Source organism: Carassius auratus, chromosome 7, assembly GCF_003368295.1.
Source record: "Carassius auratus strain Wakin chromosome 7, ASM336829v1, whole genome shotgun sequence".
NCBI lineage: Eukaryota > Metazoa > Chordata > Actinopteri > Cypriniformes > Cyprinidae > Carassius > Carassius auratus.
Window position 1 is genome coordinate 35767026 of NC_039249.1, and position 144179 is coordinate 35911204.

General features: G+C 36.7%; 5 protein-coding genes across 9 annotated transcripts in view; 2 read left to right on the forward strand and 3 right to left on the reverse strand.

Annotated features, from left to right (window-relative positions):
- Nucleotides 1-2269, forward strand: part of pcxb (pyruvate carboxylase b) — a 178791-nt gene extending 176522 nt beyond the window's left edge. The window contains exon 21 of the mRNA XM_026268700.1: nt 1-2269. This exon is cut by the window's left edge and continues 434 nt beyond it. The gene's annotated coding sequence lies outside the window, so the exon portion shown is untranslated.
- A 23090-nt stretch (nt 2270-25359) lies between these two features.
- Nucleotides 25360-35382, reverse strand: brms1 (BRMS1 transcriptional repressor and anoikis regulator). 3 transcript variants are annotated; one of them, XM_026268704.1, is made up of 11 exons: nt 35240-35382; nt 34027-34253; nt 33646-33736; nt 33325-33452; nt 32003-32082; nt 31433-31529; nt 28859-28951; nt 28393-28457; nt 28275-28314; nt 26437-26545; nt 25360-26329 (listed from the first exon to the last, which is right to left on the reverse strand). In XM_026268704.1, the coding sequence occupies exons 2-11, from the start codon at nt 34232-34234 to the stop codon at nt 26212-26214; spliced, it is 1029 nt and encodes a 342-aa protein (XP_026124489.1). In that variant the 5' UTR covers nt 34235-34253; nt 35240-35382; the 3' UTR covers nt 25360-26211. The 3 variants fall into 3 exon arrangements, with proteins under 3 accessions (XP_026124489.1, XP_026124490.1, XP_026124491.1); XM_026268705.1 differs by having other exon boundaries at nt 34027-34248; nt 35240-35380; XM_026268706.1 differs by lacking the exon at nt 26437-26545 and having other exon boundaries at nt 26192-26329.
- Nucleotides 35383-35637: 255 nt separating this feature from the next.
- ppp1r14bb (protein phosphatase 1, regulatory (inhibitor) subunit 14Bb) lies at nt 35638-55276 on the reverse strand. Its single transcript, XM_026268707.1, has 4 exons — nt 54573-55276; nt 38430-38513; nt 38264-38296; nt 35638-37543 (listed from the first exon to the last, which is right to left on the reverse strand). Exons 1-4 carry the CDS (start codon nt 54777-54779, stop codon nt 37475-37477), a joined length of 393 nt encoding a protein of 130 aa, XP_026124492.1. The 5' UTR covers nt 54780-55276; the 3' UTR covers nt 35638-37474.
- An 8616-nt stretch (nt 55277-63892) lies between these two features.
- On the forward strand, nt 63893-120258 carry plcb3 (phospholipase C, beta 3 (phosphatidylinositol-specific)). 2 transcript variants are annotated; one of them, XM_026268708.1, is made up of 34 exons: nt 63893-64397; nt 79379-79462; nt 97819-97887; nt 97980-98120; nt 98391-98470; nt 99325-99378; nt 99515-99587; nt 100431-100531; nt 100970-101136; nt 101237-101383; nt 101470-101627; nt 101987-102069; nt 102159-102243; nt 102785-102932; nt 104044-104145; nt 104291-104370; nt 104456-104552; nt 104708-104792; nt 105437-105561; nt 105652-105806; nt 105928-106089; nt 106208-106307; nt 106413-106517; nt 107268-107362; nt 108915-109044; nt 109854-109889; nt 110003-110112; nt 111615-111724; nt 113345-113501; nt 113583-113659; nt 113748-113837; nt 114637-114697; nt 116006-116092; nt 116951-120258. In XM_026268708.1, exons 1-34 carry the CDS (start codon nt 64299-64301, stop codon nt 117170-117172), a joined length of 3675 nt encoding a protein of 1224 aa, XP_026124493.1. In that variant the 5' UTR covers nt 63893-64298; the 3' UTR covers nt 117173-120258. The 2 variants fall into 2 exon arrangements, with proteins under 2 accessions (XP_026124493.1, XP_026124494.1); XM_026268709.1 differs by having other exon boundaries at nt 63894-64397; nt 114640-114697.
- Nucleotides 120259-126897: 6639 nt separating this feature from the next.
- The window catches only part of slc8a4b (solute carrier family 8 member 4b), a 64065-nt gene continuing 46783 nt past the window's right edge, over nt 126898-144179 (reverse strand). For both annotated transcript variants that reach the window (XM_026268712.1, XM_026268711.1), the window contains 5 exons: nt 137985-138091; nt 136509-136633; nt 136093-136192; nt 134973-135245; nt 126898-129663 (listed from right to left, as the gene is read on the reverse strand). In XM_026268712.1, coding sequence (XP_026124497.1) covers nt 129284-129663; nt 134973-135245; nt 136093-136192; nt 136509-136633; nt 137985-138091 — 985 coding nt within the window. In that variant the 3' untranslated portion in view covers nt 126898-129283. The remainder of the gene's footprint in view (nt 129664-134972; nt 135246-136092; nt 136193-136508; nt 136634-137984; nt 138092-144179) is intronic.

Consider the following 144179-nt stretch of genomic DNA (forward strand, 5'->3'; position numbering starts at 1 on the left):
TTTTTTTTGGTCTGTTATTTAATTTAAAATAGAAGCATACAGGGGATGCATTTATAGCTTGTAACCAGAAACTCCTGAAGCCTTTGTGATTCACTCTTTGGTATTCAGTTCGAGCTCTGTTAATACACTGAGGACAGTGAATCCAGGGAATCTACTTGCAGCCCCGAGGAAGGGAGGACAAATTATACCTACATTACTCACTGATCTTTCCAGTTTATTTTATTTTTTTAAGATGAATTAATAATATATTAAAATTAACAAGGTTCATTATGAATCAAAATGACAACAGCATTTTTATGAGTATGTGTACTGCATGTGTGTGTGAGAGAGAAACACTGCAAGTTGAAAGTTTGAAGAGGAATGGCAGTTTCATATTAATATCATGTTAGTGGAGCGTAAAATCAATTTTAAAATGTCTGAAATATTAATACCAGCGGATATTCTAGTAGATGCACATTAAGCAGAGTGTCGTCATTCATTATAACGTCATTCTGCACATCTTTCCAAACCAATACAGTTCACAAGTAATCGTGAACTTGTGTATATAGTCAAATGTATAAGAAATCAACAATAATCAAAACCAGCCATTACTCTGCACTAGTTTATTATAAGGAATATGAGTGTAGCTAATGCACTGTGGTGAATGTGTGTTATAATGTTTTTGAAAGTTTCCACACAACAAATTCCTTATGATTTCTTTTTCCTCTCCTTCATCCTGCTCTTATTTTTAATTAATCTATCACCTTTGCACCACAGGAGCACTCAGGTTTGTGCCGCCACTATAAGTGAACAGCAAGTCATTACACAAGCAATAATGAAGTAAACAAATGCAAAACGTGTCTGTGGGGCAGCGAAGAGAAGCTTCATTTTACAAATGCTACAGAATGTTTTGTATGCAAATGTAATTGTGTAATATGTTTACATAAATCCCACTCAAAGGCTCAAACAATGTGCAAAATGTTTAAAACCATTTTAATGCAAAAGAGACTTTAATTATGGGTAATAACTGGTGCCATTAATAATGGAAGAGTCATCAGTCTGTGTTATTAATTATATGCTGCACAAGATATTTCCTACTTGACCTTGAAATAAGCCTTGATTATAGTTTCACATAGAAACCACACTGTGACATTTCAAGGTGGATATGAGCTGAAATTGGGATTCGCGATCGAAAATCCGGATTTTAGGAATATAGGGTCTAAAATAGAAATGGTCAGACTGATTAAGAAGTTGATGCAGCCCGATGAGATCAGAGGACAAGGGTGATTGTATGTTGAGCTCATGGATGCATTCAGTTTTTCTGATTGAATCTTTTGCCTGGCTTATCAACGGCTTAGAGCAGAGAGATAGAGCTGTCTTACATTGTGATACAATTTCACAATGGCTTTTCGATATGTCATATGCTTTGCGCATGGTTCTCATAAATGTTGAGCTTGTATTATTGTGTGCTTTCGAAAAGAACCTGTGCAAACAGTCTGAATGCATGTATAATAGCGTGAATTTGTGTGTTATGCATATGAAAGCCAGAGACGCATACAGACACCCACGTGTTACCAGGGATACCAAAAGACACATGCAAAATGAACTAGCGTTCATAGAAGCAGACGAGTTAAACATAACATTTCTTTATGGGGTTATGTATTTTTTATAAATGGCACTGTTGGATGGTTACTGCCATGTTCTGACGTTTACAAGGGAACAGCTCAACCAATAAGAAACTGTAAGGTTCTTTCTGGAACCAACAGCTTGTGGGTTTGATGGGGATTGTTTCTGTTGAGCTAACAAGACTACAGTTACTACTTCTATAAAAGAAACTTCATAATTATCTTCATAATCACAAATATTGCCTTTCAAAGGTTTGTGTGTGTGTGTGTGTGTGTTCTTTTGAGATGATTACTGTTTAATTTGTAATTCATTGTAAACTCAAATTCTGTGTGTGGGTGGAAAGCTGAGAACATTTGCAATTCAGTCCTTGAGTCTTTCAGTAGAGGATTTCACTACTGAAGCTGAAGAAGTAAAGCTCCAAATGCTTTAGTTTAATCATTTCATTTGCGATGAAAATGAATGTTTTTTTTTTTGTCTGAACTGTGTATTTTGATGCCATTCGGTTTAAGTTGTGCATTCCATTTACATAATTTTATTAATGTTTATTTTGTTTCCTGCTTATCCTAGATTTTAAACTTCTCCAGATGGTTGTTGCTTTGATGTAATCATATTAGAGAAATGTTTAATAAAGATAGATAACAAATTAAAGAATTACAACAAAAGATATCTCGTGTGAGCTCTTTATTCATAAAAACAGTTTGATGGACAATGATTTGTGATAGTGTAAGTGAATTTAATGAGCTAGTGTACTCTGTACTCACATGTACGCCATTAGACAAAGACTATGCCTTTTAAAAAATACAGTAATTTTAGGTACAGCTTTGAATATATAAAAGATGTTAATGCAAGGACAAATGAAGGTGATGGTACATACTCCATATGAAACACATGCAACAACCTTCCTTGTATTTTGGAGTAAATATGGCACAGTAATGTTGAATAAATCTTGATTTTAATGCATGATCACTGATGCATCACTAAAAAATTAGCTCCTAAACTCACTTTTATACAATTATTACTGTAAATATTTCTGTTCTTTCATCTCAAAGCCAGATGTTTTGTTGTTAGCATACGCTTTGGAAGCACATGACCTGGAGGCTGCCATGTTTGTTTATAGAACATTTGTCATGTGACTGATCACTCGTCAAATGCAGCAGACAAGGGGAACAAGTCAATTTCATGCCTTTGAGGGCCCTCTAAAATCTGTTGCAGCTAAGACATTTACTATTTTAAAGAATCTTTAGTTAGGAACCCATTCTCATAATTAACTACTTGTGTATTAGCATATTGGCTGTTAATCAGTAATTATACAGCAGATATTAATGCCTTATTCTGCAACACCATATTCTAGATCATTTAACTCTACTCCATACCTTAACTTAACAACTTCCTTACAAACTATTAAAAAGCAGCAAAATTGGAGTTAAACACAAAAGATTAATGAGAATTGGTTTCACAAATTAACATGTTGCCAGATAAAGGTTTGTGGTTTCTATTGCATTTTGCTTGTTAAATATCTACCTTTGTTGTTATGTGTGTACACACACACACACACACACACACACACACAGTGGGTAAAATAAGTATTGAACAAGTCACCATTTTTCCTGGTAAATATATTTCTAAAGGTGCTGTTGAAATCAGATGTTGGTAACAACCCAAGTAATCCATACATAAAAATAAAACAAAACAAATAAGTTCATAAATTAATTTATGTGTAATAAAATAGAATGACACAGGGAATAAGTATTAAATAACTGATATTAATGTAATACTTTGCCCAAAAGCCTGTGTTGGTAATGACAGCTTCAAGAGGCCTCCTGTATGGAGAAATGAGTAACATGCATTGCTCGGGTCTGATTTTGGCCCATTCTTCCACAGAGTCTTTAAATCTTGAAGGTTCTGTGGGTCTTTTCTATGAATTCTGTTCAAATTTTCTATTGGATTCAAGTCAGGTGATTGGCTGAGCAATTCTAGCAGCTTTATTTTCTTTTCTTGAAACCAACCAAGAGTTTTCTTATTGCTAAACTTATTTGTTTTGTTTGTATGTATGGATTACTTGGGTTGTTACAGACATCTGGTGAAAATTTCAAATCAGCAACACCTTTGGACATATATTTACTGAGAAACATGGTGACGTGTTCAATACTTATTTTACCTGCTTATATATATATATATATATATATATATATATATATATATATATATATATATATATATATATATATATATATATATATGTATAAAGTGGGTAATACACACACACACACACACATTGAACTCTATGGAACAATGCATCATGTTACAGTGTCACTTTCAGCACCTCAAAGTTGAAAACACAATTTACCAGACAGTTCACATGTTGTGGGTGATGCCAACTAGATTATCGAAACCAGATAAAAGAGAGACTGATTCCCAAGTCTTACAACACAAGGTCATGGCCATATCATGACATTTAGAGAAAAGGAATGTGCTTGCTGCCATATATCAAAGCAATAACAAGGACTTTTCCTCTTTCATTCATCTTTCACTACATTATAGTTTACTGAATGCACTTCCTGCACTCTTGCAATGTGGCAACCTTATAAAATAGTCCTCCTATGATGCTATCTGCAACACTTTCATGTGGTGGTCAAAGCCTTGCATTGAAGTCCTGATGTGAGTCATGTGAAAGGGCTGTAACAGTATAATGACAACATCTAGTGAAAGTGTGTAAAAAGCTTACCTCTACACTGTACAGAATGATCATTATACATTTAAAATATACATTCACCAGCCACTTTATCAGGTACACCTGTTCAATTGCTTGGTAACACAAATTGCTAATCAGTCAATCACATGGCAGCAACTCAATGCATTTAGGCTTCTAGATGTGGTGAAGACTACTTGCTGAAGGTCAAACGGAGCACCAGAATGGTGAAGAAAGAGGATTTAAGTGACTTTGAACGTGGACTGGTTGTTGGTGCCATATGGGCTGGTCTGTGTATTTCAAAAACTGCTGATCTATTGGGTTTTCATGCACAACAATCTCTAGGGTTTACAGAGAATGTTCCAAAAAATTATAAAATATATGTTGAACAGCAGTTGTGTGGACAAATATGCCTTGTTGATGTCAGAAGTCAGAGGAGAATGGGCAGACTGGTTATAGATAATAGAAAGGCAACAGTAACTCAAATAACCACTCATTACAACCAACGATATATAGAATACCATCTCTGAACACACAACACGTTGAACCCTGAAGAAGATGGGCTACAGCAGCAGAAGGCCACACCGGGTGCTGCTCCTGTCAGCTGAGAACAGGAAACAGAGGCTACAATTCACACAGGCTCACCAAAATTGGACAATAGAAGATTGGAAAAATATTGCCTGGTCTGATGAGTCTCGATTTCTGCTGTGAAATTCAGATGGTAGAGTCAGAATTTGGCGTAAAGAACATGAAAGCATGGATCCATCCTGCCTTGTCTTAACAGTTCATGCTGTTACTGGTGGTGTAATGGTGTGGGCGTATTTTCTTGGGACACGTTGGGCCCCTTAGTACCAGTTGAGCATTGTTTAAATGCCACAGTCTACCTGAGTATTGTTGCTGACCATGTCCATCCCTTGACTACAGCAGGATATTATACCTTGTAACAAAGCTCAAATCATTTCAGACTGGTTTCTTGAACATGACAATGAGTTCACTTTACTTTAATCCATATGAAAACAACGCAATGTCCGTTTTTCACGTCTCCCTTCATTATATCGAATGTGACCACGCCCCCGCGCTGAACGCGCTATTCAGATTCAAACTGAAGCGCGCGGCTTGAATACACCCACACAGAAGAAAAAGCAGCGAGACTGTTCAAGTTTTTTAGTTTACTGTTTGCTTCGCGATGGGAGGAATAAGACATAATTCACCCCCAAAAGATGCTAACGTATTGTTTACCATGAAGTCGTGTGCGGTACAACCAATCAAAACTATGTTAGTTGACCAATCAGAACACAGTATGCTACCGAAAGGTGGGGTTTAAGGAAACTGAATCTTTTGAACAGCTTAGCACGAACCGTTTGGGGATCTCTGAGAATTTAGGTAATTTTAAAATGATATTTTGACAAAATGACAATGTTTTTTAACCTTGGATGGATTTAAACCTAATGTACAGGACTTATAAACAGCGATAGGAAGCTTAGAATTTTCATATTACTGGCTCTTTAAGGCCAACCAAGGGTAAAACCCTCCTGAGCCATTCTCCTCATCAACCATCCTGCATTTTTCTTCACATCCATTGCGTTCTCCACATTCCTTGAGCCCCTTCATCTTGTTTGGCAACAATATACAGAGCAGGAAAGTGATGGAGAGCCACGGGCTGTACAAAGCCAGAGAGAGAACAGAGGAGAGGTGAGAGGAGGGCTGGATTAGAAACAGATTTTGCCCGCAGGTCCTGCTCTGTCTCGCTCTGCAACTCTCCTTCATCTGTCCAGATAGAAGAGATGGACAGTTTTTCTCTCCCTTCCCTTAAAAGGTTAAGTTCTCTTTACCTTTCCTCATTGTCTGAGGCAGTCTGTCCTCTCCCAGAATCTCACTCTCATCTCATTATTCTTCTCTTTCCCTTTCCTTCTGCCTTTTGATTTGTATGTATCATATGCAAGAAATCAACATATTGCAGTCTCTCTTCCATCTGCACACATATAAACACGCTTCCATTCAGACAAGCACACAATGTTTTGTTTCTCAGCAGTGATCCTGGACTGGAGAAACAAAGCTGTACTCAGTCATACTGACTTATAACGCAACGTGGCTGGGGTGGGGGTTGGGGGATGAGAAAACAGTACTGAAGAAAATAAACCTGCTATCCAAACACATGTTTGATCAAATACAATGCTGGAAAAAAGGGGGGTGAAATACCTTGATGGATGAGAGTGGAGAAAACATTGAGGAATAACCCTGAGAAATAGCAGATAACATTTGGTGAAAGAAAGAAAATAAGAAAATAAGAAAGAAATACTCTATACTTTTAATGTGGAGTGAGAAAAAATATATATATCCTTGAAAAAAAGCAGGCCATAGCAGCAGATAAAAGGAACAACCAAAGCAAAGATGAAAAGTGTATATTTGAATCCATTTTAACAGCAGTAGTATTAATGATTCATGCAGTATTATTAATGATTTGATTATAAAGAATTAAATGCCAATATAATGACGTTTGGATGCATGAATGGATGAATGCGATGTTGAGATGAATATCATCACACAGTATAACAGTATGACTTTGAAATGTGTATTGTGAAAAGCGTACAAATTTGAAAGAAAATAAAATGTACATGTACTGTATGTTTCATCAAAGTTTAAAGGGTTAACTCAGCAGAAATTAAAATTCTGTCATCAATCCTTATATCATTCCATCATTCCAAACCAACAATAGTTTAATTCGTTTAAACGTATGCATCTGGTAGATCCTTCTATCCGAACTTTGCAATGTGCATTGACTTACATTCCCTTCACATTTACATTTTATCAGTCTCTTGCTTTCTACAGGCTACAGGAGCTACAGGAATGTGACTTATACATTTTCTATACACAAATGAATATATCTTTAAGAAGACAGCAAATTATTAAACTCAACCATACATGCTTGACACAAGACAACAAACCTCACTCATTCCCTGGCATCAAGCAAGGGTCGGAAAACCCATTAAAAAATACGTTTAACACAATGACTGTTTGATACATTTACAAAATGTATAGTTTCATTCGATTAATTGGAATCATTTGAGTTGTTTCAAAGTCTTCTGAAGCCATTCTACATCATTGTGTGACTATTTCGTGACATTTTCCATGCTTTCGCATTCTTTCTGAAGCTTTCTGAAACCTCAGTCCCCTTTCACTGAAATTGCATGGGGGGGGGGGACGACAAGTACAATTTTTCAAAATCCTCCTTTTGTGTTCCACTGAAAGAAACTCGTACAGGTTTTAGAAAACGACATGAGAGTGAGTAAATGATGAGTTTTGGGCAAACTCCTCCTTTTCTTCTTCACACCCATCTGCTCTCACTTTGTTGTATTGCATCATTCTCTTTCTCTTGCTGGTCTCCAGAATCTGTCTCATCCACACCGCTGCTCGTGTCCGTTCGCCCTTCTCGTTTGTCTTTTTCCATCTTTCTCTCTGTTTTATCTCGGTGAATGCATCCCTGGGGCTGTGTAGTCGCAAGGACAGGTGGCCTGGCTGTGTGTGTGTGTGTAAGTGTGTCTGTTGGTGTATGCGCCGCACACAGTCACGTGTGAGTGTGTATGTCATCTCAGCGGTGGGTCCTGAGGTTCTCACGGTGCCCTTTCATCTCCAGGAATGTTCTGTCATTCCGTGTTTGTGTCTGCGGCCCCCCTCATGCTGTCACGACGCGGGGGAGGAGAAGGGGATGGAGAGAGAGAGAGAGAATGAGGGAATCATTTCCCAATTTTTCTTTACTATTTCAAGCCCCCTTACTGAGCAGTAAAGCAAGCTTCTTCTGTGTGAACCGTTTGAACATTTGAGGGCTCCTGATGTCAAATACATATAGATCTATTTATAACAATACTAAGAAAGGGAGAAAGAAAGAAAGATGGAGAAGGGAGGCCCTTTATGAGTCATATGCTTATTTTACTGTCTCCTCCTCCATGCTGGTGTGTATAAATACTGTGCCCCCCTTGTAAAGAGCACGTGGACTCGCTCTCCCTAAACACCACGCAACCTGTGTGCAGCTGCTCTCTGACTCATACAGACACACAGGCTCTGGTTTATTCATCCGTTAAACGAACATTCACTGATTCGGTTACATCCCGTCTGGTCGCCAGCGTTTTAATATTACAGCGGTAATGTGTGTGTGTGTGTGTGTGTGCTGTGTGTGGGGGTGTATTTGCCGTTGGCTTGTCTAAAATGATGATATGACGTCTACAAATGTCTATGTGTGATTAACATTAGAGACACCCTGCAGTTTTTTCTCGGATTTTTTAAAATGTCAGCCTTACACGTTTTTTAAGAAAATGTCATCTAAAGTATGGACTGAAATTGTATATTAAATCGAATGTTTAGAACTTGTTTAGAGCCCACACATGTGACTCCTGCCATACATATTAATTTAAGAATTTGACTCTTAGTGGTGTGTTGAAATTAAGATACACATTCATTCTACCCACCGATGTAAGTTCAGTGTTCATTTATGTGTTTAAGCAGTGTCCAAGTTTAAGGCATATAGAACACTTTCAACACGTCAAGAAAACTACATTTACCATTCAAAAGATTATTCTTTATTTTTTATTTTTTTTGGTAGAAATTAATACTTTTATTCAGCAATGACACATTAAATTAATTAAAACTGACATTTTATACAGAATGTTACAAGAAATTCTAATTCAAACAAATGCTGATCTTTTGATCTTTGAATTCTTTGATTCATCATTCATTCAAGATTTTAGAAAATGTTTAATGGTTTCCACAAAAATACTAAGCAGCACAGATAAAAATATGAATAATAGAATAGAATACAATAAAAAAACTGATAATTTTAAATTGTAACAATAGTTTACAAAAGTACTGTTTATATTTGACAGTATTTCAAAATCAAATATGCAGACTTGGCGAGTACTTTTTCAATATTATGAAAAAATGACTGTACATTTTAATGGTTTTAGCATATTTTAACACTACACTAGCTATCAAGTCATATCAAAAACATACAAACATTTTCTGCTTGGTTACTACTAACTGTTATTTTAATAATATTATTAAAGGTAATTTATCCTGTCCATTATTCAAAGCCTTTGTAAACACCACAGTAATCATCAAAAAAGGGGAAGCATAACTATCTTCAGTGAGTTGAGTGCTCACTAAAGCATTCCTATTCATTCCGAGCATTTTGATTTAGTTTAAGTTGATATTTACAAATATTTCTCATTTTTTATGTAGGCTGTTGATTGATTGATATTACATGGGTAGTTATAATAAAAATAAAAACCAAGCTGGTGCCCTTTACACAGTGCACACCTCAACATTCGACCATGACCAAGTGCCTAATAATGTGAACTGAAATTGCATTTCAAATCAGTTGCATGTTATGCCTGTATTTATTCTTATAAGGCACTCTAAGAAGCTATACTGTGGATCATTCCTGCTGAGTGATAACAGATATTGTAATACAGCAGCTTGTTACTGGGGCAGTACACTCATTTTTGTCCCTAAAGGGTTCATAATAGTAGCATAAGAGTATGCATTACTATTTTGAGGTTATGTATTATTACTTTAAGGTACAGTAGGCCTACTAATGTGCATTCTTTGGGGGGAAAAGGTACAAAGGTGTCTCTTTGAGTGTACTACCCCTAAAGGTACAACACTGCACTTTTTTCTGACAGTGACATACAATTTGAATGTTCTCTTTTATGGATCAGTGGATAGCCTACAGTAATAGATCTGTTATGTTCGGGACTCTTTTCCACTATGTTACTTAATCTGTCTGTTTATCCATCCATCCATCCATTTTTTTGTCTGTGTAATTCTGTCTTACCACCTGAAGTTTGTTTCTGTTTTTCCTTGAATAATATGGTATTTCTATCCATTAACATGTCTAAAACCTGAGGTGGGATTTGTCATACCAAGAGGCAGTCTTGTCTGTTTAGCCGAGGTTGGACAACCTGACAGCCCTCGTGCCCATTCTCCCTGTCACTGGTTCTCTGGCAGTGTATCTCCCCAGAGACTCCAAAACATGGGTGCTTGGATTGCCAATGTGAGCATGAGGCTCCAATTCTTATTTCAGGTGTTGCTTTGAGACGATGTGTGTGAGTTTGTATTATTGCAGGGGATTAGTTGGTGAGCTTGTGTGTTTGAGACTTTGAGACTCAAAGGTATGTGTGTGTGTGTGTGTGTGTGTGTGTGCGCGCGTGTGTGTGTGTGTGTGTGTGTGTGTGTGTGTGTGTGTGAAATAAACTCAGGGCTGTTTGCTGGTGTGGTGCAGCTATATACACTCTTAAAACTAAAGGTGCATCACGATGCCATAGAAGAACCTTTTATGTCTAAATGGTTCCATAAAGAACGTTTCACATCTAAAGAACCTTTCTGTTAGACAAAAGGTTATTTGTGGCAAAAGAAGGGGTTCTTCGGATTATAAAAAGGTAAGAAAAAAGATGGTTTATTTAAGAACCTCTAACTGAATGGTTATAGAATCGCTGTGAAGAACCTTTTAAGTCTTTATTTTAAGAGTGTACTTCTAGATGAAATATGAACTTAGTGCTTAATGATTTACATACATCATGAATGAGTCACACAACATGGCAAGGGTTAGATTAGAAGACAATAAAGACAAAATGAAGGTGGTTAGCATAATGGTGGAGAAAAGAGATCTCCCCAGCTGTCATTGAAAGACAAACCTCTGCTCTTACTCAATAATAATCAGTGGAGGATGATATGAACAGATGTGCATGTGTGTGGGGAAATGCATGTGTGTCCTGTATGTATGTGTATCACTGACTTTAGCATATTCCTTAGGGTCAAATAACCTCTCTTTTTCTCCACCCTCAGGTAAAGTTTCATCTCATTTCGTTAATTAGTCATCTCTGCTTTGTTAAGGGTTTTGTACTACACACAAACACATTTCACACACAAGCACACAAGCACTCAACACTGCATACTAATGCTTTCAGTACACACGTAAACACAAATAAATATACACATGCTACTGTATTAAATATCAAATATAAAATAACACGGAACTGAATAATAGCACCTCTATTAACATACTATTCAAATGTGTTAATAGCACCAAATTAACCTCATAGTCTGAAACCCTGCAGTGAGTATCATCATACAGTTATTGCCGTGGTTCAAGCAGCAGATTTCATCATGCTGGCTTCAGTAATGTCAATAGTTCAATCCTGGTATAGAATTATTATTTAGTTATTTCTTTCTTTCTTTTTATTTTTTGCACAAAGCACAAGAATACTGCTTTTAAATAATATTGAGATATACAATGATATTTACTAGTTAACAGATTATTATTTTTTTCCATTCATTTATTCAACCATAGTATATAAAATGAGATTTTTGAAAGGTCAGCAGTAACCTATTTGAATGAAATAATAAAATACATTTTTCAGAAAATTTCAGGAACATGAGAAATCTGAGAAATCTTGGGGCCTTCTTTGTTAAAACAGCCACATACATCGCATAGACTATACACAGACTGTGAGAAAACCTGCTTGGATAAAATGCTTGAGTTTCTTTAATGCCAGTCACAGCACTTTACGCATGGGGAGGTTTATGAAAGTGAGTTGGAATGAAAAGACACAGAGGAAAAGGCATTGACCTTTGTGACAGTGGTGTAGCGTCTGGGTATGCAGGTGAATATGGACTCGGGAAGTTTGGGGCCCCGCCGAGCTGGAGGGAACTTTTAATTGAAACGAGGGAATGAATAGAGCCCTGCATGGGCCCAGCCCTTGTCCAACAGCTTATGAGAATTCTTGGCCTGAGTCCGACTGGATACTGTGTCTTTTTTCTCTCGCTCTCTGTTGAGTATTATGTTTTAATGTTGCAATTTAATGTTGCAATTTAGCCTTCTTAAACCAACACGACTTACCTAAAATAAACAGACATAAAACACTTCATGCATTTCACATGTTAATTTAAACATTAACCTATATAAATGAGTGCTGTTAGACGCATATCCAATCATTTGTGTAGAGAGTGTAAGCTAAAGGGTGCTTTGCAGGACATGAAGGCACCAGTGCAATCAATTGCATTTTTTTTTCTTTTTATAACAGTGGAACCTTATCACAATATCAACAAAAGCTTGTGCTTTTGTAAAATAAGGAAAACAAACTGGATGTGCTTTCTGTTGTCTTGGTCTTGACCAGGAACGCTTTACCAAAATGATAAAGATATCTGTAGAATGCTTTTAAATTACTATTTTAAAACAACAACAACAAACTCGTTCAGTGTAATCTGTTAAGACTAGATAATAAAACATTTAAAAGCTTGTTTCCTCATGGGGACCAAAACATTTCCATACGAGATACTTGTGGGGACATCTGGTCCTGACATAGGGGATACCAGGTACGCACAAACACACACTCACACACACAAGAACCACAAAGAGCCTTTAAACCATCCCCCAAGAATAAAAACTTCCCATGACCTTAAACAACTGCAGTAACAGCATTCTAATATTGCATAATATATAATATATATAAAATAACCATGTTTGTCCCACAAAACATGCCCCACCACACATTTTTGACTGACTGAAGTACTGTCGCATATTAGGCTTATCATACTGTCCCACTTTTCAAAACCACATTTCCTAAAGTGAGACAAATTTTCAAATGAATCTATACTCCTTAATATCAAGTTTGTCAAAATTCTATGTCACTGACCTTTAGGTGGTCTTCACACAATGTGCTTCCTGTCTGATGATTAGACATCTGAGAGGTCATGTGATTTTGATGACATGACACCACAGCTAACCCATAGTTTCACCGGCTTTCATATATTTATGGGGAGCTACAAACACTAGACCTTAGGTGTCCCACTTTAGGGCAATTCACCCTAGCGTTATTATGTTTTTCCCCACTCGCAGAAGTGCTGGAGGTGCATGACGTGACCATGTGAATCCTCACGTTCTGTTATTTATGCTGCTTTTTGCAAGTTTAAAATTGATCCCAGGAAAACTAATTTTGGTATTTCAAGTAATTTTATGAATTATTAAATTTATGAATACGTCGGTTGTTGGTTAAGAGAAATAAAATAACTGAAAGGAACATTTCCTCTAAAAGTTAATAAGAAAAATAATGATAGGCTAATACAACTGCACCTATTTATGAATAATGCCTGACGATCAAGTTTCTAAATAGTCTATAACAAAGTACAAAAAAAAGAAAAAAAGAAAAGAAAAAGAAACTCATAGGACACTTAAAATGTTGAAAATACAATTATGCAAACATTTTGTTTCATATGGATGAAGAACAGGCTAGTAGCCTATATAATTTATGCAATAGGTGAAATTATGAATGGAAATAGTTCAAGGGCAAATTATTATAATTATTATTTTTGCGATTCACCAAAACCAGTGCAACAATTCATTTGTTTTAGGGATGATGTCATCATGTGCACCATTTTATCAGTAAAAGGCCAGCTGGATGGAAACAGGCTGTAATTTTCACAAAGTCTTATTTATGCATATTCTCTTTGTCGATAACAAAAGAAGACATACAAAAACAAAAACTGGATGGAAATTTATGTGGGAGAAATAACAAATTGGCTGCATTCAAACAAATATGAATTGTGTCTAGTGTTTTTTTGTGTGTGTATGTTACATTTCTGAGCTATTTATAATGCGAGACATATCTAAGTGTCATGCTGTTCGTTTAGCAATTTACTAACACCAAGGTTTCTAATCAATTGGCTGCATCCAAAAACAGTACCTTTGTACTTCTTGTCAACTAGTAATCACGCTAAAAGTTTGTGCAACAGTATATAGCGTGAATGTAATCCAGATTTACTACATTTTGTCATTGATGTAGTCTACAGTATCAGCCTCTCACAACTCTCCCAGGACCTCATGCGCTAAATGTGTATTTCAAAATCCCATCAAAAGTATTAGGTCATGATTTTTTTTTGCCTGCTGTTTTATAAATACTGTGAATTGGGAAATGTTTTGGCTACTAGTGGCAAGTGGTGACTTCTTTAACCAGGTATGCAAAAATCTTAAGTTAGACGGCTCTATATCTATGTATTCACATACAAAATACCTGAACCGGAAACGACGCAACCTGTTTTACAGAATACAGACGATTGTTACACATAACAACAGCTTTTCTTGCACACAAAATAAGCCACATATGACAAAACAATGAGAATGCAGAACAATATTGATGATACACGGCTATAAAGCACAGGGGTCAAAGCTGTTTTTGGATCCACTTAGCTAAATTCCTCTATAATTGGCACAGATTTGCAGAAAATTACCACTGTTTCACAAATAAATCATTTACAGACAGTTACATACGTATTACCAACTTTTTATTATGTAAGCCCTATGTTTTACATCAAATGACGATGCAAATTTATATTAATGTTGATATTTAGCCAGCCAGCTGAACTCATTCTCTTAAATTACTATGTATGATGCTCAGTAGTTTCTTGCATAGAGTTCACTAGGTTTTGAAACTATTTTTCCTTCAGTCTTTCTCAAATACAGCTCTCCCTCTCTCTCTTTGTCTGTCTCCTACTCTTCACACCCACAAGCTGGGATAATAGCGTTGCGTCTGAAGCTTGGCAAGATGGAGAGTGTGCAGTGGGAAAGAGGAAGTGCTAAAAGACTGAGAGAGGGGGAGGGCGAGCAAGCGAGAGCATCTCCAGTGGCATGATATTTAGCACAGCAAAAGATATCAGAGAGAAGAGGAGGTCACGAAACTGGATATGTTAATGAGAAAAGAAAGCCTGGAGCTTTTTAAGACATCAGCATATCTGGTCACCAGTAGGCCTACGTGTTGTATTGTGATGCTGGTGTCCTCACCAGGCTTCCTAAAAAACTCTTAAGGGAGTTAGTTCACGCAAAAAATAAATAAATCAATAAAATTAGTTATTTAAATATGGAGAACCCAGAGATCATAGTTTACAACAAGAATCACACTAGGACTAGGAGTACTGAGGACTGAGAAATGGTAGTTCACGTTAGTCTATTTAAAGCAGATGTGAATGTGAATAATGCAAAACTTATGATGTAATGTAATTCAATCAGGCCTGAGACGTACAAATAAATAAAAAAAGCCTGATTTAATTTTTTTCACATTAAATTTTTCTAAAATATTATTTCTGGATAATCACATAGACCATCTTACTGAACTATAACTGTGACATTTGTGATATCCCAGGACACTACTGATCTGTCGAGACCTAGACGCAAGAGAAAAAAAGTAAAAATTAACGCAGCAGACAACTAGCCTATACTTTCAATATATTGAATGACAGTTTCAGCAGTCCAGTATAAACCATTCATGCTTATCTAAGATGGTCTTTACAGCAGGATCTTTAGTGCAGCCAAAGAAACCGGGAAGAAAAACACATGGCAAGAGCAGAATGGATAAACATAAAATGCTCAGATAAGACGGAGGGAGTGCAATGAAAACTGTGGAGGACAGAGAACAAACAGGAGAGAGTGAGAAAGAAAGGAGTGCTAATAAACACAGACTCTGATTGACTTTGTGTTTTTAACGGGATGCTGCCCACGTCCGGTACCTTCAACCAGGCTTTGTTTTCTCTCCGTCAAGCCTGCTCTCCTCTCTTCTCTTCTCTTCTCCGCTCCGCTCGCTGGAGTGTCTCTGTACGTTCTGCTCTGGCTCTCCACCCCACCACAACATACTCTATAAATGATGGGGAGCTCAGAACATGTAACTAGGCCAAAAAAAAAAAAAACTGGAGGATGAACAAAGGGACAAATTTTATGTGAGACTTTATGTTCTGTTTTTGCTTGACTTGTTTGAGCAGAAATGAAAGGGGTCATGTGCATGAGAGCAGGTGTGTATACTGTATGTGTTTGTATGAAAAAAAGCAAGTAATAGGATGTCAGCTGTATGAATTTATAGAAAGACAGAATGTAAATGTAATTGTAAAAATAAAAGAATCTTGTGAATAGTATGATGTACAGAATGCAGTCATCATTTAGCCCACCCACCTTCATGTTAAACCCATATGACTTTTGTTCATCTTTAGAACACAAAAAGCTATTTTAATAATCTTTCATCTATTTTTTTCTATCCATTAATAGTCCATGTAACCAAAATATTCACACAAGAAAATGTCCAAAAATACAATGTAAAAATACTCTGTATGAATCAAATTGGTTAATCCAATTCTCCTGAACAGATGCAACCCATATATGTGATGAACAGATTTAATGAAGGCTTTTATTCATATAAAAACATTGATTAACACATACAGTTTGATCCATATATATTTGGACACTGACAAAATTTCATAATTTTGGCTTTGTATTCCACCTGAACATAATTACAATTAAATAATTGAGATGAGATTGAAGTGCAGACGACTTTAAGCTTTAATTCAAGGGGTTAACCAAAATTGAAACATAAAATGCTTAAGAATTACAACCATATTTATACTTAGTCCCTCCATTTTAAGATGTTCAAATTTAAGTACACACATAAATATAATCATAAATAAAATGTTCACTTTTTATATTTAGTTGAGAATCCTTTGCAGACAATGACAATGATGATTTCTCAGGCCTTTACAGCAGCTGTTATCAGTTGCTGTTTGTTTCTGGGTCTCTCTGCCTTTAGTTTTGTCTTTAACAAGTGATAAACCATCAAATTTTGATTGTTTTGACTGCCTTTGATATCCCACAATCCTGTGCATTCTATTTCGTGACTGTTGAGCTAAAAAATAAAGATGGCGTCTTAAAGTTGCATTTGGTGGTCAGTCTGTGTGTAAACGTATATGCATATTTCTGACTAACTTTAACCTTCTAGTGAGAAATCAATATTTTAGTAATTAAATATTAATTTAGTTATCACCAAACCTCTTTCTATTTATTTGTAGATCATTAAACCATTATGCTGCCTCAGAAGCCTTTCCGAAATCAGTTTGGTGGGGAACCTTTGTGCAAAAACACTGCCTGAAAAGTCATTGCCTCATACGGCACCGAGGCAGCAAGTCAAAGCAATGGACAAAGGCATCCCCTCGTAATTTCGAATTTTTTCACTTCTGAAATCATGGCTTTGCCCCTATGTTTGCAGTATAGAAAACAGTGCATAAGTCTTCTTGTGCTTGAATTGTTTAAAGTCATAAAGTTTAAAATGTACACACAGGAATCGGTAAGAGGAATAGAAATTTTTATTTTATAACTGGATGATTCCTGACCTAAAGCATCCTATTCCAGAATTGGAATACAAACCTGATTCCAAAAAAGATGGGACACTATACAAATTGTGAATAAAAACAGAATGCAATGATTTGCAAGTTTCAAATTGCAATATTTTATTCAGAATACAACATCGATGACATATCAAATGTGTAAACTGCGAAAATGTATAATTTTAAGGGAAAAATAAGTTGATTTTAAATTTTATAGCATCAACACATCTCAAAAAAGTTGGGACAAGGCCAGGTTTACCACTGTGTGGCATCCCCTCTTCTTTTTATAAATGTCTGCAAATGTCTGGGCACTGAGGACACAAGTTGCTCAAGTTTAGTAATAGTAATGTTGACTCATTCTTGTCTAGTACAGTCTTCTAGTTGCTCAACTGTCTTAGGTCATCTTTGTCATATCTTTCTCTTTATGGTGCACCAAATGCTTTATATGGGTGAAAGATCTGGACTGCAGGCTGGCCATTTCAGTTCCTGGATCCTTCTTCTACGCACCCATGATGTTGTAATTGATGCAGTATGTGGTCTTGCATTGTCATGTTGCAAAATGCAAGGTCTTCCCTTAAATGGAGATGTCTGGATGGGAGCATATGTTGTTCTAGAACTTGGATATACCTTTCAGCATTGATGGTGCCTTTCCAGATGTGTAAGCTGCCCATGCCACACACACTCATGCAACCCCATACCATCAGAGATGCAGGCTTCTGAACTGAGCGCTGATAACAACTTGGGTTGTCCTTGTCCTCTTTAGTCCCTATGACACGGCGTCCCAGTTTTCCAAAAATAACTTCAAATTTTGATTCGTCTGACCACAGAACAGTTTTCCGCTTTGCCACAGTCCATTTTAAATGAGCCTTGGCCCAGAGAAAATGCCTGAGCTTATGGATCATGTTTAGATATGGCTCTTTTTTTTACGTATAAAGTTCTAGCCAGCAACGGCATATGGCACGATGGATAAACTTTTCCGGCCTCTTATTGCTCTCATGAAAGCCAAAATGAGCCAACATTTGGCATGAAATTTCAAAATGTCTCACTTTCAACATTTGATATGTAATCTATATTCTATTCTGAATAAAAAATAAGGTCATGAGATTTGTAAATTATTCCATTACTTTTTTACTCACAATTTGTACAGTGTCCCAACTTTTTTGGAATCCGGTTTGTAGATTTTGGATTCCCAAGCCTAGGTATGGGTTAACATGTTAAATAGCTCTTTTTTTTTTGTCCTTCCAAAAATGTGCCTGGAGTCCACCTTTGTTATTATAACACTTTTAATGTGATTTCAAACCATAAAATTCAAGAAGACTCGTGGGCTGTTTTCTCTGCTGCACAAAAATCCTTGTGTAAGTGAGGAGTTTGGTTCCAAAAAAAATTAGTTTCTGCCAAAATCAGTATTGTTTCTGGTCGGTATTGAAAAGTCAATTTTTCTTCCTGTAGTCCACAATGAGCTCCTTTGTCTTGCTGGTGTAAAGGAGCAAGTTATTGTCAGTGCACCATGAGGCCAGGTGCTGTAACTCCTCCCTGTAGGCAGTCTCGTTGTGTTAAATGCTGAGCTGAAGTCAACAAACAACATCCGTACATATGTGTTATTATTGTCCAAGTGTGTGAGTGCAGAGTGCAGCACTGTGCATACTGCCTCCTCTGTGCTCCTATATTTACGGTAGCCACATTGGTGTGGGTCCAGTGTGGGTGGGAGGCAGTCTTTGAGGTGTGATAGAACCAGTTGCTCAAAGCACTTCATGACAATAGGTGTGAGTGCTATGGGGCGGTAGTCATTTAAGCACATTTGGAGTGTTTCGGCACTGGCACAATGGAGGGTCATCTGTCAATGCCAATTCTGTGATTAATAGTACTGGTAAATTACCATCACATGCTTTTAGATGGAGTGACATTTAATACACAGAGCCTTAGATCACTGACAAGCTAAACTATATTGCGTTTATTGCTGAATCACATTTGATTATGAACGCAATATTGCGTAGCTTGCTTTTATTAATGCCATTTATGTTTTTGTTAATACAGCACATAGCACTAGTCAACTAAATGAATGTAACATGGCAAAGATGAATGCACTTTTGGAACTTGAAAGTAAGGGAAATGTAATCTTGGAATTTCTGTGGTAATAATGGGGCGTTCACACCAGACGAGACTTGCGCAAATAAATCACGCTATTCGCGTGTAGTTGGATGCTTGAACATTTTGAATTTACTCGCTTCATTGGCGCATGAAATTCACTTCATTCATGTGTGAAATTCACTTGTGATATCGTTGTTAATGTTTTTGTTCATGATGAAATTTTATTTTATTGCTGTAATTAATTTATAGCATTAACACAATGACCCATTGAATTAATTTTGGAAGCAATAACTGATGAATGCATTTTTAGTCTGGTGTCTACATATAATATTAACTCAGATGCTGTCATATGTGGATCAACTTAATATGTCGTGTGACTTAATCAGAAAAATAACTTTCATATTGATTCAATGGATTTATTGCATTTTGGGAAAATAATAATACAATTTTATAATAATTCTTTGAAAATCAAAAACTGGATTCAAATTTTTTATGTTATTATAACCTAAAGATGCAATGTGAAAGTTTGAAACAGAAAATAATGTTTTTTATTTTGCCACTTTCTTGGTAAAGGAAACACATTTTTACTCAAATTAATCAAAATGGATTTATTGTGTTTTGAAACCAAACTCTTCAAGTGTTATTTATCCTGTTGATTTTCATTCATAGTATTCAGCTAACAAGTAAATATTTAGCAATTTAAGAGTTTGAATAAATGTGAATGATTTAAAAAAAAAATTTAATTTTGTTATTATTATTATTATTATTTACCTTATTAAAATTCAATCGATGCCCAATCTTACCCATATGCCACTTTATTTTTTTTACTGGCACCTTTCAAATCATAGTGTTAAAAAAAAAAAATTTTTAATATTTTTTTTTTTTTTTCGTTCACTTACCCTTCTTTGCTTTTGCCCTTCTTAAAAACATCCACATAATCCTATAATGAATTTACTTGTCAAAATAAGTTATAAAACTGTTGCTCCTGACAAGAGGGATAGTATTTTTGATTAACATAGCGTCAAACAGCATAGCTAAGATCGGCTGAATGGATTTGAAAATGGTAAAACTCAACTGTTTAACTAGGGGAGTTGGAAAATAAGCCTATTTTTATAAAAAGTGGAGTGTTCCTTTAAGTACAATTTCTTAGTACTCTTTCCACCACTAGCAGACAGTATATTAATATCAGTATATTATAGTATATAAATACATTTCAGAAATCATCCAGCTGCTTCTGTCCTCTGTCTCATCATTATTAAACACCAGTAACCCAGTGCCACCCAAGCCATGCATGCCCATGTCATCACACTACTCCACCATGTTTCACAGATGAGGTTGTATGATTAGGATCATTAGCTGTTCCAAGCCTTCTCCATACTTTTTCTTCCCATCATTCTTGTACATGTTGATCTTAATCATATAAATTTCTCAAATTACTCAAATTAAAGATCAAAGTGTGCACTTAAAACCTGTATTTATTATAAAACTGCAACTTGAATATGGTCAGCAGCTAAAATAATAATTATGTGCCTGTCCAAATAAATATGGACCTAAGTGTAACTGGAAAATAAAAGGAAATGAATTTCCATTATAAAAAAAAAAACACGGAGACCTGCTTGCTTAACAAGAAAGAACCAAAGAGGCTGAAAATATAACATATTTTAATTTGTGCTCAGAAGATTAACAGAAGTCTGAGTAAAAAAAAATGAAATGAGTTTGGAATAAAATGATGACAGAATTTTTAAATCAACCATCCCTTTAAAGGTGTTGGACAAGCATTTTTGTCCCTAGTACCTTGACAAATATCACTCTTTTCTTGGGAAATCACACCCGATCTCAGTATGTGACAGTGCTAAGCTCTAGCCAGTCAGAAACACTCAATAACGCCAGTGAATCATTTTGCATGTCAAGCTGACATGTCTTGGAAGTAAGGGATTCAGAGAGAAATGTGTGGTAAAACAAAATGGCGCACAGTGATAGCACACTTGGTTTAAAGCATACAAAAAGTATGATCTGTAATTCAGGATGCTGATTGGTCAATTAAGCATTTAACCAGTGCTAAAATATATGAAAGTAACAATCAAGATGCCATGTTTTCACTGTTTAACATTGACAGCTGTTTTTACACACTGTAAGTAGACAAAAAGTATTTTATTCCATGATGGCTACTCAAAATCAGACCTATACTATAATAAAATTAAAATAAATATAATAAATACTTAATTCTTCATTTCATTCTCCCTGGTAACTAGCCACATGAAACATAGGTTCAGCATGCTTCTGTGTATATAATGCGCAACATCCACCTCTATTGACCTATCAGGGATTACATCCAAGATGACACATTTAATGAATTTGATTTATAATATTTATTTTTAATTTTAATAATTAAAAAACTGTTCTTAATAAGCCCTCTGAGGTTGTAAAGGAATGGTTGATTCGTCATTTATTAAAGGTCCCGTTCTTCGTGATCCCATGTTTTAAACTTTAGTTAGTGTGTAATGTTGTTGTTAAAAGTATAAATAATATCTGTAAAATTCTAAAGCTCAAAGTTCAATGCCAAACGAGATATTTTATTTAACAGAATTCGCCCACAACAAATGACCAGTTTGGACTACACTAAAACAGTTTTTGGACTAACCTCCGCCCACAGGAATACACAAAAAAGGGGACGTGGTCTTGTTGCGCTCCGACGGTGAAGAAGAAGAGCTGCGTTTGTGTTTGTCGCCATGTCATCGAAACGCAGTTATTTTCATCTCGGAGTCCAATCACCTTTGTTAGGGCTTCCAAGGTATGCTGTACTTAGAGATCAATGGTTACAATTTATGTATAACTCGGTTCCCGAAAATTATAATCCACATGTAAAACTATGTGCAGCACATTTAGCTGAGGACAGCTTCCTCAATCTCAATCAGTTTAATGCCGGATTCGCACAAAGATTAATCCTGAAAGATGGAGCAGTTCCTCTTTGTCTGGAGAAGGCACTGTTTATGGACCACAACCGTGTATTTTTTTATTTAAGTTGGTGCGTTTAACAGTTTCTGTAACTTATTACACAAAGGGCAACGCTGTTTAGCTTTGTTTACTAGATGTTAGAGCTGTGCAAAAAAAATCGAATGCGATTTTCATGCGCATCTCGTCAGTAAAAACGCTCCTGTGATTATAAGTACATCTCCAGCACATGCGTTCAGATCAGCATTGGCAGGTTTTCAAAACAAATCCTGCCCACTTGCTTCTCAAAACTAGCATTTCCAGTAGGGCAGCATTTCCAGGAGGGCAGCGTGCCCTAAGCTGATGTCGAATCACAACACAGGAAACGCTGGCACAATCAGAACTTGTTACGTATTTCTGAAGGAGGGACTTCATAGAACAAGGAAGTCATCAGCCCATTTTTATGACAGTGAAAGCAGCGGTATACAGATAGGTGAACTGTGTGAAAAATACTGTGTATTGTGATATGTGTATATGTGAAGTGCACACTTTGATCTTTAATTTGAGTAAATATATTTATAAATGTATATGATTAAGATCAACAGGGTGTCTGTGTCCTGGATATAATGTGTCATCTTGGATATAATCCCTGATAGGTCAATAGAGGTGGGTGTTGCGCATTATATACACAGAGCATGCTGAACCTATGTTTCATGTCATACAGTGACTACCGTATTTTCCGGACTATAAGTCACACTTTTTTTCATAGTTTGGCTGGTCCGGCAACTTGTAGTCAGGTGCGACTTATTTATAAAAATTAATTTTACATGAACCGAGAGAAATGAACCAATAGAAAACATTACCGTCTCCAGACGCGATAGAACGCTCTATACTGCTCTGTGCTCCTGTAGTCTACCACTGAGCAGCATAAAGCGCCCTCTCGCGGCTGTAGACGGTAATGTTTTCTCTTGGTGCTTGGTTCTAAATGAATGCGACTTACAGTACTGTGCGACTTATATATGTTTTTTTCATCATCATGACGTATTTTTGGACTGATGCGACTTATACTCAGGTGCGACATGTGGTCCGAAAAATACGGTAGTTACCAGGGAGAATGAAATGAATTTTATTTTAGTACAGGCCTACACATGTCTGATTTTGAGGAATCATGGAATAAGATGCTTTTTGTCTATCTGCTTGTGTAAAAATAGCTGCCAATGCTAAACAGCGGAAACATGGCATCTTGATTGTTACTTTCAATAGCTAAAAAGCATACGCTTTACAGCTCTCCTGTTTATGGTCCATAACTACGGTGCCCGGGAGGTGACATGGTCGGTTCACTTAGTTTCATCGTGGCCATGACATTATAACTTGTGGGAACGTGATAATATGTCGTGACCTCGAGATGCTATGTTGAGGAAACAACATCTATTTCTCATAGGCACAAGTTGATTGCGTAAACAAACCTGCGTGGCCATAGCAACATTTTATTTAATATTTGTATATTATTAATATAATATATAAATTAACTTTTTAGAGTTATATTTTTTATATTTATTGTTATATGTTTATATGTTTAGTCAATTTGTGTCATTTTACCTGGTTAACATTTGTATAACTATGCTAGTATTTGCTAGCCTACCATACTTTGCAAATAAACGCCTGACAATTATGCCAATAATGTTTTGATTGTATCATTGTATTTATGCCCATGTGTAATGATAAATGAGCGTGTTGTGTTTTCATTTACAAATGAAACTGTGAATGATTCATTCCTCAATGAAACATAGTATTTATAATTACGGTCAACTGATTAGCTGAAATAAATGAAATATATGTCCCATTTAAACTGCATTCTAGCAAAAGTTCCAGTCAGGACAATCAAATCTTTTTTGGCATGTCGAGCATTTTACAGTAGGCTATTATTTACAAAAGTATTCAGATGTTAAGTAAAGAGGTCGAAATGAAGGAGAAACATATTAACATAAAAGAATATAAAAAATCTAACCATTAATAATAGGCTAATAATAATATACAAATATTACGAGGAAAAGACGACCAGTTAATGAACTTTTACAAGACTAAAGGATGGATAAAAATGTTTTCTTGTAGGCCTATTTTATATTGTGCATTTTATGTAACATTTATTCTTGATAAACTTCATTTGAATGCTGACTATTGCACGCAATACAATCCAGTAGCCAAGCCCTATTGTTAATATAATAATGTAATAACTTCTATAATAAATAATATAATAATTTCTCAATTCAAAATAAAAAATGATCCTTCTCTGATAATCCTGGGTTGCTATGGTCACGCAGGTTTGTTTACGCATTAAACTCATGGCCACAAGAAAAATATGTCATTCCCTCAACACATAAGGATGTCGCTACCTCGACAAAATGATTTCGTAGCCACGACAAAACTAAGTGAACCGAACATGTCATCTCCCAAGATCTTGCCTCTTCTTCATCTGTCTGTGCACCTCCTCTCTTCAAACTCTATGAATCACGAATCACTTAGAGACTCTTGAATCTTTAGATTCATTAAATCTCAAGGACTCAATAATTGAAAGTCTGTACTTGGATGTACACCAGGGCTGAAATTTTTCATTTTCGAATGTTTAAATTAAAATGAGAACTTCTCGAGTTTTCTAATCCCCCATTTGGCAGAGAGAGAAAATTATAGTTTCCCATTCATTGTTTGGTTAGGTGTTAGTCCCATCTAGTGGCTCATTGTAAACTATATAGCTCAGATAGCGCTTGGTTACACTCCTGCGCCCCCTGGAGGGCACAAGCGGTGCCTCCAGCCTTTGACAGTCCTGCAAAGTTTTAATGAATGAGCCATTAAACAGCAAATGTAAGAAAAGTTTAGATTTTAATAATGCTTCTTGTTATAAATACATGATTATCTCGAACACTTTATAAATAGTTTTTTTTAAGCACCCTCTGTTTCAGATCACTTTACAGATGTTTATAAATACTATGCATTACAATTACAGTCTTTCAAAATGTACTGAAAAACAAGTTACATCTCTTGTTTTTCTGAGTGCAATCACAATTCAAGGTGTTTGATTGTGTTCTCTTGTGTTCTGGGTATAGACAGTGCTTTTCCTTCTAATATACAAACTTGGCTATTAAAAAAAAGATCCAACATCAGTTTAAAGAAGCAGTTGAAGCACAAGATAGAAAGAGCTCATGTGAGTGCAGTCCCTTTTTCCCGTGGTGTATTTAGTGTACATTAAATGGACTTTTACAATAATTTTAAATGAAAATGACAAACAAACAAATGCACAATGATCTAAGTGTGTATCAGACTTCATATAAGGTCAGTATGAAGTATTATACATGTATACAGTGTGACAAGCATTATGATACAGAAAGACTTTATATGACTTTAAGCATTTGGTCAATAGGCTTTTTAAATTAATGAATGAACTTTAGCTGCACCAGAAATTGCCTACTTGATGCCAACAGTGTTGCTCTGGAACCAGATCCTTCTTCTTATTATAATCATAATAAAATATGTATATAAAAAAGGCTTAATTTATCTGAGATCATAAGTTATCATACATACAGTCTCTGGTCTGATCAATACCAGTGCATAGCATTAAATTGGATTGTTATAAGCTGTTCTAAGAGTGTTGTGTGTTATTTGTTAATTATTAAAGGGTAGGTTCACACACTCTCCGATTGTAACGTTTATCTTCTCTAAGCTTTTTGTATGGTGTATTTGCCTTTCTGAAGCTGGGAGACGTAGATTTTGGTTTTGGTGCCATCTGTTCGCTTGAACCAGACCTCTCCTGTGCTGATCCCTGTTATCACGGCCCTGAGAGGAACACACAAGAAAACAGGGAGACCATTTCAATTGAAATGTTTTGGCAAACAAAGCCAAAGCGAAGACAGATGCTGTCTTATGTCTTATGCTCTACTGACTGTGCCGGGCTGTCGTCATTGACTTCTAGAACGACACTGCTGCCTTTGGAGAATTTCTCTCCATCATAGAAGAGAGCCCCACCTTCACATCGCACGGGCACCTGCCTGTCTGAGAGACAAACAGACACGCACACCCTCTTAAACATTTTGTGCTTTAATAGCTCATAGTGCTCTAACGCTCTGCTTTCAAGACAGTTTCTGTCACATATAGGGCTGTCTGGCTGAAGTTAAACTGCTGTCATTAAATGGTTCACATACGCGACGAGATAATACTCTAAAAAAGGTACATGTACAAAAGCTGTCACTGGGACGATACTTTTTCAAAAAGTATACCTCTGTGCCTTATTGAGCTCTGAAGGATGCAAATTAGTACCTAAAGTGTACATATTAAATTGTAAATGGTACCTTTTGAAAACCCTTTTTTCCCAGTGAAAGCATTCATCGTGTAATAAAACGTGTATCTCTTCCAAGTAAATCTGTTAAACTAGCTGTTACCGCGACGAGACGAGAGACAGATTTTGTTGATCAGTTTCCATTTCTGTGGCTGCATTAACTAACCCTGCCTTACATTGAAATCTGAATGGTCTAAAATCCTGCTCCACATAAGAGGACAGCATACATCTAATATCTTCTGCTCATTTATTCTCATTGTTTCATGTTCAGGGTGGTTTGTTGCTGCAAGCTTACTGTTTAGTACAATAGTTAGGTATTAAGAGATGATTGTTGATTATTTATCAAATGCAAACTGGATCATTAGATCTGTACACCCTTTATAAAAAGAAGTATTAAGCATACTGCTGAAACTACTGAAAGGAATTTATGGTAAATGAAAAAATACTTGAATATAATTAGAATGATAATAATATATTATCAGCAAGTACAGTTCTTTTTAAAAATACTTTTAAGTGCACATTCAAAACAATTAAGCACACTTCTTTTTCACAGGTGCAGTATTATAAGAGTGGTGTACAGTATTTGTTTGTAATTGACTCCTATGATGCAAAGGAAACAAAATAAAGAATTGGAGGGATGAAAGTGAGAGTAAGAGTGAGATCTGGGAGACATAAAAAGACAAATGAGAGACAGAGCAGAATCAAATGTTACATGTCAAACCATTTTTCTTAGTGACAGAACAAGACTCTAAGTGTGACATTAAAGTTTCAGTCAATCAGTCTGGAGTGACAGAAAGAGGGAAAAGGCTATAATTCAAACCTCTGTATCTAACTTAATCAGAGGCCAGACAGATAGAGCTTGTGAGTGAGGGTCAGGGCTAATGGAAGCAACTGAGATGCCAGTCGAGAACATGCTTAAGCTTTAGCATCCATTTTGGCTAGAGACAGACAGTAACTCTATACATGTTGTGTGTGTTTGTCTCTGAGTGTGTGAGTATCAGTGAAGGCATGTTTACTATTTCTAAATCTTTTAATAAATATAGACCCTATTATTTTATAGCATGCATCAACACATACAAGATTTTCAAAAACAAACTTGAATCTCGAATTAAAAATGATTATACAGCATTATGTAGTAATATTGTTAAAGATAGAGAGAATCCTATATTACTCAGTGAAATCTATGCCAATCTTGTCGTGAGAAAGAAATCATTGGTTGAATATATTTAGCCCAAGGCAAGGTCTCTGGTGGTCAGTGCACATGATTGCCTTCAATAAATTTTCAATGAGTTTATTCAGTCAGTTTAGTCAAAGTTTAATGAGGTTCACCTGACTACCATGAGGTCCTTGACCTCCCAGTGTAGCTTCCTGAGAAAGACAGCGACTGACAGGAAAGCTTCAATAAAGTACTTAAATGAACACAGTGCCATTTAATAACTGACTTACTGTCTGCTTTCTTCTTCATAGGCATCAGTGCTGCTTTTGCCTGGAAGACAGAGAGATAGAAGTCACAATCCATCACACGTTCACCGCAAGTGAAGAGCTGATCATTCATCATGAATACCTTCTTGATGGCCGTCCAGTCCTCTAGTATATCAGTGTCTCTTAGCATATACACTATGTATGGCCCTGAAAAACAGACAGACATGTTGAGCAAGACATGTTGAGGAACACAACTTCTTCAAACCCAGTGAAGATAAGAGGTATAGCATGCCGGTTAAAGTAGGCTGTTGGTTGGCCTAAAAATGTCTTTCCCAGAAAAAGTCCAAACAAGAAAAAAAATCATACCATTTCAGGAGACAGTCTACTCTACAGCTGTATTAATAATGTTAAGACAGTTACATTATTTAATAAAATAAGCCATGTGTGATTCCTGTAACTTCTGGTGAACTTTTAAAATCTATTTTAAGACCTTTTCAATAAAGGTGGTTCTGAAACCAGGTTTAATCCAGAAGGCAAGTGGGCACAGAAGTGGTGACTAAATGAGAGGGGAAGAGATGGATCTCAATCTAAAGAGAAAACTTTATTACCTGACACAAGAGCTGCCTTTTTCTTCCTGTCTGGGCGAATCAGGAGACTCCTTCTCTTACATTTCTTCATCCTCACTTCATCATTCCACCACTCTGATTGATAAAGAGTAAGTATGTGCGTTTATGGATCTTGTTGTGATTATTTGGGTTTCGAACCTAAAAATTCCTAGTGAACAATTATGCTTAAAATCTTCGGTCAGCACCAATAGCCTAGTGGTTAGTGCACTGACATACAGTGCAACTGTGCTCATGTTGACAAGAGTTCGAGTTCTGTCTCAAGGTCCTTTATCGGGGGGAGTCATGGGCCAATGGTTAGAGAGTCGTGGTGTTCACTGCTGTGTGTGTGCACTTTGGATGGGATAAATGCAGATCACTAATTCTGAGTATGGGTCACTATACTTGGCCACATCACTTTCACTTGTTTATACTTTTTTAGCAAGTTTATTATGATTCCAAACATGTCCCCCTTCAGGTTGCAGTACACTTGTATTTTTGCTGTGAAATCTTTACTTTAAAATCTAATATCAATATAAATGTAAGAATAACTGAACTAAAGATGTACTTAAGTACTGTACTGAAGATACATATACATATAAATACATATAATAATCACATTAAAATGCACCAAATAAGATACATCAGGCTTTAGATAAGCATTTTTCTACATCTGATCATAACATTGCATTGCATTATATTTTTTGCCCCCCACAATAAGAACTGCAGAGCTTTGATTGTACAACTAAGCATATGAATGTCAATCAATCAATCACCTTTATTTATATAGTGCTTTAAACAAAATACATTGCGCCAAAGCACTGAACAACATTCATTTGGAAAACAGTGTCTCAATGTAATTTGATTAAGACATATTATTGGGAGACAGAGTGAGTATTGATATGTGACAACTGTATTTTATGTAAATAGTCTGTTATATGGTTATAGAAAGCTAACTGATTTACATTACAAGCTGTTAGAATTTCATCTTACCTCTGCTTTATTAACATCATACACTATAATACTGTATAGCATTGTCTTTAGATAATTTTAAATTGTTATATATTTATCCACTGTTATATTTTTATTCATATTATTCAATGTTTATCCATACTTCATTTAATACTATTATTATACTTTATTATTTTTATCTATTGTTGTTTCATTGCATGATGATGATGTTTATTTTATGTCTGTTGTGCAGCACTTTGGTTAGAACTCGTATTACTTTTAAAGTGCTATATAAACAAACCTTGAACTACAAAGATCAAAGGAAAACCTAAATATAAAGTTAAAAATAAAAAACTGCCGTGAAATAAATCGACGAGTCCTGTTTTCTATTGAGATTAGGGATTCAGAAGTAGTAATAATATTAAGTTTTATATGAAACAAAAGACATCTATGCAGACATATGTGACCCTGGACTACAAAACCAGTCATAAGATCCTGTGTAGTGTGTATTCAGTGTTATTGTTGAGCTCCACGAAAGGAACAAAAACATTATGAAGCACCAAAACGTTTTTGTGCACTATTTCAAGTGTTCTGAAGCTGTTCCATAGTTCAATGTGAGGTACAGAATAATGTTTAAGTCATTAAATTCAGTTCACATAAACTCGTTCGAATCGTTTGATTTGACCGGTTCTCCTTATGAAATCGGACTGAATCGTTTGAAACGGTTCGTGTCTCCAGTAAGCATTAATCCACAAATTACTTAAATTATTCACTTTTTTAAAGTGGCTGACACTCCCTCTGAGTCGAAACTAACCAATATCCCGGAGTAATTCATGTACTCAAACAGTACACTGACTGAACTGCTGTGAAGAGAGAACTGAAGATGAACACGAGCCGAGCAGCTTGTGTGTGTGTTGTACTAACTGTTCTATGTGGACTCGGAGGACTGCCCAGCCAGCACACTGTGACTCAGTGTTGTTTCAAGCTCATCATTCTGCTATGATGTACATAAGCGCTCTGTACGCTCTGTATTGGCACCTTTAGTATTATAATAACTTTCTGCGCAATCAAAGATTATTAATAGTCATTCATTTTCTGTCCTATCCATGATATTGCTGCCTTTATTACAGTGCTATACATTTAAAATAAATATATTTTATATTTCTATATAAATGTATGTACATGAATGTATTTTACAACAATACAAAGAGCAATGTGTAACATATTACCAGATTTAAGACTTATTAACTTTTATTTGTAAATACAATATTTAACTAGATTTTATACAATTACGTGCACCCGTGATTTTTCTAGAATCTAGAGTATCTTTTGCTGCTGAATAATCCACAAACCTAGTTTATAATAGTATTTTTGTCATAGATTATAATTTTATATTTTTTCATTTGTTATTTTTCATTAAAATGAAGTTGTCTATATGTAGCAGATTGTGTTTAACACAAAAGAATGATGATCAGGTCAACACAGAGTATAGAAATTCTACACTGATAAAAAAAAAAAAACTGGTATCGGATTGGATCGGTATCGGATCAGATCGGTTCTGAAAAAATGGTAATGTTGCATCCCTAATACAGTGTATGGGTCTGTGTGTGTATACACCTGTGCGTGTACCTGAGGTGATGTCTACACTCTGTTTGTCCTCCTCCAGTCTGCGGATCTTCTCCAACAGTTCTGTTTTCATGGCATCAAATAAGAGTGTCCTCTCACTCTAGAGAAACAAGCAACTGATTACATACACACACTGACTCGATATGATTCATGATCATCACTGCAATGTTAACAAACAAACAAACAAACACAACTGTTTTGGCAGAGACATGGGAGTATTTATTTACCACAGTGCTTTTTCACTGTGGTGTGTTTTTGGTGATACTTCCAGATTATGATAAATGTGGTATGTGCATGTTTGTGTATGAATCTGCATATTTCAATGTTTAATTGCTACTATGTATGTAAGTTTGTTGATTCATACAATAGCACTATGGTATTAACAAGGTTTTTAAGCATGATAACAATTTCATAATAACTTTTTTGTACCATGAACTTTCTAAAATACCCTGAAGTACCATATCAATTTCATGGAACACGAATATGGCACATCATTTAATACCACAGTAACGCAGACGTATCTTTTTGAACGGATGCTGCATCTAAATAAGTGGGTCAGCTGAGCCGTGTTACCTCTAGATGCTGTCTGGCCCCCTGCACTTCACATTCATGTTTGTGTCGGACCACTTGCAGACAAAGTTCTCTGTACACACCTACAGGATGAGAATTAACAGTTGACCTGAGACCTGTGGTTCATTTGTAAGAGAGATATCATAAAGCAGATATATGCATCCTGATGTGTGTCACCTGCATTGTTGGGTAAGTTACTTTCAAAAAGTAATTACTATTACTAATTACATCATCAATATGGTATTTTAATTACTTTACTAATTACTCTGTCTGAAAAATAACTTAGTTACTCAATAAGTAACATAACTTAAAATCCCTATAAAACTTAATAGAAATTAAACTCTTTATTCTCTTCTTAAACATAGAATAGTTGAGCCTTTTAACGTTAAAACAACTGTAATACTTAACCATTTTTATATTAATATATACAAATATTTGGTTAACAAACAGAAATACTCTGAATAACAACACAAAAAAGCTTAAGGAAAGTTAAACAATGCATTTCAGTTTGGCAAGATGTTCAGGAAAATCCTAAATAGTAAAATCTGTACATGTTTATGTAAAAATAACATGTTATGAAGGTTAGAATAGATTACAAAAATTATCTTCTCTGCTGAATAAAACCGTGTCAGATCGCACTGAAGAAAATTCCTCATAGCAGGACTTCTTTCAAAAACTATGAAAATTGGACGAATTTTGATATTTTTTTAATCCATTTTTTGTATCTAGATGAGGGTGTTTGCTGCATATAATGAGCTCAGATACGGGAAAGACTGCCTCACTTTAGTTTAATACGGATTATCAGAGAATATTTGTTTTAGATTTTAATTCATTCATTTAAAAGTAGAAAAAAGCTTTCTATAGACATATTTCTCATGTCTCTGTGTCAAATATTCACTGAGTTTGTGACGGCTATAAAGTTGCTCACGGAGACCTAGACAGCACAAAGTGCACCCTGTTTGTTTTGTTTATTTTACAAAAGCACAATGTTTTGTTGTAATTGTCATTTGTACACAAATAAAAGAAGGCCCTTTTTAGATTCGGCTGATTATAGTCTTATCTGTATCTGAGTATTTAAGGTTTCTCTGTGAATCAGGAAAAACTGAAAGTGAATGTGCTGGCACGCAGAGGGTTAAAGACACTGCCATTCAATTTTATCTTTAGACGGTAAATTTAGATTTCAAATTCAATATTGATTTTAGAAATGTTGAAATTATTAACTGTATGTAACGCAAGCACTTTATAAGTAACTTTTATTTAAATTACCTAAAATGAGCATTAAATGAGTGGAAAAGTCATTTAATATCAGTTACAACACTGGTCACCTGCCACTTGTGTTCTCTGCTGTAGGTTCTGCTGCAGTGTTGCCAAGGGTTCTCTGTACTCTCCCGCCTTTCCTGTCAAAACCTCGTCCAGCTTCATTTTAACCTGGTTCAGACGTTCTTGAAAAAGCCTGAAATTAAAGAGGAAGTCATCTATAGAGCTCTAGAATCAGTTCTTAGAACAACACAATTGTGTCACAACAATACACTACAGACTACTTTTATTGGTGGCCATCCATCCCAGATGACTGCCCTGTTACTATTGGTCAAAAAAAAAAAATGAAATGCCACCCAACCTTAACCAATCAGAAAGACATATCTTACTTGTCTTTTAACTCCAGGAACTGTTTTTCCAGGTCAGACATTTCATCTATGCACTGTAATCGTCTTCTCTCACAATCTTCATCATCCATTTCTAAAAAAGAGAAAATTCACTCTGATTCAATGTTGTTCTTTCTATTCTTTTTTCCTATCAATTCCAGTCAGTGTTCACATTCCTATACTTCACATCACTATATGATCAATGTTGGTTATTTGGGGGCAGTCATGGCCTAATGGATAGAGAGTCAGAAGCTCAGGTCAGACAGTGATTGTAGGTGGAGGGAGTGAATGTACTTCCACCCTCAATACCACGATTGAGGTGAGACACAGAAGCAAAAACACATCGAACATTCAGCATAGCTATGCAATATTCAATCGGCAGACCTGAACTTTCTTCCTCTTCCTCCTCTTCCTCCTCTGGTTCACTCTCCTCAAGGTCGCTGTCCCGCTCCTCTCCACTCTCCTCCATCGTCTCCTCTGCCTCTCCTCCCTCTCGCTCCTCCTCCACCTCGCCATTAGTTTGAGGAACCTCCGGGTCGGCTTCAGTCTCCATCTCCTCCTCTGGTTCTCTGGCAGCCGGCTGAGCTGGCATGACTGTTTATAGCACTGTACTGAATAGTATTATAACAGAACAGCGGTAAGATCTCAGGCTGGCTGATGCAGTAAATAAAAAATCCACATTTACATTATATAAACTATGAATACAACATAATCATTATACATTTATTATATATGTTTGAAATTATTTAGAATTTACATATAATACATATTTAATTAATAAAATAATACTGCATATTTTGTCATATAATGTCCCTTTTTTTATACTATCTTATCAATAGTTACCTTAGCTGTATTTTTCTAAGCTGTATAATGATTTAAAAAGTTTAAAAAAGCAACGTCTATCAGTAACGTACCGGAAGATGGGAAATGAATGTGCATGTAAAGACAACTGACCAGACTAAAGACCTTTAACAGCTATAAAAGCACAGTATCCGGAGACACCAGGAGCTGTTTAAGTCCATATTAGCCACTTTATGTTTAATTAGAAAGAGGAAACTCCACGCGCTCGTCTGATACAACTCGTAATATGATGATTAGCACTCTTCTCGCAGTCTCGACTGTATCATGTACGTTACATCCTCTAAAGGCCGCACTGCATTGACTGAGATACATTACAAGCTCATTACTCACTCTGCTCATCCATTGCTCATACATTATATGATGTGAGAGACATTATTAGTTACAGTCTCGTGCTGTTTACATATAACTGCGGATTTAAGTTAACGTTTGTTGTATAAACTCGGTTTCCAACTGAACAACTCCACACTTCATTCAGAAACATAAAGTGTTGTCCAGTATAACGAGGCATAATAGTAATGTTAACGAACAAGAGTGAAAACAAAAAAACGGTTGCGACTCCTAAAAAGTCTCAATAACAATGTAGTAATAGATGAATTTACTTCGTAACGTTGTATTGAATCTCTTAACCGCTCCATGAATGTACGCAAATTAACCGATGCAAGGCACAGGCTAACAATACACGACGATCTTACAAACAAACTGTATTAAGTGCATAAACAACAGCTAAACAGCTTACCTTATCGTCAATTCTTGTTTAAGTCGTGAAAAATATTACATATTGTCGACGGAATTTGCATATCAGGGCAAGTTGACATCGGACAAGTCCACTTCCTCAGCGCTTATACGTTTGTTGAAACACACTACCGTTTTGAGGCGCTAGCCAATCAACGCAGACCTCGGTACTTCAGCGAACCAATCAGAAGCTCGATGCTGAAGAATCGCAGTCTCATCGATTTCAGTAAGGTGGTCAAACTGACCAATCGCATTTGGAGCTGAAAATCCATGAATTTTCTTACAACTGACAAAGTTTCCCTAAAAAGACCGACTTGAACTATTGCATAATGGACAGAAGAGAAACATATATATTTTTTAGCATTTTTAGAACTTTTAAAGAAAAGAAACAGCCACACAAAATATCAGTTAATATATTTTTATTAAAGTTGCATAAAAGTGTAACAAAATTGGGCAAAAAAACAAACAAGACAGTTTAGTATTGCTACAAGATACTTTTTTTCCCCAAACGACATGACCTTTAGTACAGTCTTACTCAGTTGTTTACATTTATCCTAAATTCATATTATTGTTTCTCTTTTAAATCCAACTGATTTTTTTCAATCCTCCTGTGTCCAATGAGAGAAAAGAACCAACAGCACTGATTCGATTTTACGTTAATAGTTAATGCATCTAAAAATTGCTTAGTATATAACTTCCTTTTCTAGAAAAAGAATCATTGAAAGTACAAGAACCTTTCATTCTAAAATGTCAAAAAGATTTCCACTGTGCAGCTATTGTTTTTGTATGTTCCTCAATCAAGATTAAATTAATTTGGTGGTCATAACATAAATGTAACCTAAGGCAACATCTGAAAGTATAGGTAGAGTGACTCATGTAAAATCAAATGCTGAGAAGCAGGTGAAATAAAGACAGAAAATTAAAATGTGGGGCCCATAAAAAATAGAAAAGAAAAAAGAGTGAGCAGAGAAAGAGAGAAGACATGTGTTAAACATCCAGGACAGTTGTCATTGTACCTGACTTGAAGTAATTCATAAGTGAATTCAGATGGGATGAGGAGGAGCATCTATGAATGATTCATATCTACAGATGCTAGTGATGTGTTAGTATGTTATGAGAAAAGCTCTCCTAAAACACCTGCTGGAAATGTTGGATTGGTGATTTTCAAGAGCACTGAGTGAGACTATTAGCCCTCTTATTATAATGTTTGATTGGCTGAGACTAAAAGAGCAGATGGCTTCCTGGGAAAGATGATTTAGGAGAGTCATGTGGGAGGATTAATTCTAAACGTACGTTTGGCAGTGACTGTGACGCACTGCAGCTTGTCTAGCCTGCTCTCCAGTTCCTCCCTATCGGTCTCTCGAAGAGTCAGTGTGTGCACATCTGTGGATGTATGTGAGGCCCAAGAGGCACAGCTGTGGTTGTGTGTGTGGTAATTTCTCTTGATCCCTGAGGGTGGTGGTGCCCATGAATTTCTGTGTGTGTGTGTGTGTGTGTGTGTGTGTGTGTGTGTGTGTGTTTGTGGTATGTGTAAGACAGGGGAAAATTAAAGACAAGAATCAAAGACCCAATTTTTCCTACACACGGCTCCCTTTCCGTTAATACCACAAATCCAAAGTAACTCCCTCACTCAGCTAAATCAGCTTTAATCACTCGCTTTATTAGTTTTCCTTTTTTTTAATTAAAATTTCCATGAATGTTCCTGCACACTTATTCAAGCAACAGGAAAATCAAAAACAGAGGGTAAAAAAATCCACAAAAGATTCTGTCTAACTTCTTCTGATGTCATTTTTAACCAAGTATCGTCACAGTTTCACAAAAGGTTTTTAGTCCATGTGTTCACTGAGACAGAGCAGGGAGCTTTGGAACCGAATGAAAACAAAATTCTAACAAAAATACAAACTCATAAAATAAAACCATTCTATGCACAAAGATCATATGCACAGTAATGTATACTAACATGAAATGCATTTCAAAACATTTTAAAACAATGACATTTTCCCCCTTTTCAAAGTGAAATAGAATAAAATACAAATAAAACCAATAAAATGAGAAAAATAAGCCCTGCTTATAAGGATCTGATTGAATCTCCCGTCATTTTGCCTCCACCTCCTCCCCAATGGATGCAAAAGAGGCAATGGGATTGGATGAGCACCTGCTCAGGGGTGAAAGGTCACACCCCTAAAATTGGAAAAGGAGGGATGAGATTGGTTGATGGAAGGTGGAGGTGGGAGAAGCTTCATTTCTTCTGAGGAGTACTGAGCTTCTGCATGCCACGGATCCTGTCCAGCAATTCAGCTACAAACTCCTACAGAGGAGAGAAAAAAATTATCAATAATAAGAATCTTTTAACAAATGTAACAGAGAGGTTGTTTCTTGGCACTTCAGTTCTGCAGATTTTCACACAATTACAACAGACTAATGGTCCTTGCACACAGAGTCAGAAATTTTTTTTTTATTATTATTATTATTATTATTATTATTATTATTATTATTATTTCACATTCGTCATCCCTTCCTATCATAATGCTTGATACGGATGCAAAAATGCGAAAAATCTAAACTTGATACAAAACATTTTTTTTATGATGGACAAAACTCTTGGGAGGCAGTGTGTAAACATGATTGACACAATATGACCTTGTATTTATTTTTTGACGAGCAAAAATTTAGATTCATTGTGCACAGACCTTCAGTCCTAAATATGTACACATAACTTACCTGTATTTATCCTCATTACTACAGGGCCATTGAATGCTTGAATCTAATTGGTTGATAAAACAATCTAAGGTGAGCAGTTATTTTCAGGGAAATGCATAGTTACCATTAAAAGTAGCAGCAGGTTACCATAGTATAAGCAGAATAATTGATGAAGGGACACTGAATTATTAGAAAAATGGCCTGTTGTCAATTATTCCTTACTTAATGTTCTTTAAATGAGTTACAGTGAAATATCTTTGCCTAATTTGATTTTGCTAACAATTTGTGCATAATTTAGCTGCTCTTAGATACATGATAATGTACTCACTTCAGTAGGTTTATAACAGTCTACCAGCAGTTCCTGTTGGACAATATGAGAAAAAAAAAGTCATACGAATGTAAAATCTGTTTAAAACTGAAGATGTAATGGAAAATGTTCTAAAATGTTGAAAAATGTTCTAAAATGTTGAATCTGTAATTCTTGCGAAGGATACCTTGACCCTTGCGGCACGGTCTACATCACTCTCCATGTCCAGCAGTTCATCCACATCAATCTCCAGCTCTGGAATCGCCTCCTCCTGTGAAACATAAGCATAAACAACATGAATTACAAGGTAATTATCTGTTTGGATCAAAGATGCGTCTATAATCCAAGGAAAATCTACATGGAAATGACACAACTATTCTTAGTAATTCCCTACAGCTCTAAGAAATTCTGCAGTATTCCCAGAAGGAAAGAAACCCCATGAGGAAAGAGTAGCTAGGCAAAGACAACGTGACGCTGGTTGCACAGAGGGTTCTGAATTGTTTGTGTATGTGAGTGTGTATGGAGATCTGTTAGATAGCATGTCCTTGTTCCCACCAGAGATGATGAAGGTCGGTGTAATGCTGCCTCTTCACCACTAGGGGTATCTCTTGTGTCACACAAACAGTTAACAGTCTTTGGACAAATCCATGCATCATCATACAAAATAAAGTTATCCAGGTTGTTTGCAGTTTTGTCTTTGTTGTTGTTTGTTGTTGTTGTTTTGTTTTTCAGTTTCGATTAAGTTATGTTTCCATTTGCTTTACTTTTCACTTAATCACTTCCGTGGATTATGGTAATGATGGGTATGTTACTCAATGTGTGCAAAGATCCGTGTCTACTTGCCCTGGAATGAAGTACAAATGTCTAGATAGTGTAATCTTTTGAGGGGTATTAATGATTTATACAATAAATAAAAAAAATACAACATTTGAAGCTTATCTATTTTTAATTTTTTAAGCTAGACAAAAATTACAAACACTTCTGTTCAAAAGTTTGGGTCGAGTCAGTAAGTTTTTTTTTTAATGAATTTTAAAGTTCTATTAAGTCTGCATTTATGACAGGACAAACAAATACAATACGAACAATAGCTCTGTGAGATATTAATGAACGTTTGTGTCCATGTTTTGTTTTTAGGTTTGATTTTTATTTATTTTTTATCCTAAGATTAGGTTTAAAATTGGAGTTTACAGTTTACTAAAATATGTATTTCCATAACAACTTATGATTGGATCTGTGAACATACTAGCATGCTGTTAACATGTAGTGTGCTGTTGCTAATAATCCTGCTGTCTGGCTGACCATCAATCTTAAAATAAATCTACTGTTAATATGTTAGATGTAATTATGATGCCTCCTACTTTACACATCCAGAATGGCAAGTTCCAGCATCATCTAATTATGAGCAAGACAGAAAATCAAGACTGAAAAAGAGACGAGGAATTGAACACAGTAATAAAAAACTTTGGGGACCAAATGTGATTTTGCACGGATTCAGATAAGCATGTTTGTTTTGAGAAATACTGCCGTGTCTGGCTACTTCTATCAGTCCAGTTCACAAATTTGGCCTTGGGCAGTTGGCAAGGCACTGGCCATGAAACAGATCTGTCTGCTTCTCTTTCTAAAGTCAGACGCCTTTGTCTCTACTCACAACCAACTTCCCTAATAGCTTTAAATCAAATCAAAACCCTGATTCAAATAAAAATTCAAACACTATCTCTCAGTGTGAGTTTTAGTTGTGTTTCCAAAAGCAAAAATCCAACTGTGCCAGTGGAGGCTCCAAACCTCAATTATAGCTACTGTATTTTTATCGTGTCGCCCTTTTGGCCTCCAAAATTTGGTCTCTTTCTATAAAGTGGTCTCTTTCAGTAAAGACTATATATCTCGCTCTCCACAAAGCTATAAATGGTCTTCACAAGACTCGTAGCACCCCCACCTCCCTTCTCTCTCTCTCTCACACGTTTTATCTCCCCCTATTCTGCAAACATTTGCTCCCTCAAAGCCTTTTCCAAAACACACTTCATCTTCCTCTTCCAGACACACACACACACACTCACAAGCCTTATGAACATGTATAAGCTCACAGTGGTTTTGGTGCAGTGACTCATACGGCATATTAAAATATCGTCTGGCTAGAGAAACAAGCGGTGAAGCGAGGAACATAAAACTGCCCATTGCTTCACAATTAAATAATCAAAAGGCACTTGCAAAAACAGGTCTATTTCTAGAGCTGATGCTTTTTTTTTTTGTCATTCAAATGCTCTCTTTCTTTCTTGTGCTCAATGCTACTATCAGTACTTCATCTTGTCACCACTCTTTTCCTCCCCCTTGGTTTGAGCTGCCCAGACCAGCTGTCATTGCACCTGCCTGAATACCCCTTGCCCAAATCTCTCTCTCTCTCAGCAACACAAGCACACACACACTACAGTTCATTCAGGCACACTGATATTGCCATGGCACCATCACATGTGAATGGAAGCTTTAATTGCTCTACTGAATCTACGAACCTTCAATTTGTGTCTATGACTGAGCAGTGCACATATGACTAAAGGGTGCATGAGTACACAGGAGCGAATGAGCTGTAAAAACCACTTGAGCTGGCTGTTAGAGGCTGGAATGTGAAACCGTACGTGTGTGTGTGTGTGTAGACACTAAGACAAAGAATGCAAGGCACAACATGTGGGCACCATGTGCTACTAGTCACTCAGAGAGACAGGGAAAAAGATAAAAGGAGTAAAGCTGAAACAGAAATCCGAGCAAAAGACAGGAAATTCAACCTAAATAAAACCAAAAAGCTTCTCACTATCAACTTATTTATCATTTAATCCACAGAGCTAAATGCACAGACAACCAATTAATGTTCATTTAGCCAATGTTTTCATCCAAAGAGACTTACTTATAAGAAACGCAGACCCCTGGGTAAAGGGGTTCGGTACCTTGCTAAAAGCAGTTTCCAATTGTTGTTTTATGACTGATACTGATTTTTTTTTTTTAAGAGGCCTATAACATTTATGGCAAGTCATTTAGCAGATGCTTTTATTCAAAGCAAATGAGGAACTTTGCAAGCAATGGTAGTAAATGACAACAATAGGTGATGTACCGCACAAATTTCAGGATTAAGCTCAACTTGACTAGTACAAAAACTAGAACAGAAGTTAAAAGGGGAAAAAAGTACAGAAATGAGAGAAGAAGCTGATTTCTATATGATATATTATTAGAAAGTGCTTTTATGGTTTCAAATTAAAATGTGTAGAATATAATGTAATACTGATACTGATGGTCCAACTTAATTTTTGTGTGTATTTTTAAGCTAGAAATTTGTAGATGAAAAAAAAAAAATTGTAATTATTCAAACAATAATTTAGTTCCCATGACATTTGGCATCTTCCAGCCCAGATCCTATACATTTACAATTACTACAGACAGAAAAAAATAGTTATATATTGTTAAAATATTTCGTTTAAATGCATAATATTTTACTTGCAATGCACACTTGTTGTGTAGGAGACCCCAGTTGTTCTTTAAATAATCCTAAATCAAACAGTGCTGTCAGCAACTCAGACACATGGGAATAGAATTTCATTCTAACTATTTATGAGATCCAACAGTGATCAGAGCCACATATACACACAACCTTTTGAAAGGTTGGAATCCGTAAGTCAACAAATCAACCACAATGCATATACATTTAATTCGAAAGGACACATTAAACTGATCAATGGCAACAGTAAAAACATTTTAAAAAAAAGATTTTTGAAAATTGTGTCATGGTTTGTGTGTTTGTTTGTAATTGTAAAAAAACTTAGTACAGTATTGGGTAAATTGATTTGATTATATTAGTATGGTTGTTATATTACTACGGCAACTGTAGAATTACCACAACAAATTAAATCAAGTACTATATTATAGTTCAAAAACACAATAGTATTTACTATAAATTACTATAGTATTTTTTATGTGGGTTTTCATTTTGGGGTGGAGTATCCCTTTAAGAAGAATAATGTTTGTAACACTGGTAATAATAAACTAAATGTTTCTTGAGCAGCAAACGAACATATAAGTATGATTACTGGTGGATGACTTTTCAAACTTTATTAAAATAAAAGACCACTGTAATAATACTTAGCAATATTGCCATTATTATCAAATAAATTAGGCCAATGTGATCATATGAAATCTTAACTGAAAAAAAAAAAAAAAAAAAAAACTTTTAAAACAGTACTGTACGTTACAAATGAACAAAGTCAAAAATGTTATGGAGCATGTGTGCATTGCAGGACCAGACTTCTGACTCTCAAAATACAGTTTGATCCAACCAACTGATTGTTTTGATTCTCAAATCTGTAATTGATAACACAAACAAGCACGAGGGACCAGACTGGAACTGGTGATTCCAGGCAGATCTTGTTATTTATGTGTATAATATTCATCAGCAAGCGAGTGAATGAACTGTGGGCGGTCTGTGGCCTGTCTGAGCTTAAGACTAAGTGCTTTGTGTCCATGTGAGTCAATGCATCGGTCAATGTGCAGGTGTGTTGAGCTGCTTTAGTCAGAACATGTCTACCCTGGCTTTATGGATGACTGCATTCATGTCTGTGTTCATGTGACCTTTATAATTCAGCATGTGTGTATATGAGCATCTGCAGGTCTCGTGATCGTCATCTGATGCGACATTATGAGAGCAGGAGGGTCTTGGAATCAGTTCTGCTTTGACCTACATTACACAACCGTCTTCATCACTGAGGATGAGGTTGATGGCAATATGGCTTCCCTACTGGGGACCTTGAGGTGCCAGACATAACTTAAACTTACCCAAAATGCTTTGAGTTCCTACACGACCTTGACATGTCAAGCATGTAGTCTTGTAAATCATCCTTTTGAGGAGGAAATAATTGCCTAAATAGATATATTTCTAGTTCTGTGTATACGCAGTTCCCACGAGTAGAGATTACTCCATGTAAACAGTGCTTTAGGCCTCCTTGTGATTTACAGAGTTACCTCACATGCTATTGTGGTATTATTGATGTATTTTGCAAAGTTACATCATCATGAAGTCAAAATTGCACAGAACTTCACATAGACAAGGTCAGGAAACAATTCTATTATATTAAGGCCTGTTGACATAAAGAACAAGAACTATTTTAGGCTCCTACAAGAATGAACGCTCCGTTTATTAAAAGCACTGCACTTATGTCATCTGCAACTTAAACTCTTGAGGTCTTGGATTCTAGCTGGTTGGATTCTAATATTCTAATATTTTCTTTAATCATCAAATGTTCTGAAAAGTGATTTTAACAGACCTGATGGATTTTAGTTGGGGTGTGAACTCCTCTATTCTCAAATACTAATACTAAAAATACTAATGGACTGGTCAGTATTATCAACGTTGTGCCACAGATGCCATTGACAGAACCTGTAATGAAACCCCAGAACATCCTCTGAGTTTCACATGACAAATGAGAAGGACAGAGACTGACGTCATGAAGGGCAAAACAGATCAACAACATTCAACTGCCAGTAATCACAGAGAGATTATTAACCTCATTTATCATGCAGAAGACGAAGCAAATCACTTTTTTGTTCATTGCCTGGATAAATAATCTGTCACAAAATACAATTAATCATAAGTAAAACTTATCAACTGAAACTAATTGAATGAGGTTAGCTGAATAATTGAACTAAATGACACTAAGCTAGCTGCCTTAGTTAAAAACTGAACTTAATAACTTAAGCAATTCTAAACAAAATCCCAGATTCTTGAATATGCAATACTGACACTGGTTTTTATGTAAATTTCTGTATTGTATAATGTCCTACATAAACCCATGGATATATAGTATTCATATTACAAAAAGTATGCACAATTTGTTAGATTAAAAGGGTTACAGAGAGCGCATACCCTCATCTTACCCTACTCTTCCCTAAAATTCTCACCAAGTTGTCAATGTGCTTTTTGTTTAGGTGAGTTTGAAGTGTTTCATCAATCAGAGCACATGTTGTTCTACACTCTTTACACTCTGATGCAAGTGTATATTTGCTCAGCGCTGACAGAGATATTAATGCCTGATATCTGATCACATATTCAAGTGCCAGCATTTCTACGTGTGGCTGATGACTGAAGGGGTTTCTGCATGAGTTGGTTAAACTCTGATACCATGATAAGATCAGGGAATAGAGATAAAGATGATAGAGAAGAGTGAGACTGAGAGTGAGAACCTGTGATCAGACAGGAAAAGGAAATGAGCAGACATCAGACGATCAGTTCCACTCATCTGAAGTCTTTATACCCACACATTCTCTCGCTTTCTCTCAGTCTTGTACTGTGAGCATATGCTAAAAGTTGCTTAATATTACTCAGGAGACAAATTATGTTCCAGTCCAGGTGTGCACATTCAACAGCTTTCATCATTGCACAACAATATCCAACTGGAGGAGTAAATCGGGAATTTCCTTTAGATATTTTATCTATTAAAACAACATCCTGAACTGCAAGAGCAATACGCGGGGGGGGAAATGATTCATTTCATGATGTGTGTGGACTACGTGAGTAAATACGTGTGGATAAACTGAGAAAAGAGACATGACCGTGAACGTAGCTGATGTCATAGCTGTCTGAAACAAAGGAACAAGACACAGCAGAGTCTTTTAAAAACCAGGAATGCGTAGAGATAAATGGCTAATCTGAAAATGGGAAGAGTTTAGTCCGACAAAAGTAGGAAGTTTAACACAAAACAGGCTTTGCATAAAGATATCTGAGGGGAAAATTTTAAGAACGCTTACAAATAGAAAATAAATTCACATTTAGGAATCTTCAAATGGGTACATTTAAAAATAAGTGTTTCTAAGTTTAATCTATCAATCGAGGTTGGAAATTAATAGTTTTAAGAGTAAGAGCAAAATAAACAATAGTGCCACCAAAACGGTCCACAAGAAGGAGGTTCTGCCCACCAACGGAGAAGCAAACTAATTCTGGTTACTATAGTTATCCTTTCATTTCTATAGTCAACTAAATTAAATAAGCTACATTTTGTCTTCTTTTTCAACATGAGCGTAAGCTACTACCTGTGAATGTGTGAGAATTCTTATTCATTAAAGCCTATAGACCTTAGTCAGGGTAGCGCCATATTTATTTTTTGACAGGAATGAAACCGAAGCTGTGAGGGACAGAAGTACAGTGCGGTCAAAAGATCGTAAAAGTAGTTTAAAGGGGGGGTGAAATGCTATTTCATGCATACTGAGTTTTTTACACTGTTAAAGAGTTGGATTCCCATGCTAAACATGGACAAAGTTTCAAAAATTAAGTTGTACGTTTGAAGGAGTATTTCTGTTCCAAAAATACTACTTCCGGTTTGTCACAAGTTTCGGAAAGTTTTTTTCGAGTATGGCTCTGTGTGACGTTAGATGGAGCGGAATTTCCTTATATGGGTCCTGAGGGCGCGTCTGCCGGAAGAGCACGCGCTCCTGTATAGCACAGCACTGAGAGCACAACAGACTTCACTGATCAGGTGAGTAAAACTGCTTCAAATATCTCTGTGTTGTTAACTTAGCTATCGGCGCGTAAGCACATCAAGTAAACAACATGCGATGTTGTCATCAAACTGCACGAGTAAAACTGCTTCAAATATCTTTGTGTTGTTAACTTAGCTATCGGCGCGTAAGCACATCAAGTAAACAACATGCGATGTTGTCATGAAAAAACTGCACTTTCCACATGTACAGCTTAAAAAAAAAAAAAAGACGACAAACTGGAACTTAGTCATTTTCCAAAACCGCTAAGCAAATATATACAGTTTCAGTACATACCACATAGAGACTGATTGCTGATCCTGCTCTTGTTCAATTTCAGCCTCTGGATCTGATTCTGGATCATAAATATACACTGAATCTGACTGTTAGTCGTGGTTTGTTTTGGTTGGTTTTGTCCTCACGGTGTCACAGCTTCCAGACGCGCTCAACCCAAAAGCCTACTGGCGCTCGTGATTCTTTAGCTCCGCCCACACGTCACGCCTCCAGCCACTCGTGTTTTTCCGGGAAAAATCGGTACAGACTATCTTTCTCTTATGAATATAATAAAACTAAAGACTTTTTGGAGTTATGAAGGATGCTGTACTACTCTATAGGTACTCAAGATTAACAAGATATTGAGTGAAAACGAGCATTTCACCCCCCCTTTAACAACAACTCTCTGTACAGCAAGATTCACAGTGCATTTCCTTCTGTAAGTCTACCCCTAACAGCTTCGTTTTAATCTGTGATAAATTCAATATGGCATTAAAACTTATTAAGGTCAGTGGGTAAATAACCAGAAGATTAACAGTGCACTAAATAATAAAATTATAAAAAGTGCAGTATATTTTATAACTAAAATATCTGGACAAAGAAAGCAAGCTGTGCTCAGGAAATGCCATTTCACTCCATTCTAGTAATAATACATACTATTGCTAGTTTCAGAACATTCAGGTGAATTCTAAATGAAAATGGGAGAGACGAGATGGTCTCAAGTCAAGTACAGATATTTGCTCTGAATCACTAACTCTCCACCTCAAACAGCTCACTTTACTAACCTAACCCCTGATCTATCTCATGTAAAACACACACAGTGCTGTACTATTGATTTATTCTCAGCGCTGGGTGCAATCTGACTGTATGATAGACAGCAATGGTGCTGACGGAAAGCTGGGAGAGGAGGACTAGGGACACACGCCGCCCCAGGAGAGAGGCCTCTGGTTGGGCCAGCGAGGTGTGGGGGTGTATTTCTACACACCCGCTGACTCTCATCACACACTGGGGGCTTATCAGCAGATAACACACTGATGAATACACACAGAGTAAGCAGGCCTTTTTCCTTTCATTAGAACAACAACAAAAAAGAAAAGAGATTTTACCTTTATTTAAACATCAGCAATGTTATAAAGAGAAAGGAACCGATCTTATGTTGTCTTTTCTTTAAAAATAGTTTCTATCTTTCATTATTTATTACACAAGTAGCTATGATTGTAGAGTGTTATAGGGGTGTAAACCAAGGCTCCAATTAAGGGGGGGATGGAACCCACCTGTTTGAAAAAAAGAAAAGCATCCCTTCTGTAAAACTGCAATCCCCCTAACCATCCCCTTTGGTTCAGTAATAATGCGAATTATGTACATTACTTCATTATGTATCATGCAAATGTTAAAGTTATCAACTTATGATCATTTACCAAGTAAATAGCGGCCATTAGCCAATCAGAACTCGGTACTGTAACATACAAGCTGAAGCAAATCTTCATAATTTGTCTTGCAAAATGATTCAAGCACAACTTTTTAAGTGCTTTAAAAAGAAGACAACAGAATATACGATTTTTTTTTCTTGATTAGAATTTAAAGCCATTCCCCTGACATAATGTTATTGTTCTGTATGCGTGAAGGGGACTTAGAGATGATATGAGAGCTAACAGTATCTTGCAAACAAACAAACAAACCAAAACTCCTCTTGAGAGTTTAAAAGTATGGTTTGAATGATGCTGTTTTTGAACGAATCAAGTGAGCCGGATTCAAAGGTCCATTTCGATAAATTAGCCATTTTGAATGAGCAGTTTGCCTTGAATGATTCAATTAATCATTTACCTTTTGGTGGTTTTGTCATATTTATTGTAAATTTTGTAAATGGAGACAAATTTACAAAAGAAATTAAAACCCCACCTTTTATTATTATTATTAATAGGCTATTATTATTTTACAATTTGACCACTGAGTGAAATGGGACACGTGTGGCTATTCGTACCAAAAATTTGGGTCATTACATTTTTTTCAGGAAATTCAAACACTGTGGCGCCAGATCGCTGTATAAACACCTCATTCTAATGGCAGCGCAGAGCACGAGTGAGTGCGATCATCCCTCCATCTTTACTAGTTTTAACGCAAAATAATCATGAATGAACAAATATATACTATATTTTACTTTACCTGTGAGCAGTGTTGGGGAAAGTTACTTATTACTTGCATTAAAAGTAATGCATTACAATATTGCGTTACTCCCTAAAAATTACGTTACTTCGTTACTGTTTATAGAAAGTAACTGCGTTATATTACTTTTGTGTTACTTTTGCATTACTTATTAAATCTGGGATGAGCTTGCTTGCTTGTTTGTTTGTTTTTAATATAACAAGTGATATTTTTAGCAAATATAAAAACACTTTTACACCAAAAAGTGAAAGGAATAAGCCTCAGGCTGAAGGAAAAGTAGAACAGTAGTCTGTACAGAACACAGGAGAGTCAATAAATAGGAAAACAAAGTAACTGCATTACTTTAATGCATTACTTTACTGGTTACTAAAAGTGATCGGATTACATAACTTGCATTACTTGTAATGTGTTACCCCCAACACTACATATATACATACATACACACACACACATATATATAAATACATACATACATACATATCTTTCCTTGTGCTGTACCGAAACCAAATAAAACCACGACATTAAAACTGAGGTATGTACCAAACAGTCATGTTTGTGTAGCAGTATTAAACCCCTATGTGGAAATGAAATTAATGAATTATTGTAAACAAACTCAGTGTCTCTGAATGTTCACATTATGTAACAAATGCCATGACCTCTAGGGAGGGAGCGCATGCTTTATACAAGAGACCAAATCATATGGGAGCTGTTCCCATAGAGATACTGCAGCTCATCTTAGCACAAACACAAAATCAACAGGTCACTACACATCAGACCTTCCACTTCCTTCTAAACAAAAATTTAAGAAAAAGGAAAAATCACAAGCAGCCATTAGATAAAAGAATCCAGATGCACTGAGAGAGTCTGGAGTGACAGAAAGAAAAATGTAAGAACAAGTAGTGATTGGATGGATTGTTAAGTCTGTGACAAGCAGAGAGGCCTAATTAAGATAAACCATAATGACCTCACACAATGAAAGAAATCACAATCAGTCCTTAAGCTTAATCAACTGGCAAGCCCACAGAACTATAGAGATTTAAGGCTGCTACACAGCAAGCAATATGTTTTGGTTCAGTCTAAATTCATCTCCATTAATCTGAATGGAAATCATTTAGACTCTCTGGCATCCTCTCTTTCAGGAAATGTGCCACCAAAGTAAATGTCTGATTATTCAGCAAAAAAATATATTGATAGTGAACATTAACCAACATAAGAGAACCATGAACATGTAATGGTAAATATTCAAATACTGATTTCAAATCTCACAAGATAATTCAGGTAAATCTGTGCTGACAAAAAAACTTTCTGTGTTAAATAAACAGGCTTCAAAAATTTGAACTGATGGACGATATGAGCTATTTTACATAATTTTACAAAATATCATGAGACCTTGAATCAAATACAGTGCACAGAGGTTTTTTTTTAGTCTATTTAAATCTGGCTACTTGGTTGTTCCTTCTAAAGTAGAACATTTTGCAATGGAAAAGAGAGAAAGGACAAGAGGTGATAAGAGAAACACCCAACAGGGCAACACCTGCTAGCTTCTCTCTCTTTCTCTCGTCTGTCGTTTCTGGAGCGGAATAAAGCAGGCAAGCATTCATCAAATTCCCTAGATTAGAGCACTTTAGGATATTCTGTCTGGGCTCCTGTAAGAGTTTGCGCATGTGTATTTTATTCACACTTGATTGAAAGTCCAATTCATTACGTCACCCACAATTCCACTAATCCACCAAGTACTTCCAAAACAGGGCACTTCCATTAACAAGAGTAAATATGGCCGACAAACACTGAAAAGAAACATCCACTTCTGCATAATCCAGCCTTTACATGAAGCTAGAAATCAAAGAGGGAAACAGGAAACTGTCACTGTGCTCCGCTGCTCTCGTTTCTGTAATTACAGGTTTCTAGTGGTAATTAAAATGAAACCCTTTACAGTAATGAAAGTGTTTCGGTATCATTAAAAGACTTAAGGATATACATTGCTGTGACTACACCCATTGACCTAACATATGGCTGCTGATGTCACAGGTACAGCCAAGGCCAAGATGAGTTTGTATTGTAGCGATTGGTCTGCATGTTTAAGAAGGGAGGAGAACTGATATAGATATAGATTTTTTTTTTCTTTACTTCTTAATTTAGTGGTCCAATGGCAATCTGAAGGCAGCTTTACATGCCCCCTCTAGCTCTCTAAACACATTTGTCACATGTAGAATAAAAAACTCAACACACATTAGGTGTGAAAAAAAAAAAAAATTCTGCTGTAATGGTTAAAGACCCTCTTTGAATTTGTACTGCTCTATTTAAAGCATGGCATGCTAAAGCTATCCACATTTTTTTTTTTTTTTCCTCAACTATTCCACTGCACAAAATGGTTGTGTGGTCAACCATTGTAACGCATGGATAATATGAAAGTATAGTTCACTATATTGCTAGTTGGCTTCAATGTACAGTAACTTTCAAAAGAAACACAGAATTACTTAACTGGATTATAAAGAAGCTAAAGAGCCAGACAGTCTGTCTGTTTGCAGAAGTTATCTTGGTTCACTTTGCTGAATCCTCTGCTCTTGAATTAGGCTGTGTACAAAAAGCAAAGCTATTTCCAGAACAGATCAGTCCCTTTTACATAATGATCACTGAGTGACCAACGGAAAAGGCAAGAACTGAAGACATACTTGTGTGTATGTTGAGATCAATAAGTCTCTCTAGGTCCGTAACTGAGGACCATTTAACATGGTTTGTGGTTCACTTTTAGAGAAAAGAACATTATAAATGTAAATCATTTATAACACACAAGATGATTTTATTGAGATCATCTGAGAGGTTGCTAACTCTTAGGTTGGAGTGAATATAGTAAGGCATCAGCATTAGTGTGTACTGTATACTCACCTCTCCCTCTCTGTAATTAGAGTGGGTATGTAAATATACAGTCATGTAACTGGTAGAATGTTGAATTAGATGTTGAGCAAATTAAGACGATGGCTGCATCCAAATTCACACTTTCACTAAGAAAAATCATATACTACACTGGTGATGGGACACTTTTAAGAATTTAGTAAGTGCACCAATATTGTGCTACTACTACATTATAATCAACATCTTTATACATCTATATCTGCTTGATATACATTTTGGCTTCTAGCTAAATTCATTACCTTTAAATTCATTAATAAATTGTTACAATTCATGTTTCCTGACACATGGTCTAAAACAATAAAACAGAAGCTGCTTCTGCTCTTTAGTATGTACCATAATGTAAACACAGTGCATGATATGATTATGAGGAAGTGCATCTAAAATTATAATGTATGTGTCAACAGTAATTATAAAGTAAAATTAAACAATTTAAAGTTAAAAACCAAAACAGATGTAACAAAAAAAATAAAAAAAGGTACCATTTCAGAAAATGACAAATCATGAGATGTGAATCTTTAAAATATGAAAAAGGTTTGGCCTTGTTCATGATATCCAAAAACAGGCAGGTAATATGTTGCATGATAAATCAACTGAATGATTCATGATTGCTTACAGTAATTATGAGTAAACTGTTTACTTAAAGGGAGTGCACTGACCTCAGAAGTGAAAACAGTCAGTAAACAACTGAGAACCTTTGGAGTCAAATGCAGAGAAATGATCTGGGGATTGTTATGAAACCAAGAAAGGCTCACCAAGGCTGCATTTATTTGATCATAAATAAAACAAATGAGTTATATTGTAAAGTATTGTTAAAGATTAAAATAACTATTTACTGTCACTAAATAAGTATCCCTGAACAAAAAATAAATTAAAATACAGACCCCAAACCTATGAACGGTAGTGTAGATTAGGTGTGCATATTGTTTTTGCAAATTTCTAACAGACATGCAAAGTCGTTTATTTAAATATGTATTTTGTGACATCAACATAGACATGCCTAAACCTGTTCTTTCTCCTATACACAAAAACACACATGCATGCAGAAACATGTACTGTAGCACACAAACACACAGGTGCAAAGGGAGGGGGGGGGGTGTTCCTGTCAGCCACTAGCAGGTGAGGAACTGAAATATTCAAATAAAGTCTGAGAGTAAGTGTAAAGAAGTAAGGAGATAGAAGAACTCGACATCAAGCAAATATAGAGGTAATAAACAGAGTGGCTCAACATCCTGACACAATGTATCAATGTGCACACACACACACACACAGGACTACACCAAAGCTGAGGTCAAGCAACACTGTGACCTTTACTGCCTTCTTAAAACATCAGAGTCACGACAACATATGCACACGCTTCCTGCAGTTTCGCCTGTCACTGGTATTTCCTTTGGTCATGACTCACGGTTCAGCAGTCTCCATTATGTGGCATCAACCCGATGATCCCAGAAACTGCAATTATACCTCTCCTTCTCCTCCCAAGCCTGTCAGAAGATCCTTCATCCTCTTTTTCTTTTGCCCATTTGCCTTTCTCCTTCTTGTATGGACAAATTCACTGATTCATGTGAATGAACTAGTGACAAACGTGAGTTGTGGACAAACCCTGTTACTTCAGCAAGGTGAGTGTTTAAATACACACACTTGACACTTGTCATTTAAACCTAAAGTCCAAATAAGACCTTTATTTTGCAATAACAGCATGTGTTAAAAGTGCAGTTGTATGTGGCAAAGTCTAACACACTGTGTGAGTGTTAATGAGAGGAAGGAGGGGGGAAAAAATGCTATCTTTGTGCTTCTGGCCAAAGGCACAGCTGTCCCTCTCTATACCTCCCTCCCTCCCTCCAACTCTTTCAGAGACCGCCTGTTAGTCTCCATCAATGATTGTCTGTTTACTTCTCCCTTGATTTTTGCATCCTCATTTTGTAAACTTCATTTAACACTACCATCAGTTCCCAATTTCTAAATGACTTAACATCATTAACGGAGGATGTCTCAGTTGAATGCAGTGACTCAGTCAATCATGCCCAGAAAGCACAGTAGCCGAGTTAAAAAAAAAAAATGGTTTTCTTGCCTCATGCTTCACCCTCCCAGTCTGTATTTTTGTTTTCTCCTCCCTTTTATTATCCACAGCAATTTTCCTTAACACCAAGCCACATCTGTAACTTTGTTACTAAAGCATTTCTGTCTAGTCCTTTAAAATACTATACACTCCATATCCAGGGAAACCAAACACTTGCTGTGGGGAAAGTGAGATTATAATGACTTGACTGCTTCCCCCTAAATGGCAGTATGCCACACCGGCTCCTTCCACGCCAAAACTGGTATCTTGCCTCTGACAATTTAAGTAGTTTTAAATTAAAAGGATTAAGACTCTGAAGAGACTGCCACGTCATGGATTATTGATTACTATAAAGCTAAGAAAGTTGGAAAAGTGGATTTAACATGCTGACATGAGTTTAGATAACGTGAGAAAGCAAGCAAGTTCATTTGTTTCAAGTGGTGTGGTTTATTGACTGGGGGATGGTACCACAGACATGAGTATACCAAACCACATGTTCATCTTTTTTTCTTTTTTTTTTCCAAAGTACTGGAGGTTTCATCCTGAGACAGGTTTATAGTTAACCTCTTCGCTCAAATGTGACTTATTGTTAACAAACCAGTATTTTACTTACACTGAAGTGAATTATTTTTGTTGTGGATGTTAGAAGCTAGGCCTATATAACAGGTCAAAAGATATTTGCATATAATACGCATAATAGGAAGTTTGCACATTTCTGGAGGCGTGGACACAATTCTCGGTGTAGCTTTTAGAAACGGTCTGAATTATTTTTAGTGAACGGAAAAGAATCGAATCTCTTTAATAAATGAATACATGTAAGTTACTAAAATTGGAGTAGCCTAAGCCATGTTCACCTTTGTCACGGTTCTACAATTTCCCTGCCGAGACGACATATGGTCCTCCTCACATTTTCCAGACTTTAGACTTTTTTTTTTTTTCATTTAAATTGCGCGCCATGTAACATATGTAACTATTAGCTTACGAGTTCCAGGTCCATCGCCTCACTGACGTTATCGATCATGGCGTTCGTGTTTGTGACGTCACCGCTAGATACTGGAAAACGCGCACTCGCGCAGGTAGATAAGAAGTCGAAATACAGTTAACGTAGTAACTAATGCGCTCTCCCTTTAGCGCTTAAAGTCTCTGGAAATAGAATGTGGGTCAACTGCAGATTGACGCTTAAACACACACTTACAGTCTGCCCATTGGCTGGTAATGATATTACAGTGGCTGCGCAAGATAATTTAAGCGCTGCTGCAATTAAAGCGCACTAATCTATGAATATACAATGGGTTTTTGACCCGCTGGTTACTTTGTCACGGCTTTTGTGTATTAATATAGGCTATTAACGTTACCCCCAATAATGTTTTTTAAACAACTAGCTTACTCTCAGACAGTAAAGGTTTCACAAACGAGTCTTACCTCACAGTCGTAAAGATCCGTTAGCTGGTCAATAATCCACTCTTCCAAATTAAGTCTCTTTCTCAGTTCTTTCCGGTCGTATTTCACTGTGACCCGTCCTTGTTTGCGGACCGGGGTCTCGGCTTCCTCGGTCGAACCGGGGGGAGTCTGGAAGTAAACGCGAGCTGGCTGGCTCGGTTCTGATTCTGGACTTGCTACAGCCGCCATATAGATCAGGTTTTCTTCCCCGTGTTTGTAGATCAGTGTGATTTAAAAGGCTACTAATAGAGCTATTGTTTATTCTTGCTCGCAGAACTCAATGGCATTTGGCAACTTCTTAATAATTTTTCTAAAGTCATATAAAGTTACTTGGATATTTGTTTCGCTCGGTCTTCTGACAATCTATCAAGTCGCTAAGCACTTACAGGACTACAAACCGCGTGTCTTGCTTTAGAAAGTAAGCCACAAACGCTCAAATCACTTCAAACTCCAGCGTCTTCCTCGTGGCCCACTGGTTTCGTTCAAATAAAGATGGAAGCCGTTTAAAACGATTTATCCGTTAATTTAAAGAGAAAGTCAGACTTCCCCCTCTAATACAAAACAACAAAAACAAACAGTGCAGTATCCCCCTACTTTGCTTCTTTTCTGTCCTTTCTTTACCCCTCCGCTCTCTTCCTACTCTTCCCTCACCCGAGTGATGTGTGTAACCCCCTCTGAGCCGGCTGTCCTTTCTCCCCCTCCCTCTGTGCCTGCCTCTCTCTTCCTTTCCCTCCCCTAGCTGTCTCTATTGCTGACTACTAAGTTCACCATCCCTCACTTCAGGCTCCAACCAGATAATCCTGTTATTTCAAGTAAATTGCTAAAATAGGCTAAGTGAGAAATGAAAAACAATGTTTCTTTGATAATGCCCTCTACAAGTGATACTTTTGCACTGTTAAAACGATGTCTCCTAGATTTTGGGTACTCATCAATAGCTAGCTTTTTTATTGTTTTTTTTGTTTTTGTTTTTTTCTCATGGCTGTTACAGAAGCATCTAGCTAACTAGCCAATCCAGAACTTTTCATTTGTTAAACGTAACAACCAGTTAAAGCTAAAAAAAAAAATGCTCTATTAAAAGTTTTACATTTAAAGAAATTATGTGTTGGAATCACTTTTGGAATTTGGAATTATTTCCCCCCTAGTTGATAGAAAAACATTCAAATTAAATCAAAATCCGTCCAACTTTAAAGAGCTTGAGCGTGTGGTAGAAGACATAACTCACTCATAGTACACAGCACGTTATCGTCTGTTTGTGTGTACACTAATAATAATCATTTTTGTCTGTTACCTCCAGACAAACCAGTCTTCTACGTAGAACAGTGGTTTTCAAACCGGTCCTGCAAGCACCCCTAGCACCTCACATTTTGTATCTCTCCCTATTTCTGACACACCCATTTCAGGTCTTGCAGTCTCTACTAATGAGCTGATGAGTTGAATCAGACGTGATAGGTAAGGGACATAAAGAAAATAAATATGCAGTGCTGGAGGTGCTCTCAGGAGCGGTTTGAAAACCACTGTTCTAGAAAAAAGCTGTATGTGGAGCGGGTCGCCCCTCATGGGCGCTACCAAATTGACATCACATAACTAGCCTTCTCAAACCGTTGACTGGGTTACTGATAATAAACCGCCAATATCATACAACAATTCATTGTGACTGAATCCAAAAAAAGACCCATATGTGAATGTGTGGTATGAAAACAAACAAAAAGATAACCAAACAACATCACTGAGGTAACAACATTACACAAATTGAATGCATCTAGTCCAAAACCACTGAAACTATTGGGACAAAAAAAGTCTTTAATATGAAATCATATGCAAAATTACTACTCTTGCAGTTAGGACAGAAGACATTTCAAATGACGTCAAAACTTAAGTTAAAATACAAAAAAAAAAAACAAAAAAAAAAAACAAACACAAAATAATAAAAAAGTTGAATGTTAGCTATAGGCTGATTATAGAGGCTACATAACATTCCTACCTCTTTGATGTTTTACCAGTGGCATGAAGACAATGAATTATTCAAAATACTGTGTCTGGATCTTACAGTCCAGTAAACACTGCATAGCCTACTGTGACACAGTTTTTCTCATACTTTACATGCATTCATACACTTAGACATATGCACAAATATTTGAATAATTGAATACGTCTTTAAGACATTATTACTGATAACTGATTTTCTACTGAGCAAGTTTGTACCTGTCTCTTGCAACCCTGCTATGTTCTCTGCATTTCACAATCCTTATGCAGTAGGTGTGTGAGGGTTAAGTGGGTGTGCATGTGCTGCATCTGTGACTTGATTCTTGTGTGAACTTGTAATAATCTCTTAAGAAGAGTTAATACTCAAACAGCTAAAAAACTGTTAATAATGTCAGATCCACCTTATGAAATTAAACACTTATAATTTTACTTATGTGTTGTGGTGTGTAGTGTGGGATAAATACTTGTATTATAAAAGGTGAAATTATTATGAGGTTGGACGAAAACGTGGGAGGTAAAATTACTCAAAATAAGCCTTTTCTTTTTCTTTTTTTGTCTTCCTCGATTTCCGCAAGCAGTCACCCAGGCAAAAGCTCAAGGTGAGAGTTCAGGCACATTCAGTCCTCCTGAGTAATCAAAAATAGCAGCAGTACCAGGCTGAAATAAACGCATGTGCAATATCCGTGGTTCCGTCAGGAGTCTGAATTGCCTTTCATTTGACATTGTCCTGTGCAGATTTACAGAGCACATTCTCAAAACATTATTCATGAAAATAAACATTGTAGTTAGCTATGACTCTGATCATCAAACCCCTCCTTAAAAATAATTTATCCATGATTCATGGTCTTTATGGCTGACCCAATATCAAATGACTACCTCAAAATTAATTTGACCGACACGTATCAAATTACACAACCGGAAAATACAGCCCAGGGAAAGACAGTAGGCCTACACACTGTATACATGGTGTAAATTAACCAAGACATTAATCTCAGTGGTGTCACGGCTGCCACCTGGTGGATGTGAAAGATGGCATCAAAACAAACAAGATAGACTGAAACTGATTAGGGGTATAACAACAGAAAGCCAGTGAGATAGGGATCTGGAGAGGAACGGAGTGAGGATGCCTGCAGAGGGTGGGGAGAGGAAACAAAAGCGCCATTTTGATGAGAGATTAGTTTGATGAGACCACAGCTGTGGCCACTGAGAGAAACTGAAGGAACGACGAGGAAACCAGTGCATTTATAACACAGCTGCTGTGTTTAGCATTTGTGTTAAAATTCAGCCTTTACCACAGTGCTTCTAAGCCTTTTTGAGTCCTAGACCTCTATTGTTCACTACAATAATCAAAGGCCTTGGGATTTTTCCAGCTGTTTATAATTTACTGGATAAGGATTAAGGATAATGATTTTAAACAGAGAGAGAGCGAGAGCTTGACTTAAATATTATGGTTCTTTAGAGGGAAGAAAAACGTTGTTGTAATTAAGAAACGCTCAATGCTTGTTTTGTTTATAATTTTAAGTCATTTTGATGCCCCTTGGAAGTTTACTGAAGCCCCCTGGTTGAAAAACATTTCTATTCAGACCATTTCTAAAATATTATAGCAATTGCATGCTACATGTATATTTTCCCAATACTATATAGCATGTAGCCCTGTGTTGTGTTTTTTTTTAGTTTTTTTTTTTTTTACAAGATTCACTCATTCCCCTGCATGGTTGATTGCATGTTACATGTGTGTGATATAACACTAGATGGCAACAGTGGACTGTGCAAGACCTCAAGTCAGTCCTGCCTGACTTTAACAAAGAAGCTTTTGAGGAGGTTTCAGAGCTTTTGGCACACATTTCTGCTATCTAAAAAGTAATGTGATCTGCCTTTGCTGCTACTGTGTCAGCGATTTCTCATTAGGTAAAACAGGGGGGAATGACAAAGCAAATAATAAAGAAGGAACTTTGTAGAACATTCGGATGACATCTTTAAATTGCATATTTAAAATCAAATATGTTCTGGTTAAGGATGTGTGTGTGTGTGTGTGTGTGTGTGTGTGTTTATTAACTTGTGTGTCTGGGCTAAAACACAATGTGTCTTTGTAAGTGCTTGGCTTTTGGTCAGAAATAGTCTCGGATTAGAGTGACTGAATCACTCACTTATCGAAGTTTCATTTATCTCTCCTCTCATGACCTTATATTCTCATCTGTCCCTCTCTCTGCAGTGGTTATTATTCTGCATCAAACTTTCTTTTTTTTCCACCTTTGCCAAAGTTGCATGCCCTCTTGAGTCCACAAATCTCATTCTTCACAGCCAGAGTTGTATGACACATTCAGAGCACAGAATGAGAGGCCTAGCTGGACTTGACATTGAAAATGTGTGGCTCTCTGTGTGCGGTGAGTGTCCCAAAAAGTAATAAAAGTTGAGAACTTTCTCGCTCTCCCAGGAGAATTTCTGTATATTTTTTCTGGGAACAGGACACCTGTTCAGGAATGAGAAGGAGGAAGGGAGGCAATATTAATGGGTGCTGACAAGCTGGAACCTTCCTGTATGCACCAAAAGAAACAGAGAAAGCTTACATGAGGACTATCATCTGTGTCTCAAACATCCAGCTTAGGGCTGCACAATTAATAGAATTTCTAATCGGGATAAAAATTACGGATGCCACAATTACGTAATCGTTCAAAGTCCATTTGCGATATTCTATTTTTTTTTTCTTCTAAATGCTATCTTAAGGGTTTTTCCTATTATTTTAAATTTAGTTTTAGTATATCATTATCAGTGTTGTGGGTAACGCGTTACAAAGTAACACGTTAGAGTACTCTAATTACTTTTTTCCTGACATTTGTAACTTAACGCGTTAGTTTCGTGCGTAAGTAATCAGTAACTTCGTTATTTTTTAAAAAAAGTAATCCGTTATTTTAAGGAAAGGAAAATCCCGACTGCAGCCTGCTTTTTGTCAGACAGTATGCCTAGGTCTACTGTGCCACCTGCGGATGTATCAGCGGAGCCGAAGCTCTGTGATCGTAAAGTCAATGGCTGTGATGCGTCTGTGCCCTGCGCCTGACCCTGTGTGTGTGTTTTTTTTTTCCCGAACTCCGGCAAAATAGCAGAGAGGACAGCGTTTGGTTTATGGAAGTACGCACATTATTTTCAATTTGTCAACTAAAAAGAAAAGAACATAACGGTAAAATGCACACTCTGCTTTGGTGAAAAGCTTCTGTCGACCGCCAAAAATTCTACCTCAAATTTAACGCTACGTTTTAATCTCTACTTTGAAGAGTAAATGTAAGAGGACTGTGTTAAAGCGAATTTAGGCTTGTGACTGTGAGTGACACTTTAATAATAATTAGTTCGGCTATTAAGCGATTTGTCATTTGACTGTGTGGCAGTGAAGGATTTAATTCGGTTTGTTATCATTTTTGTTTGACAGGCAGCTGTTAATTTCTGTTAGATCGTTGGCTGGCTGGTTGTTCATCATTTCTAAATGGATTTAAATCTGCAAGCCTGTTTAAGGTTGTGTTTACAAGTAAGCATACTTGTACTTTGATAACTGCATTATTTAAAGTTAAAGAAAAATCAGGAGTTATGTTGTGGTGCTCATAATATACAGTAGCCTAGGCTACCCGGGCTGGGTAGGTGCGAATTTTGATTAATAATATGTTCTGTTATAATACAAAAATAAAACGCCATGTGGAATAGCCTATTGCTGACTGTCTTTCCTGTTATTGTTATCCTGCAGTGTTAATTTAGTCGGATGTCTGACGTTATTCATTGTCGGGAGTCACGACTTCTAGGTGCATTTAAAGGGGCCGGGGGCTGTGTCTGTCATGTGTGAGCCGCTGCAAACGGCTTTTAATTTTTGGTAACGCATGAGTACTCTAACGCGTTACTTTTATGAATAGGTAACGCTGTTTCATAACTGATTACTTTTAATTGATGGTAACGTTGTAACCTAACTAACTACTTTCCAAAGTAACTATACCCAACACTGATCATTATAATACCATTTATTTCATTACTTGTTTATAATTTAAAGAAGAAACAAATCAATTGTATAGTTTTCAATTATAGTGTTTTCAGCTTGTTTATTTTCATATAAAAATATGGCATGCAGTTGCATCAAACAATGGTATAAACGTCATTCAGTGTAAATAGTTATAATAGTAATTAATAATCGCAATTACAATTTCAAGGGAATAATCTGCAATTGTTTTTTGTCATAATCGTGCAGCCCTAGTCCAGCTGATTCATTTGACCTTAACAACATATTAACTTAACTGCGGTTAGTTCGTTTGTTTAGAATTTAATCGAGTGATTTGCTGAGTATACCGAAAGTGCTTTGAACGCTGTCTTCTGGAGATGCTGGAATTCATTTGGCACAATGCTAAAAGTGCATGCATTCTTTAGTGCCCAGCAATTCAGTGTACATTGTTGTACACACACCCTAAAACATCAATCTTTGCATGTCACTTCTATTTCCTCCAGTTTGAGAAAGAATTAACCTGAATGCCTTATGGCTATGTTCGAAATAACATACTTTTTGAGTAAGTACTTCATCTGAATTTTTTTTTTTATATCATTAGTCTCAAATTCATTCCTAGAGGGCCACAGCTCTGCACAGTTTAGCTTCAACCCTAATCAATCTCACCTGATCCAGCTAGTCAAGGTCTTCAGGATAAGGCAAATTTATTTATATAGCACATTCCGTATACAATGGTAATTCAAAGTGTTTTACATAAATAATAATAATAATAATATTCATAATACAAAAAAAAACAATAATAATAACATAAAAATAAAACAAGGAATTTAAAAAAGTTGAAAATGATTTTTTTTTTATATTTAAAATTAATTTAAGACAGTGCACTCATTTCGGTTTGCATTAAATACAGTAGAGTTCACGACTTAGGTGCCCTTGAGCAAGGCACCGAACCCTCAACTGCCCCCCGGGCGCTGCAGCATAAATGGCTGCCCACTGCTCCGAGTGTGTGTTCATAGTGTGTGTGTGTTCACTGTGCACTTTGGATGGGTTAAATGCAGAGCACAAATTCTGAGTATGGGTCACCATACTTGGCTGTATGTCACGTCACTTCATAAAATACAGTGCAATCAGTTCAGACATTGCACAGTGCTCATTCAATAAATCCAATAATGTTTTAGCACATCTGATCTCTTCTGGAATCTGATTCCAACAGTGGACGGCATATAACTAAAAGCAGATTTGCCTTGTTTTGCGTGAACCCTTGGTATTTCTAACTGACTCGATCCTAATGATCTGAGTGTTCTGTTAGGTTTATATTCAGGGAGCAAATCTGCAATGTATGTTTGTCCTAGGTCATTGAGTGATTAATAAATGAGTAAAAGTACTTAAAAATCAATCTTAAATGTAACTGGAAGCCAGTGTAAGGACCTGAGGCCTGGTGTGATATGCTCAGATTTTATGGTTCTGGTCAGAATTCTGGCAGCAGTGTTCTGAATGAGCTGCAGCTGTCTAATGGTCTTATTGGGAAGGCCGGTGAGGAAACCAATACAATAGTCCACCCGGCTGGTGATAAAGGCATGAACAAGTTTCTCCAAGTCTTGGCTGGAAACAATACATCTAATTCTTGCAATGTTTTTTAGATGATAGTATGCTGTTTAGGTACTGCTTTGAAATGACTACTGAAACTAAGGTCTGTCTCCAGAATCACACTTCCTGGCTTGATTTTTAGTTTCCAAAAGAAATTAATCTTTGTTTCCAAATGTAATGACTTCAGTTTTTTCCTTGTTTAACTGAAGAAAGTTCTGGCACATCCAACTGTTAATTTCATCAATGCATTGGCAGAGGGAGTCAATGGTACTGTAGTCATTTAGAGATACAGTAAGGCTAGGTAAATCTGGGTATCATCAGCATAGCTGTGATAGGCAAATTGGTTCTTTCTCATTATTTGATTTAGTGGAAGCATATACAGGCTAAACAAGAGCGGAGCAATAATTGAGCCTTGTGGGACACAGCATGTCATGGACGTCCACTTAGACTTACAGTATGCTCTCCTATACTCACATAATTACCTCTCCCTTCTAACTATGATTACTAGAAACATACAAGCAGGTGAGTTGGAGCTGGTTGGAGCTAAACTCTGCAGAGTGGACCTCAAGGAATTGAGTTTGAGACCAATTCTATATGGTATGAATGCGTGTATGTAAATTGGACAAACTACTTTTGTCATTTACAACTCCTCTCCCGTGACCTCACGGGATGGCCTAGTGTCCACTAGATATACATCTCTGAACTTTGCCAGTAGTAGTAAGTCATCTGGGTAGTTTTCACCTACTATTTTATGCATTCAAACACACTACTTTTCACGTAGGCCTACCGTTTTTCACACACTATATGTGAATGTAGGCATAAACACAGGGCAGCTCAAAAAACAGGCTCTCTGACCAAAAATGTTCATCATAATATTAAAATTTGAATTTGAAATAAAAATAAAATTAAATATACAGGAATTTAATGAAGAACATTTAGGCTTAAATTAATTAAGTCTATCTTAAAAACATCCTTTATAATCATTGAAGCTGTCTACATTGTTTAGTAAATATCTTACTGTACTTAACGTTATATCTGCACTTTGTTGTTTATGAGAGAATTTGCCTGAGAGCACTGAACAAAACTCCAGCTTTGATTCATCTGGACGCCTCTGATTGGCCGTCATAAGCTCAACAGAATCATGTGATTAATTATAATGCACACCGCTGTAAAAACGCTCGAAAGTATGGCAGCATGAGCAGTTTTGAACTAATGCCGACAATCAACACTTCTAATTTAATTTTCACTTTCACTAAGATGAGGGTAAGCCATCACTTGCCCAATTTAGGGATAAAAAGGAAGGAAAATGTGCAAAACATAAATCTATTCAACTGTCACTCATCTTGCAATATATACGTATCACTTATGGTATGCTGTGTTATTATTCTCTGTCTAGATAGTAAAATGTGATTTTGTAATATAATGTACTTTTTAAAACAAACAAACCTAGGTTAGCCTATATGATAACTAGAGGTAATAACCATATAGCCTAGTTAATGAGTTTTGTTTGTTTTTTCATAAGAACTCAAATTCTTTGGCTCACAGCGCGATTCGTGTTTAACATTCTTCCTTGGAAAGAGGAAAAACAAGCATAAACAAGAGGGGAAATCTGTACAAGAGGAGAGCGAAAACTATGATTCCTCATGCTAGATAAATCCTAGCAGCAGTACGTTTCTAAATAATGGAATGACAACAGAAAGACAGAAGGATAAAAAAGAAAAGAAAAGAAAAACACTTCCTCGTCTGTTCGTTTTTTCTTCCTTCACTTCCTTACTCCCCCCGTCCGTCCGTCTCTCTCACTCTCTCTCTCTCCTTCTCGCGCACTCATTTAGTTCGGAGAAAACATGAAGGAAAAGAGGAGCAAATTCCAGCGGGGACCAAAGTCAAATAAAAGTTTCTCCTGAACTGGGATCTCATCATTACCGAGCGGATGGACGGACAGGAAGGGAAATATAAATTCAAGTCCTTGCCGTGATAAGCGCTTAGATGAATAAACAATCGCTGAAGTCATAAACTGCGCTCGCTCGTGAATGTGTGACAGTCGCGCCCGCGTGCGTTGAGCCAGCCGGACTCGAGGCATTGGAGAGGGCTCAAGTTCTATCCACTGAAGGTCAGAGACTTCAAACCGAGAAGCAGAGGCGTCGCCACCCGTCGATTCAGCAGCCATGGCCGGGGCGAAACCGGGAGTACACGCGTTGCAGCTCAAACCGGTGTCTGTCCATGAGGTGCTCAAACGGGGGAGCAAGTTTATTAAATGGGACGAGGTAAGAAGATATCGTCCGTCCGCCTGTCTGTGATTTTATGTGGCGTGATAGTCGACTAGTGTTACACATTGAAGTAATTTACAGGGGAACATCTGACACCCAGGATCAGGAGTTCAACGCTCTTCTATTAGATCTCGAGTTATTGTGTTCAGGCTGAGTCTCATGTTATTAACACTCCGCTTGTGTTTTGTTTGCTGTGTTTTTCTTCATACCTTGGAGTTCGAAAGACTTTTAAGTTGTTCTGCTTACAATCATAATATTATTCTCTACTCAGAAACAGAAACAAAGACAGAAACGGTCTCTCTTGAAGTGTGCTAAATGTGTAACATCATGAAATCCATGACTCGCGTCGCTTGGATTGGAGTTTAACCCTTTAATGCAGTTTCTCGACTGATTTGTAGAGCAGTTTAGTGTCAGACAAAAACACGTGGATCAGGAGCATTTTCTGATCCATGATTATTAAACCCTATCCGTAGTGCCATTAGACCGCAAACTTTGTTGATGTTGGGGTCTTTTAAACTTTTTTCACATGTCTCAGGAAGAAAAGAAGTTCAAAAGCACCCTCACAATATTATGTCAGAAAGCTGTTAGGCATTAGGTAAGTGATATTAGGAGATTAACATCATATCTGTTTGTAAAAAAAAAAGTAAATAATATTGAACACATCACACTTTTAAAAACGTGATCCAACACCTACCTTCAGACATTCACAGATGAACAGCAGATGTTTATTTGTAGTTGCTGTATGTATAAAATAATAAAAAAAATTTCACATTTCGGGTTTTGGAGCGTGTAATGATATCATGAGTTAATTTAGGTATGTTATATGAAGGAAGACTTCCGGAACCTAAACTGTCGGGACGGTTTGAGAATCACATAAATTCTGCTCATATGAAGGCAATTAGAATAAATTATTAAATTAATAATGCATGCGTTCAGTGGAAACAGGAAAAAAATAATCCCCCCTTATGGCCACATAAACCCATATGTTTAACCTTACAAGAAATCACCATCTCTGAATTCTTCTGCGTAGTTTCTCACCTGGCAACAAGGGCCTGTGTGTGTGTGTGTGTGTGTTGGTGTACAGATCATGTTTCAAATCTTGCACTGGACAGCCATTACAGTTGTAATTACCTTTAAGGATTGGGAGGGGGGGGGGTGTATTTGATCAAATCACTGAGCACTGCTTTAGCAGATCCCCACTGCTCTTAACCGGAGCTCAAAGAGCCAACACCTTTTGATAAGAGTAACATTGAGGAAGGAGAATGTGGCCTGTACAACTTGATGCACTTCATGTCTTAAAAGTCATCAATAATTAACTTAAGCAGCCCTTAAATGCTGAGTAGTTTGTATTGGGCTAACGCTACATAGACATGCTTCAGATGTGTGTCTGTAAGAGAGAGAGAGGGGCTGTCATAAACCTTCAATAATATAAAACTGTTCTGACCATTGTGGATAGAAAACAGCATTTCACTTGAAGAGTGCGTGTTAGTACATCTATTGGCAGATGAGTCTGTCTTTAGAGGCATTCATAAATAAATAACTAGCTGTATTTAAAGATAATGAGATCTTAGCATATCCTTATCTGAGGTCATAGCTATAGTTAAGGACATAATAGTCCATCTACCACAACCTTCTATTGTCTAGGCAATAGAGGCAATTTCTGAGCCAAATAAATATTATTATGATTATTATTATTTTTATCTTTTAATGAAGAAGCTAACCAGGAAGTTGTGTCTCAAAAGTTATTTAAACTCTCTTGCTACTCAAATTGTGACTCATTATTTATATAATTTAATCTAATATATAATTTAATAAAAATAAAATAATGAATATATCTTTTTTTTCCCTATTATAATACACTTTTGTCTAGATAAAAATACTTTTCCTTACAGGCACAATATGTAAGATTTCTATATTAAAATTATCCAGAAACCACTAGTGTTATATATTTTGCTGACTTGTGTGCTTGCATTATACCAAATGTTTTGATGAATGTTCAAATCCAGAGAAATAAGCAATTTTAACTAGTGAAATGGACTCCGTGTCCCTAGTCTCATTGTGTCATCTTCCAATGATGTCATAACCCCTCGGTTTCCGGTTTTGTTTTGTAGAAAACATGGAAACACCAAAGACCCTTTAACATGTTGTGTTTTAATAGACCGGTGGTGACTGCACAGAGTAGCATTCTAACAGAACTTTCAAACGTATCTAGTATGATAAAACAGAGCTGCTTTTATTTCCCCCCACTTACGCATGACCAGAAGGAGCAGAAGCGGTCGACTGTGGGATAATAAAAGCTCCGCTGCTTTCGAGCTGTGTGTCACGCTCGTTCAGCAGCCTCCTTTCAGTCTCACCCTGCTTCATTCTGCTATGTTAATAAATTATTAGATAATCCATGAACATGATTTCTGCCCAAGTCCCGTCGGATTGCATCAGCCGTGGGGATGAAGATGACAGTTCCCATGATACTACACTAAAGTCACAGACAGCATCATCAAACGTTGCCACCTGGTCTTTGTTTATCTTGATTACCTGCCCTCCAGCGGCGAAAATGACATATTGTGCCTTTAAGGGGGTCTTGAAGCCCATATTACTGTACTCAAAAATAGATGGATTACTAATGGTGTTCAAAGATCATCGGTAAATGCTGTTAAGTTACATAAGAGGGAGAAACAGTTTTATCTCTAAGATGAAAGGTATAAGTCACATAGCATTTCTGATGTCATAATGCATTTTGAATGATCTTTTTAAATAACACAGACATGGATAAAAGCTTTCAAGCTGAGCAAACAAACTCACAATATGGAATTATGTCAGGTCAGGGCCTGAACTCTTTCAGTGAAGGTATGGCTTTTTGTTTTGTGAAGTAACAGTCTGCCATGTGTTTAAGTCCCTTTCATGCCTTGCTCACTGTGCAGTTGTCTCTGATGATGTGCACTGAGGAAATGAAACAGCATAGGGCTCAGTTCCACATGGTGCTGAATGTCAGACTTCAACAAGGAAGAAGCTGATGCAACAGTGACTTTCTGTTCAGCTCTGGCTCTTTACCACCCTCCTTTTTGTGCGCTCTTAATCTCTCCTTCTCTTTGAAGGAAATTGTAGTGAAACATTGTGGCTACTGATGTGATCTAATGATCTATAATACATGATCTGATTCTCAGAATGAACTGGTGTGAGACGGACAGTAAGACGCAATGCTCTAGTGCACCTTTAAACATTCAATGAACCATTAACCAAAACTCGGCTAGTCTGGGATTGAAAGCCGACTTGGACGGGATCCCAGCTGATCATGGAATGGACTGCAGCTAAACTTAATACCATTCATCAAGACACCTGCCTCTCTGGCTGCATTTAAATACAGTTGTCACTCCTCTTCTGATTGATCAGTCTCACTGTGCTCACCTTGAGTTTGGTTATTTATGAAAATTAACATTGTGTTGCATTGCTAAATATATAGCTGAAAAATGTACGAAGAGAATTTTCTCCTGATTACAACACCCAACTGAGCAACTTAATGGAGTCATGTAATTAAAATTAGAAAGCAGAAAAGGCTTCGCTATTTAAAAAAACTCAATACTTGCATTCAGCAGGGGTGCATTAAATTGATCTAAAGTGATTTTCGTAAAGACTTTTATAATGTTACTACGTATTTCTAGTTAAAATCAGTTATGTTCTATCTAACTTTATATTTATCAAAGAATCCTAAAAAACTGTTTTCAGTATTATTATTATTATTGTTATTATTAATAACAATGCTGCTTGAGCGCCAATTCAGCTAATTTGACTGATCTCTAGAAGATCATGTGACACTGAAGACTGGAATAATGGCTGGTGAAAATTCTCCCTTACCATTACTGGAATAAATGACATAAATAAGTTTATATTTACTTACATTAAAAAACGATGTGTATGTTAAGACCTTGCATGAAGTTCAGTGAAGACCGTGTTGTAGTACTGATGCCCCTGAGCAAATCAGCTAGCTGTGAGCTTTGACTTGCAAATTTATCCTCAGTCTTCCGCTTGACAGGTGTCTTTGATGAAAGTGAGAACCTAGGGTTGTTGTTAGGGGAATATTTTGGAGCCATGAGGACGTAGACCCCGTCAAACATAGGATATAGTGACCGATCCTATTTGTGTGTGTTTGAGAGAGAGAAAGACAGACAGATGTAGCTCTCTTGCATGTTTTTCAAACGCGAATAAGTGTTGTCCAAACCCAGTAAGGATGGTTTGGGTTTGGAATGAACATACCCTCTGTCTAAACAAACCAATCTGACAGATGATTCACAGGGACTATAATATTCATCTTTTTCTCTCCAAGGGAATTCCACAGGAAGTATTTAGGGTTTGTGATTAACTGTGTGAACTGCAAGCAACTATGCAAGCATTTCTCTCAATGGAGCAGAAAAACAGCAGTGACTTGGACACACGGGGTGACTTGAGTGAGGGATTGGCTGGTGTAGGAGGATAATTCTGGGAGGGGAGGGCGAACTGTGCGTGAGCGGAGAGAGGTTTCGTACACGGAGGCCAAACAAGGAGATAGCATGGGGGAAAATATTGAGATGTGACGCCAGGCATGCTGAGGCACACATAAATTAGAGACCATGTAGGCAGAGAGGAGAAAATCACAGGAAAAACACAGAACAACAACTGACAAACACTAGAGTCTACTTCTGTTATCGCTGACCCACTTGTCAACTCTTTCTCATCCTTCACTGTGAACTCATGCTAACTGCTCTGTTTAGCAGGCACCAAACTGTGTTTGTATGAGCTGTGGTAAATCTGGAAATCTCACACTGTTAAGCCCACAAGTTAAATATTAATATTAATGTTTTGACTATATCAAGGGTGACGAGCTGTGTTTTGTGTGTGTCTGTGTGTTTAAGAGACTATTTGACTTTGAGGAAGAAAGGAGTTGTGCATGTTTAGTCATGTCTGGTGCGCATGTGTACACAAGAGCTTGGCACATCCTGTGAAGGGAATTGCTCTATGTATTATAATATCAATGTAGTTTACCTTTTTATGGTTCCCTAAATATCCTAGGCAGTTTGTTTTTGTGTATAGAGACTCATGCTCAAACTATGAAATCAATGTAATTTAGTTTTTTTTTTTTTTTTTTACATTTTCTGGAAAATATATACAGAATGAATCTAACTAAGTTAAGCGATGCTGATCATTTAACTTTTGACAAAACATTTAGCCTAGGAAACGTACAGGTGTTGAAGAATCTGGGTAATTTTGTGTTAAATTTTTTGGTCCGCTTTTACTTTAGCTAGTGAGCAACCAACCAGAGCACCACAGAATTTACATATATATTTAGGCCTATTCATTTAGCAGACTCTTATCCAAATCATCTTAAATGAGTAATAAAACAAGTGATTTATCATAAGGAGGATGTATTGACACATGAAGCGCTTGCAACACAAAGTTTTCAAGCTACAAGAAAGAATAGAAAAACAAGTGTGTGTTTGTTGGTGCTCATAGAACACAGAAAAAAATAGGTTTCAAATTGTACCTTTCCCTTGGATTACCCTTAGATTTTTGTTGTTTCTTGAATATTCTCAGATATATTTTGTTGTCTCTGTGATGGTACCATGTGGCGCTGCTCACTTACCATCCACAGGCTTCTGGGGAGGATGTAGAATCATATATACCAACCTCTTAGCAACATGTTACTCTTGTAAGCATTCTCGACTAATTTCAAACTGTGCATGCTAGTGTAAGTTCAAATGTGTTCCCTCGTTAATTTCCTCCTTATGTTTTTCATTTAACTTTTTGTTTGTCCTCTCTCCAAACTGATCGCATTCTCCTCCCCTTCTCATTTCTTCATTCCTCTCATGTCTATCCAGTGTTTGTCACACAAAAGCCCACACACCCCGTCAGAACACATGTGCATGAACACCAGTGGTCTTCTGAAATGTGGAGGCAAAGTCTTCTTTTCGAGTTTGGTATAATAATCCAATTTAAACTCCTTACACTTAAATTTTTTCTAGAAAAAAGCATATGGAATGATGACAGCATGACACTATAAAAAAAAAATAACTGTTAATGTAATTATTCTAGTTTGTGTATATTAGCATATGTGACTCTGGACCACAAAACATAAGGGTACAATGTTTTTTTAAATTGAGTCATAGATCATCTGAAAGCTGAACCAATAAGCTTTCCAGTGATGTATGGTTTGTTAGGATAGGATAATATTTGGTGATGAAACTATATGAAAATTTGGTATCTGAGGGTACAAACAAATCAGAATATTGAGAAAATTGCCTTTAAAGTTGTCCAAATGAAGTTCTTAGCAATACATATCACTAATCACTAAGGTTTGATGTATTCACAGTAGGAAATGTACAAAATATCTCCCTGGAACATGATCTTTATGTAATATCTTAATGATTTTTTGGCATAAAAGAAAAATCAATCATTTCGATCCATACAATGTATTGTTGCTATTGTTGCAAATATACCCTTGAGACTTAAAACTGGTTATATATTATAACATATTCATATTACATATTACATATTAAAATCAAATACTCTCCCCAAAATGAAAACTCAGTCCTTGCATGGAAAGTCTATTCTACCAAAACTTTTAGGATTAAAAACAAAACAGCATAAAAGTAGCCTAATCCATAGGAATTGAGCATTTTAGTCCAAGTCTTCAGAAGAAACTCAATCACTATATATAATAAACATATATTTTAGGTTTTTTTTTCTTCTTTCTTTTTTTTATACATATAAACATTGATCCACATATTGTACATACATAGAGCACATCAAATATGGTAAATTGATGGCTGAAAGTAAGGCTCACTGGCTGATCATTAAGTGATCAAATTTTTGATTCCAACTCCAATCAAAATCCTCCATTTTCACACTTTTGCACCTCATTGAGAATGCACTGATCTCAAAGGAGGCAAATGACTGGGTTTGTTTGTCTGAAACTTGATCGGCCAGTGTTACTTAAGGACAATATTGCTTTAGAAGAAAGTGCTGTGATCTCATATTTTGTAATATTTGTTTAGTTTTTTTTTCTTCAGAAATTTACTGTAGAAGTGCACACAGATGCACATTGCAAGTGGTTGATGTGGTTTGCAACATGTGAAACTCGACCGGCCTCATACCATCTTATATGTGTCAGCATGCTGTTTTGGTTAGCTTCCAGAAAACAACTGATTTGAAAGGATATATAGGAAACAAGTAGTGGCAAATCACAAATACAAGAAAATGCATGCATTCGGGAGCTTTACTGTCACCTGTGCTGATTATTCAGGATAAGAGCTGTCTATGAACAGTTTCCTGGAAAGGGCTGAGAGGGGAACACTTATCCAGGTGGGCCAGTGCAGCTGTACTTGCGTTTGTTGACTCTTACCACACTGCTAATGGAGTCTCACCTCACTGTAAAACAAGCCTCCGCACACGTTCAGAAGGAGAAAACAGAGCTTGAAGAGGAACATGAAGAACAGAGTAATTATTGCACACTCAAACTGAACATGTGTCCGAGTCAATGAACCATAGTTCACATATGGGTGTGTTTGACCTCTGCTCACCCCCTCCAGCCCTTCCTCTCCTTCGGTTTAACCCTCTTATTCAGGAAGGAGACCTTTCTGTGTCTGTGTAGTTCAGACCAAGTCATTCACTCCTATGAAAGGTTGCTGTAAATCAGCCTTTATAGAGCATTAGAAAATGTCTCACTTCCACCTTCCTTTCTCCCTTCTTTGTTTATTTACCTTAACCTGGGATTTCTTTGGCATTTTCTTTCCACTCTTTGTCATTACTTATGTGGTTGTTTTTTTTATCCCTCTTGGTAATATGTGCTAAAGGGAGAGTTGACTCCAATATTAAACTTGCCATCATTTGCTCATTGGTCATTGCCTCATACTTGTGTTGTTCCAATCTGGAATCAGTATGGCTTTCATTATTTTGTTGAACAGACCGTGCTGGTCACTCTTTTCTATTAATTTATAGTAAATGAAGAAAATATCATAAATGTGCTCCCATAAAAACTTGTTCACACAGACAAATGTTTAGTATGAAAATCCTGTGATTTGAAACCTTTTATTTTAAGGCTGGTTCACACGACAGGATAATTAGGCCGATTTTAGCCCCGATTCACCCCTTCGGACAATCTTAGGATGCTCCGATTATCGTAAAATAATCGGATCAAATATTCCTGCCATGTGTGGTGTATTAAGACCGCTCTCCTCTGCTTGGAAGAACGTCGGGACCGCTCCGATCTCAAATCGGGGATATCCAACATGTTGGATTTATTTGGCCCGATTTCTTCTCGTGTGTGGTGTCCCCCGAGGACAAACAATCACGCAGCCTGTGGACTGTGGCGTGTAGCCAATCAGAAAGCGAGGTGACGAGGGGTGAGGAAGTACCGTGAAACAAAATCAAAACAGCCGGCGAATATTATATAACAGATATAACAAATACAAATAAAGTCGATGGGCATAACTACATCCACAACTGCAGTCCACCAGAGTACATGGAAACAAATATATGAACGTTTATTTCAACGGTTATTAATCTGTGTAGTACGTAACAACATTTCTAAGAGATAAAACAACAACTTACCTCCATATCATGATGTAGCAAGTATAGTCCATGATCGCGTTGTCTCCACCTCTTTGACCATCGCCTTTTCTTGTTTTTCTTATGTTTTTCCGCTAAAAACAAAGCACAAACTATGGCCACTGCATCCTCTTCGTCCGCCATGATTGTTTACTCTGAAGCCACGTTTGATCTCGAGGGATTTTGCGAGATTTCCCGTCTGACCTGGGAATGCTCGGGAGTCAAATCGGTTCGTGTGTGATGTGTTGATATTGCCGTGTGGCTGCACACCACACACTGAACGACCAAAATTGTTATACCCGTGATTTTTTTATCGCCGTGTGTGGGGTCTCTCAGGTTTGGAAAACCGGCCGACAATTTTAAAATCGTCCCGTGTGAACCAGGCCTTAAATAAACTATTGTTGATTTGTCTGCATGTTGCAGAGTTTTTCTTATTTTTCTTCTTATTTATGGAGAGATCTACTATTTTCTTTTCTAACATACTGCCAAGAAAACTGGGCAACCAATAAGATTTTGGTCACATGCTCTGAGGCGCTGTATATACTGTACGTGATGGCATTCATGAAGAGTATTTTGTTCGTGTATTTGAAAACATAACATTCTGCAGTTTACGTTCTACTTGTTTAAGGCCATTTCGCGATTTCTATCATCATACAGTAACCAGCAACAGCCACCCTTCCATTTCTTATTGGAGACCTGAGATGCAACAGTAATCAGTCTCTCGCTTCTCTATGCTTGTATTGATTTTGCTTCTTTCTCGGACACTTTAAATGCTTCTACACTGTGACATTTACTGCACTAGTGAGCGTTTCTGTTTGATCGGGTCGTGTCATTGTTTGGTACATATTCGTCTTTTCGCTTATTCGCCCGAACAGGGAAAGAGCTTTTTTTGCTATTTTTGCTTAATAATTTTGTTTGCTGAACATTCGTTGATTACATAATATAAAGATGAACTCTCTTTTAATGAAATGATACAGCCATGAGCATTGTACCCAATGACAGACTGTTGAGTGCATGAATTCAGTGATCTTATTATCATTGCAACTTCAGTTTTGCACTTTCACAAATTCTTTCATCATAACAATGTAAATAAGAGAATAATTTTGCAGTGTAGACTGCCTCACTGAATATAAATTTGCGCTGTGTGATTGACAGCCTCATCGATTATAACGGGAGCATTCTTTGATCGCTTTGTGTATAATTTAAAATTAAGCAGACTCGTGTTGCACGATTACATCAAAATGTGTGCAAATCTGAAATGAGTCATTTTCTGATCTTGGTTTCAATAAAAGCAATTTTTGGACTAACAGGTAAGGTTTGAACTACTAATATACTCTTACATGTCAAAACATCAAGGTAAATTTCATGTCTCAATTCATGACCCCTTTTAATATGTACAGCTTGTATCCATTTATGGTGGTGGATGAGGAGAAACCCCCTGATTATGTAAAACACTTTGAGTGCCTAGGAAAGCGCTATGTAAATGTAATGAATTATTATTATTATTATTATTTTAAACATATTAAACACATTGTATCTATTACTTAAGTCATATATTTTTGAGTATTATTCTTAACTAAAGCTTTAATCAAAACTACAAATAAGATAATACAAAAATGTCGACACAAATCAGTATATACTGTCCATTTATTTATTTATTTATTTTGAAAAGTAACCTTGGATAAGAGGGGTAGTGTACAGTCAGGTGGTTATCACAAAATTAACTCCTGGGTAATGTTTGTCTATGCCCTGATAAGTCCAAAGGTAACGTCTTAACATAAAAGCTGCATTTTGTCAAGATGGCTCATAAAATTTACATACTGACACACAAAACCCTGGTTTAATAATGGTAGCTTTGATTATGCAGATTTTCACAATATTTTTTTTTCCGCCTCTGTCAACTGTCTTTCTGCATTTCCAGACTTTAAGGTGTTCAAGTCAGTCATGTTGTAGATTGTGTGTGTGTGTGTCTGCGTGTGTGTGTGTGTGTATTATGTAAGAGCTATAAAAGCATGTAAATACTGTAAGCCAAATACACCCAAGAGCCAAGAGAGCAGGCCACTCACCCACTAAAATAACTGACGTTGTTGATGCAATAGCTGTGTGTCTGAGAGAATGAATGCATTGCTGTCGTGTGCAGGCCACAAGCTTCAGTTCACTTTTAATGGTTTACTCAGATGACCATTTGGAGTCCTCTGACATGCACAAATGTCAACTGTGCACACAAAGATGAAGTTGTAATTTGGCTCAACTATATATATATAGTGCACCTGCATCTAGTTGTGCACGCGGTTCAAGTGGCTATATGAAGGACGATGAAGCAAATCATGAGGGAAGAGAGTAGAGCGAAGAAACACCAGGAATCAATCTTCTTTGTTCCTTTATTGTCCTTTTTTTGTTCTTAAGTGAAGTTATTAATTTATTTTTTGCTTTGGCTATGTTTGAGGTATTAATATTATTTTGGGGTAAATTGTAAATTGTCTTTGACTTTGTTTCACTTGTAATGAATCTAGAATATATGAAATTTTCACTTTTTGAAATGTAAAAAAAAACAAAACTCTATCTATCTATCTATCTATCTATCTATCTATCTATCTATCTATCTATCTATCTATCTATCTATCTATCTATCTTAGAGGTGGGATAGATTAATCTCACTGTAATCTTGGAATTAATCTAGATTAAAATGGCTCATTTGAATTCTGCCGAAGGTATTCAGAATATGTGTGCTACCCAAATAAAATAATGACTAAAAGTTTCCAAAATGCATCACAAACTGCTTGAGAAAGCTGTAAATGAATTCCACATTGCACAAGGTGCAAAAACAACCTTACGCCTGTTTCACACATAATCCGTCCGCAGTGCGTATGCATTTCATTTTTTTTTTATGCACCCATGTAAACTGATTCCAGCGTTCATGTGGTTGCGGTCCGTCAGTGCGTTCCAGGAGCGGTGCGTCTGCAGCAGTGCAGCGATCATTCACGTACCGACTAGCAAACGCGTCCTGTGTGAAAGCACATCGAGTCTGTGCTGCACCACATACGTAACGCACTCGGACTGCATACGCACTATAGATGGAGTATCTGTGAAACAGGCATTCGTCTTGTCGAGGTTTCCATTGGGAAGCTTCTTTAAAAAATATAGATATATAATTTCCCTGAAGCAAACCCGGTGGCATCTTAGCTGCATCCATGTTAGCAGGTCACGTTTGATGTGATATCACATTCGAATTTTTGAGCTCACAAAAAATGAATATTAGTTTATTTAAATTAAGTTAAATGGGACCGGTGTTATTTTTCTGCAAAATGTATTGTTTCCATCATTTTGAACAAGCTTAAACACTATAAGCTTGAACATTACACATCATGTTTTGTAGCTGAAAACCTTTAACAATGCGTGCAAACAAACAAAAGTACAGATTAAAAGCACAAAAAAAAAAGTGAAAAAAAAAAAAAAACGTAAAGCAGCCTGCAGCAATTAGGCTATTGTAGAATGTAGCCTACACTTAACTTTGAAACTTTTAAACTGTCAGCAAATCTTTTTTGCTTTTTTCCTATTGTTTTACATGTTCTTATTAAGAAATACGGGCATGTAAACATGATCGGGGGGAAAGTCGCCTCCTAACTGTTAACAATAAGGCCGGCCGCGGAGAAAATGCACTCTGACGGCACAGACGTTTGCGGTACTCACAAATAACGGTGTGCTAATAATTGCTGATGTCACCGGTAGTTTCCAAATTCTCGATTTCTCCATGCCCTTTGTTTTTCCTATAGTTCTAATTGACGTCCTCTTTTCTTTAAGCATCCATATTGCTTTCTTTTCTTTTAGAGTTGGCTTCATTGAATACAAGTCTTAGAATGCAGAAGCAATGGCTATAACTGATAAGACACATTCCCTGCTTTTGATATCTGAAGATTGACTGCAACAGGACACAGCTGAACACTGAACACAGCTGAAAGACCTGTGAGGTAACTGTTCCAATGCTTATGCTCACGACAGATAGGGAGATGAGACTCTAAAAGTGCTGATCTTCTTAGCTGATAAAACAGCTTTGTGATGAATCACCCAAGAATAAAATGTGTCATTCTGTAGTTTTGTCTCATATTCATCTTTTAATCATATTTACAGATTTCTTGACTCGGTAGCAAACAGAACAATTTTGTCTTTACTTTTCTAATACTTATAGAGTGTGTGTGTGTTGTTAATGTTTCGGTTGTGTCTGTATGTGTCAGATCATTAGGGTTTGACCTTGAGAAGTTTAACAGGTTTTTATAAGACTGTGTGTACACTCACACACTAATGAGACTCTTGCAGGGAAGGGGTCACCTCACTCCCCTCCACACAGACACAGTCTGGCTTAAATGGTTCATCAAACAAAATTTCACCTAAAAGAAAGTTTGAATCCTTCTCTCTGGTCATTAGTTAGGGTCAACACCACATTTAATATGATATACACTCACACAGTTCATTCAGTTCATTCAAGTTGCGATGTTGTTTAACCTGTTTATTATTACCAGTGCATCAACAACTCCTATTTGTGGAGATTAGTAACCTAGGACCTTAAAGGTTAGTTTACTCCAAAATGATAATCATTTTTACTTTCATGTAATTCTAAAACCTGTATGACTTTTGTTGTTTTTCTCTCTGGAACATACTGTAAAAGAAGATATTTTGAAGAATGTTGGTAACCAAACAATTTTAGATGACTTCCATTGTATGGAAAAGCATTACACAAAAATAATTTCCGTTACCTAATAAAAATGTAATTTGAACCACTGGAGTCACATGGACTACTTCAGTGATGTCTTTACTACATTTCTAGGCCTTGAAAGTGATAGTTGCGTAGGCAGTCAGTCGAGGAACAGATGCCACTACAATACAAATATCTTCGTCTGTGTTCCAAAGTTTAATGAGAATTTTTGGGTTAACTCTCCCTTTAAGAGCATAGGACCTGTTGAACGCGCTGAACTTTATCCTTCATATCCTTGTTTTAAATCATGACAGATGAAATATGTTGTTTACCCTGACCAAGGTCTGCTGCTCTCTCTCTATCTTTCTCATATGCTGATTGTCTTTTTTTTTTTTCTAGCTTTGTCTTTTATATTATAATCACCTGATGTCTTTGAGAGGTCTGTGCACACAGAGAAGAAACGGTTCTTTAAATAAAACTTGGAGGTTCACAACACTAATATATTTGATTATGCAAACATTAAAACCAGTCAACAGGCAAATGTATGTGATTGTGTTCAGCGACTGTTGTTGTTGTTGTTGTGCGTGTCTGTGTATGTTCATATCTCCCAGCACTGGGTGAAGTATTTCAGAGAAGTTGGAAAGGAAATCTGTGCTCCTTGATTAATTGAATCATGTGCAAACAGTCCACAAGACAGCTCAGCAGCTGAATGTCACTTCTGTCTCACCTCTAACACACACAGATAAGATTAGCTCTTAACTGATTGTCCAAACACATTTCATGTCACCTGAAACTGGTATGAAATGTTAGCATACTTTGAACTGCACAGTATATACTGCTTATTAAAATATTATTCAATTTCGAATTGTAGTGCATTTTGTAGTGCTGTCAAATGATTAATCGCGATTAATTGCATCAAAAATAAAAGTCTTTGTTTACATAATGTGTTTGTACATGTACACATGCATGTATACATTGGAGAAAAATATTACATTTGTATATGAAATGTACACATTACATATATCATGTAAAGAAACTTTTATTTTGGATGCGATTTAATCACGATCAATCATTTGACAAAACTAGTATTTTGTGTAGTATACAGTACATCCAACATGCTTACAAATAAATACAAGTGTACATTTTGCCAATATATCAATCCAGTCAAATGTAGACAGCAGTCAGCTTCTGTTACTTGTGCATTAAACTCCTCTAATGTCTCTCTTTGTTCCTTTTGAGGTTTTGGTTTCAGTCATTACATTAATTTCTAAATCACAATGTCCCTCAGGACCATCCACCCATTCCGGGCACTTCCCATTTATCTAACTTACGTTCAGGTCTTTATGCATATGTTTTGTCTCTGCCATTCTTCTGATGATTGGCTGTATTTTTATCATTGACATGTAGTATTGGCATGGCTGCTACTGTGATTTGGTTACCATAGTATCAGTTTAATGAAGTTGCAATGGAATTAACAATTATTTCTATGTAATAAATGTTCTAAACTATGTCTGTTTCTCAGTGATTAGTCTTCATTTGTAGCCATCTCAGTTGCTTAAACTGTTGGGGAAGTCGTGGCCTATGTCACGTCACTTTTCATATCAATAAGTGACTGACTTTCTGCTGGTCTCTGTAGAAGTACTGATGTTGTTAGCAAAACTGTATGAATGTACTGAATTCTCCCTAATTGCTTCTTTCACTTCTGTGCTTTCAGGAGGCCAACAGCACACCCAGCCTTGTAACCCTTAAAGTGGACCCAGATGGATTCTTCCTCTACTGGTCTGGAGGGAACAACATGGTCAGTTATATTCTTTTAACACTAGTTCTAAAATAGTATTAAGCAAGCAAGTCTCTTCTAATGTAGGTTTATCAAAGTATTCTGTGTTTTGTTTTTAAACAGAATTTAGCAGAAATTTTCATAAAATATTGCAAAAAACTTTTGCTAGTTTGCTTATAACTAATTAGGACACTAGGTATCCAGAGGTTCTACAAGTTAGGGCTTCACGCTATAGACGGTTTCAACGGCATCAACATAAGCAAACGTTACTGTGCATGCGCGCTTTTGTGGACCTAACTTAACTTCCGGTAGACTCCAACTAGAATCAATAACAACAGCAAAGTCCCTCTAGAGTAGATATTTTTTGATAACAAACAAAATATGTTTGCTGCGTGGATCAGGCGGACTTAATGAAAATGCAAATTCATTCTTTGCCAGCAGGAGATGTCTTAAAGCACAGACATAAAGCGCGAGAAATAGAGGTTTCCCCAGTAACAGCTGTAAACAAAGCAGAGCTGGTTCACTCACATGCTGCTTTATCAGATATATAACATGCAAGTCCTCCTTCAGAAATACAGCGATTATAAAAACACCGTGCCTCGTTTTGATATTTAAACATATAAATGTAAGGAATTATTATTATTAAACGTGCAGTATGTAACGTTACGTTACTCATGTTTATTCAACGAAGCCTTTTTGAATATCGATCAGTTTTAAAATTGTGTCTCCAAAAATAAATAAATGTATGGGAAACACATCCCGCAGCACAGCCACCTGAGCCCAACTTCAGTCTAACTCATCACCTTGACTTTAACTGCGTTTGTAGATGGCACCGCAGCCAGACCGATATACACAACACAGACCGGAAGTTAACTTAGGTCCAGGCGCGTGTTTATATTTTGAGTTTCCAGATATAATAATTGCTTTTCCTAAGCAGTCTCGACATATTGGTCTAATATATGTATAAGATGATATAATATGAATATGAAATAACATTTTGAATCCTAAACAATAAACACTACAGTTCTATAGTCTAATCTGAAGGGTGAACTCAAAAGACATAAATCATACAAGGTCATTTTTGAAGATTAGAATCCACTGTAAAAAAACAAACACAAACAAACAAATCAAAGTGATTTTGCCATCATATGGATGAACTAATCAGTTCTCTTTCTGGCTCAGACTGCATTGGTTTTAGTGTATGGGTCTGTCACGTGATTAAGGAATGAGTCAAAAACCCGAAAGATGAACTAATAAATTCTCTTTCCGATTCAAGACTGCATTGACTGACACAGGTGAACTACTACTAGCAGAACAGAACCTATAGAATACTCCGCATGTGCGACTGAACAAATCACCCCCCGAGAAGACTTGTTCTTCCCGAGTCACATAAAAAGATTTGTTCAAAATGAAGAAAAATCGTTCAAGAACGACACATCACTAGTTCATAGTATTTTGTCGCGTTGCACTGAGTCACTTTCATGTCTAATGAATACGTGCAAAAATATACACATACGTGCGAAATTGTCAAAATGGATGTCTCTGCAAGTATCCTTGTAAACACAGTTGCCTATGGCTTAGGTGATGATAAACAATTTACGAATCGCTAAGCTCCTCCCCTTGAATGCAGATGAGCCAATGGAGTAGAGTATCAGTTGCACGGTGAGTGGAACTCTGACATTTTTAGGTTTCAGCGCCATGGAGGAAGATCCGAAGCTTGCATCTGTGTAATGATGTATATGCTACTAAAATGGAAATACGATGTCCCAAGGGTACTTGTAACACTAATTCCAGTTATCCTGAGAGGACAGGCAATGTCATTTAATTTTATTCCATTTCCAAGTCCAACCAAAACAGAGCAAAATGTCCCTAAACATTCAACTCCAATCACAATGAAGAAGAAAACATTCATTTTCTGGATGTCATACCCTCATTAAGTTATACTTTTCATCTGCACAAGCAGAACATTTAAAGTCATCTTATGCTTTAGCCAGGTATCTCCAGCTAAAACTAGCTAACATACAAACCTAAATAGCAAACTGTTCTAACGTCATGTACCGTAAATATAAATATTAAATATAAGTTCATTTAATCTCACTCTGCAGTATATGAACAGTGTTGTTCTTGGATGTTGTCATTGCGATTGTGACGACCGTAACGTAATTCTCCCATTTGCATTGTGATCTGTTTTTTTTTACATATTAGTTTTAATATCTTTTATATATCCCTCTATGGCATATTTAAGTCCCACTTGAAGGTCCATCTGTGTCCCAAATTTATCAGAAACCCCTCGGAAGAAGGTTTTCACTGACAGCTGTCATTGTGAGACAGTGAGCAAATCCGTATGTTTGTCAGAGTGAGCAACAGTAACTAAGGGGGGCGGGGCTTACCGATAGGTCAATTGAGGAAAAAAAAAAGTGTGTGATGATGATTTTGTAGCTTTAACACAGATTTATTAGATTTAGCCTAATTTGTGCAGTGAAGATTCCGCATCGATATCGCAATGTTTTCTGACTACACATATCCCTCCGTCTTTAATGGTAACTTAATTTACCTGTCCTGCCAATTCTGCCCTATCTATTATCAGTCCTGTCTGCGTCATCTCTTTGTTTCTGTATGTCTCCCCCCTCCCTCTCCTCCTGCCATGTGGGCTTATCATGTGAGTGCTCATGAATCAAATTAAATTTTAGCCAGTAAAATTCAATCAAGGCATCCTCCCATCCTCTCTCTATAGTTATTAGATATGTTGTTTTCCCTCTTTTCTCTTGTTCTCGTACTGATCAGTGTGGTATGTGTGGTATGGGGACTCAGCTCAAGCTGGATCCAGTAAATTCAGAGAAGGGACTTTCTGCAGTCTGAGGAGACACAGCACAGTGTGTGAAACTCACATTAACTCAGCAGCAGATTCATGTCAGTTGCCAAAACGGATTGTTTATTTTGCTAGCTGAGTATTTTATTTGGAGGTTACTCCATGTGCCAAAGGTGCTAATGCGTTTATTTCTTTAACATTGGTGCGAGAAGCTGAGAGCTGCATATTTGAATCGATATGGATGTTGCATTGGTGTTGCGCTGAATGTGTTGCGGTATGGTATTAGGACACTAGGCCAATCTTCGCCGGAGGAAAGGCAGTAACCTTGTTTGGCGTAGGGAATATTGGCTCTGGGGAGCCTGTCCTCTCCAGTTAATAGTAAAGAGGCCATCTCATCTCATCTCGTCTCTTCAGTAACTTGCTTGCAGATTCAGGCACATTTATATTTAATGTCGCTATTATTATATTTAATGATGCCATTGTCAAACACTTCATTTCTTTTCCTTCTAAGTACTGAAAGGTTGTTAAAAGTCAGCCTCACTTCCATGAATCCATTTTATGTCATTCTCAGTTCCCTTTCTCTCTCTCTTTTTTTTGGGATGAAGTTGTAGAGCGCGCACACGTTCTCACAGGCTTGCCAGCACATGCGCAGTCAAGCTTGATTTTGCCAGGAACAAAAAAAGAAATGAAACTTGTTTTTGGAGAGGCACATTCACACAACGTTGTGGTCGAACAGGTTTTGTGAGCATGAAAACACACCCTTGCACTGTATTCCTGAGGGTTTTTTTCTGTTGTTGTGCTGTTTGTGTGTGGCCCGAGCCACAAAGTCCCTGTGCTGCCCACTGAATTGACAGTGCAGGTTTGCATGTGTGTCCATCACAATGCCCTGTTATTCTGTGTAACACGTTTGTGGGCGTTTCGGCATGTGTGGTCTATTTTCAAGGCAAATCTAGTACCTGGTTAGTGGATACTAGATTTCACATATAGCCTTGAGCTCTACAGGCAGTGACATACAGTAAATGGCAGGATTAAGTTGTGTTCTAGAACTTTTCACCATTATCCTGTCCAATTCCTTACCTGGGTTTCCTTGTATTTCCCTGGCACATGCACAGGCTCATCATATTAAGTTGCATAGGTAAGAAAATGGCACATACCAAATTAATTGTCAGTTTACTTTCGTTCACAAGCAAGGTCATGCCATAGGTAGAGAAAGAGGGAAAAAGAAACTGTGTGTGTAAAAGTGCATTGCTGTTCTTCCTTATAAACCAAACACATTGTTGTCTGTTGTGTTTGTGTATTTAAGTTTATATGTGTTCTGTAAAAAAAGGAAAAATGATGCATAATCTATACTTACCTGCAGGAATCGGTGCAAACAATAAAAATTTTACTAGAGAAATTTTACTGTTCTAAAGGGCAACGTTAGCATTTGCATTTTTTCAAATTAACATTTGTATTAACATTAACATTTATTCATTTAGCAGACACTTTTAGCCAAAGCAATTTACAAATGAGAAGCCTCAGTATTTATGTAATAAAATGTTATTACCTGTCATATATTAAATATTATATATAATAAAATATATTAAATGTACTATATATTAAACTATTGTAGTTTGTAACATATATTAAACATAATAACAATCCATGTTCACACATGTACATTTTAAAAAAAAAGAAAAGAAAAAAAGAAGACTGGTTGCCAGAAATGTTTAGAAAAATACAATGACAGTGTTTCAGGTATTACAAGATTGCATACTGGTGCTTTTCTATTTTACAGTTTAGAACTGTATTTCTTCAAGTGATACAATGTACTGTAAATATACCAAGCCACTTGAAGGTACCAAAATCTGCTTTCTACCTTAAAATGCACTTATAACCACCATGATAATAAAGGGTGTCACAATAGATGTAGATACAGAATCAAATCAAATATGATGTCGTGCAGGGACTTCTTCAAGTTTGGGAGATTTTAGTACTTTTGCGTGCCCAAAGCAGATGCCTGGAGGCATTGTAAATATGGCGGCAGTGTGAACAGACTTCCCTTGAATTAGACTTTGGTCATGTGTAGTCTGACACTTCAATGATTAGTTAATGACATGAACTTTCAGCCTACCAACAAATTACTGACTAGTTCTCTGGACTTTTAGATGAGAAGACACACGATCATAGGTTAATTTTTCACATTGAACTGATTTGCGGGCAAACAAAAAGGTGTTGATTACACAAATACAACTTTATAAATATATATAGCAGATTCATTATATATATATATATATATATATATATATATATATATATATATATATATAATTATTTTTTACATATTTTTTTTATATATATACAAAAAAATCAAAACAACTAGATAATTTGCGGAAATCTGAGAGATTTCTGTCCCTCCATCAAAAGCTTGTTACATTAAAATATTGGTTGCTTCAAAAATATAAAAAACTGTATATACAGTGTATATACAGATAATTATTTTTATATTTTTTTTACAATGAACCAATTTAATTTGGGAACTTATTCACATAACTGTTGAAAGATGGACAAAGTTGAATTTTCTTACTGTGCTCTTTAGGTTGTTCAGTATCAGTGTCCTATATTTGTGCTATTGTCGTTACTTTAGTTTATTATTGATATAGTCTGGAGTAGATTGAAAGTTTGTTGTGTTAAGAGTATAAAAGTCCAATTGCAGTCAGATTAAAGCAATAACTGTCGTTTCAAACTGCCAAATTAACAGACCTGGATAATGAGTAGTAGCTTGTCTTTGTCAATGTGTCAATCAGACTACAGTTGGCCTTGATATTGTGAACACGCTCCGAAATACAGAAGTGACTAGCGCTTTCAAATATTCAGGATTTTGTCATGTTTATTTGAATAGACATATGCAAACTGTAGCTTAACTACGCAAAAACACACTGCACCTCGATTATAACGGCATGTGTAAACCAAATGCGTGTCAGTATCCTGTATCCTGGCCGTAAGACAACAGAAATCAGTCTGTGACTCTGTCCAGTGTAGCCATTTAAAAAAATCTATATTGAATTGACAAAATGTCTAGTATAGTTTTAATGGGTGCTTAAAGAAATCGTTTTTTGACTGTCTGACCAGCTGAAGTTTAACCATCCATTTTATGGTTTTAAGAGCAGAGCGTCTAGCAAAACTAGAAAACTAACTGAATTAGGGACAGTGTGAGGTGATTGTATCATATAAAGATGGTTAGCTGAGCAATGACATGTTGAGCTAATGTTTTTCCAATAGAGGGAAGCTTTACATAATGCGTGTAAACCACTGCCATTATGAAGAATCAATAATAGATTAGCATTCGCATCAGAAAGCTCCATCAGACATGCATCTGGTCAGTTTTAGTAAATTTGTGGTTCTCTAAAGGATGTGGGATTGTGTACAGTGGTATCGTTGTCCTTAATGGCAGATTGTGTTTGGAGGGTAACAGCACTCTTGCTTTCGCTATTCTTCAATTAGCAGAATTTATTTGTGATAAAGCAGGATAGGGAGCCCATCTGTGCTGAAGCTAATGGTTAACGATGGGATTGAGGCTGCATTAGCCTCTCTTCTCTGGTTCACTTTAGCTCACAGGCTCATTCTGACTGGTCTTGCTCTCACCATGTGTCTGTTTCCACTCCTCATACATCTTTCTCTTCTTCCCCTGCTCTCTGCCTTTCATTTTTGTTTCTTAAGGGCTGTCATTCTCTGTCAGGGACAGCTGGTTGTCATCAGGGAGAAACAGAAAGGCGTCAGTGTGTCCGTTAACTGTAAACGGTGACATGACACTTCCTCTCTCCTCTTTATATCACTTTCTGTAAAATCGCCTTTGCTCTTGTTCTTTTCACTTGTATGCATTTCTTTCTCTCTCCCTCTGACTTTCTGCAAGCGTGGGAAAGCATACAGGAAATCGTTCAGACTGTTAGGGTAGTTTTGGAGCATAACTTGCCCTGTGCCCTCCACCAATAGCATGCCCTCCAAAAAAAAAAAAACCTCACTCATGTTCTCTCTCCCTCTCTTACTCATTCATGCTCTCTTCCTCTTTCTTGCTCTCTCACTTTCGCCTTTCGGTAGTGAACAAATGGCCTAGAGTGACAATACTTTTATTTACAGTGGGATCCAATGGTCCAGATTAAAATTTTTGGGATTAAATAACTGGAAAGAAGTGAAAAGGTTCATCTTGAAATTAAAAATGGGTATTTAAGATGTATAACACAACATGGGTATTTTTTGATAACATTTAATTAGTGAATTTTTATTCAAAATATAATACACTCCTTGTACTCTAATTTTGTTACTATAGTTTGTAATATAAATTATATATAATTTAAGGTGGTCAGTATGTTGTTGTTTTATATATTTTTTTTATTAAGGCAGCATTAGTGACAGCAAATATAATTTAATGTTACAAAAGGTTCCTGCTTCAAATAAAAGTTCTTTTGGAGTTTCTCTTCATGAACGTATCCTGAAACACAAAATCTGTCATCATTTCCTCAAAAATATTAAGCTGCACTGTTTTGCACATTGATGATGATAATAATAAATGTTTCTTAATGATCAAATCAGTTTATTAGAATGATTTTTGAAGAATCACGGGAGACTGAAGACTGATGAAATGGCTGCTGAAAATTGAATTTTGCCATCACAGGATTACATTTTAAAATAAAATAACAAAATGGAAAAGTAATTTTAAGTTGAATACACATTCTGTGTTATTAGAAAATTTCCAAATACAAAACATTTTTTACCATGCTGTAAACGTACCTTTTCACGTTGTGTGCAAAAGTGTGTAAAGGCTTTCTAAACCCAGATAAACAGAGTCATCTAACCAGTGTATCCAGGCTGGGAGACCAGTCAACCATCTTAAATATTTCTCTCTCTCTCTCTCTCTCTCTCTCTCTCTCTCTCTCTCTCTCTCTCTCTCTCTCTCTCCTTTCTTTTTTTATTTTCATGAGTTGAAATGCACAGTGAACATCAAATAGTCTGACTGAAAGAAATTGCCATCCTTTCAAAAGGTTGTGGTTTTTTAACTGCCTCGAGACACAGCATTAAAACATACCCGGTAGACTGAGTAAAGATAAGAGCACATTTTCAAAATACCTCAGGAAAAACAAAGCCCATTAATGAAACCAAACCACATAACCGCACAGAAAAAGAGTGTGTAGGAGAGATAATGGAGGAGATGTCAGTCAGAGCGAGCTCCATAAAGATGTCTGTCCATGTCAGGCCTGATCTATCTCTAATCTTTGTTCCGTTATGTATTAATCTAGTAGATCTCCGTCTGTTGGCTAGTTCATTGTTGATGCTCTGTTCATAGTTCAATCATAAGGAAGAGTCACATTGGTGACTGCTGCTAGTTATTTTTGAATGGTTAATTAATCTAACAGCACATTCATAGAACTCCATATAATACACAGTGGCTCCAAAAGGTACTTGGACACTTAAAGGGATGGTGCAATTAAAAATGGACGTGGTCCTCATACCCTCATGCAATTCCAAACCTGTATGAGAATAATAAAAGATATTTTGAAATGTCTCGGTGCTTCTTTTCCCTAGTGCAACGGATGTCAATGCAGTGGTCTCCAAACTGTTTGGTTACCAACATTCTTTAAAATGGTGTTCTACAAAAGTAAGAAAATCATGCATTCAATTTGAACCAAAAAATCCATTCCAAGGACCCCTTTTGTCAGGATAGATTACATGTTTAAATATTAATGTTTCAAGAGGTTTTGTTGTTCTTTTTGGTTTGCGTTTTGGAAAGACGTAATTTCAAGATATTCTGAAATAACACCAATAAGTTCAAGTGCAAAGTTACACTATGCTCTGTTCACTTCCAGTCATACCTGTGAACATGGGAGAGCCAAAATACAAGCAGACCTTCAGAAGTTTTGTCGTTTGTTCAGCCAATCTTTGAAAAACAGAGGATCTAAATGTCACAGATTGATCTTTTGACTCAATACAAAGAACTAAAACCTGAAAGCTGCAGGTTAGAAATGCTGCGGCCGATGATGGTATTAGCATTTGGACTTGTGTATATTTTATATGCCAACAAAACAGAAGCCCTGGAGTGTAACACAATGTCCTGTTGCAAATATTTGTTACAATCCCTGTTTACAAAGTGTCCCCCTTTAATTCATGGACTCCTCCAGGTTCCCAGTTATAATTTTCCTCTTTAAAATTATAACAAGAGTTCAATAAGTGTTCAGTATAGAGTTTATGCGCCAAAAGCAGAACAAAACAGCACTTCTCATTTGAACCAGGCCACACTGACCATTTATCCGCTCAGCTTAAAGTTCAAACGGCACTTATTTTAAGGGAAAATGAGTGGAAAAGTTTAAAGAACTCAAATCGGGTTTGTCATGTTCTGACCATAAAGAGTAGTTTAAAACCTCAATTAACAGTCTGGTTTTGTTCAACTTTCAATTAGAACAAAAATCTGTCTTTTAAAAAGAAAGATTTTAAATTTAGCATTAAAATTGTCAATATCGACTGAAATAAAAAAAAATATATATTGTGACCAATTTTTGGTAAGTTACAAAAAAAATAAAATAAACAAAAAATTACTAATTACTTTTAAAATTATAATTTGATTAGATTACTGATTACTGCATTTAAAAAGTAATCAGATTACAAATAACTTTACTTTCAAGTTACTTTCAAGTTTACTTTTTCAAGTTAACAAACCTACAAAACACGCTAGAGAAACTCATAGTTCTTTAATATTCACTGAAAAAAATACATAAGTATTATTTGTATAGTCTCCCAATATCATCAATTTTGCTAAAAAAAAAAACAGAAAAAAACAGGTTGCACTTTTTGCACTCTCAGTCTCTGTGAATATCATCATGAAACGAGTCACTAAAATGAACAAAAATTACATGAGAAATACAGTATATAAAGCTGGAAGTGTCTATTATTAAATGAAGTTAGTCATGTTAAAAACAAATATTCTCTGATTAAAAAAAAAATATTAGCCTCACCCCTAAACGTAGCGGTTGTGGTGCGTAAACATTATATAAAAACAATGAAATTAGATTTTTCAAATTTATATAAATACACCAAAACATAAAATTGTTAATAATTGGGTGTTTGCAAATACTTTTTAAAGCCACTGTAAAATGAAACAAATCCACACATTTACACACGCAGACAGGAAATGTGTTTTTTGAGTTGATTATATAATAGTTTCCTTTTCATCCATATCCTTATCCTTCTTTCTTCCTCCACAAGTGGGCTTTTATGCATGACATCTAATTTTCTTGTTATAGATGGCTCTGGACTCATGCCTAAAATGCAAGCCTGTACAAGCCATTATTAATATTCAGCAGTCAGGTGTTTCTGTCATCGTTCTCTCTGTTATATATATAAAACACTTACTGTACTGCTCAACTGAATGAGGATTTTCATCCTTATGTGGCAAAGGAATGACAAGAATCACAAACTCTTGACCCAGGCCAAATTCATTATCTGCACTGAAGAAAGAAAAAGAGGAAAGAAACAGAAAAACAAGAGACAGAGAGAGGGGGTGGAAGGGTAGAGCTGTGCGACAGACAGGCGACAGGTTAACAAAGCTGTTCTGTGTTGATGTGGGGCAGTAAGGGTGAATGATAGAGGCAGGGTTACTGGATTGGAGAAATACATCTCTCCTTTCCTCAGATCTGTGACCTTTTGTGTTATTGTATTTTATTCGTCTGTTTCACCTTTCTGTGTGACTTTCCATGCAAAAGCCACCCAATGCTCAATTGATTCCTGTAGCTTGACTTTTGGTCCATTTTGCAGCTCATTCTGGCCAAAATCTGCCCACTTAGACGGGAAGAGATTGTTGTACAAGCATTAATGTATACAGTAGTAATGAAATTAATTATTTTAGCTGAAATCCAAAATAAACCCAAAATAATTAGGGATGCACCGAAATGAAAATTCTTGGCTGGAGCCAAACAACATTAAACACGGTTTTTCACGCCATATTTAGCTTTTTACAGGTTTTGTCTTGCTTTTCAAAGAAACAACAATTTAGAAATATTTACTTCACACTGAAAATATTTTTAACATTCTAGCAGACATTATACCAACAAAGCACAATTTAACTTGAATTTAGTAAGTTAATAAAATAATGTTTTTGCCCATTTTAGAGACCCACATTCTTGAATCAGGCATGCTTTTTTACTGTACAAATAAATGCAGCCTTGCGGAGCAGAGGAGTCTTCTTTTAAAATATTAGGCAATGTTATAGATCCCAATTTGAACACACTCTTTGTATGTTATTATAAATGTATTCATTGAGCTAATGTTATTATTATTAATATTATCATTTATTATTGTCTTTTTTTATTTTATTTTGCGGAGCAACAGTAAAATTATAATACTAACATTTATGAATGTTGGTGGAGTTTTTTTTTCTCTCAGCTTTTATTTTGGCGGAATCCCACATGAAGACCTCAGGGCTCCTTTTTGTTGACCGCAGCAGATTTTTGTCGCATGTATTGTCACATGCCTTTTCATGTTCGTAATTTTCATAAAAATGTGACTGAGCAACTGACGAGTAACACTGTTTGGGTGCAGAATTTCCGTTGGACTTTGAACCCTGGTCGAATAATTTCAGTTACCGAACAGTCGGTGCGTCACTAAAAGTAATGTTTGTTAAATAAACCATTTGTTCAGTTAATAATAATAATACAAATTATTTATACAAAATTTGGAACTGCATATTTCATGCAACTTTTCTATTGACTATTTATTGGATGTAAAATTTCTTGACATTTGTTTAAGCTGTTTTACAGTTGTCTTTTAAGCAAATTAATGATTACATGGAACATGCCATTATTTAAATGTAACATTTTCTTTCCACATGGCTTTTGATTCTTGTTAATTTTGTGCTCTAACTAAAGGGATAGAGATTAAATATCACTGCTGATGCTGAAATTTTATTGCACAACTTATATCCAGTTCTGCTCATGGATATTGACTAACTCTGGCAAATCTGGTGATTTGTTCTTCCTCATAAATGCTTGTTTTTCATTATGCTTAATTTCCAGGTGGACTGATGACTTCCAGAAGTTGTGTAATCAGCCTATCAGATTGTAATAGCCTTTTTTCGCCTCTGTGAAAACCACTAACATAGTTTCATATCAACCCTGTGAAAAAGTAAATGCCTAATGTCTGGTTTGACAGCACTCCGCAGCAATCACTGTAACTAAACACTGCATGTAATTTAATAATAGTCTTGCAATTTACTGCAGGGGAATCTTGGCTTGTTCTTCCTCACACAGAAACAGTTTGACGCTTTGATAAGTCTTGAACCGGTCCTGCCACATCACCTCTGTAGGATTCAGGTCAGGACTTGAACTAGGCCACTGTAGAACCTTAATTTAGTTTCTTTGTCAGCCATTTAGATTTGGAATTGCTTCTGTATTTGGAATCATTGAAATGCATCATACAGTTACAGTGAAGCTTCAGATGATACCGATGATCAGGCGTTCTCCTAAAAAAAGGTTTATTTGCTTTATCATATAAAAACACATACACATACATCAATGTCCCCACAATATAGCATAAACAAACACACACACACACACACATATCCATGTTTGTTTTTGTGAAAAGTGGGGACATCCCATAGGCGTAATGGTTTTTATAATGTAGAAACTGTATATTCTATCGCCCTTCACAAACCCTACACCTAACCCTAACCCTCACAGGAAACTTTGGGCATTTTTACTTTCTCAAAAAAAAAACCTCATTCTGTATGATTTAAAAGCGTTTTGAAAAATGGAGACATGGGTTATGTCCTCATAAGTCAACCACTCCTTGTAATACCTGTGTCATACCCATGTCATTATACAAAGTTGTGTCCTGATATGTCACAAAAACATGCCCACACACACACACACACACACACATACACACAGTATTGATGCTTAGGCTTTTTTTAAACTAAACAATTGGCCCAATTTGAAATAGAATTGAATACTGGTTTTAATTGAGATGCAAATCTCAGGTGTAGAATAAAATGTGATCTCCAGATTAAAGTGGTCCTGCAACAGAAAGTGGTGCAATTTCACTAACCTTCCAAAAGTATCAACCAAAGTTAGGATGTTAATGTCACCAGCAGCTGGAAAAAAATAAGCTTAGTGAAAGAAAGCGACTGAGAGGGGAAAAAAGTCTCCAGGGTATAGACATTCAAGCTACTACAAAGCAAAACAGTGCAACACAATAGTGAGCCACCACACCCGGAGCCTAATTTACACTCCTCAGTTGCTGCTGTGCCAGTGAGATAAAGAGGGATTTTTCATGTTAAAAGGTGATGTATACAAAGAGAAAAGCAGAGGCCTGTACTGCCTCTCACTATATCTGCCAACAAAGCCCTAGGGGCTGTTCCCTGCCCTGCACCCCGTGAGTGACTGACCTTCTTGTGGCTTCTTGTGGGGTCAGACCTTAATTATGGAAACAATTAATCTCCAAATACATAAAGTCTTCAAAATTAATTCGAGCTTCCCATGCTGATAAATGAACAAAGTCGTGAGCACAAGGGAGGACATGCACACAGACAATTAAGGTTAAAGAGAAACTACCATATGTGTTACAGTGAACATATCTTGCTGTAACTTCCTTGTGTAGCCCAGGCAACGGTCACTTCCTGTCGTGTCTGGCACTGGGGTGTGTATGCGGGTGTTGATAGTAAGAAAGTGTGCTTGTGACAACTGAACTAATAATGATAAAATCCCATGGCACTGGGTAGCTTTGTTGAAATGAGAATGGCACACCTTCCCATACAGACTCATATTACTTGTACACACAGAAGAACTTGCCATGAAAAATCTCCACCTAATTCACAATACATGCATACACACATTAATTTGTTCTTAACCTTGGTCTAATGTTTTTGTGCATTCTAAATGAGTGACCGCATGCCCGAAGCTAGTCATTGGCAAAAAAAACACACCCAAACCATCTTCATATAAAAATTCCACACAACCTTTTCTTTTACAGTCTTTCGTCACTCTCTAAGGACGATCTGTCGCCTGAGAAACAGATCCTTGAGCAAAGCATTGTCCTCATATCCGGTTCAAACATAACAAACACCTTTTATGCATCTGCACTGTTATACAGACAAACCTCACAGCTCAATATATAATTCAGTTTAACTTACTCTTTTACTCTATATAACAAAATATTTTTTAGATGAAATTTTTTATTCAATTTCATCTTAACATGATTATAAGGTCTCCAAGGGCATGTGATTTTCGTGTATGCAGTTTCATTCAGTTTTTCCTACTTTTTTCATAATTTAAAATTAATACAATTTTCATAAATAAACTGTGGTGTGTGTCACAGATTTGTTTGTGAAAACCTTTGTAAATATTTGTGAAGTGTGTTCAACTTTGGAAATTTAAATGTTGTGTATACATTATATTTACTATACATTCACACACACATAATAATAATAATAATATTAATATGTGTGTGTGTGTGCGTGTGTGTTTGTGTATATATTAGTGGTGGGCATAGATAAATTTTTTTAATCTAGATTAATCTCACTGTGATCTTGAAATTTATCTAGATTAAAATGGCTCATTCGAATTCTGCCGAAGGCATTCAGAATATGTGTGTTACCCAAATAAAACTGACAAACCGTAAGTCTTTGAGAAGGGGTTTATCAAGCTAGGTGGTGCACTAGAAAAGGGGCTCGTCTCCTGTTTCCAAAATGCATCACAAAGTGCTTGAAAAAGCTGTAAATTAATTCCACATTGCACAAGGCGCAAACAACCTTATGCCTGTTTCACACCAATGTTCAAGTTTTTTCTTTTCAAGTTTGTAGGTGTCAAGGTACAGAAACCAAATAATTAAATGTAAAATAGCACTGGATAGTCTTCAGTGTAAAAATGAAATATACAATCAAACCTACATTTATTCAGACACCTTCAACATTTCTCACATTATTACAGTTTTGCTATATATATCAAAAATTATATCTGGTGTCTGAATAATTTTTGGTTTGACTGTTAATACTACAAATTCAGTCAAGAGCAGTGAGTGACTTTCATTTTCATTTTCTTGGATTAACATTACAGCAGCCAGTAGCTAAATTAGGCACGGTCACTTTAAGAGACGATGAACACATCCAATATAATACACATCCCATTATTTTTCCTCAACTGTTTACTTTCACTTAAGAAATAACGTTTTTTTTTTTTTTTTTAGCGTCATTTCCAAGGTGGATATTTTGACACATTTTGTATGTATTTGTCGGCACGAGCAAAAATAAGCAAATTCGATGTTCAAGTGTTTTGAGACGCCTTTCTCTGCGTAAACCCTGAACACCAGAACACCGCGAGTACTGAATTGGGCTCTTTCACATATTTTGTTTGTTCAAACTGCGATTTGTATTTGTTCGTTCAGGTGCAATAGGGACTTCGAGGTGAACTTCACAGAAGAGAACTCAGTTCATTGTCACTGTCCGTGATACGCGGCTCTCTCTCTCTCTCTCTCGTGCGCACCGAACACAGCGCGCGAGTAACCAGCTACTCTGTTCAGCTTCTCTGCGTCTTGTGTTTGGATGCTTTAATGTTTAAATCGACAAGCGGTAAGGCTTAAAAACATGTGAAAAAGATAAGCTTTCGTGATGATGCGCAGCAGTGGCCCGTCAACTGTCCTGAGCATCTTTTTAGGCTGGCCTCAGCCAGTCGGTTATATAAAATATCAAGGTGAAAATCATCATAACTTGCTTAGTATAGACCCAGCTCCCAACCCAACTTTGAGAATATATTAACGGCGATATTTTTTTTATCGCCCAATAAGAGTCTCACGTTAACGCAGATAACGCCCCACCCCTAGTGTGTGTTTGTTTGTGTGTGTGTGTTTATATATATATATATATATATATATATATATATATATATATAATTTTTTTATTTTATTTATGTGTGTGTGTATGCATATATGTATGTGTATATTAGTGCTGTTAAACGAGAAATCGTGATTAATTGCATTGAAAATAAGTTTTTGTTTACATAATACATGTTTGTGTATATGTATGTATATGTACTGAAACAATTGGTTAAAATTATATTTTCTTCTTTGTGCAGACTGCTAAAGAGGCAGAACATGAGCACAGAAATGTAGGAAATGCATGTTTCAGATTACCTGAAGAACAAATAACCTGTCAGTTATAAAGCAGGACCCAGGGCAACTGTCATTATTCAGATATATTTGATTGCAGAATGAATGAGCAGTTATGGTGTTCCAAGAATTTTGAAAACAACGTTTTGTACACAGACGTTTTACTTGGAAACATGGTGTCCATTTGCCTTTATATTCTATCACCTTTTGTCACAGCGATGCAAGTTAGATGTATGGCAGCTGCATGGTAAAAGCCATAATCTTAAACAGAGAAGGGGAATTACTCTGTACCTGTGAAAATGCTGAATCATAAATAGAGAAACAGTTTTTTGATGTGATGTCACCAGTACAAGAACCACTTGTGTCTATTTAGTGTGTATACTGTGTTCCTCTTTCTGAACTTTATAAATGACATAATAACACTACAGGGACATTGTGGGCTAAATATTAAACTTTAGGTCAACATTCTTTGTTGGCCAGGAATGAGGGGAATGCATGTATGCTAGGAACTGCCGCACACTTGCAAACACCCTTGTGCAGAAACGCTTGCCTAATTTTTTCAGGAAGATATTTCACAAGTCTAAGCCTGTAGCGGTTAGTCGAATGCAGCCTGTTGATACCATCAATGTTACATTACTTTACAGCTGAACTGTGGTAAATATATCTTCATATAAAAATAGCTGTGTCTCTGGATCAGTTTTATTCATTGTTTGTGTCATTGTTTTTAATAATTGTTTTATTTTTTATTTTTGTTTTGGTAGAAATCTCAGATAACTTGTTTATATTTACAGTCACACCCACAGAATGGGGAAGAGGCAGGGCGGAAAGCTTTACAACTTTTACTTCCTTAATTTTATTGTCAACTCCATATCTTAAATAAAATGGGATTATTATTATTATTATGTATTTTTACTTTGATGTATTTCAGTGTTATTAAAAAAATATATATTTTTATAAATTTTTGTTATTTATTCATTCTAAAGTAATGCTAAGGACACCATGTTGTGCACATATGGACAGATAGCGCTAGTTTTTGTTTTGTTAAAATATTTTAAAGAACAAACATTACTGGTTTAGGAAGTTCACAGTATCTGAAAATGAATCATTAAAATATAAATAAATTGTCCCAGTATCACTTTAGGGAGCCAGTGTTTCATGATGAGTCATTAGCTGCAGGGAGAAAAATATAGAGAGGTGTGTGTGTGTGTGTCCGGCTCCATACTGCTGGGCCTGTTTGGACTGGAACCAGTCCTTAGCAGACTTTGACCAGTAACCCATGACCCTCGCACACACTCTGGAGTTTCATCCACACGGTCACACACCATGGTGGGAGGGGACGATAGTACAGGAAAGCGGAAGATGATAAAGAGCGAGAGAGAAAGGGAGGGAGCCCTCGGCTATAGAGCAAGTATTTACAGTCCAGATCTGCTTTGTTTATTGTTGAAGTTTACAAGCACAGTCATCCAACCACTGCCCCAGCTCATTTACTCAGCTATTCTCTTTACGAGATCGACTCTCTTTCCAGAGCACATGAAGCAGAGACGTTTATCCGAGATGTGAATCCTGAAGTGTTGAGGGAATCTGTCATAAAGTTCACTCTTAACTTATGACTGCTTCTCCACTTAAGTGACCGCATCCTTCGCTTTGTCAGTGTTTGTGTGTGTGCGGTGTCAGGGATTCTCTGGACATCTGTTCAGTGTTATTTCATTCGCCATTACTCTTAAAGACCCCATGAAATCACCCTTTTTCTATATTTTGCTGACACATTTACCTTAAACAGACGAGACGTATTAAATGCTCTTCTTTTAAGTTGTAAAAAGTCACAGCTAGGAGCCACTATTTGCTACTTCCTAATTGGTGACAGGTGGTAATGGGGGAGGGGCATTATCACTCTCAAAATAATCAGATTGGACCGAAATCTGTGCAGTGCATAATGAGTCGTCAGTATTTTTCCCAGGAGTGTTAAAGTGTATGTCTGCGTTGTGACAGTGTCCACGTTTATGAGTACACTGTTGCGTATATAGCTGCGGTTGGATTTAAGAGAAACAGACAGTAAACCACAAAACTTTTGCTTTGAAATGTCGGATGTATGCCTGTCTCCACTTTCTGTCTAACTGACATTAATTCTGAGGAAATGAAAGTAAATGACAAACCTATTATTATCATTACCGGGGTTAATTTGAACCATTAAACTCATTCAGCAGTATTTGACAAATGATTAGACAAGTAAATAAAATCACATGTTTAGGGAGGGAAACTCTTTCAAAGAAAATAAAACTGTTGTTTGTTGACAGGGTTAATTTATGTACTTATTTAATGCTTATTTTGTCCGTACCAAATTTTGAGGCACACTATTGGGCCCCGGTTCTCTGGTTGAGAAGCAATGATTATGATTTATTTATCTCTTTGTGTATCTGTTGTTGTTTTTTTTTTATTATTATTATAGGATGTGGAAATCCTGGACATCAGTCAAATCAGGGACACCAGGACTGGGAGGTTTGCCAAGATGCCAAAGGTACATTTTTATGTGAGCCTGTGTTGAAGGTTATGTTTGGAAAGGTTCATATGTCAGTGCACGTGGGTGGTAAGGTTTGCCTGTGTTTTTAGGACCAACGTATACGTGATACACTGGGTTTCAACAAAGCAGACAGCAGCCCAGAAACAAAGCTGCTAACTATCGTCTACGGCAATGACCTGGTCAACATCTCCTTCCTCAACTTCCAAGCTGTGCAGGAAGGCTATTGCAAGGTAACCACGACAACAGGCCCATCACCTAGATACCATGTCCACGCTTTCGTTCCCTCTTTCTCTCTCTGTCCTGTTTGTCCTCTTTCTACCTTTGCTGGAGTGTGCTCTGAATGACCCACTGTACATTAGATGACTCTCATCTGAGACTAATATTGAAGTTTGATTGATTTTGTATGAAGTTTGACTGATTTTAAAGGATAATCATATTTGCATAATAAATGTATGAGCTCACTTATGAACGTTTATTTGGTGTTATGATTGGGTTTCCAGGAGTGGACTGATGAGCTGTTTAAACTTGCCACAAACATACTTTCCCAGAATGCTTCCCGCAACACCTTCTTCTTCAAAGCGTGAGTTCTCTCTCTCTCTCTCTCTCTCTCTCTCTCTCTCTCTCTCTCTCTCTCTCTCTCTCGGGGTGTGTGTGTGTGTGTGTGTGTGTGTGTGTGTGTGTCTGAAGCTGTTGTTTGATGCCAAGTGACACGTTGGTGTAGCACAAATACAAAAAAGTGCCAGCCCACTTCACTGAACTATATATCTCACAATGCAACTTTATTTCTCGTATTTGTGAATATTTTACAATTGTGATTAAATCTCAAAATTGAATCACTACTTTATATCTTTCCAATGCTACTGCATTTCCTTTTCTCTGCAACTTACCATTGCAGTTTTATTTATCATAATTGTTACGTATGTTCTTGCAGTTTTGCTTAATAATCTGACCTGTTTTCTCACAATTTGACTTCACTCTGAATCCTCTCAACTCAAGACTTGACAAAAGGGTTGATTTTGTAATTGATGGTCATGGGTGGTCAGGTCAGTTCACCAAAAATGAAATTGAAAACTCTCATTCCCAGTCATGGAAGAAAGGAAGTCTTAAAGACTTGTTGATGAGTAAGCGACAGAGTTTTCAATTTTGGGTGAGATATTAATGTTAAATCCTCGTTTACAAACCGAATTTGAGGTCAACTCCCCACCAGGCAAAATGCCAATATAAAATACCATGGAGGCAATGTAAAATACCCCTTATTGTCGTAGTCTTTGCATCAGTCTGAGACGGTGCTAATGTCAGGTGTTTGTCGTTCCAAGAGTCTGTAGTTTTATTAAGATTTAGTTAATTTATAACTGCAGATAATCAGTGTAGGCTAATGAAAAAGATCAAGGATAAGGAAACCAGTGTGATGTTGTTAACTGTCTTTTTTCATAGTTACACCAAGCTGAAGCTGCAGGTAAATCAGGATGGGAAAATCCCAGTGAAGAAGTGAGTAAACACAAGCTCTCTTACTCAAACATAGCGATGTTTCCAGTTCTTCAGGGCTGTCGTTGCTAATTTGCCACTTCTTCATTCATCGTTGCTTTCACTTCTTTTCTTTTTCTTTCTCTTTCACTTCTCTCAGCATCCTGAAAATGTTCTCAGATAAGAAACGTGTGGAGATGGCGCTGGAGCACAGCGGTCTGGTCAATAACAGGGTAATCAATCAGTCATGCACCAATCACAAGTTATTACACCTTTAGCCAGTTTCAGTTTGATCCTTTACTGTCTGTCTGCTGTGGTTCCATGTGACATGTTTGTTTCTGTTTTTGTCTCTTTTGTTCTTTCAATATAAATGCTTTTTTTTATATATATGTAACCCACAACCATCATCTCTTTAATCCAATCTCTTTTGTTTTGCGTCTCGCTCTGTCTTCACGTCACATGTTCCTTATTTCTTTTTCTTTGCCACTCTTTTGGTGATCTGTGGTCAGTCCTTTTATGGTTCAGTTTGGACACAGAGGAGCTGGTCTTAGATCAGCACATGTCCACCTCAATCTGTTCACTGCCTTATGCTGCCCTCTGCTGGTTGAACTCCAGTGTGAATTGCAAAACTTAAAGAGGCCATATTCTACACCAGACATCAACAAATAATGACCTGTTTAACATGAAGTAAACACATTTCTAGTCAGTCATTGTATCAATATCATCAACCCCCAAAACAAGCACATTCACTAATGTAGAGCTGAGCAAATGTTGAACTGTGCTATCTAGCTGTACTGTGGGTCTCATTTCTACATTTTATTTTTCATGTTGTGAACATATGTACCTATATAGTACATCAAAGTCTTTATTTCAACACAAGATAAATCCGGTTTTCCTTGGTAATTTCCCTTTTAAAATGCACTGCAGACACAAAATAACGCTAAAAATCATTACAAAATTTTCTCTTCTATTACTTTTAATGATAAAATAGCTTTTTACAAGATTATTTATTAAGATTCATATCTTCATTCATTCATTCATTCATTGTCATTCATTCATTTCTTTATTGTCCTCAGGCGGATGGTATAAAGCCAGATGACTTCACCTGGGAAATGTTCCAGAACTTTCTCAACAAACTCAGTCCCAGACCGGAGGTGGAGCGTATCTTCGTGGAGCTGTGAGTGAACGGAGTCAAACAGCGATGACAACGATACAGTAGCCCCAAAAAAAGCGATTTTAATTATTTAATCAAGCCACATTGAATTATTTATGACCGATATTCTCTGATTTAATATAACAACTAAATAGAATTTATATTGAAGATAAATGGCACACTTTCAAGCTAGTTTTCACAAAAGAAGTTTGTTAGGTTTGTAATTTACAAAACAAAAGATATGCTATTCAGAATAAAGTATTGAAACATATCTGTGTAAAAAGGGCCCCGAAAAAGAAATGCTACTGATACTTTGTTTATAATATTTGTTTCTAATAAAGTGATATTTATACATTATTAAGTGTGTCCAAATATGTCTTGGGCCACTTCATGTCTTAACAATTATGTTAAGATACTTTGTGAAATGTTTTTGACTCGTTTAATTCTTCACTGTGTTCACAGTGGCTCCAAAGGGAAGCCCTTCCTGTCTCTGGATCAGCTGATGGACTTTATAAACCGCAAACAGAGAGATTCTCGACTAAATGAGGTTCTTTACCCACCACTCAAGCGAGATCAGGTTCGCCAGCTCATGGAGAGATATGAGACCAACACCAGCCAGCTGGAGAGAGGTACAGATGCACTCTTTCTCACACACACACACACACATTTAGACACAGTGACGAAAGGACTGATGGTGGTGCTTTGTTTCACCTGTCCATGTGTGAGCAGATCAGATCTCCCTGATGGGCTTCACAAAATATCTTGGAGGTGATGAGAACTCTGTGGTTCCTCCTGAGAGGTTGGACATCATCGATGATATGAACCAACCCCTATCCCACTATTTCATCAACTCCTCACACAACACATACCTCACAGGTACGCAGATGCATAAACACTCTCATAGATGCAAATATGGTAATAAACACACATTTGTGAACTCTGTCTGTGTTTTCCCGCTTCAGTGGGTCAGTTGACGGGCCTGTCTTCAGTGGAGATGTACAGGCAGGTGTTGCTGACAGGATGCCGCTGTATAGAGCTGGACTGCTGGAAGGGCCGCCCACCTGAGGAAGAGCCAATCATCACGCACGGTTTTACCATGACAACTGAGATATCGTTCAAGGTGTGTTTATGGCCTCACATTTAACATTGTTCTGCAAATGTTTATGGGAAAAATACAGTGACTTCAATTGGAATCCTTGCAATTTTGCAAGATTTCCGTGTGAAGATTTAGCCAAGGGTTCAAGTACTGTAGGTCACATGGATTTGCCTGCTGACCAATAGAAAGCTGCTTGGTTTGAAAGTAGCTCCTGCTGAGCTGAGCTTCATACATTGCAGCACTACTGACATAAGGAACTTTTTTTGACCGCAAAACTTCCCTAATGTGACTGCACCTTTACTGTCAAATGAAAACCGCTTCATTTAAACCGCACAAACACTGAACTGCAGTGAGAGACAAAGTTTCAATATTTGTAATTTTAGGAAGTGATCGAGGCCATCGCTGAAAGTGCGTTCAAGACGTCTCCCTACCCTCTCATCCTGTCCTTCGAAAATCACGTGGACTCGTAAGTATGAGTGTGAATAATGCTTATTTCTTGTTTTTCTTTTTTTTTTTTTTATCCTGTTAATTTGTATCTTGATTATGTTCTTTTAGGGCAAAGCAGCAGGCTAAAATGGCAGAGTACTGTCGCTCTATGTTCGGGGATGCGCTGCTCATTGAACCCCTGGAGAAATATCCGGTGATTTCTTCAACACCTTAAAAAAGCCAAACTTCAAAAACCATTCAATAATTCTAAAATAAAATTTAATTTCAACTTTAATTGTTACAAATCAGTTAATCGATCAATCAGTCAATCTATCTGTCTGTCACCTTAAAACTTTCAAAGGTTTTACAATCATTATAAACTTTCAAGCTAAGTTTTTTAAAGCCGAGGTCAAAGTTAAACTTATGCTAACTTTACTTGTGGTGCAAGGATGGTCCATTATCGCTAGAATATCTAGTCAAGGGTACTCAGGATCCCAGTAAAAGTGAAGGCGTTCTGTATCATCCTAATAAAGTTTGTTTCCAAATTATTAAGTGACTACCAGATAAAATAATAAATGAAAGTCATGTTTTGACCTGAAATCACTGCATTATTGTAGAAGGAAACAGACCAATGTAGTGATATAATTACACTAATTATGTAGTTTTTGCTATTACAGAAATATTTGACCATGGAATGCAGTGATTTGGCAATTATAATGAAGAGAATCATTTTTATGTGTTTATTGTTTTTACAGCTGGTTCCTGGTCAATCGCTGCCAAGCCCCCAGGAACTCATGGGGAAGATCTTGATCAAGAACAAGAAGAAACATCAGCACAGGGCCTCAAATGGTGGGAGCATCAGACGCAAGGACGGGACAGATGAGCAGTCCTCACCTTTGAATGGTGTGTCCACTCTAACACAAAAGTGACTGTGTATCAAAACAATTACAACAATAATTGAAGTATGTATACTGTAGCAACTTGTGTCAAGATGGGGTATCTTCACACACTGGGTCCATTCACACTTGTTTCATATTTAAAAAAAAAAAGAGAGAATCAGGGCAGTGGAACAAAACAAACAAACAAAAAACACCATGCCTAAGCATTTGTAATTTGTAAAGGTAATTTTTGCAAACATACATAAGACTGTTTTTGTGCAAAAACTTTACAAGTGAAGTTAATTATGTGAAGCTTATAATTAAAGCTTTTATAAGTGAAGGATCATGTTAAAATATTTTTTTGGGAAATCAATGTCCCTTAAACCCTTAAAATGTTTAAACTTGCTTTACCTAGAATGCACATAGTGTAATTCAGAAAACATGCTCTGTGTGAATGGTCTCTTAGAGTGCATGTCCTAGTTTCCTCCATCAGCATTCAGCATTATTGCATTGTCCTTGTTGTCCCAGCAACAGGTGTAATGTAAGTATGTATGTGATGTCTGATTTGCAAGTAAATGGCTCTTTTCAACCAGATTTTTTAGTGCATAAGTCTCAAACCCATGACGTTAGCTTGAATCAGTCTGACAGCAAAATTATACACTGAACAGTGAAAAAAATTAAGAACTTTTACTGTGAACTTCTTTGTCTTAACTAGTATTGCAGTCTTCAACATCCATTTCACATGTGATCTTATATGATTTTTTTATTTTGGAATCATTTTTATTTCATCACTTATTCTCAAGGTCCATTTTATTGCACATCTCTATCATATCTGCATGATTATATAGTTAGCTATTGAACCATGTCATCATTTGTCATTATTTGTCATCATTTACTCTTTCTTGGTCGTTAATGATGACATTTACAATTTTAACTCTTTCATTAGCTACATTTTGCAGCTCTTCTGCACTGAAAATGCATAAGGTTGTGTTTTAGTTGTAGTTTTCACTCTTTTTGTCGTCTTGAAATCATTCTGGCCCATTCATTTACAAGCAATTTCATATGCACACATTACAATTTTCTGTTACCGGTTTCATTTCACATCCAAACCCATTCATCATGAGATTTGTGTTTAGATTGTCCATTGTCTGATGGGGAGGTGGGCCAGCTCATGTCCAATGGGGGCGAGAAGCTTGCAGAGAGGATGGCCAAAGATCTTGATATCCGCAAGTCTATTGGTGGGTTTGTGCCTAGTTGACATGAGGTCTCAACCAATCAGGATTGTCACTAAGGCACCTGTCTGGAAGATCATGGTTAATGCACTTAAAGTGTGTATTCAGTTTTCTCTGTTTGTCTGTATTATTTTTTTATATTAATTACTAGATCGGGGAGATGGGGACAGTGAAGAAGAGGAGGAAGAGGAACCCATTCCAGATCCAAAGAAACACAACAACACTGATGAGGTAACTCCAGTCAGTCTGTCATGTTTGCTATTCTTCTCTCTGTCTCTCTTTCTGTGTGCATCTTTGACATGTCTCTCTGTTTCAGGGCACTGCGTACAGTGAGGTGAATGCTACAGAGGAGATGTCTACGCTGGTCAACTACATAGAACCTGTCAAATTCAAATCCTTTGAGGTGGCAACCAGTGAGTCGTGATGCCTTTCACATCGTAGCTGTTACTATGCTGTGTATTCTGTGTCTGTGTTGACCATTTAGAAGCCAGGACAGAATTATCCGTCTGTCTTATAAAATCATTGTTCATTTAGAGTTTAACTTGGATCCCTTTCTCTCTCTTTTCAGAGAGGAATAAATATTTTGAGATGTCATCTTTTGTGGAAACCAAAGGCATGGACACATTGAAGAACTCTCCCAGCGAGTTTGTTGAGTATCCTTCATCAGCCTCAGTCAGCAGATAATGACTGCTATAATGTGCTGCATCCCAGTTTACCTACTTGTAATATCTCCTAAAAGTATGTGAAGAAAAATCTTGTATGTAGCGGAGGATTAGGCAAGTATTGGTACATACTACCATATCATAATAGCATCTTTTGTACAGTTTACGCATATCATGTCAATGTGAACTGGCCTTTCAATCATACTGTCATATATAAACTCCTCATATATACAGTACACTCCACATTTCTGTTTATTTATACTACTCATTAATTCTTTCTACCATATTGTAGGTTCAGTATTTCATGTCCGCTGTGTGTTTTTTTGTTTTAGACCGGCTATTACTGGTGGACATTTAAAAAGCAGATCCATGTTATCCAGCTTGGAGTGTTTTTTCTTAATTTGTGTTTGTGGTTCTGATCCGAATATACTGTATTCACCAGAAATCATAGACCATCAGGGTATTTTTGACATACTCATTTCAACATTCTTTAATCTAATTTTGAATACTACTTAGGTTGGAAAATATACAAATTAGGATATGGCAATGGTTTAAGTTATATGCTTGGTTTGTGCATGTTTGCGCTTTTATATTCAAGTAATGTTGTTCTTCCTGAGCAAAATGTCTGTATTCAGATACAATAAGAAGCAGCTGAGTCGGATCTACCCCAAAGGGACTCGTGTGGACTCCAGTAACTATATGCCACAGCTCTTCTGGAACGTGGGTTGCCAAATGGTGGCGCTAAACTTCCAAACTCTCGGTCAGCTATGAAAACAGCACTATTTTATTGTCTTCTTGCTTCTTCTAGCCTTGAAAAGTTTTAAATAAGCTGATTTCTTCTCTGTCTCAGACTTGCCGATGCAGCTGAACATGGGGGTGTTTGAATATAACGGCCACTGTGGTTATCTGCTGAAGCCAGAGTTCATGAGACGCACGGACAAACACTTCGACCCCTTTACTATGGACATTGTGGATGGCATCGTAGCCAACACAGTTAAAATCAGGGTATTTTGTGCACATGTAGTATGCTGTTTAAAGATATAGTGATAGTCAGCTATTTTACTTTGTAATTTCACATGTGATATGTACAATCGTGTCATTTCTCACTTTTCCCTCATATACATAGATCATCTCAGGTCAGTTTCTGAACGATAAGAAGGTTGGGGTTTACGTGGAGGTGGACATGTTTGGGCTTCCCGCAGACACTAAAAGGAAATATCGAACGAAAACTTCTAACAACAACTCTCTGGACCCGGTCTGGGATGATGAAACCTTTTTGTTCAACAAGGTAACAACTGAAAAGAAACATTTTGTCCTAAAATGCGTAAAAACTGTGAAGCCGTTTAAAAATCTACTAATCTACACCTTTTGGTTAAATGAAATGCTGTTCATTTCTATCTTTCTAGGTGGTGTTGCCCACCCTTGCATCTCTGCGAATAGCAGTGTATGAAGAAAATGGAAAGTTTATTGGCCATCGCATCTTGCCAGTATCTGCAATGCGACCAGGTTAGTTCCAGTACGAGGCAGTGATCTACCAGACTTGTTAGTCTGATGCTGTACTAAATCTCTACAGTCCTACATCTGCCATATGTGTGTTTATGTGTCTTTTAGGATATCACTACATCTGTCTGAAGAATGAGCTGAACCAACCGCTCATGCTGTCATCCCTACTTGTGTACACTGAGGCACAAGACTACATTCCCAATGAACACCAAGGTAGGAGAGGTTTGTGTGGCACTATGAATGCCATGACAGTGAGTTCATAATCTGCTACTTTAGAGGTAATATTAGAAGCTGGTGAACAATATTGCTGTGCAAATACTGTTTATTTATTCCATTGGATTAAAGAAGCAAAAATCTTTAGCTATTCATATGACATGAAGTTCACAAATTCACATGGAGCAGGATTACTAGGATGGACATGATGAACAGGATGCATAGCATAAACAGGATGGTTTTAAATCACTACAAACAATACAAAAGAGAAAATCAAACTCATACAATCAATTCATCAATAAACATCCATATTGTACTCAGTCTAAACAAACTAATATCTATAAACAATTCAAATAAATTCAAACGATATAATTGGCAAACAAACTTATGCAAACTTAATGCATCCTAAGGAAAGGGTTCAAAGGACATGGTTGGGTGTCCATTCAAACACCCACACCTCACCAAGGGACAAAGGAAGAAAGTAAGGTCTTTATAGACCTTGACCAGGGGAATATGGGTAATGTAGTGCACCATATAGGGAAATGTAGTTTACTAGGAATTGTGGGATATGCAGTACAAAGATAAAATAAGAACCATTTGAAAAAATAAAGTCAAATTATTTAATAAAACAAAGTTGGTTAATGGGTCACTCTGAGTTTAATTCAAACCAGTAGTCTTTCAGGTATAAGGCCTTCATTGTCAACCTTTGTACAGTCTTACTCTTTCCCCTCTGTCTTTGTTTTTGTGTAGAGTATGCAGAGGCTCTGACAAACCCCATCAAACATCTCTCTCTACTGGCCCAGAGAGAAAGACAGCTTTTAGCACTTATGGAGGATCTCACTGAGGTCAGTCATGCCTGTCTACTTCACCTTTGATAGGTGTCACTTAGCAAATGTCTGGCAGTATTCTATACAAAATTCTGCTAATAGTGACTGGTGTCCAATTAGAATTTTTGCAACCAACCAATCCCCTTAAAGCCGAGGACACACTGCACGAGTTTCATGCCGATTATGATTGGAATTTGTTATTGACAACTGATCATGCCCAGTCAGATCGAGTCTGTTCCAGTTGGGTTCAGTCGCTGTTTGCAGTCGGCAGAAAAAGTTGCATAGTGTGTGGTGTCTAAAGATTATTATCTTAGAATTCAAGAACCAGTCATTACCAGTCGGCTTCGCAAATATGTTTTTAACATTTTAATATTTGCAACTGACACCAGCAATTGTATGCAGCTATGCAATGAAGATGTCTTCACTGTCAAACATCATCTGCATTCATTTTGTAATTTTGTAAAATCATGATTCGTATCGTATTGATTTATTTTTGGTCTTTCTTTTAATTTATAAGTTAACACTGCAAATTAAATGGTTTAGTTTTTATATGCAAAGTATAGAATAGCCAATAAATTATGTCATTTCTTTTGTTTTAATTATCAAGAATTGTTTTATTTGCCTGTATCTTATCTGTAGATTAGAGGCTATTTTTTCTTAACATTTTACTACTTAAAATTTGTTTTCAAGAATTTATAAAGGTTTTATAAAGAAATCATAAATCACAAATATGATAAAATTTTATATATATATATATATATATATATAATATATATTAATTATATACTAGTTGTGTCAAATGGATGAGGAAATTGCATTTATTAGAAACACCAACAAAGCAGGAAAGCCATAAGTTATATTAAGCACAAACTAAGAAAGTAAAACAGATCTGTGTTGTCTTTGGTGGGGTGGGGGCGGCTGAGGGGGTGAGTGTAGATGCTGCCGGTTTTGTGAGTTTTTGTTTTTTTATTCCAATTTGTCCAGTCATGAGTGACCCACAGTCGTGTAGTGAACTGACTGCAGTCATTAAGTTTGTGCTCCTTTCTGACTGTCAGCGACTAGAATCTGCTCCAGTCGATGATAACGGTCTTTAAGTGTGTTGAGGTCAAGTCTTAGAAAGTTTCTTCTAGTCGTGTAGTGTGTCCCCAGCTTTAGTGATCTCCCATTTAAACTTGCAGCCCACCCTAAAATGAACACATTAGTTGTCCACTGAAGATCCTGACATACAAGTCTTCCTTCATCAGTGTTCAGTCCTATTCCTCTGCAAATCATTCTTTTGACTCATATATTTTCAATTAATCAGTTGATTGAGTTTATGCTTCTGCATGTGATGCTTTTATGGTACTTTAGCATATTTTTAGAATCTTGAAAGCTCCAGTTCCCATTTATTATAACTACATTAAAAATAGTGACAAATATATTATTAATAAGTTTCTCCTTAATGGGTTTGGAATAAATTTGTTTTGGGTGATCGGTTCCTATTATTATTAGCTCACTGCTACATGATCTAACATCTTGTAGATATTTCAGCCATTAAGTGAATACATACTGTGTGTGTTTGCTTCTGTAGGGTGGACCTATGAAACAAGATGAAGGAGACAAAATTGACAGTGGCTCTGTGACCTTTGACCCTATTTGTCCTCTGTCATCTCCAACACTTCCTTCTGTAGTCACTGAGGTCATGAACCCTCCTGCATCAGGTTTGGTCTCACCTCAGAAACTCTTTCTCCTGCTGTCTTGCTCACGATCATTCTCTCCACACATTATGGCATTTTGGCCATAATGTTCCAGTCATTTCATTTCTGAAATCTATTAGGGGTATAGCGGTTGTTGTAATAAAAAATGATGATAATCACTTTTGTTAAAGACATTTGGAGTGACAGCTTGCATTAATGCACAGTGCAAGGTTCATCTCATTTATAAGCTCTAATAAATAGATTTTTTTGAGAATTCCATTTTTAATTTAGTTCTCATTTCATAATAGTTATTTTTTTATTCATATAAATTTTTTTTGTATATTTAGAATTATTTATAGTTAATATTTAGTTATTTTTTTCAGCAAGTGAGGCATGGTTAAACTTAAACTGCACTATGCAAGTGCAAAATGGAGCGCAACAGAAAGGAGCACAGTGTTATTTACTAAAATATGTATTTTTCAAATGTACATATTTCTTTTTGGACTTCTAAATGTAGCTTGATTTAGCTTTTTCTCTGAAGAACATTAACTGTAATGAAATAATAATATAGAGCCTGTTTATTTAATACAAATGTTTACTTATTAATTTAAAACGTTTTTTTTTTTAAAGACAAACGTTACCAAGTGTTAGTGAATTCTTATGAAAATTTCCAATTAAGAATACACCATTCCCAAACTAAACTGTACCAAAACAGTGACCTCAAAACCGCAATACGTACTGAACCGTGAACCGTTATGCCTCTAATGTATATTTTTGAGTATCCATGTCATGTTCATTAAGTGAACTGAGTGTTTGTGTGTAATATATTTTAGGCCAAAAAGAAGATTTTGTCAACAGTGTTCTTAAAGGTAAGATTCACTCACCCTCATCTAACCATTGTACACTCATCTTCATCAGTCCCCTGCGAAGGCTTGAGAGGTGTTGCAGATCACGGACAAGCTTTTGTTTCTGTGTTTTGCAGTAATCGAACCTCAATCTATTGATGAGCTCAAACAGCACAACTCCTACCTTAAGCTGTTGAAGAAGCAATGCAAGGAACTCAAGGAGCTGAAAAAGAAACATCTCAAAAAGGTAAAAAGCACTCTATTCTTGCAACACCATATGTAGTTAAGTGTTATGTAGAGAATTCCCTTAGGGTCACTTTTAACCAAATAATATGCACATATATTTTGGCCTAGATAAAAAAGAAAAAGAAAAAGAAAAGAAAAAAAAGTTCAGTTCTTCAAGACCAGCTTCGATTTTTGGTTGAGAAAGCCTTGATGGAAAGGGTGTTTAAGCACATTGCCAAACACTGCTCGTATGTTTGAACATGCACTGTAGCTATAGTAGCATGTCTTAGTTAATAGGCTTTGCTTGTGGTAAATAGACATAGACAAATAGATCAATCCAATGTGTAAGTCGTCGTAGTTGGCTTAACTATTTTTTGCTTCCCTGTTTGCTCAAATAGCAAAAAAAATCTCCATGATAGTAATAACTTAAAAAAAATGAAAGAGACTGATAACAGCAGTCAGAAGAGAGAATCGTCAAATTTACCATTCCAAACATAGATGCTGCATTAGAAACACCCTCACATTAGTATTAACTAGTTTTTTTTTTTTTTTTTAATTTGGGCAAAGGTGATATATTACAAACTATAGTGTTATAAATGTATGGTAACACTTTGATTTAGGGTCTCTTAACTAGTTGCTTAATAGCATGCATATTACTAGAATATTAGATATTTATTAGTGCTAATTAAGCACATATTAATGCCTTATTCCACAAGACAAGAAAATCCATGCAATTGTGAATTCTGCATGAAGGCAAAAGATTATCTCATGCAGATTTCCCAAAGTTGGTCACTGAGATTTGCTGCACTGACCAACAGAAGAAGCCTGGTTGCTTTGAGAGTAATCTTTGCTTTATACATTTCATCATTATTTTCAATAGACAGTGAAACTTTTTTTGTCCGTGAAAATTTGCAGTAATTTGGTGGTTGTAGCTTGTTTTTCCATCTTTAAAACTCTGTAAAGCATTCTTTCACACGTTTAATCGTCAAAACGACCAATCTTTCATTACAAATTTGAAAGCCTCACTTTATCCCGGTCCGGGAAAACCTCCAACACTGCACATTTTAGATACCTCGCTAATCAAACACACCTGATTCAACTCATCAACAAATGTGCATGTCAGATAAGAGAGACATCACAACTGTACCGTGTTGGCCGTTGGGGGTTCTCCAGGACCAGGATTGGGAACCACTTTTATTGAGTGAGAGAGCATGACTTGAGTCGACCACAGTTCTCAGTAAATAGCAATGGAGTTAGTAGATTTTCTGAGCTGTATGTCTATTTGAAGGTCAGATCATTTATCAAAGTAATATGGTATGTAATTATGCTCAAGACCTGGAATTACTTAGCCATGCAATTTTCAAAAATGAATCAACACGAATCAGCCAATATGTATTGAGCAGTCAACAGTATTTGGCTTAAGTATGACGAACTGATATCAGAGCCATAGCGCTCTGACGATGCCACAATTATGCTAGTCTCTTTTCAACAATAACTTAAAGAATATGTTTTTGTGTGTTACAGGTGTGGGCTCTCAGTAAGGAACAAAGGACTCGCTGTAGTCAACTGAACTCTGACCTCCAGAGGAAACGGAGTCAGGTGGAGAAGCGTCTGCGCTCCAGTCTGAAGAAAAAGTGAGGACATTTAGATTCAGCATTGACTGTTTGACCTCAGTCAGCGTTGGCCAGGTGGATATTGTGCTTGAGTGCCAACTGTTCGCTGTAATTCATACGGTGATCATAGAGAGATCAAGAGGTCTGGAGCTCAGAGTGGTGAAGCAGCCAATGTTCAGTTCTCATGAGGAACATTGTGTTTAGCAGAGAGTAATGGAAGGGGATGTGATCAGACTCTCTGATAGATATTTTACAAGCAGGGAGCAACACCAATGGTTAAACTGCTTTAAAACTGCAGACTGCTTGATTTAGTTATAAGTTCACTGTCAAAAAGTTGCTTATTTTATTAATTAACTAGATATAGTGTAGAATCAGAAAGGTTGCTACATTTTACAGCAGAACCTTTCTTAGTTTTACATTGATCAAAATCCTATAACTTTGTTCACTTCCGTGGTCAAATTAGATTTTGAAGAGAAATTAAAAATTGAATGAGACCTCTCTTAATGTCAGAAAGGTTGCTGGCCTTTGGTTAAAAGAACATTGGAAACTGGTTTGCTTTAAATAATTTCTTTGCAATTCATTATTATTAATATTATAATTTAGGGATGTCCCAATCAGGTTTTTTTTGCCCTCGAGTCAGAGTCTTTGGATTTTGAGTATCTGCCAATACTGAGTCCCGATCCGATACTTCTATATAATACATAACAAAAAGAATAAAGAAGAGCGAAAAAACAGATCCAGGATGTTCAATAAATTACATTTTGAAATATATTCAAATATAAAAGCTATTTTAAATAGACTAGTAAAAATATTTCAATTTGACTGTTTTGCTGTACTTTGGATCAAATAAATGCAGGCTTGGTGAACAGAAGAGACTTGCTTTAAAAACAAAAACATTAACAAGCTTACTGTTCAAAAAACTTCTGACTTGTAGTATAGGCAGCTTTAATTTTCTCTTATTTTCTGTCTTTTAATTGTCTTAGGAATCTATAAATGCTGGACATTAACAAATAATAATGATTTGTTTATATACTACAAAACACGGTTTATCACATAATAAGGCAGAATAGTTTCTATACTGTATTAAATGATATGTTAATTAGCACTGCATTGTTCATATACTTTATTTATGACCTGCTGGAGATGACTTGAAAAACAATTTATTGTCGTGATCGTATATTAATGTCTTCGTGTTTGCATTAGTTTCTGTTTTCCTGTAAATACGATAGCTGGACGCTTTTGTCCATATTAGGAGTTTCCTGATATAACTGTCAGCACGAGAGTGCGCTCTGGCTTCTATTATGAATGAAACACACACTGCATGAGAGTTTAGCGCTCTGTGATGTTCATCTCATGCGCAGACTATCCTGTCTCTTTGAGTTTGAATCTATATTTATTCACACCAGGTCTTGAAAACATGTCATGCCGCACGCGCTGCTGTTTCTGTGTGGAGTCAAAAGGGTCTAACTCTGTGCCACCGCATAACTAAAGATGTGTTAAAAAATAATGAGAATATATATATATATATATATATATATATATATATACATACACACGAGTCCTGATTGGGAGGTAACGTCCGATTCCGATCGAGTCTGAATTCATTAAACAGCTGTTTGTTATTTGTGTGTGTGTGTGCAGTGGGTCAGAGGAGAGTCAGAGGGAATTGATTGAGCTGGATCTGGAGGTGCAGAAACAGATGGACCAGTTCAAAGCGGAGCACATGCAGGAGGTTCTTGAGCTTAGACAGGCACAGCATCAGACAGAGAAAGAGGCTAAACAATTCCACCTCAGAGAGGTATGACACACAACAATAGCCCAAAGACACAGCGATCACAGCTGCTCTGTACACACTGCTGACTCTGTGCTTCTGTTCCAGGCCAATCAGAAACTAAAGGAAATCGCCCAAGAATGCCAAGCAGCCCAGATCAAGAAGCTCAAGGATGTGTGTGACAAGTGAGAAACTTTTTTTTGTGTCTTTGTGTTTGAGGCGCATTTGTGGGTTTGTGGACAAATGCTAAAATGTCACATTAACTGCTCGCAGAGAGAAGAAAGAGTTACAGAAGATGCTGGACCGGAAGAGGCTGAACAGCATCATTGAGGCCAAGAAAGCAGATAAGGACAAGGCTGAGGCGTGAGTAATAGTTTTTTCTTATCTCAAGGACAGTGCCAGTGACAGTCTAGGGTTAAAAGGTTAGCGCACACACACACCCCTCACCTCTAGTCATTCTTTTATCATTCCATACTCGGAAAGCTTTCTTTCTTCTGCTGAAAACAAAAGAAGATATTTTAAAGAATGTTGGTGACACGCAGTTTTGTTGACCATGGACTTTCACTGTAAAAAAAATATGATAATAATTTGTGTGTTTTACAGAAGAAAGTAACACTGTGTCGCAACAGCTAAAATCTGTCTGCACTGGACGCGAAAAAGCGACAATTGAAAATCATTTGAAATTTGTGTCAATACATCATGAATAAAAACGCATCAGCTGTTTTCTGTCAGGGATTTATCACGGCGACCGCCGCGTCCTTGTAGACTGATATAATAAATATAATGAGTTCTATAGTAGTAGTATTTTGTCGCACTGCTCGCGTCTGGTGTAGACACGGTAAAATTATATAGACAAATACAGTTACATCCCCATATTTGGTGGTTGTAGCCCTATAAGAACAATCTGACTATATCTTATTTAGAGATGTTCTAAGATGCCTCAAGATATCTGTAAAAGCAGCCATATTTCTCATTTTCTTGTTATGGAAACTGTCAGATAAAATGTTAGGGAGTAATAGAGAGAAATGAGACCATTTGTAATGTGCTGCTGAGGCTCATCCAGCCATTAACGTCACTGGAAACTTTGGAAAGGTCAGCACTGGTCTCAGCACCTCGATGATAGTGTACAATGAACATAACCTTCTGTCCTTCTCTCACTCAGCAGGGAGTTGAATGAGATCAATAGAAAACATATCAATGATTCGGTCAACTTAATCCGCCAGGTGAGTAGAGTTCTGGAAAAGTTTATGTTTGTGGTGTTATTTGTGTAAATATTTCTTTTTAGACACCTTGTTCTAATTAAGTGTCACTTAAAGGTGCTGTAGGGAACTTTTGTAAAAACAGTATAGGGTAACAGTATATTCCTGACAGTAGAATATGAGACAGATAATCTGTGAAAAAAATCAAGCTCCTCTGGCTCCTCGCAGTGGTCCTATTGCCATTTGCAGAAACTCCATCGCTCCTGGTAAAAAATAACCAATCAGAGCTGCGGTCCGTAACTTTGTTTGTGTTCAAAATGTAGAAAAATGTATATAATAAGCGAGTACACCATGAATCCATTTTCCAAACCGTGTTTTTGGCTTGTCCTGAATCACTAGGGTACACCTATAATAAGTGTTTATATTCGGACTATTTTAGATTACTTCGGGGATACTGCGGCGGAGTAACCGAGTACCTTTGTGATTCTTCATAGACATAAACAGAGAGAAGTAGTTCCGGCTACGATGTTCTTCCGCAAGATGCAAGCAGTTCTGTTTATTAACCGCTAGAGCATCAAAAGTTCCCTACCGCAGCTTTAAGATTTCATGCTCAGTTTTTAAGTTTTTTCAGTATGTACAGAATATTAGTGGTGACACAATTGTAGGGATGGCTTGATACCACAATTTTGGCTTTGGTCCAATACCAGAATGTAATATCTTTGAATTGATACCATAAGCGACAAATAAGCAGCCTCAAAAGAACTGAATTTAAAAACAATTTTAATAAAAACACTGCAAGGATCTCTACAGAAGCAAATGTGTTGCTTGTTCAGATAGGCCTGCGCGATGAATGGTGTTTTGAACATCATCACAATTTCTGCTTCTCTCGATTTACTAAGCATAGTCATCTGAGATATTATCTTGTTGTGGTCTGGCTCCTAAAGCCGAACAGCCAGTCAGATTGGTCTCTCCCGACAAGCTCTGACAACGTTCTCCGTTGTCCGAAAAGCCACCCAGGTGGGTCTGACTAGTGCCAGTGGTGTGGAACGCTGCACAAACACTTAATACTTAATGATGGACAACAGTGGCAGATGACAATAACATCGTAGGCAATCAGTAGATATCCGATGCTTCTTAGCGGACCTGCTCCACAAATCTGTCTAGTAAACAAGCACTCGACAGACTGTCTCATCAATATTGGACAGAAACTCATCGCTGTTGCTCGAAACCTTGTTAGGACGAAGTGTTTCTGAGCCATGCCAACCAAAAGTTCAAAATAAACAAGGTCAGTCTTCCTCATGAATTTCCTTAATTCTTTCTCTCTTTGTGTAGCTGGAAGTGTCTCAAGGGAAGCGTCAAGAGAAGTTAAAAGCCCTTCACAAGGACATCCTTCAGAAAATTGAGGAGGAGGTTCCTATGGTCAGTCCGTGCACAGATTATTTTCTTCTACTGATCAATGTCCCTTACTGAAATGTACAACAATAACAATATAATACTGCAGTTACAAGAGGTAATGTCACCACTGTCATCAAGAAAAAGAAATCAATCAGATTCTGAAAGCTTTTTAGACTGTTTAAGTAGGGGTGGACAATATACTGGACATGATAACCCTTTAGAAATTTGACAACCGGTCTGCATTTCAAATGGTCATAGTTATGCCAATTCGTCACAGTAGCTTACTCTTTTACAAGCCAGCCACTTCAAACATTAACAGATTTTAAAAGTGCAATAAGATGTAAAAGAAAACTCCGTTCTGTATTTGAACATTGTTTAACAGACAATTTTCTGAGAATAAACACTCAAAGCACCCACAAAGAGAGGTGCCTATAATAAAGTGTATAGGTATTGAGGCTTTTTCCATGGGTTTTGATTCTCAAAGGTCCAATACACCAAGTTATATGCCTGTCCAGCTGTAATCATTGATTGAGCTTTTGTGTAAATGTTTTACCTTTTATAGATATACCTTTTTGTCCCTCCATTGCCTTAATAGTTGTAATCAGTTATTTTTTAATACTGAACCTTTTAATTACATTAGGTTAGGATTAGTTTTTACAGTGATATCCAAATTGGTATTGAGAACGGTGATATTTCATCGCTATCGAAAATTTTGATAGCGCAACAACCTTATTTTCAGCTTAATTAAATATATTGGGATATGTATTTTTTAACATTAAATGAAATAGCTCATATTGTCGTAGAAATCTTTGGCCATATCACCACCCCTGATTCTTGAAGATTTCTCTTCAAATGTTGAATGGGATCATCTTGTCTCTGCAGGATCAGGCCCGTTTGACACGCGACTGCGAGGCAGAGCTGAAGCGCTTGCCGGAAGAGGTCTCTCAGTATCTGCAGGAGATCGAGAGCAGTGGCTCCCGGAAAGAGACTCTGATGGGTCAGGCCAATGACAGCCACAGCTCCGGCCCCGCCTCGAACTCCAGCACGCCCCCTTATTCCTCCCCTAACCACAGCTGGAGCAACATTTCCAATATCTCGTCCTGAGTGCTGGACTCCTCCTCCACCTCAAACACTCCCGTCTAGTCAAAGACGGACGGATACTACAGGAGTGTATTAGTGATACTATCTTTGTTTAATTTGTTTTTCTTATCACTCTTTCCAATCCATTTCTGTCCGCAGTGGATTTTAAGAATAGATATAGTATTACTAAAAGTTGTATGCATTCTCTTATGATTGTTTTTATTTTTTTTTAGCTTGCGTACACTCTTTACCACCTTGTCTGTCTGAATCAGTTCTTTTTAACCAAAATCTTGTTTTAATCCATAAACAGTGGATTTTATCAAGCTTTAATAATCCGGGCTCATATTTCATACTACCACCTGTATGCAAGATACCTGTGGAAACCAGAGGGATGGGGCTTTTCTATTTATTTTCGGATGTATATTGTGCACTTTTGCAGCTTTATTGGTAGTGCAGCGAGTTGTCCTATAGGTGGCAGTGTAATTTTGGCAGTAGTGAATTCTGACGCTGTGATGCTAGCAAGGCTCATGCTTAGTCTTAAAGGTACATGTTTACATAATGCACAGATGGACTATTTCTTACTCCCCCCAACACAATTCATTTTTCCACAGCGACGAAACATCCGGTCTTGTGAATGTTGATCAGGCCATGAGCACACTGTCTGAAAAATGCAGATTACGCAGCTTTTCACTGGGGCAATACCCTCAAGGGACAACTTTGTACACAATCTTCCCCCCCAAAAAGTGCATATTAGTACCAATTTGTTCATAAATACTAATAAGTATCCTTAAAGTGATAACTTTTAAATAAGGTGCTAAGTTGACCATTTTAGGGGTACCGCCCCATTGACAAGATGCTGTAGGCCTAAAATGCAATTTCTGCACATATTTTCCTAAAAGTGTATATTGTTTTTGTGTCCGATGACACTAAAATGTTTAAGTGCCTCACATATGCATGTATTTCGCTTGAACTCTCTCACCCAGTTAATGCATTCTAAAATCCCATAATCCCCCGCTCTCTTTCCTGTACCTCCCCCGTATCTGTCTCTCTATCGGTTGGTTTAACTTAATCTAATCCAGATTCAGTGTAATTGGCAGTGATCCCGCATCTCACAACAAATCCAGTGATGTCTAGGAAACTTCAAACTGCCGAACCCTTTTGAATCTTGTCACGTTCTGGGTGCGGTGTCAGGAACACTGTGCACAAATCCCTCGTCTGGCTTTATCGGGGTCTATTCAGAGTCGTGTTGCATAATATGCAGCAAAGCAGAGCATATGAGATGAGTTTTTAATGTGAGATTGAAGCAAGACTTTTATAGCTTAGCTCTGATCACCACAATCCAGGGCTTTTTTAATCCATTAGAATGTATGATGTTTGGATTTTGCTTTCTCGTACTGTAATCTGGTCAGCTGTCCCCCCCCCCCCCCCCCCACTTCCTGTTTACTTTCATATATTTGGTCAGTTTTTTAGTTTGATGTCCATGTGCATCTTTTCCGCACCTTGTTTTCCATTCTCTTCGTGTCTCTCAGGGCTTCGCGGCTTAATATTAAGGCAGTTGGAGTTGAGCGAGCCTCATTCTCACTGGTGTGCTTGGTGCATAATGATCTCAATGGAAGCACTTTGAGAAAGACAGTGATTTCAGCACTTATGATTATCAAACAATTACATTTGCTGAGCGAGTAATATAATATGCATCATGGACATGACGGTTCTTCTGCATGCTTGGATGGTAACATTTCTAGTGTAATTTACAAAGCGTGTGTGTGTGTGTGTGAGGTAAGCGCTGGCTGTGAGAATGAAGACTGCACAGTAGAGTTTAGAAGGCCAGAAGCCAAAGGGCTGAATGAGATGAGATGGACAACACTATCGTTTGCTATGAGAAGAGAGCATGAGCTTATGTGACTCAGCCCACACAGTATAATGTGTTAATATGTTAAGTCAATAGCTTTATTTACCCATATGGACAGGGATAAATGGTACTTGCATGGAAACATTTCCTCTCTCCATGTCTTGTTATCTTTGGAGAGGGACATTAGTGTTGTACATTCTACCAGGAAATATTAAAGTGTGTATTTCAGTCGAAACCACATAGAAGTTTATATCCATCTACATAGAATTCATTCCATTTTAGACATAAATGAATTTTACTACTGACTAGAGAAGAAGTTGAAGGTGACGTGTGTCTTTTTGCTTGCATCTTAGGCTGATCTAGTGTCCCAAAAACACGTGCGCACTGTACAGTCAACCTAAGCACCTTTCAGTCTTCTGCTGCCTGTCCGGCATTTGAGTTCTTACCTTAAATTAGGTGCAGGTGTTTTTTTTTTGTTTGTTTGTTTTTGAGAAACACCCCAGTACTTTATGGCCTGTATTTTTATTTTTATGATTATGACACTTTATGGTCGTCTTGTTCTTTACAGTGGCATGATTCTGTAGTGTTCCTATGATACTGTATATCTCATTATGGTTCGGTTTTGTTTATAGACTGTAGTAATGGTACTATTTTATCATTTAAAAACCCATCAATTCCTTTTTGAAATCATGTAATTTAGAAACCCACTTTTTATTGTATTAAAATGGGACGAAATTCAGGTGGTTGTTCTGATTTTGAATTTTCTTTTGATTTTAGCACCTTTTATTGTTGTTTTATTAATGCTTGCAAAGCATGTCCTGTAAATTGACTGTTGTTGGTACAGGTTTTTTTCTTCTTCTTTCAAAGCAGACATTAGCATGCCAAGTTCAGTTTATAATCAGACATCCTCAGGGGACAAGCCAGGCTGGTCCATCACACATGTGGGCCAAACTGAGTGATGCTGGTGTGTGTACTGAAATCAGTGAGGACTGTAGTCAGACTTTAAGGGACAAAACATGCTTACCCAAGGGCTAACTTGTGCTCTGCCTCAATTACAGCTTTAACCAAGTACATATGTCATCTCTTTCTGCATGTGTCTCTTTATCACCTTCCTACCGAAACACTCTTTTGTTAACACTGTATGTAGATAATGTACTGGTCTGCCTTGTTTAAAGGGAACATTATTACTCTGGATGTAATTTTTATTGCCTCGATAAATAATATTACTGTACATTCAATAAATACAAAACATTGTCAGAAATGTCTTGCTTGTGCTTCCCTTTTTCAGTTCTCATTTAATAGGGCGAGAACAGGATTTCAGATTGTGAAATGGATTTGTTCTTAAATTAAAGACAGATTACGTGACATGATGAAAGTGTGAGACCTCTTCAAATATGAAAAATTCCATTCTTTACTATAGAATTATATATATATATAGATATATATATATATATATTTATTTTTTTTTTTTTGCAATTTTGTAATTTTTATTAGGGGTGCTTTTGTGTAATTGTGTGTGTGTGTTGAAGATCCTATTGTAATGTAAACTTCTGAGCAGGGTCATTTTTATAATTTCAGTTATTGCAATTTTTCACACATTTTCTTATTTTGTTAAGTACATGTCATGTCAAAAATGCATTATGTAAATATATGTTCTTACCAATTCTCGCTATATTACTAACTATTAACAAAAACATTGGCCTCAGTAAACTCTTATTTGCTGCTTCTTAATAGTTTGTAAGGCTGTTCAGTTTAGGCAGGTTAGAATTGAGGCAGGTTAGAAATATATCTAAATTACGGCCTATGCTCTCAATGTCAAATGCAGAAATGTTAATCCATGCATTTATGACTTCAAGGTTAGACGATTGTAATGCTTTATTGGGTGGTAGTTCTGCTCGCTTGGTAAACAAACTACAGCTAGTCCAAAATGCAGCAGCAAGAGTTCTTACTAGAACCAGGAAATATGACCATATTAGCCCGGTCCTGTCCACACTGCACTGGCTCCCTATCAAACATCGTATAGATTTTAAAATATTGCTTATTACTTAAAAAGCCCTGAATGGTTTAGCACCTCAGTATTTGAATGAGCTCCTTTTACATTATACTCCTCTACGTCTGCTACGTTCTCAAAACTCAGGCAATTTGATAATACCTGGAAAATCAAAATCAACTGCGGGCGGCAGATCCTTTTCCTATTTGGCGCCTAAACTCGGGAATAACCTACCTAACATTGTTCGGGAGGCAGACACACTCTTGCAGTTTAAATCTGGTTAAAGACCCATCTCTTTAACCTGACATACACATAACATATTAATATGCTTTTAATATCCAAATCCGTTAAAGGATTTTTAGGCTGCAGTAATTAGGTAAACCGGAACCGGAAACACTTCACATAACACTCAATGTACTTTCTACATCATTAGAAGAATGGCATCTACGCTAATATTAGTCTGTTTCTCTCTTGTTCCGAGGTCACCGTGGCCACCAGATCCAGTCTGTATCCAGATCAGAGGGTCACTGCTGACACCCGGATCCAGTACGTATCCAGACCAGATGGTGGATCAGCACCTAGAAAGGACCTCTACTGCCCTGAAAGACAGCGGAGACCAGGACAACTAGAGCCCCAGATACAGATCCCTGTAAAGACCTTGTCTCATAAGACCACCAGGACAAGACCACAGGAAACAGATGATTCTTCTGCACAATCTGACTTTGCTGACGCCTGGAACTGAACTACTGGTTTCGTCTGGTCAGAGGAGAACTGGCCCCCCAACTGAGCCTGGTTTCTCCCAAGGTTTTTTTCTCCATTCTGTCACCGATGGAGTTTCGGTTCCTTGCCGCTGTCGCCTCTGGCTTGCTTAGTTGGGGTCACTTCATCTACAGCGATATCATTGACTTGATTGCAAATAAATGCACTGACACTATTTAAACTGAACAGAGATGACATCACTGAATTCAATGATGAACTGCCTTTAACTATCATTTTGCATTATTGAGACACTGTTTTCCAAATGAATGTTGTTCAGTGCTTTGACGCAATGTATTTTGTTTAAAGCACTATATAAATAAAGGTGATTGATTGATTGATATGGTTATGCAGAATAGGGTGTTAAAGGGATACTCCACCCCAAAGTGAAATCTTTGCCATTAATCACCTAGAATCATCCAGAAAAGTATTAAAAAGACGCCTTCAGAATAGTCCATCTGCCATCAGTGGTTCAACCGTAATGTTATGAAAGGATGAGAATACGTTTTGTACACAAAGAGTACACGACATCTGACGACGTCTTTCACACTTTTCTGGATTTTGACAGTGTAACTTGGCTGTCTATGGGACAGTCACAAGCCTCCCGTTTTTCATCTAAAGCATCTTAAATTGTGTTCCAAAGATGAACAAAGCTTTTACGGGTTTGGAATGACGAGCGGTAGGTGATTAATCACAAAATTTTTATTTTGCGGAGGAGTATTCCTTAAATATGTTTTTTAATAATATACAGCAAGTAAGCTAGTAATAGGCATGCTAATATGCAACTAGTTTATATTAAGAATTATCTCACTATATATATATATATATATATACAGTATTGTTCAAAATAATAGCAGTACAATGTGACTAACCAGAATAATCAAGGTTTTTAGTATATTTTTTATTGCTACGTGGCAAACAAGTTACCAGTAGGTTCAGTAGATTGTCAGAAAACAAACAAGACCCAGCATTCATGATATGCACGCTCTTAAGGCTGTGCAATTGGGCAATTAGTTGAAAGGGGTGTGTTCAAAAAAATAGCAGAACTTGAACTTTTGAACTATTTTTCACTTTACACAATCTGCCAAGTGTCTGCTTTAAAAAGAGACCACTTAAGTCTGTACCTCAAAGCATTCAACATTTACAATAGTTGGAAATTTCATGTTCAGGTATATGGTCAAATAGAACATCAATTAATTAGAAATAATATAACATTAATTTCATTGGGAATAAAATGCCACACAAGTAGCACTAGAGTCTTAATGTTTTGAAATCCTCCATTTATGCAAGGTGTTGCATACATACAGTATACTAGTGTTGAATATTATTGCTACAGTGATTGCTTATAAATAGATTAGTCTATTGTTGTATGACACTGCTTAAAGAGTTAATACAGTACTTTCTCAGTTGTCTTCTAATGGTTTCTTTTGAAAGGCATCTGTGAAACATGATTTTCAGAGTAAACTTTGTGGCATTTTTGACTAGTTACTTCAGTTTTACCTTAGAGTTTGAGATGGAAGAGGGGATTTGTCTCCTTTTTAGAACAACTATTCAAAAAATGGACAATAACTATGAGGCTTATGAAAGCGCCTGAGAGATTAATGTAATTCCTAGGACCCTTCAATAGCTTCTAAGTACACAAGCATCTCCTGTCTTCTTTAGTTGAAGATAGTGACAGTAAAAAGGGCCTGTTTCCTTTGATACACTTGTTTTTGTGATGGTACAATGATGTTGGAAAAATGCTGCTTGGAGCTCTATTTCTGACATTAATAAATCTGACATAAAAATGTGGGTACAATTTTGGATAATTTTGGATTTTGGATCAAATAAGACAGTACTTCAACATTAGGACAAAACAAACCATGAAAGCATGTCAATCTTTAATTTCTATTATTTGACATGGTGGGAAACTGTCAGTGCAAATGTTTCTATTTAGCTTTTCTCTTATTTAAAATAGCAATAGTCATTACTAGGGCTGCACGTTCTCAAGTTTTTCATTAACCATTAAACGAGGCCCTTAGCGGTTAATACTAGGTTAACCATAGTGTGCCATAGTAACCATAACCATAGTAATTTCCGGACATTGGCCGAAAAAAAAAGGAATGTCCGACAAAATTTAATCTCTCCGGTCAAATTGTCCTATTAAAACTGCCTAATAATGCCGCCCATTAACACAATCTGAATTTGAGAATAAGCCTAAAATGTATAAGGCAAAAGGTAACAAGCAGACTCCGCGGCCGCCTCGCTAAGGCTATGACTATGACTATGTTTGACACGTACAATATTTGAAAATCTATAATTATTTATTTATTTATTTAAATTACATTTATATCTGAATTTATGTCAACCTATAGACTTTCAAATATCAAAATGTCATGAATTAATATGTATTTTTGTACAAAATGACATATAAACATATTTTCCTATTATACTTTGCCTGGAAACGCTTCCAACAAGGCATCGGTTCTATTTCTAGCATGCACGCGTCGAGCCGCGCGTCTCACGCAGGCAGTCGGCAAGCTCTAACCTGTTAACATGGGAACCGAATTAAAAACAGACACGCCACGCAGCTGAGATGCTTTCGCCACGCATCCAGTGTGTCCTGACCGGCCTAATGATGCGCGGGTGTTGGCTGTTGAGATTACAACAACGAGGTTGTACTTGAAGTATATCTAAGCACTGTATTGCAATACTTGCATTTTGCCCCGTCACTCGTATTAGCCCGCTTCATATTAGAAAAATGACTTCTTCTTGTGGACATTACAAATGTCTGGGAGCGCTCTGGCGGTCTCTGGTGGTGCAAAAATGTATTACAACTAAATTCAATGCACGCCATTGACGTCACTTAACCGAGCAAAATATTTCACTCGGTTACACAATTTTTAACGGTTAATCGGTTAACCGGTTAACCATGGACACCCCTAGTCATTACAAATGATATTATTAACTAAACAGTTGAAATATTCACATGTACATTGTACTGTCTTGGTATGTTACTGTAATGTTGCTTTCATGACAGCAAACCTGAAGCTGCATAACCTTCACAATTTTGCATCAAACCAGTTGATCATGTTCTCCAGCATAATCTGAGATGATCTAAAGAGCATCTTGTGCTTTAATGAAAGCAGAAACATTTAACGGTCTGTACAAAAGAGTTCACAGATACGCATATTTGTTTAGTAGAACTAAATCTCAAACAAGTTTTGTCATAATGCCCCTTTCAATTTTTCGAAATACTAAATCTTTTAAATAAAGTTTAAATTAGATTTGAAATCCCAGATGTTGGCTTAGACCTTCGAACCCCACTGTACACTGAACAATCCAATTCCCTCCATATCTGAGGAATATAACCTGCGCATTCAGGTTCTCTTACAGCCTCTTAATGGCCCAAGCAGCCAGTCAATCTTTAATTATATTTCCATGTAATTTCCCATTCATTCATTCTTCTTTTCTGAATCCTTCACATTCTTTCTCTCTCTTATCTCCAGCTTTTGTATTTAAAGCACAAAGCTTGTCTCTGCTCTCCCTTTTTCTGTTTTGTTCCCCAGTGAGCATCTGCTTCTGCCTCATTCTTTCTGCTCTCGTTCTGTCGTTTCTTTCTTTCCAGTGGATAGGTTCATGAAAGTGAGAGAGGAGCACAGGCACCCAACTGTCATGCCTGACATCTATCAACTCAGTTTACAACAAAACATGTATATGTCCCAGTCTTCTTCCTCATTTGGAACTCCTCATGTATCCAAACTGCCTTTTGTAACTCATCTGAATAAGTTCATCTAAGCAATATTACATTAGCAATCATGCTGTTGTTCCAGAAATCATTCGGGCTGTGATTTGGTTGCATCCAAGTTAAGTCTAATGTCACACTTTACCATTTCCAGGTCAAAAAAGCTGATGCAAAAACAAACTCTCTGTGCGCAAAAAATCCTGATCCTAATCTCCATACCAATCAATTGACCAGACAATGATTCACCTTTTCTAAATGTTAAAATATTGTTGCCCGGGACACCATGAGCCTAGAAAACTGTAGTAAGTTAATAAGCTTCACAGGTTCAGTGCTGAGAATGAGTGTGTCATTGCTTTTATATACAGTATCAGATTAGTAAACAAGCACCTTGCATTTTAGATGCATTTTATTAATGTTTCCTCACAAGTGTCTGAGAGCAACACAGTGTTTCATTCGAAACCATGTTAATAAATTGTTTGAGTGAATAATTCAATGACTCATTCATAGCGGTGTCTAACAATGTTCTTAAGTTAAAGTGCATCTAAGGTCTTATGCACACATAAAATCATCCATTCCTTTAAAAGACACAAGTCATTTAATATGTAGTGTTTAATTCAGAATTTGAAAAAAAAATACATTTTAAAAAAGATTTCAGGACAACACATTCTAGAACATTTAACAAGGGTAAGAGAATGTTTCATGCATCAAACCAAGAGACATGGCGGAAAAGAAAAGCACTTGGTGATTCACTCATTATGAGAAACAGATTAACAATGAAATCAATCAAAGCATTAATGAAGGAATAATCAAAAGACTAATGAACAGAAAGATCAGAGAGATGCTTCACGCAAGGACCAGACACCACAGAACAGATCCAGTCAAGGGCAATACACACACACACACACACACACACACACACACTGATACAGGATGACATGGTGACTGCTTCCTCAGGGCACTTCATATGAACTGTTAGCTTTTCATATTAACCTTTTCTGTTAGTATATCTTCTGTACATTTTCATTTCATGCCTGCTTTGAAGACAGCACAAGTATACTTCTCAAACAAACAAAAAAAAAAGACTTTATTTCAAAGATATAATGTTGAAAATGTTTATATAATGTGATGAGCTAGTCATTGAAAAAATTTTAACATCGCTCTTTGCACGTCATTTTTTTTATGTTAATGACATTCCTATGTTTTTAGTGTTAAGTGATTTAAATGGTCATATACTGTATAAACTGTATCTGCATGTTAGAAACTTAGACATGCACTGAATCACAAAACTGATTAAGAAGCCAGCAGATAAAACACAAATAATCAGTCTCTTTTGCAGTATTAAATTGTATTAAACAACCTTTACATGCAATTTCATCAGGAATGTGTGAAATTGTGTAGATGGAGAAGTGTTTACATTCCCCAGTCCTCTCTCTCTCTCTCTCTCTCTCTCTCTCTCTCTCTCTCTCTCTCTTTCTCTGGGCAGGCTGCTTAATCCAATTACGATATCTGTTTTCAGCGTGACATTTGCGATTGCACTTCAATTTATTGTGCTTCAAGAGCAGCCTGGCAGAGAGAGAGAAAGCGGTGACCCTATAAAGCGATTACATGCACACTCTTCTGCTGTATGTCAGTCTGATGTGGGATTCACTGCGTTGATGACGGATGATCCTTGTGACAGCATGAGCTGGCATGATCGGTAATGATCATCAATTCAATCATATCAGTTACATGATCATAACTGAAGATCAATATAATTACCTTTGCAACCGCTTTACCAAAATCTTTTCAGTTCAACTCAAACCTCCAGTAAACTAAGGTTGTAAAAGAAGTTAATTTGGCAAAGATTTTTTTATGCAGAGATTTCAGCCTTGAATAGACTCCAGTGAGGGGGTGTTACACACATACAGCAACACCCACACACACACACACACACAAGCACCCGTCACTGTGTCCAGACAAGACAATGACTCTCTGGGCGGGTCGCCTAGCAACAAGATAACACTAAAAATACTCTGGGTGCACATTCTCTCACTCTGAATACTATACTAGTCTGAGAGCAGCTACTTCCGAGGGTTAAATATCTACGCTACTGCTAAATCAGTCTCATTCACTCTTTTTCTGTGCTCTCCGTCTCCATCAAACATTGCCAGAGTCGATGCCTGCCACCCTCCCACTGTCTTCCTGAATGTCTCACAGAATAATTACACAGAAGTCAGACACAGATAGACAGACAGTGAACACCGAAACAGTGACAACTGAAAATTCACTACAACAAACATCATAAAACAGCCAAAACTGATAAATAAAGGTTCAACGTTTGTTTTGGATCATGTGCACCCCCATGACATTCTAAACACCCATATATTTAGTCCAAAAATAACCAAAACAAACAAACAAATGAATCAATAAAAGTAGTCAATGTGACTTGTGTACTGAATTTCATGAACCCTGAAGATACATGATTAGCTTGTATTTATTATTAGACTATTTTGCAGTGTTTTTATGGCGTGTTTCAGTCCATTTATTTTTAATTAAATGAAGTGTACTTTTTGTATGGGTGGTCACTTTCGGCTTTTGTCGTATGATAAGGATCAGCATCAAGATTCTGCTAAACATTTTGTTTTTATGTTTCTCAGGTCATATGGGTTTAGAATCACATGAGAGTGAGTAAATACTGTCAGGATTCTAACTTTCAGGTGAACTTAGGGTGATACAGTTTGGTAATCAGTCAGTAAGAGCATTTGTCACCATGTCAAATGTCACATCATGTTAACAGGCTAGCATCTCCTATTGAACATTTGATGTCAAGGAGTGTGACCATCAAGGGACAAGGCAAATACAGATAGATACAGACAGCTAATTACATCAATTACATGGTTTGCTATTTCAAGAGAACATCAGCTGAGCTGTTTATTCTTGGTTGAGTGGTTTCTCTCTCACACACTCACACATTACATACATATTTAAATGAGAATTATTTTTAATGATATGCAGCACCATCACTGACATTATTTTCCAATTGCTCGTCTGTCCACTTTAGAATTATTTCAGTCCATTTTCTGAGTTTTTCCTTTTCGCTGTTTGACTTCTCAATAATGTCACCATTCATTCATGATATATGATTAGTTATGAACTCGACATGCTTTTCAGACCATCTGTCCGATTCATATTTAGTCCTGAAACATGCTTTTCTTCTAACACAAGCAATTTTAAGTTCAGCACGTTTGTTCAGTCTTCTCTTAACAATTAAATGTCCATGTTTGGTAATTCTGTCCATTTAAATATCTTTTAAAATATCATCATTACAGTTACAGAAGAGTAATACTGACACTTAATATATATATATATTTAAAAAAAAAAAAAAAAAAAAAAAAAACCTTCATTCATTGACAGAAGGCTCGGATTGGCTCAAACAGGAGTACAAAAGAAAAAAGAAAAAAGAAAAAAGACATGATTCATTGGTTACTCTTTTGGATTGATTTAAGACAGCACTGAGAGACAGATACAAGGCAAGGGAACAAGGAATGATGTTTAAGATACTACATTAACTCATTTATAGGGACAGTTCATACAAAAAAAAAAAAAAAGGAAAATCTGTGATAATTTCCTATAGTTCCCCCTCAAAACAAAAATCTACACTTTTTAATGTTCTTTGGGACAACATAAAAGCTGTGAATGATGACATACTTATTCATTTTGGGACTTATCAGACTTATTAAAAACATAAATATCTAATAAATACAAAGAAAAATTGCTACTTCACTGGCCATTATTTATATTCCTCTCCAAACAGAAACCATATGAGGCCTCGTTGCCTCAGAATCCAGCGATGTGGCAGTACGCTTCCAATGACGCCAACAGGATGTAGATCAGCCAGAGGGAGATGAAGAACAAGGACGTCAATATCTTGCAAGTCCGAGGACCGCCAAGCTCTCCTCCAGCCACTGAGAGGCGCCGGCGATACAACAGCACGCTGACACATACCACGGCCAAAACAGAGAAGAGGGTGACAGAGAAGGCCAGAGAACCTGGATCTACATAGAAACGTTTACCCTTGGTACGCCAGTATACAGCAGCTATGGTCCACGCCACACCGATGCCCAGGAAAACATTGACAGCGTTGCTGCCCGTCACATTACCAATAGAGGCGTCTGCATACTGGTCTTGGATGGCAGCAACCTTACTGGCAAAAGTGTCTGTGCAAAGGAGAGACAGAATTAAATAATGTTCAGACTAATAAAACTATGATTTGAACTGATGAATCTTGTTATTGTTTGAAAGAGAACAGAGAACGAGTTTTGACTGAACATAGAAGTGGGAAGTGTCAGAAAGGGGGGTCAACGAAAAAGGAAGGGTTAGGCAAAAGACAAGAGCAAAGGAGGAATTGAGAAAAAAGGAAGAGAAAGAAGAAGGAGGAAGAGAAAACAGACAGGGTTGAGTGCACTGAACAGAATCAAAGGAAAAAACAGACAGTATGTAAAGTTAACAATAACAGCACTTAGTTATAGAGATAAACTCAGTGACTAGAACCCTCATAGCAACAAGTAAAAAAAATACTCAACCAGACACCTACAGGTGCATCTCAATAAATTAGAATGTCGTGGGAAAGTTCATTTACTTCTGTAATTTAACTCAAATTGTGAAACTCGTGTATTAACTTAATTTAATGCACACAGACTGAAGTAGTTTAAGTCTCTGGTTCTTTTAATTGTGATGATTTTGACTCACATTATTAAACAGATACCCACTAATTCAATATCTCAACAAATTAGAATATGGTGACATGCCAATCAGCTAATCAACTCAAAACACCAGCGAAGGTTTCCTGAACCTTCAAAATGGTCTCTCAGTTTGGTTCACTAGACTACACAATCATGGGGAAGACTGCCAATCTGACAGTTGTCCAGAAGACAATCATTGACACCCTTCATAAGGAAGGTAAGCCACAAACATTCATTGCCAAAGAAGCTGGCTGTTCACAGAGTGCTGTATCCAAGCATGTGAACAGAAAATTGAGTGGAAGGAAAAATTGTGGAAGAAAAAGATGCACAACCAATCCAGAGAACCACAGCCTTATGAGGATTGTCAAGCAAAATCGATTCAAGAATTTGAGTGAACTTCTCAAGGAATGCACCGAGGCTGGAGTCAAGGCATCAATAGCCACCACACACAGACGTGTCAAGGAATTTGGCTACAGTTGTTGTATTCCTCATGTTAAGCCACTCCTGAACCACAGACAAAGTCATAGGAATCTTACCTGGGCTTAGGAGAAGAAGAACTAGACTGTTGCCCAGTGGTCCAAAGTCCTCTTTTCAGATGAGAGCAAGTTTTGTACAGTATTGTTCAAAATAATAGCAGTACAATGTGACTAACCAGAATAATCAAGGTTTTTCGTATATTTTTTTATTGCTACGTGGCAAACAAGTTACCAGTAGGTTCAGTAGATTCTCAGAAAACAAATGAGACCCAGCATTCATGATATGCACGCTCTTAAGGCTGTGCAATTGGGCAATTAGTTGAATTAGTTGAAAGGGGTGTGTTCAAAAAAATAGCAGTGTGGCATTCAATCACTGAAGTCATCAATTTTGTGAAGAAACAGGTGTGAATCAGGTGGCCCCTATTTAAGGATGAAGCCAACACTTGTTGAACATGCATTTGAAAGCTGAGGAAAATGGGTCGTTCAAGACATTGTTCAGAAGAACAGCGTACTTTGATTAAAAAGTTGATTAGAGAGGGGAAAACCTATAAAGAGGTGCAAAAAATGATAGGCTGTACAGCTAAAATGATCTCCAATGCCTTAAAATGGAGAGCAAAACCAGAGAGACGTGGAAGAAAACGGAAGACAACCATCAAAATGGATAGAAGAATAACCAGAATGGCAAAGGCTCAGCCAATGATCACCTCCAGGATGATCAAAGACAGTCTGGAGTTACCTGTAAGTACTGTGACAGTTAGAAGACGTCTGTGTGAAGCTAATCTATTTTCAAGAATCCCCCGCAAAGTCCCTCTGTTAAAAAAAAGGCATGTGCAGAAGAGGTTACAATTTGCCAAAGAACACATCAACTGGCCTAAAGAGAAATGGAGGAACATTTTGTGGACTGATGAGAGTAAAATTGTTCTTTTTGGGTCCAAGGGCCACAGGCAGTTTGTGAGACGACCCCCAAACTCTGAATTCAAGCCACAGTACACAGTGAAGACAGTGAAAAATGGAGGTGCAAGCATCATGATATGGGCATGTTTCTCCTACTATGGTGTTGGGCCTATTTATCGCATACCAGGGATCATGGATCAGTTTGCATATGTTAAAATACTTGAAGAGGTCATGTTGCCCTATGCTGAAGAGGACATGCCCTTGAAATGGTTGTTTCAACAAGACAATGACCCAAAACACACTAGTAAACGGGCAAAGTCTTGGTTCCAAACCAACAAAATTAATGTTATGGAGTGGCCAGCCCAATCTCCAGACCTTAATCCAATTGAGAACTTGTGGGGTGATATCAAAAATGCTGTTTCTGAAGCAAAACCAAGAAATGTGAATGAATTGTGGAATGTTGTTAAAGAATCATGGAGTGGAATAACAGCTGAGAGGTGCCACAAGTTGGTTGACTCCATGCCACACAGATGTCAAGCAGTTTTAAAAAACTGTGGTCATACAACTAAATATTAGTTTAGTGATTCACAGGATTGCTAAATCCCAGAAAAAAAAAATGTTTGTACAAAATAGTTTTGAGTTTGTACAGTCAAAGGTAGACACTGCTATTTTTTTGAACACACCCCTTTCAACTAATTGCCCAATTGCACAGCCTTAAGAGCGTGCATATCATGAATGCTGGGTCTTGTTTGTTTTCTGACAATCTACTGAACCTACTGGTAACTTGTTTGCCACGTAGCAATAAAAAATATACTAAAAACCTTGATTATTCTGGTTAGTCACATTGTACTGCTATTATTTTGAACAATACTGTATATCATTTGGAAACAAAGGTTCTAGAGTCTGGAGGAAGGGTGGAGAAGCTCATAGCCCAAGTTTCTTGAGATCAAGTGTTAAGTTTCCTCAGTCTGTGGTGATTTGATTTGCAATGTCATCTGCTGGTTTTGGTCCATTGTGTCATTATTGTAATGCTTTATTGGGTGGTTGTTCTGCATGCTTAGTAAACAAACTACAGCTAGTCCAAAATGCAGCAGCAAGAGTTCTTACTAGAACCAGGAAATATGACCATATTAGCCCAGTCCTGTCAACACTGCACTGGCTCCCTATCAAACATCGTATAGATTTTAAAATATTGCTTATTACCTATAAAGCCCTGAATTGTTTAACACCTCAGTATTTGAATGAGCTCCTGTTACATTATAATCCTCCATGTCCGCTGCGTTCTCAAAACTCAAAACTTCTTTTCCTATTTGGTGCCTAAACTCTGGAATAACCTACCTAACATTGTTCGGGAGGCAGACACACTCTTACAGTTTAAATCTAGATTAAAGACCCATCTCTTTAACCTGGCTTACACATAACATACTAATATGCTTCTAATACCCAAATCTGTTAAAGAATTTGAGGCTGCATTAATTAGGCAAGCCGGAACCGGGAACACTTCCCATAACACTCAATGTACTTGCTACATCATTAGAAGAATGGCATCTACGCTAATATTAGTCTGTTTCTCTCTTATTCCGAGGTCACCATTGCCACCAGAGCCAGTCTGTATCCAGATCAGAGGGTCACTGCTGACACCCGGATCCAGTATGTATCCAGACCAGATGGTGGATCAGCACCTAGAGAGGACCTCTACATCCCTGAAAGACAGCGGATATCAGGACAACTAGAGCCCCAGATACAGATCCCCTGTAAAGACCTTGTCTCAGACGACCAACAGGACAAGACCACAGGAAACAGATGATTCTTCTGCACAATCTGACTTTGCTGACGCCTGGAACTGAACTACTGGTTTTGTCTGGTCAGAGGTTGGTTTCTCCCAAGGTTTTTCTTGTCTATTCTGAGTTTTGGTTCCTTGCCGCTGTCGCCTCTGCTTGTTTAAATGGTGTCACTTCATCTACAGCGATATCGTTGACTTGATTGCAAATGAACAGCAACAGACACCATTTAAACTGAACAGAGATGACATCACTGAATTCAATGGTGAACTGCCTTTAACTGTCATTTTGAATTACTGACACCGTTTTCCTAATGAATGTTGTTCAGTTGCTTTGACGCAATGTATTTTGTTGAAAGCGCTATATAAATAAAGGTGACTGACTTGACTTGACTTTTTTGATTTTGAAAACAGATTTTTTACATTACAGCATAGAGAATTTATGGGGTATTGTCAAGAGGAAAATGAGAAACAAGAGACCAGAAAATACAGATGAGCTGAAGGCCACTGTCAAAGAAACTGGGCTTCTATAACACCTCAACAGAGCCAAAAAATTATCACCTCCATGCCACGCTGAATTGAAGCAATAATTAAAACAAAACAAGCCCCTACAAAGTATTAAGTACATGAACAGTAAATGAACATTTTTTTTTATTGGTCTTATGAAGTATTCTAATTTCTTGAGACAGTGAATTGGTGGGTTTTTGTTAAATGTGTGTCACACTGACGGTTAGATTTGTATGAGTTCTGTATGTTCTTCAGAAAATGTACAAATATTTTATAAATACATTTCATTTCTGAATTAATACATTTATTTGAAAGATTTCAGCTTCCTATATTTATATATACTGTATTTTTCGGACTATAAGTCACACCTGAGTATAAATCGCATCAGTCCAAAAATACGCCATGATAAGGAAAAAAACACATATAAGTCGCACTGGACTATAAGTCGCATTTAATTAGAACCAAGCACCAAGAGAAAACATTACCGTCTCCAGCCGCGAGAGGGCGCTCTATGATGCTCAGTAGTGATGGTCGGGGCGGGTCAAGAAATTTGACTTTATTTGCGGGGCAGGCAGGGGCGGGCCAAATAATTTCATAAAAGCGGGACCCGTGGGTTGGAAAAAAACCAGACCCAGGCATCACTAATGCTCAGTGGTAGACTACAGGATCAATGAGCAGCATAGAGCGCCCTCTAGCAGCTGTAGACGGTAATGTTTTCTCTCGGTTCATTACTCTTGGTTCATGTCAAATTAATTTTTATAAATAAGTCGCACCTGACTATAAGATGCAGGACCAGCCAAACTATGAGAAAAAGTGCGACTTATAGTCCTCAAAATAAGGTAAGCCTTTTTTTATGTCATTAGTGATAAAATAAACAATTGAGGAATGCCTCAGATGCTGTTTTTGCATTATTTGAAACTTGGTTGCAAGCACATTATTTGGACCCTGAACCAAAACAAATCAACACTGAACTTATTTCAACTGAATAATAACTGTTACTTTACAGCAGAATTGAATTTTGTTTGCATCACTGAAACTTTTTTCTTGTTTATCACCATAAAGTTGGTTTAAAACAATCTGTACTGTATAAAGTGCTATATAAATAAAACTGACTTGACATGACTTACCTGGGACAGAGGTTCCAAGGGCAACAAAGACCACGGCAGTGACTGAATCCTTCAGGCCAACAGTACACCCAAAGTGGGAAGCAAGATCGCCTGTGACTGCTGTCAGGACACCAATCAGAGAGATGGACACGATGAAGCATGCCCATCCATTCCAATACTCTGTGGGTGGGACGAAGGCAAAGAGAACCTTCCAGAAGACTGTGAGGAAGTGCATGATGTAATCAAAGCAGGATGGAAGACGCTCTTCACCACTCTCCTCCTCATCATCGTCACCTGAGACAAGCAATATATGTTAGAAGCACTCCTTCTGTGTCTTTACACAGACTGTTTAATGCTGCTCAGAGGTGACATGAATGCACTTCCACAGTAATTACTACTGTATGTTTGAATACAAGAGGTGGGTCTGAACAGGTCTGGCTTTTAGGCAGCATTCCACCTTTACACTGAATTTTGAGCAGGTACAAAGCAGTCTTAACTCAGCCGTGTAATGACACATCCTGACTCATAAAAGAAAATTGTTCAAGTAAATATGCTTGATATTTTCATACAGATTCAAACAGACACAGCACTCTATGGGTAAAAACTTTGGGTTTCAGTAAGATTTTTTTATGTTTTAAATGAAGTGTCTTATGATCACCATTGCTGAATTTATATACAGTATAAACAGTTATATTTTTAAATAGTTCTCTATTTGTAATTGAATTCAGAAGCCATGAATCCTTTAGAATCCTTCATTCTCATATGCTGAATCGGTACCCAAATAAAACATATTATTATTACCAATGTTGAAAATAGATGTGCTACTTAATATATTGATGGGTAAACTTGCTTTTTCTTTTTTGCAGGATTCTCTGCATTTAGCATATATTAACAGCATTTATGTGTGTTGTGTTATATAAGTGTAACTTTTGAAAATGTTAAATTGAAATTTTTTATTTAAATAAAATGTACTGACTCCTGATTTGGAACATTCTTGTATATTTTTTATCAAACCCATTTCTTATTTTTGCAGAAGCTGAAAATGCATTAATACATATTCAGAATTGTAGAAGCATCTTAATGAAGAATGATAATGCCAATGTACAAAATGTAAAGGGTGAACAAACAGGAAGTAGCATACCTGCACTCACAGTTACAGCACTCACAAACTGCTCTCTCCAGCTACTGCTGCCGACTACCAAAGCCAGGTTAGTCTTCTTAATGAGCTTATCCACCGTGTTCTACACACACACACACACAGATGCAGCCACATATTAAGAACTGTTCCATACTGGCTTTCACTCAGTCTTGCACAGTTTGATCTTTTGAATTTTCTTGGAATTATTTTTGTTCGTGAAAATATTTATATTCATATTTATATTCAAATTCATATTCAGCTGTAACATAATATCACATGCACAGTAATAATGCTATATTAGTATGACTGGTGATACTGCTTAAATATTATACATTAATCAGTATGTGTTGCTAAAAAATTATTTGTAAATCATCTTGTTGCATTATTGCATCACTTAAGGGTTAAAGAGGCAGTTTTACCTTAAATTCGTAAGACTCTTCAATCACCACCTCCAATCTGGTATGTTCTCCCAGACTAGGACATCCCATCTTAGCTACTTCCTCTTCCTCCGCCCCGATCTCTGGCTTATTCTCATTAGAATCTCCTAAACATAAAACATGACAAAGAAAAACTTATTAGGAACATGTTCCCTATATTTGTCCGGCTAGTACAATGCAGATATTAAACCTCCGCGCGAACAAAAATGAACAGGTATAACTGTGATTGATGGCTGGATAGACTAATACAATTTGCAATTTCTGAAACTGACAAGCAGGAAATTTCATAAATCTTATCTGTGCCATTGTGCTAATTGAATTGTAAAGAAAGGCGTTTAAAATGGAAGGGTCATTGTCAGAGAAGGCTATATAAATAATGTAGAGGATAGTGATAGTCACACTGCTAACACAAGGTGATACAGAGACAGCCAATTATTTTCTGAGGTAACAAACTTCAAAGCCTGTTTAAGCCTTTACTGTAAACATATTTCTTACAGTACACATTATTAACTAAGCCAGTGGATGTGAAATGATGCATGCTATGAGGGAAAGAAAGTAATAATTTTCACTCCATTAAAAATGTCTTAGAGCTGAAAAGAGAACTATGTAATCACTGCCCATCGTGAACGCTCAATTTCTTTCACTCCTGTTTTTTAATTTAGCTTTTTTACTTTCTTTTATCTTTAACCTTTTATCTTTTATCACTCATGCTCTCTTCATTAAATGACCTCCATGATCGTTTTATTTGCTGTTTCGACTGCACTGCTCATTTGCAAGGTTTAATTTTTAGTTATTATCTAAGAATGAGCTGCTAAAAGTGGCACAAAAAAGGCTGCGACATTAGCAAAGGTGTGAAATCTTGAGATTAATAAATAGTAAGCTGAAGATCCACACACACAAACAAATTTTACCAATACTAAAGGCCAATTTGAGTAGTAGTTTTTTGATTATGGGTATATATACACTATACATCATTCTTATTCTTTATTTTAAAAGGAGGAAATTTACATTAATTGACGTGAGAATCTTGTAAGTTTGCCAGATTTAGCCACACGTTAATTTTCTCTGATCCTATTAAAATTAAAATCCTGCATCCAGAATTCCAGTTCAGAAAGTGAATTGAATTGTGAAGGCATTTCAATTCAGCTCTGAATACTGCATAACATGCAGATGTTTAAAAACACGTGCACACATTTCACACAGTGTAAAACTAAAATGTATCCCTTCCATCTTCATTTCACCCTCTAACTCTAGAACTCTCTATTCAAATTCTATTTGATCTACTTGTTTTATTTCTATTCATTATTAAGAAAAAACGTGCTAAGTTTACTGTGTTAGACTTGTCACGGTACATACATATTATAATTTTTCCGGCTTTGATTGCTTTTATTGTCCTCATTTGTAAGTCGCTTTGAATAAAAGCATCTGCTAAATGATTAAATGTAGATGCAAATTTACCATGTTTCTGTCCAATCTCTAGTAGGACTGGCTCTCCTAACTCAATACTGAAGGTCTTGTTCTTTTCATACTCTTCGTCATCTATAATCTTCACCTCGATTATTTTCCTGTAGAGAGAGGAAAATAGAGACATGGTGACACAGTGCTATTTATTTAATCACTCTTACATGATTTCTATTTTAATTTTTCTAACACATGCACACACATGCTGTGAAACTATGACTCTAAACAGCAAGAATTTCAGCTGAATTAATTTGTGTGTACTCATCTGTGATTCACACCAGAATTTGCATAACACTGACGTAAAGTAAAAAAGGACACACCCAAAACACATCATCATTTCATGCATTATTAATGATGTTTTGTTTCACCAAATGTAAATGTCACTGAGGGTGGAAACTTTAAGTACAGGTTTCAGAATAATTGCTTTTTAATTAATAAACAAAGTGAGAACATCTTCTTCCCATAGAGGGATATTAAAGTATTGTTCTCCTCAGACAACCAACATAATATAATATAATAATAATATTGTGCTATAATAAGAACTGCACAATAGTTTAACAAGCACAGTGAAACTGTTCAGCCAATCCTGCACAGAAATTACTTACAAAAATACAGTACCATGATAATACCAGTAGTTTTTTTGTGGTACATGTGACATGCTGTGGTTAAAAATAGAGTAAAACTGTAATATTATGAAATATTTCTATAACTCAAAATAACTGTTTCTGTTTTAACATATTTTAAAATGTAATTGATTATTGCAATGGCAATGCTGAATATATATGATCAATTTTTTTTATATATATTTCTTTATTAAATGTTTGCAAATATTTGTGAACCATTTACCTGGTGCACACTATGTTAAAGTACATTTGCAACTTGAATGAGTTTTAAATATAAGGTCTTGAAAAATAAGAAAAAAAAAGTTATGAAAAACACTGCAATATTCATAGTGGAGAGAATATGGAAAGGTCTACCAGAAGTCCACTCAGGACCACAGTTGTATTTTGTAGGGGATATCAAATGTGGGACAGACTAAAAAGAAAATTAAAGAGTGGAAGAGCGATATATTATTTATTTAGATATTATATATTTATACTTTTTAGAGTCTCAACAGTACTCACAGACTGTTTATGTGTGTCCATGTATGGATACGCAAGAGGTTATAGTGTTATAGTGTTATATAGTGTTCCCAATTTCACCACCCACTGACTTCATTACACATTCATCCATCTTTGTTCAATTACAACTGACAGATACATTAAATTAAAGCAGGCTTAATCAATAGCTCTCATCTTCTTCTCTGTGAAGAAAAAAAAAATTAAGACAGAGACAAAGAGAATGAATACATTTTTTAAGGAGGATGAAAAATTCTTCTGTTGACCGTGTGATTTTCTGCTCTAAAAAGGGATGTACATTCCATACATTCAAGTATATAAGTGCAACTGCACAAACTCAGAAGCAAAGTTCTGAATTTGAAAGTATTACAGATCATATGTCTCTTATATTTAATCTTCATTCCCAATGGAGCAATTTCAACACTTTTCCTATGCTCATGTTTTGCTCAATCCATTAATTCAAACTATATCTTAGTTTATTCATGAGTTGAGATTCAAACTTCTCCTACGAGGACTGAGGAAATACAGTTGAGTTCTTTTTTACCTTTCTTTGCCTTTCTCTGTCCTCTAGCTTTCAAACTCCTGCTCTCCTCCTAAATAAACACACTCTTGAATTCCCGCTCTCTATCTCTCTCCCAACTAGTAAATTTTTTTATGCCCTCATCCCATTCCCACTGGGCTCTTATTAGATTTTTCTGTGTGTATTCTTGAGCTGAATCCAGCAGCTCAATTAAGATCTTGTCAGCTATGTGTTTTATTGCATTTGCCTGCTGCTTCTCCCTCACACACACATTACTCTTTAATATTGTAAAAGACTAAGAAAGGAGGAGGTAGAAATAAAGGACAAAAAGTAAGTGAGAGAAAAATAAGCAAATTAACTAAGATTGAACCGTGTCTGCTGATAGCGTTGTTTATTTAGCCATGCTGCCTGTTTTGTTTTAACAACTAATTCACTAAATGATTTATGCAAATTGGGTAACACCGCAAGCATGACCAAAACATCTGTGCTGAAAATAATTTGCTTGCCACAATTTGCCAACTTTCAGGTCATTTCTGAGTTCAGCAGATTAGCATGAACTGGTGTACTTTACAGCATCACTCCAACACAGCCACTTAAAGAGGCTCTTTAACATGCAGAAAGTGCACACCTAGTTTTACATTTCTGCATTTTTAGACAAAGCAGCGTACACTGCATGCAAGGTGTACCCTTTATTCAGTTCATGCAATCTCTATGAACTCAAACCCATGATCTATGCATTGTTCAAACTACAGGAATATGGAGATTGTGAAATATCCCTTTGAAATAAACGTATATTTATCACCTATTTTTGCACACATTAATAGCACCAGCGCTAACTGTGGCTGGTAGTGTTGGCAGTAAAAATGTTCAATACAAGTATTAGAATACAGTTTACAAGAGAATACCATTTTCTTTTTTTCAATTCATTTAATTCAGTGTGTTACTTGCCATTCCTTTGTAATTATTTGCAAATATTTGCAATTTCTGATTAAAAATTGTAGCAAAATTTGTTTGTTTTTCAGTGTAGACAAATTGAATTTGTCTCATATATGTGAACTTTGCAACATTCACACTGTTATTGAATTTAAATGAGATTACTTTGACTTTTATGTTGTAATTAATCAAATTGTATTATATGAGTCTGGTGAGATCTTGTGTACAAGCTAATATCACAACATTATCAATGACATTTTGTATTGCATTCCTGTATAGCTCACACAGCAGAGCACGGTTCTATCAACAACATGGTCAAAGGTTAGATTCACAGAGAATGGAAGGATTGATAGAAATGTAGCCTTCATCTTAGACCCTGAAAATGATGTATGCTGCTTTGGGCAAAATTTTTTATGTTGGACCATGCAGCATATCATACAGACAAGTTAGCATTAATATTTGTAACAAAACATCTCTCACTCTCTTTCTTTTAAATTCATACACATCATCATCAATTACTGTTCTTTTATTGGTTCTTTAATAGACAGGTGTAATAGGAACTCTGTCAGAACTTCATCGCAATTATCAATCAAAAGCAGCTTTTCCACCGTCAGGTCAAACATTTCTAAGAATGCTAAAGAATGGTTCCAGTTATGTTTTCTGTATGGAATGGAATGGTTAGGCAACGAGAACGGTTCGGCCTGATTGTGGAAAAGTGGCTAATGACTGATGACTTACAGCAGACTATAAAATTGGATCTAAAATTGAATAGTGCAACGCAAGATTTGGCACTGAAATATGTTAATTTGCCCCAGTGTGTTTCACGATGTCAGGGTGGTGTCTATAAAAAGGTATGTTGACTGTTTTCTCCACTTCAACTGCATTGTGAAGCATTGATGAGCTCCTTCTCTAAGTGCAGGTCCTAAAACACTCCACTTTCATTTTCTTGAGTGTTTTTTTTATTTCTTAAGAAAGCCTCGAAGCATTAAATTAAACACAGAGAGGAGATTCATAATAAATAACACAGAATCACAGCCAGTTCGCTTCATAGTAACGATATTGGAAATATTGAACTGGAATCTGTGTATACAGCGTCAGATGAAGACACCTGATTATCAACTACACACACACTCACACCAATAATCAGTGTCTAATCAAAATTCCACACTTGACTTCCTGTTGTTTGCTTATCGTGGTGATTAGCAGGTTGTGGTTAGTGATAATTAATAAGACACAAGGACCATCATGTTCAGTATGTTGAACTTTGATTTAATTAATGCAACTCACACACGAACAGAGGCTGATTAAAAAAGATAAATGCTCCACACCAACCTATAATTTCATGATCAGGAAAATGATTTATACATTTCATTATTATAAGCATTTAGCATTGCCAAAATCAAGTTAAATCTGCAGTGTGTCATTGAAAAATAATCACTGTTTACGAACAGGTTTCTCTATCACCCCATCACCTAACTGACCGTTTTGACAAATGAAACAGTGGCACTGATGAAACAGTATCACTTGCTCAAATAAAGCAATGTTTTGAAAGTGGCATGGAGCAAACATGTTTCCACTATTCAAGGAAATCCACCTATGAATAGCTTATTTATAGTTGTCTCTGCACATTAGACTGTGTTAGGAGAAAGTATTTTAACTTCACAAAATATTACACCCTTCACCTTCAAGGGTGACAAAGCTGAGGGCAGATGTGATTGTCTGAGTCTAGAGAATCATTTACATAACAGTCATGGACATTTACAGTTATTATTTTAGTCAACAAATGCCACAAATAGAGAGGAAAGAAGGAACGAAAGACTAGATGTGGAATAAAAAGGATTTAAATGTCAGTCACTCTGAAAAGTATTGGCTTGACAGAAGCAGAGAGTAAGGAGAAAAAAAATGTAATGTGGTAGAGCTTTTGTATGAACTGAAAAGAACATGCAAGCTGGATGCCATAGACAGATCTGTATTTTGCCAGTAAATTACTTCTGACCTACTAACAAAAGAGTAGAGAAGAATACAGTGAATGTCTGAAGAAGAATTACAAAAATTATGTTTTATTTTCATAAAACTATGGTAATACAAAAGTATTAGCACAGTAAGTAGCTTGGAAAACCATGCAAATACCATTGTTTATGAATAAAGTGATCATTCTGATCATGGTATTGTGTTATTTCAAAACTATTTACATTATAAGAGATGATTTACCCAAATTGAATCATTTACTCACTCTGATAAACCATATAAAATGTAATGCAATGTTGAATGTTAAATGTTAATGAAATGTTGAAGTTTTGGGTTATTTTTACAACTGTTTACACTGTTTACAAAACAACAATGTATACAGATCCCCATTCACATGGATCTAAGAGTTTTTATATAAGGGGGACATACACGGTCATAACTCTACAAAGAAAGGTTCTCACATGGCATGACCACATGGTTTGATTACATGGTGTGAATCATTCAACTAATATTAAATATTTAATTAGTATTAACTCTTAGTTATTTGTATTAACTATTCTTTAGACAAAGAGCATACTGTAAGTCACAGAGACAAGAACATATGTATGCACACTTTCACATACAGTCATAAAATACACCCTCTGAAATAAGATCTAATCTCATATTCAAAGTGAGGCAGACACACATGTGAGAGTATCATGTGACCTGCTAATCTCTCCTTGAGCCACAAATGCAGTATGAGTTTAAGCAGCGTCACTTTAGATTAAAATGATAAATATTCCAATGTAATTTATGAAGCATCAAATCAAAATAACCATCAAATCAAAAACACTTGTGCAATGAATATCACATGCTAATGCAATCTACATTTCCACCATAGGGGGTGAGTGTGCATTGAGATAATTTCTTCATTTAAAGAGGAGTGATTTGATCACATCCTCTCATAATTACTTCAACCTAGGGTTGTCAGTCTAATACCAGTTGATTCAATTAATCCCAAACCAGCCATTTAAATTGTAGCTGAGCTATTGTTTAATTTAATGTCGTCATTTAGATTCCAACTTGTGTAACAAATGTATTCATTATTTATAGTTATTGATGAAACTGAATTGGCATTCCTACTAGAACTATATTAATTTCTATAATCTGATATGGAATTGTTTGCATATAAACTTAAGCACAGAGTTTGGGTTAAGGTCATGTCTGAGAAGCATCTGATCTTAAGCATCTGTTAGTTCAGCAAAACAATATTTGCATGCTTGAGAGAGAGAGAGAGAGAGAGAGAGAGAGAGAGAGAGAGAGAGAGAGAGAGAGAGAGAGAGAGAGATGAGGTTGTGCAGCTTTATATATCATAGATGTGATGCATCCAGGCAAGGCAATGGGACTGAGATATTCATCATTTATGAGTTGGTCATGTTCTCCAAATTTCGCCACCTGCTCCCTGCTCTGAACACATACACATACAGCAGGCACTGAAACCAGGGCAGAGCTGCTTGGGCCACTCCACACGTGTGTGCTCTACTCCCTCATGATCAGCAGTGACACCATCTTGGCTGGAGTCAGGTGTTTAGATTTAGGCGGCCGTATTTAGTCATAATTTAAATTGCAGTAAAGTCTGTTTTCTGCTGTCATGCACGTGTTTCTATCTGGTGG

Excerpts from the sequence above, each read along its gene's own strand:
- ppp1r14bb (XM_026268707.1), bottom strand. The coding sequence starts at position 54,779 with ATGGCGGCTGTAGCAAGTCCAGAATCAGAACCGAGCCAGCCAGCTCGC. Across the intron at positions 38,514-54,572 it reads CGGATCTTTACGACTGTGAG|GAGGAGGCGATTCCAGAGCT; the intron begins GTAAGACTCGTT and ends TATGTTTCACAG. Across the intron at positions 37,544-38,263 it reads ACTGTTATAAACCTACTGAA|GAGTTTGTAGCTGAATTGCT; the intron begins GTGAGTACATTA and ends TCTCCTCTGTAG.
- plcb3 (XM_026268708.1), top strand. The coding sequence starts at position 64,299 with ATGGCCGGGGCGAAACCGGGAGTACACGCGTTGCAGCTCAAACCGGTG. Across the intron at positions 107,363-108,914 it reads TTATGGAGGATCTCACTGAG|GGTGGACCTATGAAACAAGA; the intron begins GTCAGTCATGCC and ends TTGCTTCTGTAG. Across the intron at positions 113,502-113,582 it reads AACAATTCCACCTCAGAGAG|GCCAATCAGAAACTAAAGGA; the intron begins GTATGACACACA and ends CTTCTGTTCCAG.
- brms1 (XM_026268704.1), bottom strand. The coding sequence starts at position 34,234 with ATGCCAGCTCAGCCGGCTGCCAGAGAACCAGAGGAGGAGATGGAGACT. Across the intron at positions 33,453-33,645 it reads TTCCTGGAGTTAAAAGACAA|GCTTTTTCAAGAACGTCTGA; the intron begins GTAAGATATGTC and ends CTTTAATTTCAG. Across the intron at positions 31,530-32,002 it reads GGGCCAGACAGCATCTAGAG|AGTGAGAGGACACTCTTATT; the intron begins GTAACACGGCTC and ends TTGTTTCTCTAG.